Source organism: Pelophylax lessonae (assembly GCF_965119305.1).
Source record: "Pelophylax lessonae genome assembly, chromosome: 4".
NCBI classification, from domain to species: domain Eukaryota; kingdom Metazoa; phylum Chordata; class Amphibia; order Anura; family Ranidae; genus Pelophylax; species Pelophylax lessonae.
The window spans coordinates 606,354,749-606,484,941 of NC_138771.1; the positions used below are offsets into that span (position 1 = coordinate 606,354,749).

General features: G+C 46.0%; 1 protein-coding gene across 2 annotated transcripts; it reads left to right on the forward strand.

Annotated features, from left to right (window-relative positions):
• Window positions 1-7,982: 7,982 nt before the first annotated feature.
• Window positions 7,983-86,312, forward strand: TNPO2 (transportin 2; the record flags this gene model as incomplete). Of its 2 annotated transcripts, XM_082254297.1 has the most annotated exons (24): window positions 22,884-22,997; window positions 29,580-29,655; window positions 36,804-36,953; window positions 40,812-40,918; window positions 42,884-43,017; window positions 43,105-43,186; window positions 49,231-49,353; window positions 49,445-49,563; window positions 50,444-50,504; window positions 52,408-52,576; window positions 52,759-52,911; window positions 54,073-54,298; window positions 55,680-55,851; window positions 66,234-66,320; window positions 66,518-66,625; window positions 67,411-67,569; window positions 68,597-68,684; window positions 73,028-73,126; window positions 78,339-78,434; window positions 78,552-78,627; window positions 78,730-78,829; window positions 79,052-79,126; window positions 82,666-82,812; window positions 85,228-86,312. In XM_082254297.1, exons 1-23 carry the CDS (start codon window positions 22,899-22,901, stop codon window positions 82,771-82,773), a joined length of 2,667 nt encoding a protein of 888 aa, XP_082110423.1. In that variant the 5' UTR covers window positions 22,884-22,898. The 2 variants fall into 2 exon arrangements, with proteins under 2 accessions (XP_082110422.1, XP_082110423.1); XM_082254296.1 differs by lacking the exons at window positions 55,680-55,851; window positions 66,234-66,320; window positions 66,518-66,625; ... (7 more) ...; window positions 82,666-82,812; window positions 85,228-86,312 and adding an exon at window positions 7,983-8,103 and having other exon boundaries at window positions 54,073-54,302.
• Window positions 86,313-130,193: the final 43,881 nt, after the last annotated feature.

Here is a 130,193-nt window from a genome sequence, read left to right on the forward strand (position 1 = left end):
AGTGAACAATTAGGCCCATTGTAGAAAAGGGGTGTACAGCTGAGCTTGCTACAGAGTAACTCCACTTTTGTGTAAAAAGTAGCAAATAAAAAAAATATAGTACAGTGTATATACAATTGCTATGCAAGCCATGACGTAATGTATAATTATTGAGAATTACCTTTCCTTTTCATTCGGCAGAAACTTTCCCTGTTGGTAAACAGATTGCCTCCAGAAATGTCATCCCCTGCTTGTGTGATTGGCTTACTGATTTTCCCAGAAGACTGCACCAATATACAAGTCAAATTTTAGGGACCCCTCGCAGTGGGAAATTCAGTTTAGATGAGATACTGCCCAAGGGTTAAAGAAGGAGCTAACTTTGGAGCTAAAATTATGAATGCAAAAAACCTTCTACCATTAAAACCACTTTAAAAGAGAAGTATGGGATTTTTTAAAGTTTTAGAATCATACTTACCTAGGTGAACCAAGCGATAAAACACTGCTAATCATTTGGTTCTCAGAACACTGTAAGTCACTGCTGTCTGCTTTGCCCCTCCAGCGCTCACTGGAACGCTGGGCTGTAGAGGGGGCGGAAGCGGCCCGGCCCAGGCTCTCAGCAACTTGCTGAGAGGCTGAGCCTGATGCCGGTCCAGGCATGTGGCCGGATCCCGACCATATGATTGCGAACTTTCCCAAGCCTGGACCAGCTCCGTGACATCAGCTGACAGCGGGCTCCAGCCTGCTGTCTACTAAAAACAGGTCACAGGTGTGCAGAACAGACTGCACTCCTGTGATCCATAGGAGGAGTACAGCAAAGGAGCTTTGACTGTACTTCTCCTTTAAATATGTTTACTTTACTGGCAGTTATCTCTATTTTCCCCTCTACAATATACTGTATATAAGGTTGCAGCATAAAACACTTTATATCTGAATCTTATTGCTATATCTGAGAAAAGAAGTGCCTTAGAAAAGACGTACTCCACATACAGTATTTCTAAAGAATCTTAGCTTTTTTCATCGACCTCCTGGGAGCTGTTTCTGCTTTGGCTTTTCAGGTCACGTGAAGCTTTCCTGCTGCTCACAGTTGACAATGGCTTGGCTGGTGGAGAGGGGGGATGTATGATGATCCCTGGCGCTCTGCTGCATAAGCCTTGTTTAATCCCTCCTGTGCACAGGCAGGGTTCTGGGACTTACTGAGCTGTTTGGAGGCAGATTGGTTTCTGTCAAAGATTGCGAGCGCTGTGATAATTTTCATTGATGAAACACAAACAAAAAGGATGCCAATGCAATTTTATTGAAAAACAAAGGAAAAATGTTATTAAAAATTCATACAGCTATTTGTCCAGTGAAACTTCTTTACATTCGTTCTGCACTTTCTGTAACAAGCTGTTGTGGGAATGGGGCAAAACCGAATGTTCTTCGGGTATTTTCTCTTCTGGTCAAATGTTCTTAGGGTAAATTCACACATTGCATTATAAAACACCTGTCACAGCACTGACACACAGTGTTCTTTTTTTCCCACAAACAGAGCTTTCTTTTGGTAGTATTTGATCACCTCTGCGATTGTAATTTTTTGCTCTATAACTAAAAAAAGCGACAATTCTGAAAAAAAAAAACAATATTTTTCACATTCTGCTATATGACAATCCCCCCCCCCCCCAAAAAAAATTTAAAAATCAAGATTTTTTAACATTTTAGGCCAATTTGTTTTCTAGAAAAAATTGCAAAAATGTTGGGTTCGGCGCTACCACTTATAAAACGTGAATGTGCAAAATAGAAAAGTGCATATAGTGCTAAAGGTGCACGAAATAAGATATATAAAGTGCTACGTGCTATTTATGGGCTGTGCCTAGTGTACCATACTGTAAACATACTGTAAACATCATATGTTATGCATATACATATAAAGTGCCGAGTGCTGATATTGCCACTCGGCACTTTATATGTCCCGCCCTAGAAGATTCAGCCTGCCCTGCGTGAGATGGAGTGCTCTGATATACAGTATGATGTCATTGCGCACAACACAATCCCACGAGGAACGTTCCCTGGAGGGGCTACTCATCAGCTTGCAGTACGGGCTGCTCGGAACGTGCCGCAAACTGATGACACACAAAACTGCTGGAAAAAAAGTCAATTTTCCGCCCCTCTCCAAGTGCTGCCTGGGTCCAATGAACCCAGCAGGACCCATGGTGGGGCCAGCCCTACCTATTCACACTGCAGCACAGCCCACAGCTATGCTGCAGCCAGGGCCATCTTACCGAATGGGCACGCTGGGCAGTTGCCCGGAGGCAACTTGCCCGAGGGGCCCAAACTGCCCAGTGACCCAGCCTGAGTCAAGCATTAGTCCCTATTCCTGTGTGCATACCGCTGTCAAACTTAGCAGGTGGCAAGCGCCTGTCGGCCCTGCGCTGCTGTCAGGCCACTTGGGCCGTGGAGGAGCAGCCCACAACTGCAGGAATGCCCATCCACCTTCACAGGAACAGGCTCACACAAGACAGTCAAGTCTAAAGCCCCGTACACACGTACCGATCGTCGGCATACAAATGTTCGTCTTTTCTCCCCGGGATGTCGGTGTCTGTTGAAAAGTGCAAAGACAGCACAAGGACAGCACAAGAATTTTGTCTGCAGACTTCAGCTGACTGCAGAAGTGATGTCATGTAATGGTTAACTTTCCCTGTGTTTTTAATTTTCTGAGCATGCCCAGTCTTGCAAATCTGCGGTCTGTCGGCCGAATTCTGTACTGACAGGCGAACAATCGTCCGTTCTGGTGTCCGCAGACAAAAATTTTCATGTTTGCACGAAAGACTTTTGTCCGCGGATTGTGCGCAGACATCTGTCGGAGGCACCATACTAACACGCGTACAATCGGCAGATCTTTCGTCCGCCGACGTTTGTATGCCGACGATCGGTACGTGTGTACGGGCCTTAATTCCCGTCTGTATGTGTGCGTTCACCGGACCCAGCTGCCGAACTTGGAAGCTGTCATTAGCCTGGCACTGCTGTACCAATAAATATCGCCTTATCGATAATTTGCATTTTTATTCTTGTGGGTGATTGTGTAGGCAGGGCCCCAGTACATTGCATTGCCTGGGGGCCCTTTAATGCTCTTAAGATGGCACTGGCTCACCCTGACGCAGGTGAACCTAGTTAAATCTCCGCAACAGGCCCTCCTGGGTCAGAAAGTGGAGGCGGCCACGAAGGCTCAGAGGAGGCTTATTACCTTTATTTTTACAGCAGCAAAAATTACTATTGCCAGGTCCTGGAGGTCTCCTGTGATCCCGTTCGAGCAGCTGAGGCATAAATTGTCCTGGATCATGGTGAATGAGCGACTGTCGGCTCAGCTGGACGACAGGATGCGTAGCTTCGACAGGGTATGGGAGCCATGGCTCAGCTATCTGACGGGGCCGGCCTGAGAGGGGTCTTTGGGGTGGGGGGCGGGGCGCGGAGCTGGGTCCACTCTTTTTCCCCTTTTTCCTACTTCTTCTTTTCTCTCTTCTTCTTACCTTTTTCCTTTGTTTTTTTGTATTTTTCTACTTATCACTGGGGGCTCCGGTACGAGGGCCTATTATTGCGAATATGTGCTCTTTTACCTGCTCAGGGAGTAACGCTTGTGTAGCATATTTTCTGTGTCTAAGCTTGAAGGTTGAGTGTGTAACCACTGTTTTCTTTTTGTTTGCCTTGGGTACTGTTACAATTTGTTGAAGTGATGGCCTAGCCCCTACGAGGCACTCTTTGTTCTTGTTCTGATGTTAATGCATAAAACTTTCAATAAAAATTATTGAAAAAGAAAAGATGGCACTGGCTGCAGTGAGCTCACAGAACAATGTACAGCAGCGTAGCACATCACATTGCTGTACAGCGTCATGAACGAAGTGTACTTTTGTACACTTCAAATAAAGTTTGTACAAAAAAAAAGGAAGCTGTGTGATGCACTGAGTCGCGTACCACACTGCCCTTTGCCACAGTGAGGAACGGACAGCTGCTGGAGAGGTAAAGCACTCTGGCAGTTGTCCCTTCGGGCTCTTTCACATGGTCCCCTCCGTAGGCGGATCCGTGTTGCTCAGCGGGGATCGATCCGCGATCCCCGCTGAGCCGGTGGATGACAGCTCCGTCTCCGCTTGCAGAGCGGAGAGGGAGGTGTCTCAGCCCCCGCTGCCCTCTATGGGGGATCGGATGAGAGCGGACCGCTTGTCCGCTCTCATCAGATCCGATCCGCTCCGATTACTGAACGGATGGAAAAATAGGGTTTCCATCCGTCCAGATTTCAAGCACAGGATCGGATGCGGATGGCAGCGGGTGTCAGCGGAGGTGCCTCCGCTGACACCCGCTGCCCCATAGAGCTGCATGGAGGATCCGATCAGATCCGCCTAAAAAACTGACAGGCGGATCTGATAGGATCACCCGTGTGAAAGAGCCCTTCCAGTGTAAATTCACCTTAGGTTAGCCAGTGATATGTGTAAAAGGAAACACTGTTGCATGTAAGTTGTTACTTCGTAATATTAATTACTTCCTGCGAATCGATGTAGCTGTACGTCAGCTTGCAGAAGTGATTGTACCGGGTTGATGCCTGCAGCTGCAGGCATCAACCGGGTACCGTTCTATAGAGCCAGCGGTCGGCTTTCAGAAGATAACAGCCGATGCGGCTCGGAAACCGCTTGGCCATTATCCCTGGGAGCGGGAGGGGACGTTCCCCCCCCCACCTCCCGCCACCTCCTGCAGCTTTGCCCAGGTCGCCTGTTCCACCGGGAGACCTGAGCAACCAGCCGGCGCGTCCACAGGCTGGTTGAAGTCCCGATCAGGTCTCAGGTGTATCAACCCAGAAGCGGCGTCATGACGCCACTTCCCATTTACTCGGCGGCTAACAGTGCCAAATTTAAAAATCTGTCAGTATTCAAAAATGCCAGTTTCGGCATTTTGCATACATTGAAGTGCAGTGGAGGGGTCTGGGGTTTTTTAGACCCCCCCCCCCACACCCATTCCCTCCATAAAGAGTACCTGTCACTGCCTATTACTGTCACAAGGGATGTTTACATCGCTTGTGAAAGCAATGAAAGTAATCAGATTTTAATTTTTTTTTTAAAAACAGTGCTAGAAAAAAATGAAATAAAATAAATATTTTAAAAATAATATTAAATAATATTTATTAATAATTAATAAATATATTTAAAAAAATTTACAGCGCCCCCGTTGCCGTGAGCTTGCGCACGAAAGAAAACGCATACATAAGATGTGCCCGCAAATGAAAACGGTGTTCAAAGCACACATGTGAGGTATCGCCGCAATCGCCAGAGAAAGAGCAATAGTTCTAAAAAAAAGACCTCCTCTGTAACTCTAAACTGGTAACCGTTAAATTTTTTTTAAAATGGAGATTTTTAAGTAACGTAGATTGTCGCCATTCCACGTGTGCGCAATTTTAAACTGTAACATGTTAGGTATCTATTTGCGTGACATCATCTTTCACAATATACAAAAAAATTGGGCTAACTTTACTGTTTAGTTTTTTTTTAATTCAGTGAAGTGTATTTTTTCGAAACAAATTGCGTTTGAAAGACTGCTGCGCAAATACCGCGTGACAAAAAATATTGCAATGACGCCCATTTTATTCTCCAGAATCTTTGCTAAGATGCCTGGTCCCTAGCGCTGAGGGGCAGCGTATTTGCGTGATATATACACCTGCGCGCTCCCAGCACAGTTACCATCGCCAAACCAAGAGCTCCTAATTGCTTGTTGCGATTAGGAGTTTTCAGAAACGTGACTGCCGAAGAAATGACGAACATCTGCTTATTATCACCATGGCGAGAAGAACTTCCACCCAACACTCTCTTTGATGAAATTTCTGCCTTAGAAGAAGTTTATGTTCATCTGCAGGGCGATTCATCCCTTGAAAAGTGGACGTACTTTTTCAAGAAAGAGCCAGCTCTGAGTTTACTGAAACTGTTCCAGTATTGTGCATCAATTCCCGTATCAAATGTAAACATTGAACGAATTTTCAGCGTCATTGGAAATTTGTGGACCGACTAACGTAACCGACTGCTTGTACCATCAGTTCGAAGTGAACTTTGTATATTTTTTAATATTTCTCATCGTTGTACTGAAATTAAAGAATTATTCCTTAAAGCGGAGTTCCGGCCACAAAATCGACATAATTGATTTTGGGCCATCCGCTTGCTCTTGGTCACCTGAAAAACGAATGGATAATTACGATTTTTTTTTTTTGTTTACTTACCTTGTTATTGAAGAAAAATATACTCACCTTTTGAGCCGGTTCACACTGAGGCGACACGTCTCCTTACTACTTCGGGGGCGACTTGTGCATTACCATGCACCACGACTTTGGAGGGACTTCACATAATGGAAGTCAATGCAAGTCGCTCCAAGGTCGTCCCGAAGTAGTACAGGACCCTTTTTCTAAGTCGGAGCGACTTGTGTCACTCCTATTAGAATGGGTCCTGTAGCGGTCAATGGACCGCGAGGGAGCGCGACTTGTCAGGCTGACAAGTCGCCTAACAAGTCACGCTAGTGTGAACCGGCTCTTCTTCCACTTCCTCCCTCTGCGGCCGCGGCCCGCGCTGTCACTTCCTCTTTGCATTGATTCCTGGGAGCTGAACGTCATCGCTCCCAGGAATCAATGCTCCTGCACCGACCCCGCTTGTCACTTCCGGTGCAGGCACGTCATTCCCTGCTAAACAGCTTCTGGGCATGCCCAGAAGCTGTGGAGGGATGACGCGCCCACACAGGAAGTGACGAGCGGGGCCGGTGCAGGCGCATTCTGGGAGAAGAGGACACGGAAGAGGACGCGCTGGCTTCAGCTGCCCACACCTGAGATGGCAGCGCTGGAGAAGAAATTTTCAAGGTAAGTATTTCTTCTAAAAGGTAAGTGCGACCGGGACAGTACAGAGGCTATCCATTGTGGAATGTACTAGCCCTGACTGTCCCGGGGGTATTTTTAGCTAAATTTCACCCCCATGGCCCGGAACTCCGCTTTAAACACAAAAGGTTTATCAAAGCTGCGCAGCCAAATATAAAATACACACAACAGCAAAATAAAATGTAATTTAATATTTTACATATTATTATAATGTATTTGATGTTTTGAATTTTAAGTAAAGTTTTGAAGTGATTATTTTAATATGTGTTAAAATGTTTGTAAGAAAATATATAATTTAATTGTAATTTTTTTTTTTTTCTACTACTTTTACCCCCCCCCCTCCTGCTTGTTCGCTATTTTTTGGAAGCAGACCTGGCAACCCTAAAAAATGCAGGAAAAAGCTCAAAGACGCTACGTTCAGGTATGAATGCAGCCTTATGAGTAAAGGCCCGTACACACGATAAGAAATTCGGAAGGGAAATTTCGTCCGACGACCGATCTGCCGATTTTCGGATTGTTAGTATGGTGCTTTCGACAGCTGACTCCGACTTTTCGGCTGACAAAATCCTGATGTGCATGCTATAAAATTTTTGTTGTCCGTAATACAATGTCCGATTTTCGTCTCATTTGTACAGATTTAGACGGAAAAAAATCTTAAGAGCAAGACTAGGCATGCTCAGAGACGAAAGAACACATAGAAAGCAATCCAACACATGACATCACTTCTGAAGTAGAATTCTGTCGTACGGGAAAATTTGTATGAAAATAACCTCTTCACTTTCCACATCAGACTAGCATGCCACAAAAAACGGACGACAGATCGTTCGATAATCTGATCGTGTGTACAGGGCTTAAAGGTCCCCATCTTTGTATTGTGTTATATGTTTGGAATTCCACTGATAAAACCGGAGTTTCCCATTCAGAAGACGCTCTGCCAGGAAACTTCTCAGGAGCACCTCAACCCAGCAAATCAAACTGCCCAGCCATGACTTCCCCCATTGTTTACACATCAATTATTCATAAAGGGTTTGTTCTGCCCCAACCAAGATGGCGCCGCGGGCCTCTAGCCCTGGCGCGTCACGTGGCGCGGCAGGAAGAGGGCGTAGCCAAGTTTAAAATCCCCAGCTCAGACGGGCTCGGCTACGCCCCCCCGCTCGTCATCCTATTGGTCCGAGGGGTGAGGTTGACGTCATCAGCCCGCGCTCGCTCTCTTTTTCTGTATCTCCGCCGCCCGCGAGTCTGCTCCGTCCTGAGAGGTGAGAGACCGGGGGCCGCCGGTACCGGAGGGGAGGGGAAACGGTGGGCGGGCGTAAGCCCTGTGGTGACGGGCGGGACTTGGGCCCCCCGGTAGATGTGAAATGCGTACCTTGGTGCCGCCGACTGCTCTTGCCGGCTTATCGCACATTGAGCCGGGCGATGCTGGCGGAAAGCCCTATGGGGGTCACAAAGAGGCCTGTTTACCTATAGACACCACTACTCCCATCATCCTCGCCTTTATTCTTCTGTACAGGTCAGGAGGAGGAGGAGGACCGGGCGGTGTACAGCAGAGGCTTCTCACCCAGGCAGGGCGCCATATACAGGGATGGGAAGTGTCCGCTCCTTTCATATCCCCTATATACCCCAGTGTACAGGAAAGCATGGGCCTTCATAGGGTGACACAATGATGGAGACTGACTGACTTATTTTATTTATTTATTTTTGTAGACCAAACTAGAAAAAAAAATAATTTCTGTTTTTTAATTATTTAATTTTTTTAAAACTTTATCTGTATTTTTTATACCAATTATAATGACCCACCACCAAAAATAATGTGAAGTGTTACTAAACCCCAGGAGCTTGCAATTCACTATATCTGATCTCCCACAGAATGTGGAAATGAGATTATTTTAGTAAATATAAACCTTTTCTCATCAGCAGTATAGAGCAGTCTTCTAACTTCTATCAGTGTCTGGTTATAGTGATTGTGAAGTCTCATTTGTGTTTTGTTTTTTTTTTCTTTTTTTTTTTTTTTTTTATTTTCCTTTCCTGTTTTTTTTTTATTTTCCTGTTTTTTTTTTTATTTTCCTGTTTTTTTTTTTTATTTTCCTGTTTTTTTTTATTTTCCTGTTTTTTTTTATTTTCCTGTTTTTTTTTATTTTCCTGTTTTTTTTTTATTTTCCTGTTTTTATTTTATTTTCCTGTTTTTTTTTTATTTTCCTGTTTTTTTTTTATTTTCCTGTTTTTATTTTATTTTCCTGTTTTTATTTTATTTTCCTGTTTTTTTTTTTATTTTCCTGTTTTTTTTTTTATTTTCCTGTTTTTTTTTTTATTTTCCTGTTTTTTTTTTTATTTTCCTGTTTTTTTTTTATTTTCCTGTTTTTTTTTTATTTTCCTGTTTTTTTTTTATTTTCCTGTTTTTTTTTTTATTTTCCTGTTTTTTTTTTTATTTTCCTGTTTTTTTTTTTATTTTCCTGTTTTTTTGTGTTTTTTAATATAACCACTTCTGGACCGGAAGGATTTGCCCCCCTTAATGACCAGGCCATATTTTGTGATTCAGCACTGCGTTACTTTAACAGACAATTGCGCGGTCGTGCGACGCTGTACCCAAATAAAATTGATGTCCTTTTTTTCCCCCACAAATCTTTCTTTTGGTGGTATTTGATCACCTCTGCGATTTTTTTTTTTTTTTTTTTTTTTTTTTTTTTTTTTTCACTATAAACAAAAAAAAGAGCGACCATTCTGAAAAAGAAAACGTTTTTCACTTTCTGCTATATAACATTCCCAAAAATTTAAAAAATCTAATTTTTTTTAACATTTTAGGCCAATTTGATTTCTGCTAAATTATTTTTGGTAAAAATAATCGCAATAAGCGTATTTTGATTGGTTGGTGCAAAAGTTATCACGTCAACTAGCTATAGGAAAGATTTATCATTTTTTATTTATTTTTTTTTACTAGTAATGGTGGCGATCTGCGATTTTTTGCGGGACTGCAACACTGCGGCAGACAGATTGGACCCCTGACTGATATTTTTGGGGGGGCCAGTGACATTAGTACAGTAATCATCAGTGCTAAAAATATGCAGTTACTGTAATGACACTGGCAGGGAAGGGGTTAACACTGGGGTTAAATGTGAGCCTAGGGGAGTGATTCTAACTGTGGGGGGGGGGGGGGGGTGGCTTGTGGAATGATCAGAGACATGGGATCCTATATAGAAGGATCACATGAGCTCTGTCATCATTCCAGAGAGAAGAATGGCCAGCTGTTTACAACAGCTGCCCGTCCTTCTCTCTCAGCAATCGGAGAAGCCTGCCCAGTGCATTGGAGTCCCCGCTGCCGAGTGGCAGAGGGAGAGCGCGCCGCACACACGCCCCCTAGCTGCAGGCGCGATTGACATAGGTCTGTGTCAGTTTGCACAGGAGGGCCACACTGCCGCAGTTAAAGTGCGGTGGGCGGTTGGCAACCGGTTAAAAATAACGTGATACGTCCCTCCTCTGTGCGGTTGGTTTGGCACAGAGCAGCCTTGTTCCTCCTCTTCACCTCTCCAGGCCCCTCCCGCCTGTTGAACCCATACCAAGCAGCTTGCTATGGGGGCACCTGAGAAAAGGCACAGCCTTAAATGTCCATTCAGACACAGACCTGCGGCCCGGACCCTTTCTATTCCCATTGGTTGAAGGATTTTGATGAAAAGCAGCAGGAGCCAATGGTGCCGCACTGCTGTCTCAGCCAATGAGGAGGGATGTCCCAGACAGCCGAGACATTCCTACATCACTGGAGTGAGAGAAGGGAAGTATGAGGAGGGGCTGCTGCACACAGAGGGCTTTTTATCTCAATGCATTTAGGCTCCGTTCACCATATAGGTGTTTTGGATTGTGGGCAGAATTGCCACAATTCTGCCAATGATGCCGAACCATTGCAAGTCGCATGATTCCCATGACTTGCAATAGCACCCCAAACATGACACGATTGTTGCCCAACGAATCGCGGTAAAATTGCGCAAATGGAATTGCGGGATGCCTGGCCCCTCAAAGAAGTACAAGAACTTCTTTTGGGTGTCGGGCGTCCAGCGATTCTGTTTGCGCGATTTTCCTGCAATTAGGGTGACAATCGCAGCAAAATCTGGCCACATTTGGGGTGCCATTGCAAGTCACGGGAGTCCCTCCGGCTACTTGCAATTGTTTGGAATCGCAGCATTTGTGCCCACGATCTGAGACGCCTATATGTGAACGGAGCCTAAAGCCCCGTACACACGTACCGATTGTCGGCCGAAAATATTCGGCTTGTTAGTATGATGCTTCCGACAGCCGTGCAAGCATTAAAATTTTTGTTGGCCAACACCAGAACGGCCGATTGTTCCTCAGTCAGTACAGAATTCGGCCGACAATCAGCAGATTTGCAAGACTGGGCATGCTCAGAAAAGAAAAAAGACAAGGAAAGTTAACCATCACTTCTGCAGTCGTCTGTTGTTGGCCGTCAAAATTTGTGTGCAGTCTTTTGCAGTTTTCAACAGACAAGACAGCCCTCGGACAAAAGACGGCCGATCGTTCGGCCGACGATCGGTACGTGTGTACGGGGCTTAAGATAAAAAACCTGACTTTACAACTCCTTTAAAGCTTGTAGGAGGAGTTTTCATTCTACTGACTGTCCTATGAGACTGCCTGACCCTCTGCCTGGACAGTGCTGATTGGCCCTGTGCTGATCACATGCACCCTCCCAAGAAAAGTAAAACTATCTGACCCTCTGTCTGGACCGTGCTGATTGGCCCTGTGTTGATCACATGCACCCTCCCAAGAAAAAAAAAAAAACTATCTAGCAATACACACCAAACTGAGCATGTGCAGCCTGTCCCCTGGCTCTGTATTATCAGGAAATATATTGGGGAGGCTCAAAGAAGACAGGATTAAAACGCCTTTTTACACAATGCAGAGGATTAACCCATTAGACCCTTTTCAGGATTTTCAGCTTTTAAAACGCTAAGCTCCAAAACGCCTTAACAAGGAAAATCCCATTAATTTCAATGGACACTGTTCACATCTGAGCGTTCTCGTCTGAAGCAAAACTCCCAAAGCTCAAAAAAAACGACACAAGCTTCTTTTTGACTGATTGCAATCATTTTTGGCCCCATAGACTTTAATAGAAACGTCTGACTTGAGCAGAAAAACGCTCAAATAGCATCTCCCCTCCCCTAATTTCCTCTCCCTCTAGTGTTGGCTAAACAAAAGCCTGAAGCTGTAAAAACTTGTAATACACTTCTAAAACGTTTTTAAAAAAGCTTCACCGCGACTTCACCGGTCGCCCCCGAAGTCGGAGCGACCTAATGTGAATGGGGGCTTAATGTGCATGGGGATACTACATGTGTCTTTTTGTTTCCTGTATTTTCAGTAAGGCCCATAAATAGGTGTGCGTTTTTTTTTTTTTTTTGTTTTGTAACATAATTGAAACACCCAGTTGCTGACCCAAATACTTAGGCCTCTTACACACATGTGGACAACTAAAGTTCCACTATGACACACTGGGAGCAGGCAGGCATTTTATTGCAGGAGAGACCTGCATTGTCTCTTCTGCAATAAAACTTACCAGCTGAAAGGGATCCCTGGATCGTAAACTGAGCTGTGCCGATCCCGTGTACTCATGATTGGCTCCTGTGCAGGAGTGATGTCATCCTGCTTCGGCTAATGGGAGAAGCAAGTATTTTCCCTTTTTAGTTTTACTTTAGGCCTCGTTCACACAATTTATAGAGATGTCAGTTTTTCTGCATGGACACGCATACAAACAAAAAAAAAATTGTTCTCTATGTGCCCTGTTTCCTCCAATATGTGCAGATTTTTTCTGCAGTGTGCAGTTTTATGCATGTGAAAAAAAAAACTAACTAGACATCAACATTGGTTTAAACAGGGCACATAAGAAACTGACGTCAACATGCATAAAAACTTGGCCAGCTGTGATTAAACAGCTGCTGCTGTACTGGAGTTCCCCATATGCTGTATGGATTTATTGCTTTCAATAAAGGTGTTTGCATTTGGAGTGTGGCCATCCAGAATCTCCTATTTCTATGCATAAAAACTTAGTGAAACGCATATGAAAACTCGTGTCTCTAAGTAAAATCTGCAGTTTTCCCATCAGTTTTCATGCACCTATGGTGTAAATGAGCCCTTAAAGAGCCCCCCCCCCCCCAAAAAAAAAAACCTCAGTCAGCGGCTACAGATATTGTAGCTTCTGACTTTAAATATTAGGACACTTACCTGTCCTGGAATCCAGCGATGTCGGCACTCCAGCTGATGTTTCCATCATTTCTTGGGCGCTGCCGCCATTGCCTGTAAGGGAAACCGTCAGTGAAGCCTTGCTGGTTCACACCTGGGTCCCTACTGTGCATGCGCGAAGCGCACTGAGTTTTGTCAGTGGCCCAGCAGCGTGGGAAGAAGGGCTGTAGCCACGTCTCTCGGAAGTGGAGATGGGTACCTGTCAAAAACAGAGGAAGCAGGTAAGCTGAGCTTCTACTTTTGGTTGGAACTCCGCTTTAAAGTAAAACTAAACCCATCAATTTAACAAAAACTGTTAGGGAACGCTGACTGTCACATTGGCTTGTGCTTTCAACTGTCAAATTATCAAATGGCTGGTGTCATAAAACTCATCACATGTGCAGCACCAGGGCAGTTAAGCTGGATGCACACTATACAACTTTTGTTGTTTGATTTGCTTTAGGTTTACTTTCAACTATGTAGAGCAAGGGCCTGCTTGATTGCATACAAATTGAAAGTGTTTCGATGTGACCTCATATTGTATGGTTTTGGTAAATCTAAAGACAATTGTATAGTGTGTATGGACTAGAGCTGCACGATTAATCGTATGAAAATCGCGATCTCGATTCACCCCCCCTGACGATCTGAACCTGAGATATGCTCGATTCTTTGCATAGCTGAATAGCAGAGAGAACAGCTGTGGAAAAAAAAAAAAAAAAGCCTCCTGCAAACGGCTATCAGCAAAGTCTCCCAGTAACTATAAACAAAAATGATTACATTGTATCTTTTCCTTCCCTCTGCCAGGGAGAAAGGAAGTTTAACCTCTTAAAGACTGGACCTTTTTCTGACAATTGTTGCTTGCAAGTTAAAATCATTTTTTTTTGCTAGAAAAGTACTTAGAACCCCCAAACATTTTATATATTTTTTTTAGCAGAGACCCTACAGAATAAAATGGCGATTGTTGTAATATTTTATGTCACACTGTATTTGCGCAGCAGTCTTTCAAACGCAATTAATAGACTTTAATGAATAAAAAAAAAAAAAACGTAACAGTAGAGTTATCCCAATTTTTTTTTTGTTACACAGAGAATCGTGATCTTTATTCCAAGCTAAAAAATCGTGATTCTCATTTTGGCCAGAATCGTGCAGCTCTAGTATGGACCCATAAGATTTACCTTCAACAATGTAATGCAAGGGCCTGCCTGATTGCATACAAATTTAGTGCTAAGGTTTGACCTCATATTATCTGGTTTTGGTAAATCGAAAGCAAATTGTATAGTGTGTATCCAGCTTAAGAGGCCAAGATGGCAGCTTTCTTGGCTAAAAAAATAAATAAATAAAAAGTAGGGTTTTTTTTATTTCCTCTTTAACCAATTGACCTCCGTAAGATTTACTCCCCTTCATGACCAGGTCATTTTTTGCTATACGGCACTGCAATATTTTAACTGAAAATTGCATGACGCTGTGCCCAAATAAAATGTATGTAATTTTTTCCCCCACAGATAGCTTTCTTTTGATAGTAGTTGATCACTGCGGTTTTGTTTTTTTTTTGCGCTGTAAACAAATTTCAACTTTGAAAAATAATTTTTTTTTAGTTTCTGCTATATAACTTATCCAATAAAAACATATAAAACCCATTTCTTCATCAATTTAGGTCATTATGTATTCTTCTGTATATGTTTGGTAAAAACAAAATCCCAATAAGCGTTTATTGATTATTTTATGCGAATGTTATAGCGTCTACAAACTATGGGATATATTTATGACCTTTTTATTTTATACTGGTAATGGCGATGATCAGCAACTTGTAGCAGGACTGGAATATTGTGGCAGACAATTGAACACTGCCACTTTTCACACTTTGTGGGAGCCAGTGACACTAATACAAAAATATGCACTGTCACTGAACTAATAACACTGGCTGGGAAGGGTTTAAACATCTAGGATGATCAAAGGGTTAACTGTGTGCCCAGTCAGTGTTTACTATATGTGCTGCTTTTACTATGGGAAACCTATTCTAGGCCCTGCTGTGCAGGAACACTGAAACCCCTTAACCCCTGTCAGAACAGCGATCTGCCTTGTTTACATAGGCAGATCTCCATTCTGTGTAGTTTACATGTGATGGGCGGGTTCCGGAAAACATTAAGTGCCTGACTCCTGCAGATTGTCTTCTGCTGTGAATTTTCAGACTAGAAGTGGTCCGTCTGCCGCACGCACGCCCCATGTAGGCAAAAGTCCAGGATCGTGTGTGTGCGTGTATGTGAACTGGTCATAAAAAAAATAAAGGAACACTTTTTTAATCAGAGTATAGCATCATGTCAAGTAAACTCCTGGGATATTGATCTGGTCAATTAAGTAGCAGAGGGGGTTGTTAATCAGTTTTAGCTGCTTTGGTGTTAATGAAATTAACAGGTGCACTAGATGGCCAACAAAGAGATGACCTCCAAAACAGGAATGGCTTTACAGGTGGAGGCAACTCATTTTTTTTTTTCCCTACTCCTCTTCTGTTTTTCACTAGTTTTGCGTTTTGCTAGGGTCAGTGTCACTACTGGTAGTATGAGGCGATACCTGGACCCTATAGAGGTTGCACAGGCAGTCCAACTCCTCCAGGGTGGCACATCTATACGTGCCATTGCCAGAAGGTTTGCTGTGTCTCCCAGCACAGTCGCAAGAGCTTGAAGGAGATTCCAGGAGACATGCAGTTACTCTAGGAGAGCTGGACAGGGCCGTAGAAGGTCTTTAACCCATCAGTAGGACCGGTATCTGCTCCTTTTGTGCAGGGAGGAACAGGATGAGCACTGCCAGAGTCCTACAAAATGACCTCAAGCAGGCCACTGGTGTGAATGTCTGACCAAACAATCAGAAACAGACTTCATGAGTGGCCTGAGGGCCTGACGTCCTCTAGTGGGTCCTGTGCTCACTGCCCGGCACCATAGAGCTCGATTGGCATTTGCCATTGATCACCACAATTGGCAGGTCCACCACTGGCGCCCTGTCCTTTTCACAGATTAGAGCAGGTTCCCCCTGAGCAGATGTGACAAGACGTGAAAGGGTCTGGAGAAGCCATGAAGAATGTTATGCTGCCTTTAATATCGTTCAGCATGACCAGTTTGGTGGTGGGTCAGTGATGGTCTGGGGAGGCATATCCTTAGAGGGACACAGACCTCTACAGGCTAGACAATGGCACCCTGACTGCTATTAGGTACTGGATTTATTGTCAGACCCTACACTGATGCAGTGGTTCCTGGATTCTTCCTGGTGTACAACAATGCCCGGCCCCATTTGGGGAGACTATGCAGCTAGTTCCTGAAGGATGAAGGAATTGATACCATTAAATGGCCCCCACGTTCGCCTGACAAAAATCCAATAGAACACCTCTGGGACATTATGTTTCGGTCCATCCTCCAGTTTGCACCTCAATCTGTTCAGGAGCTCAGTGAAGCCCTGGTCCAGTTCTGGGAGGAAATACCCCAGGACACCATCCGTCGTCTCATTAGGAACATGCACCAACGTTGTCAGTCATGCATACAAGCACATGGGGGCCATACAAAATACTGAATACCTTTTTGGTTTGTTGAAATTAAATTTTAGCAAAATTAACTAGCCTGCCGCATTATTTTTTCACTTTGATTTTTGGGGGTGTCTTTGAATTCAGCCCTCTGTAGGTTAATAATTTTCATTACCATCAAACGGAACGATGTGGCATCCTTTCACTCCTAACACATTACCCAGTCCATATCAGTAAAGATATCCAGCATGAGATTTTTCCCCATTGAGAGCTGATGTTTTCAAAGTGTTCCTTTAATTTTTTTGAGCAGTGTGTATGTGTAAATATGTGATCCTGAACACAGCTTCTGCCCTGTAGCAGTAAAACGTATCTGTTATTTATAGCTGATAGGATTATGGTTCTGTCAGAGCGTATGCTGGCACTCGAGGTTGTGAGAGAGAGAGAGAGGCACATAGAGAAGCTATGCTCTCCCCTCCCCTAAGCTGCCTCTTCAGAGAAGCCTTTGTATTTTGTAAATTATTTCACATAATACAAACCCAAATATATAATTGACCAGATTCCAGAGGGTCAGCATATGGTGCCAAATCCCAATAACTCAAGCAGGCAAGAACAAAGAAAGGAAATGTACCTTCACTATCAAGGGACTTTTAAGGTGCAATACTACAAGTCTAATAAATAAAACAAAACATTTATTGAATCGCATACATACTTTCATAGCAAATACCATAAAAACAAACAGGTGCAGAGCAATATTGTTTACCGCTAATGATTTTCAACATGTTTCACAGTACACAGCTGCTTTATCAGGGCCAGTGTAGGATTGCTCTGGAAATTTGATGAAAATGTATAACAAACGACAGAAATATTTACAGTATCTTACAAAAGTGAGTACACCCCTCACATTTTTGTAAATATTTTATTATATCTTTTCATGTGACAACACTGAAGAAATGACACCTTGCTACAATGTAAAGTAGTGAGTGTCCGCAAACGGACGGGGTGATATACGGACATACGGAACGCCCGTGTGAAAGAGGCCTTAGTTCTGCTTTGAAAGATGCATTTTTAAAAAAAAAATAAAAAAAATCCAGATCTTCTCCCCTCTCCACTATTGCTCACAATTACCATGTGTTGTATCATTGTATATACTACTTTTTTTTTAACCCTATTGAAAATAAGAAGCACTTTTTTTTTTTTTTTTTGTCATTTTTTTCTATGGATTAAATGCAAAACAATATTGCCAAACCAAAGCTTAGTGTGTCTCTTCCCCGCCCATCCCCCCAAAAAAAACAATGGCACTGTATTTATTTTGTATTTTAAGTATTCGAAAAGTTATCAACTAGAAAATAGACAAGCTCATAGTGAAAATATTTCAAGTGTCAAATGCGCGTTGGAGAAATGTCAGAGGTGATTCATATCCTGTAATAGAATAATAGACAGCAAACGGGTTAAAGAATAGGACCCTCACAAGAGCATATGTGAGGATGTTTGAGCTGTGTGGGGGTCTGTGGATTAGGTAAAGCTCAGATTAGTTAATTTGAGTGAACGTTTGGAGTGTGGTATAATTAAAGTGCTTTCTTGGTATTATTAGCATTTGGCAGCCTACGAAACGCACTCATGACAACCCATGTACAGTATGAAGAAAAACCCCCGATTTCCAGTCATATACATTGATTGCTGAAAGCTGTTCTTTGTATAGATTTACAGTCTTTTTTTTTTTTCTAATATGGTCACAGTTGGGGCTCCAGAGGTGATGCAGTTGGGATTCCCTGAGTATAATGAGGGTATTCGTATTCATACTGTCTGATCTGGAGAACATGTGCCCATCAGGAGCAGACAAAGTTTAACCACTTTGTTAGAACACTGTACAACCGCTTAATAATCATTTTATTATAAATCAACTCTGAGAGACTAGGGAAGATCATATATAGAACTAGGGTGATGCCTATGGGAAAGCCTCATTACTGTAGGTTTACAATGCAAAGATTGACAGGACCATGTGAGCCAGCAGGGGGGTGTGTAAGTCCATACAAAATGTTTTTTATGATATAGTTTCTTATTGTGTTTTTCTGCCTCATTGTAATGTCCTCCGTAAGTTGCCGAACCCCTCCTATTCCCCTTCTCTTCTCTATATTTGGAAGAAGCACTGCATGTTGTGGTTTTGTGCACGCTACAAATTCCCGTAGTCCAGCGGTCCCCAACCTCCCCAGCACCAGGGACCGGCCTCATGGAAGACAAAACCCTACATGGTCATGACCTGGGGTTGCAGGCCAATTGTCACCTGCCGCTCAATTCAAATAAGCTTTATTGGCAGGACCAAATACATTTTATCATTGCCAAAGCAGTTGAGTTGGGGGGGGGGGGGGTAATGGGTAATATAAAGGGGAGTGGGTCCATGTAAAGGATATGATATGGCCTTCATAGGAGTGTCTGTGCTGCACAACTCGGATCCCCTGCACACACCGCCCCACGGGCCCCCAACGCCAACCTTTCAAACAATTTACTTTTGAATATTATGCTTTTTTACTGATTTTTGATTTTATTTGGGCTTTAGACTGGGTGGATTTGATTTAAATTATGATTTAATCACTAGTAAAAAGGCTTGATTTTTAAATCAGGGGTGTCCAAACATTTTTCAAAGAGGGCCAAACCTTAATGAAGTGAACATGTGAGGGCTGATCATTTTGCCTGACATTTGAACCATTAACATTAAATACAAATTAACTGTTTTATGCAAAGTTTATTGGAAAGGATTTGAATGACAAATCTAAACAGGTTTTAAATCACTCTGCCTTTCATATCTGAAGGCCAGATGAAGGAAAAAAAACAGGAAGCTGAAATATGTCAGGGACATTGTACAGTACATTACATATTCTTGGTGATATAGTGAGTGCTGTAGTCAGTGACTGTCTTTACTTCAAGACAGTTCTCTTACCTTTGGCTGTTGTCTCAAGTCCTCCAGTCCAGTCTTTCTCTCCAGTTTCCAGGCGGTGAAAGTCCCTAGTTAAAGAAGAATTTATTCCTCCAGAGTCCAGATCCTCCATCCAGTTCTCCTCCTGCACTTTGGCGGAGATGCAGTGCACAGTCGACTAGTCCACTCCTCAGTCTCAGTCCCTCCCCCAGCCAGGGCCCAGAGATCACTCTGCAGCCACGCAGTTGCGTGTCTCTCGCTGCCACCATTTATCTTGTGGGCTGCGCCGGCCACATAGAGCCGAGCAGAACTTGAGCTGCTGAGGGAGGCTAGAGGCGGCGAGTGCCCGCCCCGGAGCTGTCGCATCGGGGCGGGAATGTGACGGGTCTCAGAGAGACATTAAGAAACATCAGCAGTGGCACTCAGAGATCCACTAGGGACGTATTAAACTGAGAAACATGCCGCAACTGACCCATTGGCCGCACTTTGGAAATGACTGATTTAAAGCGGAGTTCCAGCCTAAACGCACTCACCTGTCCCACGGTCCAGCGATGCGCCGTCTTCTCCCTCTCTGCTCTGCAGCGCCGGCATCACTGATGTGGGCACCCGGCTGTGACAGTTTGCAGCTTCACAGCCGGGTACACACTGCGCATGCGCGAGTTGCGCTATGTGTCGTGATTGGCCTGCAATCTTCTGGGACCTCTGAAATGTCCCAGAAGATTGGAGGGAGAGAGAACTTCCGCTCAGGGCGGCGCTCCGAGCGGAAGTGGCAGAGGATACCTGTCAAAACTAGGTACCCGCTCCCCCCCCCCCCCCCCAAAAATGACATGCCAAACGTGGCATGTCAGGGGGTTAGGACTATTTAAAGCGGAAGTTCCACTTTTGGGTGAAGCTCCGCTTTAGATCAACTCCATTTAAATCATATGTTTTTAATGAGCAACTGTCATCTGTCCCGCAGCAGCTCCTTCTCTGACCCGCTGTTGACTCACTGACAGTCCTATTCACTTTAATGGAATGGCTGGTGATGCGGCAGTGACACAACAAGGTGAGGGATGTGGCGGCAGGTGAGTGGATGCCTGCTAAGAAATGCTGCCATGATGGATCTGAAATGACAGGTGCTCTTTAAATGTAAGGACTTCTTACTGGTAAGTAGGATCTTTATTATTTGCAAACAAAATGAAGGTTTCCTAATTTGAGTAAGCTGTCAGATTAGTAAAACAGCGATATGAGAACCGATTCAATCATACAGTTTGTAGTGTACATAGATTTGTAAAACAATGGGATAAAGGAATATTCCTGAACTTTGTTTTATCTCATGGTTACTGTGAAATTGTGTGAATGCATCAATGCAGTGCATGTTATGTCAGCGTGCACAGCTTGGATTCATTGAATGAGTTTACCAAAAAGGTAAATATAGCAGAATATACAGCCTCATCTACATAACTAAGCTCTATTTCATGCTGAGCTGAATAAACTAAAATATTAATGTATCTGAAATGGAAAAATAACTGTGTAATAAATAAATATATATATATATAATCTCCAAAACCATTTTATTAGAATTTTGATTAAAAAAAAAAAATCAGTTGTAACTTTATTTTTTATTTTTTTAAATCATTGATTTTTATCCTCTCTTGCTTGATCAGAGGATACCTGTAAGCAGTTATAGGTTATGGCAAGCTGGGTTAAAGTGTACATAAACCCCTCCCTCTTCTAAAAATGTCTACTATAAGTGTGCTGTATTTTTAAAATTGTGTTTACATGTCATCTCTGCTGCTACAGGGTTTTATAGTCTAGTTATAAATGTGAACTTTTCTGTGTTGGAAATTTTCTAGCATTCTCTCTTTTTTTTGGGAATTTTCACACCAATGAAGGGAAGTAATAATTCACTATTTATCCAGACCTTTCTTGTCTGCCTATGTTTGAAGAAAAAGATCACATCACTGCATAGCAGATGTTCATGATAATGTCACAGATCCCCAGGGCGCAAAGCTTACTGCAGGCCCCCTGCCACCATCCCGACAAGAGCCAGAAACCAGGTTGCAATGTGAGCCCCCGCAAATACAGATCAAGCCTCGCTCGTTCACCTGCTCCCCGCCATGCAGCCTGGCCCCAATCCGGCTGTGGACTGGTTTGTGGCACGAGGGTTGGGGACCTCTGTCATATTCCACCTTGGGAGCAAGCAAGAGAGGGTGGCTATGTTCCTACATTAAGTGGGACCACAGAGAACAAACCTAGCTACCTTCTAACAGGAATAAGGTTAGGAACAATAGAAGGTCATTTTTTGAGTTAAGTATATACTTGAATAGAGTTTTTTATTTTTTTAACCAGAGTTTAGTGTCCCTTTTAAAGTGATTGTAGAGTCATTGTTTTTTCCCTATTGTAATTAAAATTGCAAGCATGTTCTACTTACCAGCTCTCTGCAATGGTTTTGCACAAAGCTGCCCCCAATCCTCTTCTCGAGATTGAGAGAAGGCTTCACTGAAAAGACCACTTTAATGTATACCCATGCTTTGCCCATTTAGAGAAAGCAACAGGTTCACTTTAATGGGGGCCCCACCAGCAGCTTATACTTCCCTCGCCTCTCTATTCATCTGCTGACAGAAGTCTTAAAGGGGTTGTAAAGTCTGAAGGTTTTTTATTTTAGTTCATTCTATGCAATAATAGAAAAAGCCTTCTGTGTGCAGCAGCCCCCCCTATTGCTTACCTGAGGTCCATCTCTGTCCAGTGATGTCCACGAGTGTCTCATCAGGCCGAGATTCTCCCTCCTGATTGGCTGAGACACAGCAGCGGTAGCATTGGCTGTACAGCCCACCTGGTCCCATTTCGCTTACTGCTGTGGATGATTGACTTTCATTGCGCACAAAGCCAGTGCAAGGGTCCAGGGATCTGACAGTCATGGTTCTCTCCCTCTTCCCCCCCCCCCCCCCCCCATTTAGACGCCAGGGTGGATCAGAGTGATTGTGACCATTTTGGCCATTCGGAATTTCTGATTTCATCCTGGATGAAAACTGCAGCTTTGAAATCCTCTGACCCCCTTCAGTCGCTGCGTGGGCAATGATAGCTTATCCACAAAGGTAAGGGCAGCTGGGACTGGGGAGTGGTGAAAAGGTTAGCTTACACTTTAAAGCTTATGCAGGCCTGGCAAAAATCTCCCCACCCCCCTATGTGACAGTGCTTGCGTACTTGAGAAGCCAGTTGGCAGACCCAATGTTATATTGGAGAATGGAGTGTCACATGCTCCTTTTTTATGCCTGGACGTTTTGAGCATTTTTCTTGTAGCTTACCTACAAGGGATATTGTACTTGGGGACTGCTCCGGTGCTGCATAGGCAGAAGAAGTTATCGGCTTGGTTTTTCACTGGTGTTAACATTTCTCAATTTTTTTGTTCTTTTTTTTAGCTAGTGGCTGTAAAGATGGACTGGCGCCCTGATGAAGAAGGATTACAGCAGGTTCTGCAGCTCCTGAAGGATTCTCAGTCACCAGACACAGCAACCCAGAGAGTCGTCCAGGATGTATCCTTCACATTCTGCATGTGTCCACTCTGCAACAAACCCAGTTGAATACAGTGCCTTAAAGTATTCATACCCCTTGACATTTTCCACATCGGAGTAGGGCTTATATTGCACCCCTAACCGAAAATAACAGTAGGTCTTATTTTCAGGGTAGGTCTTATTTTTGGGGAAACACTGTAGCCTTTTAAAATCCTTTTGATTTTAGCACACCGCTTACTTTTAGACCCAGTAAGGTCATCAGTAGGTCTTTTTGCTTCTCTGCAATGTAGACCTGTCATGGCTATTGAGAGGGGCTGGCTGGGTGCTGCACAAAGCTTCCTGAAAACATCAAAGCACCCTGCTTCAATACTTCTCTCTGTCTTTCACTATAATAAAAGCAATGGCCTGGCTGTTGGGAGGAGTTATTCAAATATCAAAATGCTCTTATCAGCAGGTGTTGACTTGGAGTCGGCTAGGATTCCTAGGCAGATTTGTATTTGCATGCAGGCCCGCCCATGGTAATGGTCACATGTGATGCTGAGCCTCCATGATTGAAATAACTGAAATCCAGTAATAGAAAGGGGCAGGCTAATAACAGAAGGACTTTTAAGAAGAGGATTAGAGTATACTGGGCATGCTCCACCCAAGAAAAGATGTGGGTCACTCCATTTTCTGATTGGCTGCAACTTCTTATGCATACATAGCTTACTGCAGTTTTAATGTACACTAAGCTTATCAATTTCAATACAGGGGAGGAGCCTGTACAACTGTGAAAGACCATAGGTAGGAATGGAGTTCAATATTTCCTCCTTTACCACATATTGAAATTGGTAATCTCTTCCCCTTCAGTCTGAGGATACCCAGGTATAGCATACTCGCAATACTGTTTACAGCTATGGGATGCAGATCTTGTATGGACCCTGACAATCTCACTGGCCAGTTTGGTATATAAATATGATCAAGGTAAGCCTTTTATAAAGAATTTGTCTTGTTGAGGAATTCCGAATGGAAACGGCCAGCCCACAATTTCATGAACTGTATTGTAAATCTGGAAGTGATGCAGATATTCAGGACCTGATTTGCAGTGATGGTTTCTGTATTCATACTGTCTGATCCAGGATATTGCTGATGTGTGCCTTTCTGCTTTAAAGGTGCACTAAAAAATTAAAATTGGGCTTTGAAATGCACAAACCAACTGTCCACAGCATTTCATACAGTCATGGCAAAAAATATTGGCACCCCTGTTTTTCTGTCAGATAATGCACAACTTTGCCCAGAAAATTGTTGCAATTTCAAATGTATAGGCATTCTCGTGTTTATTTTTGTTTGTATTGGTATGACACACAAGTGGAGAAACAAAAAGCTAAATCTGACACATTCCATGCAAAACTCCAAGAATGGACAAATTTATAGGCACCTTCTCAAAATTGTAAGAAATAATTGCATTCCAAGTTTGTGATGCTCCTGTAATTTGTAAATAAACTGGCCTTCATCAATTAACAGGTGCTGACATTATAGGAATCACACCAGCAACCAGTTAGAAGTTGTAAACTCGAAGAAAAGGAAAACCTCTTTAAGACAAAGGCATATTGAGCGAGTATGCGATGAATACTCGCTCATTATGACCTTGGAACGAAGCCGTTCCAGCGGCAACCGCTAACGGCTAACATTTTCCCCGGAGTTTCTTGCCGGTTCGCGGTCTACGGTGCTGTGATTGGCCGGAGCACCCTTGGCCGTTCCTTCAGAGCGCATGTGCCAGTGGTGTCGTTGGCTGCATGTAATGTAAATATCTCGTAAACTGTACATATATAGGAGATATTTTCACTACCTATAGATAAGCCTTATTATAGGCTTATCTATACAGTGGGTACGGAAAGTATTCAGACCCCCTTAAATTTTTCACTCTTTGTTATATTGCAGCCATTTGCTAAAATCATTTAAGTTCATTCTTCTTCCTCATGAATGTACACATAGCACTCCATACTGACAGAAAAACACAGAATTGTTGACATTGTTGCAGATTTATTAAAAAAGAAAAACTGAAATATCACATGGTCCTAAGTATTCAGACCCTTTGCTGTGACACTCATATTTAACTCAGGTGCTTTCCATTTCTTCTGATCATCCTTGAGATGGTTCTACACCTTTATTTGAGTCCAGCTGTGTTTGATTATACTGATTGGACTTGATTAGGAAAGCCACACACCTGTCTATATAAGACCTTCCAGATCACAATGCATGTCAGAGCAAATGAGAATCATGAGGTCAAAGGAACTGCCTGAAGAGCTCAGAGACAGAATTGTGGCAAGGCACAGATCTGGCCAAGGTTACAAAAAGATTTCTGCTGCACTTAAGGTTCCTAAGAGCACAGTGGCCTCCATAATCCTCAAATGGAAGACGTTTGGGACGACCAGAACCCTTCCTAGAGCTGGCCGTCCGGCCAAACTGAGCTATCGGGGGAGAAGAGCCTTGGTGAGAGAGGTAAAGAAGAACCCAAAGATCACTGTGGCTGAGCTCCAAAGATGCAGTCAGGAGATGGGAGAAAGTTGTAGAAAGTCAACCATCACTGCAGCCCTCCACCAGTCGGGGCTTTATGGCAGAGTGGCCCGACGGAAGCCTCTCTTCAGTGTAAGACACATGAAAGCCCGCATGGAGTTTGCTAAAAAAAATACCTGAAGGACTCCAAGATGGTGAGAAATAAGATTCTCTGGTCTGATGAGACCTAAATAGAACTTTTTGGCCTTAATTCTAAGCGGTATGTGTGGAGAAAACCAGGCACTGCTCATCACCTGTCCAATACAGTCCCAACAGTGAAGCATGGTGGTGGCAGCATCATGCTGTGGGGGTGTTTTTCAGCTGCAGGGACAGGACGACTGGTTGCAATCGAGGGAAAGATGAATGCGGCCAAGTACAGGGATATCCTGGACAAAAACCTTCTCCAGAGTGCTCTGGACCTCAGACTGGGCCGAAGGTTTACCTTCCAACAAGACAATGACCCTAAGCACACAGCTAAAATAACGAAGGAGTGGCTTCACAACAACTTCGTGACTGTTCTTGAAAGGCCCAGCCAGAGCCCTGACTTAAACCCAATTGAGCATCTCTGGAGAGACCTAAAAATGGCTGTCCACCAAAGTTTACCATCCAACCTGACAGAACTGGAGAGGATCTGCAAGGAGGAATGGCAGAGGATCCCCAAATCCAGGTGTGAAAGACTTGTTGCATCTTTCCCAAAAAGACTCCTGGCTGTATTAGATCAAAAGGGGGCTTCTACTAAATACTGAGCAAAGGGTCTGAATACTTAGGACCATGTGATATTTCAGTTTTTCTTTTTTAATAAATCTGCAACAATGTCAACAATTCTGTGTTTTTCTGTCAGTATGGGGTGCTATGTGTACATTCATGAGGAAGAAGAATGAACTTTAATGATTTTAGCAAATGGCTGCAATATAACAAAGAGTGAAAAATTTAAGGGGGTCTGAATACTTTCCGTACCCACTGTAAGTAAATGTCTGCAGAGGAAGTTTACTACCTCTTTAAAATGGTGAAACATTAACTCAACCTTTGTTTTGTGTGTGTCTGTGTGCCACATGGAGCCTAGAGAAGAGAAAGAGCAACAAAGAATTGTCTGAGGATTTGAGAAGAAAAATTGTGGAAAGGCGCGGACGATCTCAAGGTTCCAAGTCCATTTGCAGAGATCTTAATGTTCCTGTGTCCACCGTGTGCAACATTGTCAAGAAGTTTACAGCCCATGGCAATGTAGCTAATCTCCCTGGACGTGAACAAAAGAGATAAATTGATCAAAGATTGAAACGAAGGATTGTTCGCATGGTGGATAAAGAACCTGGATCAACTTCAAGCTGACCTTCAAGCACAGGGCACAACTGTGTCAGCTCTCACTGTACGTCGCCATCTAAATGAACAGGAACACTATGGTAGGAGACCCAGGATGACCCCACTGCTGACACAAATGTAAAAAAGCCAGATTGGAGTACCCAAAATCCTTTTGGGACAAAGTGCTTTGGCCAGACCAAACAAAATGACAGATTTTTGGTAAAGCCCATCATTCTACTGTTTTCCAAAAAAAGAAATGAGGCCTTTAAAGAAAAGAATACAGTCCCTACATTCAAGACATGGTGGAGGTTCACTGATGTTGTGGGGTTGCTTTGCTGCTTCAGGCACTGGATGTCTTGACCATGTGCATGGCATTATGAAATATGAAGACTACCAAAAAATTCCAGGGTGCAGTGTAGGGCTTAGTGTCAGAAAGTTGGGTCTCCATCAGAGGTCATGGGTCTCACAGCAGGACACTGACCCAAAGCACACATCAAAAAGCACCTAGAAATGGATAAGGACAAAGTGCTGGAGAGTACTGAACAGCCAGCAATGAGTTCAGATCTAAATCCCATAGAGCACCTGTGGAGAGATCTCAAAACAGCAGTTGGGAAAAGGAACCCCATCCAATCTGATAGACCTGGAGCAGTTGGCGAAAGAGGAGTGGTCCAAAATTCCAGTAGAGAGGTGTAAGAAACTCATTGATGGTTACAGGAAGCCATTGATTTCAGTTATTTTTTTTCCAAGGGGTGTTCTACCAAATACTGAGTGTGCCAATCATTTTTGTTCAGTCCATTTTTGGAGTTTTGTGTGGAATGTGTCAGTGTCTGGCTATTTTGCTCCACTTTTTTTATGTCATACCAATACAAACAAAATTATAAATGTTAAGGCATTCTCAAAAATTATTTTAACAATTTTTCTGGGCCAAGTTGTGCATTATCTGACAAATGCAGGGATGGCAATATTTTTGGCCGTGACTGTAGAAGGCAAACGGGTCATGCTGTGCTTTTAGGACTTATCAAGTGATAAGACCTGAGGTGGGGTCAGAGTTCAGACTGACTGAATCTCCCCTTAAAGAGAATTTATCTAGTGAATAAAAGTCCGGATGGCTGCACTCCACAAAAAAATGTGCTGTACAGTCTGTCATTTGTTTGCTGTATGGACTGATATTTTTCATGGATCAATAAAGGTGATTTCATTGGAATGCGGCCATCTGGACTTTTATTCATTACATACTTCCTGTTGCATGCAAGGCCGGCACCCTTGTTGCGTGCAGTGACGGTGAAGCATAGGTGTTAGCCTTGAGCGGTATATTACTTGCTTTTTAAGAGAATTCATCTTTTTCAAGCTTTTTATTTATTTTTTTAACTCGAGCAGTGCTGGAAAGTTTGGAGATGCAATTTCTCAAAGAACATTTCAACCCCTCTTAATCCCAATTTATTCATTGTGGGCAAGATTAATATGCCTTTTTAAAGCTTCTCTAAGAAATCTACCTGCTGCCAGCACAATATAAACAGTATATAGCATCAGCTATGCACAGTATACAGTGCTGTGTTTTGGCAGTAGTATACGGGCTTGTCCTTTTCCCAGAACAAAATAGGTAGGGTGAGCTCTGCTCAGCGGATCACAGGAGGCTTTGTATTTTTATGATCAAGGAAGGCTTCCTCTGACTGGCTGAGGTAGAGATTGTGGCGCACTGCCTCTCCACCTCCAGCCAATCAGAGGAAACCTCATATTCATTTATAAAATGCAAAGCTTCTAGCGAATGCCTGAATAGCAATCAGCCTAACTTAATTTTGTTCCAGGGACTGAAAGTCTGCGTATTTTTGCTGGAACACAGCGCCTCTATACTGTATGTTTCTGTATGTTTCTACAGTGTATACAGTGCTGAGTGGGCATAAATTTTAGTAATGGAAGTGGTTTGTTTTGGCCAACTTGGACTTTACATTTACAGATTAAAAACTGTAAATAGACTTTTAAGTGGTGCTAAACACAAGGTTTTTTTTTTTTTTTTTACCTTAATGTGTTTTCTGCGTTAGGGTATAAAACATTCCAATCCCCACCCCCAAATATATTTCCCAATCCAGCACTGTACCTGGCTGCACCTCCACTTTCCTTCTCTTCCTCATATCACAGGACTCTTGAGAGCAGTGGGAGCCATTGGAGGGTTTACAGGGGTTGTGGCTGAGCGGCGCTGTGTCCATGGGCACACACAGTTCAGGAATATACCGGCGGAGGACTTGGAGGAGGTAGCCACCACTCTGTGCAATATCCTTGCACAGAGCAGGTAAGTATAACCATAAATGTATTTATTTTTTTTTTTAAATAAAAAAAAAAAAAAACATAGGCTTTAATATCACTTTAATGTTGGTGTACAGGTCAGCTACTCTGTTACTGGAAACTTTTATATACTTGTAAATAGCTGGGTTACCAGCCAGGTTGTTGGTACCAATTTCATAATAAGTACCTCAGCCTTCAAGCAGCTCCACAGAAGCTGCCTGCTGAGTCCAAATCCAAACGGGACAGTCCTAGCTTAAATTATCTGCTGAAGGGTTCTTTTAGACTTGGAGATTAATATTCTTTCTGGCTTGTTGCCCCCCCCCCCTCCAATCTCTCTAGCATCCTTGGCACAGTTCAAGCCTAGAAAACATTTCTGTGCCACGAGCTTCAATGATCTTTGCTCTGTTACTGAATAAAGCTCTGTGTTCCTCCATCTGTATCTTTTTCCTGTTTATGTAACTGTAAGCAATATGGTCCTGAACTTGTTCCCAGAAACTGAAGCAGCTGAACCAATTTCCGGATTTTAACAATTACTTGATCTTTGTGCTGACCCGGCTTAAATCTGAAGGTGAGCTTTTCAGATTTTTTTTTTTTTTTTTTTTTAAGATGGTAGTTCTGCATGCTTTTATCAGTACCTATAATTTAATAATCTGTGGATAGTTCGGGAAAAAAACATCTACAAGGAAAGGTGGGGGGAAACCAGCCTTTCTGGAAGAATAGGAAGACTTTTTTTTTTTTTTTTTTTTAGCTGCTGCAAGAAACAGATGGAGGCGGTTAATTCTGCTATGGGGGTGATATTTAGTAACTGGCAAGATGCCCAAACTTTGCACATGTATATATTTCATTTTGACTTTTGCCTGATTTTATTTACTTTATTACTATGTTGTAGATAGGACAACTGGGTAGCTTCATGTCCATTACAATAGGGTTATGCTGCCACCTTCAGGTCAGTGGGAAACGGGCAAAAGACAAATCTTCAAAGCATTAAACCTTCCAGCTAGACAAGGCTTCATTTTTTTTTCCTAGCATGTCATGAACCACAAAGTAAAGGGGTAGGATCGCTTTGTCCTGTGACGTAATCAGAGAAAATTATTTGGCAGGTAAATCAAAAATCCGCCCCCCCCCCCCCCCCACACACTTTCTTTTTTTTTTTTTTTTTTCCCCTGGCAAATCCTTTCTTTGGAGTACATGACAGGATAATACAATGTTCCTTTATATCTCTGATTGGCTTATGCTGCCACCTTTAGCTTAATAGATACTGGCCAAAAAACAGACTTCCTGCTTAGACAAACAAATTCCTTTCCTACCAGCCTCAGTTATGCTTGAGGAACCATACTAGAGGGGAGGGATCCATGTGTCCTGTTGACTCCAAAAAAGGATTTTATAGGTAAACCAAAAATCTTAATTTCTTAATCGTTTATCTTGGAACACAGGATTTTTACATATCAACAGCAATTAGGATGTCCCAAAGCAATGGTTATAAGTACATAGAAAAATAGGGTGCTTCTGTTAGGGAGATCAATGATGGGGGGGGGGGGGGGCGTGTGGTTGGTTGGCTTCCGTGGTCATGCAGAGGGTGCCGTGCTGACACTGTGGCAGCTCTTCTGGAAAGTAGAAGCGACTCCAACTGATAGAGGCGCCTTACCCCATTCTTGTCCTTAGTGCAGCATAGACTACCTTGGCACATGAAGAATTAAAACTTACAGGATGGATGAATAAACAGGAATGTTACAGCATCACTTGAGGTTCATTCCTGACCCTGTGGCTGTCTTCCTCGGCTGTCCTGCAGCAAGGGGAGGGGGTAGAATAGGGGAAGCCCAGCCAGGGAAAGTATTTCCGCCCGAGGCCGCGGTGGAATGCACGCCTCGCCCATAGACCCCACATCGTCCGTGGACTGCACAGGGCGTAGTGACGTTGGGGCGGTAATGCGTTTCGGAGCATGCGCAATAGTGCTCCTTCATCAGACAGATCCAAAGCAATGGATATGTAGGGGTAGGCAAACAGCACAGTGGCATCAAGCCTAAAATATTATAACCGAATAACAGAGAGCCGTGTTCAGGACTGCTCAAACTGGCACCCGTAGAGGCAAAAACATCTACCTGGTAAAACTTGGTAAACGGATGAGCAGAAGAATTGTAGCAGCCTTTCAAACTGGAGCTGCTGAATCGCCCATGAGGCATCAACACTCTTGGTAGAATTGGAACCTTCTCTTTTATGCTATAGGCCTAAAGAGTAAAAAAAAAAAAAATCCAAATCCACTAAGAAATAGTGAATTGGATAGCAGCCTGTTGCCCCTCAGGCAAAACAGACAGGAAATCTGACTGCCGAAATTAAGTCGTAGACCAGATCCAAGGAGCGAACCACCTTCTCCTTATAGTGTTGGTTGCAATCAGGACAAACATGGTAACACAAGGTCCTTCACACATTGTTGTGAAGAAAACACTTTTTAAGGCTAAAAAGAGGGCTAAGATCTCAACTCCCTTATATCTTGGTTAAAAAAAAAATAAAAACAGAAAAGCCAGCCCTGAGATTTTATGAGCTGGGGTAATGGTCACCAAAAAAGACCTTGCATGAAAAATGACATAAATGATCCTGTGTTAACAAAACATGTTATAAAACAGACAATACCAAATATAGGTCCCACTGAGACAACATTAAAGGCAGATCAGTACAGGTGACCCCTTGCACCAAGTGCTTTACTCGTAATTGTGATGGAAAAGGTCCAATAGAAAAGCTAAGGCCAAAATTTGCTCCATGAAAGTGTGCCTGGCCAGATTTCACTCTATACCAAACAGGACAAAGTCAAAATGCACACTATGACGTACTGTTGGGGAAGGAACTTTTGAGCCTCACACCAGGCAAAATAAGCCATCCAAGTGGGATAGTTGCACATTCTTTGAGGGCAACTTTTTACCCTGAGCAGTGTAGGAATAACTATTTTGGAAGCACCCCTGTGCATCAGGATTTGAACCTCCATAGCCATGCTATCAAAGCCAGCAACGGTGGGCAGGATAAAATATCGGTCCCTGCAACAGCTGATCCAGAAAACCCACAGCTTGTCTGGGAACAGGTTGATGTTGTCTGTGTACCAGAGTAATGAAAAACACCATCACACCTGTTTTTATCCTGCTCTACAGGTGAGACAGGAGCCAAAGTAGAAGAAACATGCAGATCAGGGAGAACTAATACCATAGTCACTAGGGTATCTACCACAAACACCTGAGGATCTCTTCAAGGGACATCTGTCCAGCTTAGTGATAAACCTGGATGCCTGCAGATCCACGTACAAAGTATTTAATCTCTGACAAAGCGCTTTGAACACCTCCTAGGTGAAGAACCCAGGTTCAGCTGCTGACAACTAAGTCTGTCAACTTTCTATGCTTGATAAATACACGGGAACATGCTGCTCTGCCAAGGACAAGATTACATTTGCCTCTACTTGAATAGAATGGCTTTCCTAGTAATTGACCTTTGAGATGGTCCGTACACACAACACCCCCCCCCTCCGATTCGGTTCACGCCAGAACTCTCGAACATCACAAAAGTTCAGGTCATAAAAAGGGTATGGGGGCCTGGTACTGCCCTGGGGGACATGTACCAATGCGAAAAAACCTTTGAAAAAAGATAGTGTATTTTTTTTCTTTTTTTATTGGAGCAGTGATTTTAATGATGCTTAAAGTAAAGCAATAAAAATTCCTTTCATCAGTGTCGGGCGGGGTCTCCTTAGTCTGCCTGTAAAGTGATTTATCTGTAACATGTATAGAACCTGCTGCAGCAAAACCGACATTTTAGAAGGAGAAAAAAAGACATTTAAATTGGTTTTCCCTGCAAGCTTTCTTTATTTTGTAAAAAAACGGCTTGGGGAGCCAGTCTGTCTGAGGCCCACTATTTAGTGCACTCGGAACAAGATTAGGGATTTTATGGATAAATTCTTGTCTTTGGCAGACTTTGGATCCAAAAAAAGTTTTGCACCACAGTGAACAAGCCTTATGTGAAGAAGCCAAATTATAATACACTCAGGCCAAGATCAACAATTTTTTATTTTTTTTAAAGTCGTCTGGTGTCTTTCGCAGACTTTGGTAACAGGCATGGGAAAATTGGGCTTTGGATGTTGGTGGTGCCTTCACAATGTAACTCTATAGAGGTACTCTTGATGAAAGCAAGAATTGGCCTTGCTGCAAAGTGCTCCTGTCAAACCAGTGCGGAAAAATTTTAATTGTGCCTATGAAACCTATCCCAAAAAATGAGGTTTCATGAACTAACCCTGTTGGGGAATGAATGATAGTGCTACAAGAGGGAAGGATGTAGTACCTCAGCCACACCCCTAGAGGGAGGGGCCCCCGAGATTTGAGGGAGGGGATTAGAGCAATGCATTGCTATTTAAACTGATGAGTAAGTCATGAAACAGTGGCTCTGAGGAAGAGGCTGAGCCTCGAAACGCGTCAGGCGTCATCTCATAAGATTATGGACTAACTTAAGGACTACTCCTGACATTGGAGCAACTGGGCTTGATATGATCTTTTTTCAGCTATGTTTGTGAGTAGCCATTTTATATGTTGCATGATTAAAGCCTATTAATGAGGATAATGCGCTAGGTCGGTGCACCCTTTCTTTGTTTCTCTTTGCCTCTAACTCCCAGCCACGTACTGCTCCCAAGGTTTCTGTGGACTGAAAACCATCTTTTGAGCTATAACGAAGGGCAAAACCTTTTTATTCTTTTTTTGATAAAGTGGAGAGGGATTAGAGCTCTTTTCAGTTGTTGTTGTCTGTGCCCCCATTAGGGAGATTCACCCTCTATTTGTCCTGTTTACCATTTATCAGTGAAAGTAAAAGAAAAATGCCAAATTTTGGGTTGTCCCCTGAAAAGTAAGGGGAAATCTTCCAATGGGGACACTAGTTCTAGTGACCTGGAGGTCCCCAAGAAATTCCCTAAATTTTCAGGGATTTCTGCAGTCTTCCTTTTTGGCTATGGGACAGGAAGTGAATACAGCACATTATGACCTTGTCCAGTCAGGGCACTGACACTGCCCTGTGCCCCGATTGGGCAAAGCCTTGCACCTGACACACAGGCAATGTTCAGGCCGAGCTTTTGCATGTCCTGAACCATTCGCCCAACTCTAATTGACATACACCATTGCTGTGACATTGTACAACAGGCATCACTAAATGGCGGACTGTGGATCAAATGCGGACCGCGTCACTCTCCTATTTGGACAGATGCGGTCCCTCCATTTAGGAGCCTTTTCTTCTGCTGTCCCTCTGTAATCCTCGCAGAGCCGACAGCGGGAGGCGGGACAGTTCTAGAGGGACAGTGGAGCTGCCTGAGGTGATTGGCTGCTAGGATGAAGAGCAGTCCTAGCAGCTAATCCCTATCTTGCAACTCCCAGACAGTACAGCATGTCTCCCTCCGATCTGTCTGCGTAAGGTAGGACAGTGAGGGGGGTAAAGTTAAACAGGGCTGAGGACCGAATGTGGGGGATGCCGAGGATTGCAGCGATGGGGGGGGGGGGGGGTCTGAGAACAGTGGGGGGGAGGGGGGCTGAGGACTGTAATGTGGGGGAATTAATGTAAATGGGGGCAGAGGACAGTGTGTGTGGGGGGGGGGGTGCTGAGGACTGGAATGGGGGGGAAGCTGAGGACTGTAAAGTGGGGGAATTAATGTAAATAGGAGCAGAGGACAGTAATGTTAATGGGGGTTGATGTCAAGGAAGTGTGAGAACACTACTATGAAAGGCTTGGAGGGAGATGATGTAAAGTGGGAGCTGAGGGCCCTCATCAAGAGGGGATCTTGATGTGAATGGGAGGGGACTGTGATATGCAGTGGGGCTGAGGACGCTGATATATTAAGATCTGTGCATGTGCATTAGATGCACAGGTCATGGGCTGTACTACCCGCAAGAAACAAAGAAAATTTTCTTGACCTTTTTTTTTTTCAAAATTGCGCTGCACCAAACCGCATAGTGCTGCAGCAACTTGCAGTTTGGCATACGTAAAAATGCGCGACGATGACGATATGATATTCAGACCTCTGCTAGGAGACAATTTTACTAATCGGACCTCTGTGAATTGTAATTCAATACCCCTGTTGTACAACGTCACTTGCACTGGGTGCCACCGAAGGCAGCCATACCAAAGTTGGTGACACAGATGAATCATCCAAAGGTCTAAAATGTTTATTGGTAGAGTCCACTCCTAAACTGGCCATGTTCCTTGAACTGACCAGTTCTAGAGAGCACTGCTCCAGCTTATCGGGCTGGCATCTGTCATCAGAACTTTCCGAGCAATTGTAAGGAAGGAGTTTCCTATATTCAGAATCCAAGAAAAGTACCGCCACCCAAAAGCAGACCTGACCCAGATTCAGATGCACAGGCAGATCTAGGGACTGAAGAATTTTGTCCCAGGCTGACAGAAATATTGGGTTGCAACTTCCTAAATGGTTCAGGGCTTACAGAACTACATTCTACTTTGAAAGTGGAGACTATCCAACATCCTCGTGCAGAAATGAATTGAAGAATTTTCCAGAGACCGCAGTGACTTCATGTCATGTGAAAGGAACATCTTCGACTGTGTTATGTCCAGGATTAGCCCCACGTATTCCAGGTGACAAACAAGTCTGATTTTTTTTTTTTTGAGGTTAAATACCCAACTGAACCTCTCAAAGACATGCTCCAACTGACATGTTTGCTTTAAAGGTCCGAGATCTTGAAGAAGCAGGTTGTCCAGGTACTTCACAACAGCAATACTATGCTTCCACAACAACCCCAGAACCAGAGTCAAAACCTCAGTTAACACTCTGGTAGCATTAGACAGGCCAAATGTCAAAGCTTAAAAACTCTTGAGGCTGAAAGATTAGGATGTGCACATAGGTGTATTGTGGAATTCTATAATGCCAGGAATTTGTGACCCTAGAGGTCCAGAATAGCCCAGATGTCTTTGCTTTGGCAACATAAAAAGCTTTGAAAAGAAGCCAAAACTGAACAAGTGTGGTGCAGTTACACCCCAAGACAGCAAGCTTGCAAGTGTTGAAAAGGACTATTTTCTCTGAAATTCCAAGGAGACCTTCAAGTACATAAAGTGGAGAGGAGAAAGCTTTGAGTTTGCATCTTGAAATCACAGACAAATGGTCCACCGATGTCAATGGATGTCCCAAATCTGAATAGCGTGAAAGCTGATAACCTTCCCCCGCCACTCCAGATGCGCAAAAATAGGGGCCCTGATTTACTGCAAAGAGGACACGTCTCAAGGATTGAATGCTTGCCTTTTTTTGTCCACATTCTGTTCCTGTGAAGGTGGCTGCATAGCCTGGTCGGTATGGCTATGGAAAAAACCCTGTGTCTTGTGAGTGATGTTTGATTTTAGATAGTAATTGTTTAGTACTCAAAGCTTAAATTGGAACACCTAAAGACAAAAAAAAAATTAAACGAATGAATAGCCAATTAACGCAAAAAATTTTTCCTGCAGGGTATGCTGTGAACCCCTGTTGTTCTCACTGACCAGGCGCCCCTAACCTTGTTACAAATGCTTAGTGACTTTTTTGTTTGAATGCTGAATACAATAGCTGTGGGAGTATAAAGGCCACTTAAAAAAAAAAAAAACAATTTTTTATAAGGTCCCCTATACCCTGATCTTCTGTTATTTGGTAGTTTGTTCAATGCTTAATTTTCTGTCTTGCATTCTTTTTTAGTTTTATTGTATAAAATGTTCTGTTCTTTGTAGATGAGCCCACAAGATCTTTGAGTGGTTTGATCCTAAAAAACAACGTGAAAGCCCATTACCAGAACTTCCCTCAGCCGGTCTCAGAGTTCATAAAGCAGGAGTGTTTGAACAGCATTGGAGATTCTTCGTCGCTCATCAGAGCCACGATCGGTAAATAACTTTTTAGATTTTCATAACTTGATATGGAGTGAGGGTTTCTGTATTCGTACTAACCTTGCTGCCAGTGCTACAAACCCTGAAAGTGCTATAATACATAGAAGACATAAAGCCAAACTAATTCACAGTGGCAAAGTGTACATTCCCCAACACTGCAAGTCCAAAAAAGAGCTTTGTGTGTATACTGTATATATAAACATAATTTCATAAACCTAATCTGTCGCAGTATTAAAGGTGATCAATCTCTCTCTCCTGCTCTGTGCAGTGATATTGCACAGAGTGACCCTGATCCTCCAGCGCTCCTGTTCCTCTTCGCATGTCACCATAGCAAGCCGTTTGCTGTGACTGCACACAGTGTCTGTGCACTCCCAAGCTGTGTGTCTATTGAGCCGCGCAATAGATGTACACAGGGAGACTTGGCCCGCCCCCCTCTTTCTCACTGCATTTAATTGACAGGAGCAGGATCCAAATGCTTCTATGCTATGTGAAGGGAGGGGGGGAGGGGGATGGGCAGAGCAGAGAAAATCAAAACGTTTTTTTTACCCTAGTGCAAGGAATGCAATAAGGAAAAAATGTTTTTAGTTTTAGCATCACTTTAAAGAGGAAGTAAACCCTCCTCTACAACTTGTACCTATAGGTAAGCCTATGATAAGGCTTACCTATAGGTACTGTAAATATCTCCTAAACATGTACAGTTTAGGAGATATTTACCTTGCATGCAACCAGTGACGTCACTGGCGCATGCGCTCTGAAGGAACGGCCGCTCATGCCGTTCCTTCAGAGTCCCGTGCCGTGACTGTCGGCTCGTGACGTCACCGCGGCTCTGGCCAATCAGATGGCCGGATGCCGCGACCCCGGAAGACGGGCGACTGGCCATGTCGCCCGTCAGAGGTGAGTGAGCGGCACGGCGGGGGCTCGTTCTAAGGTAAGTATTGCATAATGAGCTAATATGCAATGCATACTAGCTCATTATGTCTTTCTCTTGCAGGGTGAAAAAAAAAAAAAAAAAAATTGTGAGTTTACAACCTCTTTAATTTACATTCCCATAAATATTTAAAAAGTCCACCAAATATATAATCAATAGTCTTTCAATCAATATATCTGCTCCCCACACAAAAATCTTCTTCCCAAATGATCCTACTCTCCCGATTCCCCTTCTTCACTATTTACCTTCTTGACAGAGCTTGATGTTCTGGAAATGATGCAGATGTTTAGAACCTGACATGCAATGATGGTTTTTGTATTCATACTGTCTGATCCAGGACATGAATGGTTACTTGAGGGCATCTACAGAGTTAACTCTTGATCAGAATGAAAATGGTATTGAGGTGCATGAAGGGAACCAGGCCTACCTGTCTGTTGCTTCTGAAGAGCATATTTGGGCTCAATTAAATTTGCCTTGTCAGTAATATAATTATGCATGGAAAATACCTGTGACCTATGACTACAGGTGACTCGCTCTGCGATGGCACTGGGCAAGTCACTGGTGTCGTGGTAGGATACATAACCCTACTTTTTCTTTCAGTCTCCGCTTAAGAGCATGGTGAATGAGTGGTGATAAGGGGAATAAATGTTGCTGGGGAAGGGATAATAAAGTGAACCTGTTTCTTTGCTACTGTCTAGGTAGTTTAGAACAGAGTTGGCATAACTGCCAATGAGCTTGCATTTTTAAAGTATAAAGGCAAAATTAAGGGAGAGGGATAAGAACACCGCGGTTTTTGCCGCTTGTGCCCCCGTTTAGGGAGATTCACCCTCTCGATTAGTCCAGTTTACCATTATTACCAAAAGTGCAGTTACCAAAAGAAAATCCCAAATTTTAGGTTGTACCCAGAACAGAAATGGAGGGGATACCTTCCAATATCTTCATCACATGCCTTACGAAGGGGTTCTTTGTGGCTCCGAAATGTTGCATTACACTGCTTTGTGATGTGATCTTTCTTTAATAAAAAAACCAAAAAAAACATTTGAACTAAATTGAAGATCCCTGGTGTGCTGGCGAAATATATACATTATCTTCCAAGGAGGACACCAGTTCTAATTACAGCCAGGGATTTCCTCACTTCCTGTTGTGGCTATAGGACAGGAAGTGAAGGACACAGTTGTCAAAAACCTTACAGGGGCTATAACCCTCCAACTCTAAAATGAAGAAAAGTTTTGCATGTTGGAACGGTCGTGCGTACTGGGCACACTAATGGCTGTGTAGCAGCCGTTTTGTTCACGTCACAAGTCTCCTATGCCGATTTTGCATAAGAAGGCATAGCGCAGCGATCTTTTGCCCCCTCCTTCCTTCAGTTTATACAATACACAAACGGTTAACTAATGCCGAGGACCTTGTTATCAATCCATTGATTGGACACACAGACCTCTCCATTACCCAATCCACAGTTTGTCTGGAAGCCCTAATAAAACTGTCACCCTCGCAAGCTTGAGCAATCTAGCTGTTAGTAGTTTAGCTGAAGGGAATGGCCAATGTACATTTATGATAGACGAGTTAGTAACCAAGACTCTAAAACTTCAGTACATAACTACATATCATAACTCCTGAAATAGGTCCTTGTTCTGGCTGTGCTATTTTACCTCCCTTAGTTAATTTTTAGTGTTTTGAGCAAAAACATCAACCTAGGAGTATCGGGAGCAGAACCAGCCCAATTCTCCCCCTAGGTAAACTGGGCATCCGAGACCTAAGCGATTTTAAAGCCATTTCAAAACTAATTTCATGCTGGACAATAATATGCACGTTATCAGTCTGTAAACAGTAGATATTTGGAAAACTGTATCGGGGATGTGTACCTAAACATGGTTACACCCCCATGGCCACTCCTCAGTTGCTTAATTGGTCAGATGGTCTCTGACAACACCCCTGTGAGATCAGCGAAAGGAGGCTGCTCCTGAAGTCAACAGCTCTCGTTTTTCCATCAAACGAAGGAACACCTAAGTTGACTTGAGAGAGCCACTGTACCGTTTGTTTATTCATTGGACTCTGAAAACCAGGACCTTATAAAGTATTCGTCATTTTCAACTCAAACTTTTTATTTCTCTTTTGCATTGTTTCCTTGTAGCACCCTTTTTCTGTAAATATTTTATTTGCACAACTTTGACCTTTTCATTATTAAACCCTATTTTGAACAGTGTTGAAATTTTTTCTCTGAAGCTTTTAATGTAAACAAAAAGAATCCTCGTCTCTTGAAGAGCGATACTGTATATGATCAATCTCTGAATATACCTGCCTGTGGTGAGTGTGTGTACAGGCGTTTATTTCAAAATCCTTTATTCTATTGCTTATCTTGTGGAAGTTCTGACTCTTTGGTAAGTCGATGGTGGCAGTTAAAGAGTTAATTGTTTAATTAACAAACCCAGTGGCCATTGCTCTCAGGCTGCTGGCACCTAGATTGTGGTCCTGCGAGCTGGAAAATCTTTGTGCTGGGTGCAGCTGAGATTGGCATTGCTACGTGACAGTGTGGTGTGAGATTGACCAGCTTTATGTCACCAGTTGGTGAGGGGGGCAGTGGTCTTGACATCCGTGTTCGTCACACCTGTGGTTCTACTTTTAAAACTTAGGTCAGCAGTCATGGCATTCATAATTTGGAAACCTTATTATAGAATGTGCACACAGATGGTTTTCCTGTAAGCACTAGGTGGTGCTGTGTAATTGGGTCGTCGTAACAGGTACATTTTTTAGCTTGGTCTAGATAACATGTCAGTAATATAGCCATGCTGGACAGCTTGATTGGAATAGTGTGTTATCAGGGCCCTGTCTGTTCTTTCCCTCTTATGTCTCTCCCACTAAACATTATCTGGTTATTTTTTAAATCCAGGTGAATTGTGATTGATATTGTGCTTCTGTTTCTCCAGGTATTCTCATTACCACTATTGCATCCAAAGGGGAGCTGCAGATGTGGCCGGAACTTCTACCTCAGCTCTGCAACCTTCTCAATTCAGAAGATTACAACACATGTGAGGTATGGTGCCGATGCCTCTCCATTCTGCACTGTCAAACCTTTGCAGTTGCATCATTTTTTGGCAATTTTGAAGACTTTTTCTGAGTCACAATATGGTTCACTGTATTTTTTCTGGGAATGTATGCTATAATTTCTGTGTACACTTGATTTTAAGAGATAAGCAGTTGATGAACCCCCCTTACTCAAGAGTATGTCTGCCGTATAAGCTTCTTTTGCCTGATACCAGCACCATCCAAGATCCCTTAGCCCACCCAATCACTTGTCGAGACATCAGGGTAGGGTTGTAAGAAGAAGCATAAGACTGTTTATTCAAACACCGGCACTAAGAGATATACACTCAGGGGACAAACCCCCCTTTGTATGACACAGGGCGGGGTAAACTACATTCAGTAACATAACACACAGGTATCTTCAACTTTCCAACAGTAGACCGTCTTTAGGAAGGACTGCTGGAGAAATCTCCCCTCCCATCTAGCAGTTAATACACACTTGCATCCCGTAATAGGTGGATCCCAAGGCAGACAATAGAACAATGGGATACAGGCACTTGACCATGACAAACCCCACCCAACCTCCAAACTATCTAGTAATGGTCTGAGAAAAACTCCTACAAGCAGCCTGAAAAGGTCAAACCAATTTATCTTCATACGTTTCCTGAGGGATATTGTTCATAAAAATTACTGTCCTAAATGAAAAAGCTCCTTTCTTTTTACACAAACCACACATATAGAACCCAGGATAACCAGGCTAACACGAAATGCTGAGTGCGGTGTGGTTGTGCAGGGAGTCTGGTTAGTGCAGACCCAACTGGGGTACTCGGTCACCCTATGCCCCTAATAGACACAGGGTGACTTACACATAGGAGGGGCTTAGGGAGCTGGACAAGGAGTTTCCCAACCTCTCTAAGGTAATCTGGGTTCCACAAGCGCCCTGCCCAAAGTGACTCCCGTCACAAAGTGGAAGTAACGAGGGCAGTAAAAGTGGCGCTTGCCAAATTAATAGAGCAGATAGACCTGTCTAAGGGTCTATCTGCACCCCCCATGTCAGTTTCTAGTTCTAAGTGAAACAGAAACTGGTGCGGGTTCTGCACTAAATTAAGAGATTGCAGAAGTTTGCAATGTAGAAAACAGCTGCTAATCCCCCACCTGGTCTGACCTTCCATACAGATGTGAACTGTTTGCAGATAGCTCACACCTCTTTGCTGGTGTAGTATTCTCACTGAACTTGCAGATTCTGCGCAGGCTGCCGCCTCCTTCCCCATATCGGGTGAAAAGGTGACAGGCAAAGGGATTGGAGGCTCCAGCTGCACTGTTCTGTGCTCTCTGTCACAGGGAGCAGATCAGTCCTGATTATTAGTGGGCTTTTTGCCATTTACTTAAAGTGTTAGTAAACCCAGAACCTGCATTCACTATATCTGGTCTCCAACAGTACACAGAACATTGAAATGCAATTTTAGTAAATATAAACTGATAAATACCTTTTCTCATCACCAGTATATAGCAGCCTTTTGACTTGTATTAGTTCCTAGTAAAGCTTGTAGTTGGAGTTTTCATTCTTCCCTGATCCTCTGTCTGGACATTACTGATTGGGCCAAACTGAGCATGTCCCTTGGCTTTGTAAATATCAGGTTATTTTTTGGAGAGGAGGATTGGAGAGAGAGGCTCAAACAGCCTTTATACTCATTGCAAAGGATTAAGCCCTTAGGTTCTGCAGTGAGTATAACCAGCATGCTTTACTGCATATACATACTGATTTTGTTTGGTTTTGGTAACACTTGAATAAGGAGCAGGATCTTTTCCATTTGCCCAGCTTCGAAGAGTAGTTCAGAAATAGAGCCCGCAAAACTGTTCAAAGCCCATCAAGGTATTTTTTTTTTTTGCTTGTATTACAGTTGCTTGTATTAGACATTTAATGACAGATCTCCTCCTTTAAAGTGCTTATTTTGTGTTTTTTTGTTTTTTTAAGGGTGCATTTGGCGCTCTGCAGAAGATCTGTGAGGATTCCTCTGAGCTTCTGGACAGCGATGCTCTAAACCGGCCGCTCAACATTATGATTCCCAAGTTCCTCCAGTTCTTCAAGCACTGCAGCCCCAAAATCAGGTTCTTTACTGTCACTTGAGTAATCAAGCAAACCATTTTTCCTAAGCTCTCCCCATGTGTAACATATTGTGTACTCCTTTGTCCTAGGTCTCATGCAATTGCCTGCGTCAACCAGTTTATCACCGACCGAGCACAAGCCCTCATGGACAACATTGACACTTTCATTGAGGTGAGAGATATGCTGGCTTCATTCTCAGGGCATTAAGTCATGCTGTCTAATTCTACCATTGAGATTTATTTTTTTCTTTCTGGTAAGGTGTTGACTACTGTACATCCCAATAAAACAGACCAGTAGTCTGTTGAATCTTTCACATGAACAAATGCAGAAGCATGGCTTGTATGAGTCCAAGGGAAAAGATTAGTGTTTTGGCAGGGCCATTGATTGCTTGCCACTGCCACTTCTCCCAAACCCATTTTTTTTACAAATTCAATATTATGATTCTAAAGCCTTAACACTTTTTACCCTAATGGATTCCCTACGTCCTCATTTGATCCAGTGCTGTGTACATGCTCTGACATGCTTTGCTGAGGCAGTAGGTGTCATTGTCACCCTGGACAGGAGGGGCGACCTTTACTGGAACTGATCCCCTGAGTTTTCCTCCTCCAGCAGCTGAGAAAAAGTCACCTTTCAGCTGCTGCAGGAGGAAATTTCAGAAGATCAGTTGCAGTAAATGACACGGAAGTGTGTCTTCAGCAAGCCATGGTGTGTTGTTTTCATCTTTATATCAGTTCAGCTCTTCATGACGTATTGTAATATTACTGGTGCTGAATGAGAATCATGGTAGGTAGACATCTCTCTGGGAGTCCATCGTTCTCAAGGAGAGACTGGTCTTTCTGAAGCCAGTCTAGGTGTAATACAAAGATTAATAACGGAACCCACTTTTACTTTTTTCTTTGTTTTGTTTTTACCTGGGTATCCTTTTTAGAAGACCCAGTACAACAATCTAATGAAACCTATGCAAAATTGGGTTTTGGCGCTACTCTGTGTGTAGTGTATCATAAACCAAAAAACGTATGCAGAAATTATGTGCAAAAAATTACAATTCATTATAAAAGTGCATGTGCTAAATAAAGATGCCCAAGTGATGTGAACATCCAATTTCACTAGACAATTTATACATAAACCGTGGGCTAACACAAGGTGATCTGGGTTTAAAATGAACAGTCCATAAATCTTATGCAGTATCTCATTACTTAGTCAACTGTCCAGCTCTTCTTGCTGGTCCTTTTGGTGGTATCAATAAAAGGAGCAATATTTCATATTACAGCCAAGGGGTTCAACTGAAAGCAGAGTGCCCGGTGTCTCCACTCGTGCCCCCCTCCTGCTACTTCACTCACCAGACATCTCTTCCCCTTCCAACAGGGGTATCCAGCCTTTACAGGTACACTTGGCTGTATGCTTTTGACAAGCTCTTCCCTCCAATCCCCAGCATTATCAGTATTACATAGAAATGACAAAATAGACCCCATAGTGTAAATCTGTACGAATAGTTTTATTAAGAAATCACAGTAGTGCATTTAAATTGGATCAAAATCAATCTGGTCGTGCCAAAACCAGGAAGTTCGGGACATGATGCGCTCCACGGACCCTAACCGGAAGTGGTGCAATGACGCTAGGCTCCGCCTCGTGTGTTTGTCACACTGATGTCATCGGGAGCGGCGCCATCTTGCTCCACTCACTGGTTTATATCAGGTAAGGTATGCTAGCAACCCCAGGTGACGTGATCCGTGGCCATTCCTATTGAAGCCACTGAGAAAGGCCCACTCCTTATTGTTTACAGTTTTCATCTGTTTGTTTTCAAGGAGTGTGTCTCTGTTCATATTTTGAACTTTCATCTTCAGTGCTTCTATTTCTTTTCTTTTTGTATCCATTTTCTTCAAATCTCTGTATTAAAATTAGTCTGCTCCTCATAGTCTTTATTTTTACTGCAGTTCCTCCTAATTCTCATGAACTGCCCTTTGTGCACGTTCCCCGTCCCATTTCGGTTTTTGGTAGGTATATATCCATTTCTGTTTGTTTGAAGAAGGTCCCTCGTACCTAGTTTCCTCTCATCCTTGTAGATTTGCAGATCCAGATAGTCAATACTTTAATTATTCAAGCTCCTGAAAATGAGATTCCATATCGATTGTGATTGATTTCTTCAAATAATTATTCAGTGAACTTTCTGAGCCCTCCCAAATCAATGTAATATCATCAATGTGACGTTTGTAAAATATAAGGCTGGGTCTTTTTACATTGTAGATCTGTTTTTCCTCCCACTTACTCATAAATATACTTGCTACACTTGGGGCATATCTTGCCCCCATAGCTACTTCCTTGGTTTGAACATAGTAGTCCCCGTTGTGCCAGAAATAATTGCTGTTCATGGCCATTTCTAGGCCTTCTCTAATATAAACTATTTGTTCCTGTTGCATCTTCCCAAACTTATGTAATATCCACTCCGCTCCTTTTAGAGAGTCCTTCTTCTGTACAATGTTGGTATATAACGAGTTTACATCAATGGTGACCAGTAGGTCTCTATCCTTCACATTTGTTATTTAATGCTGATATAAGTTGTGTACTATGTCTCGGGTACGATTTTTTTCCTTCTGGTACTACAGGTTGAAGCTACTGGTCCAGATATTTCCCCAGTCTGGCGAATATGGAATTAATCCCACTTATGATGGGTCTTCCTGGGGGGTTTTCTTGGTTTTTATGTACCTTTTGAACATAATATATACCTGGTGTTTCTGCTGCTTCCAGCATCAAATATTTGGCCTCTTTTTTTACTCAATATGCTAATTTCTTTCCCTTTTATTGATATAACATTTCAATTTATTTTCATATTTATTCTTCGGGTTACTTTTAAATTTTTTTTATAGGTGTCTTCCTTGCTTAATTCTGTATTTCCTTCTCATAATCCTTCTTCTTTAGGATTACAACTTGTCTTCTCTATATCCTTCATAGTATTCCAAACTTTAACCGATTTCAATCTTTAATTTTTTGACATCCTCCTCTACCATTTTCCTAAAAACGTCCAGGCTTTCATTGCTGGAATTTTTTTGGATTAAATACAGATTTGTTTCTTAGGTTTGTCCGTTTGTAGACTGTTTGTGTGGCTGTCCTTGGTTCACATTTCTTCATAGGAAAATTGTATGGTAAAGGAACATTGGAGAGAGGACAAAGAGAAGATTAAGGTTTCACAGAAATGAAACGAAATGGATTTTCCAGTTGAATTCTCTCCAGCCAGAGGGCCTTAAAATCAATATAGATCCTAATTGTTTCATTTCTAACGAATGCCCATAGATTCCTCAATTTTAACCACTTTACCCCCAGCCCTATTTCGGACACTTTTTGTTCACAAGTTAAAACCAGTATTTTTTCCTAGAAAACTACTTAGAACCCCCAAACATTATATATATTTTTTTAGCAAAGACTCTGGAGAATAAAATGTCGGTCATTGCAAAATTTTTTGTCACGCGGTATTTGCGCAGCGGTCTTTAAAACGCCATTTTTTTGGAAAAAATTTGAAAAATCACATTTCACTAATTTATAAAAATACTAAACAATAAAGTTAGCCCATTTTTTTTGTATATTGTGAAAGAACATGTCACGCCGAGTAAATAGATACCAAACATGTTACGGTTTAAAATTGCGCCCCCCCCGTGGGATGGCGACAAACTACGGTCAATAGAGATCTCAATCTGCGACGCTTTAAATTTATTTAACTGTTACCAGTTTTGAGTTAGAGTGTAGCTCTTTTTTTTAAATTATTGCCCACGCTCTGGCGATCGCGGCGATACCTCACATGTGTGGTTTGAACAGCGATTTCATTTGCGGCTCGACTTGCGTATACGTTTTTTTTTTGTGCGCGAGCTAACGGTGACGGGGGCGGCTAAATTTTTTTTTTTTTTTTTTTTCCTATTTATTTTTTCTTTTTTTTTTAACTTTATTACAGGTTTTTAAAAAAAAAAAAAAAATCTGATCACTTTTATTGCTGTCACAAGCAATGTAAACATCCCTTGTGACAGCAATATGTGTGACAGGTACACTTTATGGAGGGATCGAGGGTCTAAAAGACCCTCGACCCCTCCACTACACTTCCCTGTATGCAAAACGCCAAAAACGGCATTTTTGCATACAGCCGTTTTTTAAATCTGCCGCCTTTTGCGGCACGGTAACCCGGATGTGACGTCATGGACGCCGCCTCCGGGTTACGTCATCGGAGACCCGATCGATGCCGTTTCCGGCATTCATCGGGACTCCATCCAGCCAGCGGACGTGCCGGCTGGGTGCTCGGGGCTCCCGGTGGGACGGGAGCCCCGAGCAAAGCCGCGGAAGGCGGCGGGAGGGGGGGGGGACGTCCCCTCCCGCCCCCCCGGGTAACGATCGAGCGGCTCCCGAGCCGCATCGATCGTTACCGACGGAAAGCCGACCGCTGGCTTCAAACAACGGTACCGGGATGATGCCTCTAGCTAGAGGCATCATCCCGGTATAACCACTCAAAGTCAGCCGACGTAGATCTACGTGGCTGGTCGTTAAGTGGTTAAACCCCACAAATCTTCCTTACCCATATACAGATTCTTCATACTCTAATGTTTTACTAGTATGTTAATATACATATACACATTTTTTTTCTTGTCATCAATTTGTCCTGATATCAATCTCCTTACATTATCAATTTTTATTCCCATCATTTTTTTCATTACTTTTTGTCTTGACATCAATTTGTTTTATATATTCCCATAGGCACATGCATGGGATATATAACATAGACCACCACACTATAGACTCTACCAGTGGCAGCCCTTTAATTCATTTTCAATTATCAAAAAAAGGCTTCACATAGATATTCTAGTATATTTTTTTTTCGATTTTAAATATATTTTTTTATCAAGGCCCCTCGCTTTTTATTATATATATATATATATATATATATATATATATATATATATATATATATATAATATCTCTTTTATAATTTAATTTTGATATTTAGGACTTTAATTTTTTGTTTTTTGTAATTCTTGTAATTTTAAATGATTTTCTTGATTTTCCATAAATTTGGAAAAATTATTCGGGTAAAGTGTTTTTGTGTGTGTGTGTGTGTGTACATTTTTAATTATATGGAGTCCTTACGTTGAACGATCAGGTGTAGGCCGGGAGGGAGGCTGCGGTCGGAAGCATTTGGGTTGAATATAGGGTTGCCTGGAGACATTGGTGCACTCCCCGGGCCACTAATTATTCAAAATGGCCACGGATCACATGATCTGGGGTTGCTAGGATACCTTGCCTGATATAAACCGGTGAGTGGAGCAAGATAGCGCCACTGCCGATGAGGTCAGTGTGACGAAACGCGTAGGTATGAACCTAGCATAATTTCGCCGCTTACTGTCTGGGTCCGTGGAGCGCATCGCGCCGTGGACTTCCTGGTTTGACACGAGCAGATTGGTTTTGATCTAATGTAAGTGAACTGCTGTGATTTTCTTAGTAAAACTATTCATACGGATTTACACGAAGGGGTCTATTTTTGTAATTTCTTTGTAATTTCTATGTACTACTGATACTGCAAGGGGATTGGAAGGGGAGCTCGTCAGAGACATACAGCCGCGGGTAGCTGTAAAGGCTGGATACACCTGTTGCAAGGGGAGAGGCGTCTGAGTGAAGTAGCAGGAGTGGACACACCAGGCACACTGCATGCGGTTGCACATCCCCACTGGCTGTAATAATTAATATTGCTCCTTTTTTGATACCAAAAGGACCAGCAAGGAGAGCTGGACAGTTTTGACTAACTGAGATGCTGCATAAGATTTATGGACTGTTCACTTTTAACCCGGATGACCTTGTATTAGCCCACGGTTTAAATTGTCTAGTGAAGTTGGATGTTTACATCACTTGGGCACCTTTTATTTAGCGCATGCACTTTATTGTAATTTTTTGCACATAATTTCTTTGTATGTTGCACTATATTATTTTATATATTTTCTGTTTATGATACACTATACTGGTTGTACATTGCACACAGAGCAGCGCCAAAACCTAATTTTTACATAGGTTTCACAACAGGCACTACCTTGGTAGCAGTCTAAAGAGGGGCAGCAGTTCTATGCACACTAAGCACTTTATTACACATTGGTGTTTATCCATAGCGCGGATTATAAACATTTTAGTTAATCTAATGGTAGGAGGTTTAAGTGGCTATATATAATGTCCTATTCCTCCTTTTGTTGCAGCATCTTTTTGCACTAGCCGTGGACGAGGACCCTGAGGTTCGGAAGAATGTGTGTCGGGCGCTTGTAATGTTGTTGGAGGTGCGGATAGACCGCCTCCTTCCTCACATGCACAGCATCATCCAGGTATGAAAGAGCCTCTTTATATCTCTTCGCTTTGTGTGGGAGCAGTAGCAGATAACAGTGTGAACTTTTCTGTTTATTTTTTTTCCTCTAGTATATGTTGCAACGGACGCAGGACAGTGATGAGAATGTAGCCCTGGAAGCCTGTGAGTTCTGGCTGACACTGGCTGACCAGCCTATCTGCAAGGATGCCCTGTCCAATCACCTTCTGCAGTGAGTTCTTTAAGTTTTGTTATGCCCAGAAATACAGAAAACTGTTGTCCTACAGACCTTGCATAAACCAAAACTATGCTTGCATTTTTATTTGAAAACATGCACTTAACTAGAGCTTGAAGGCAAATTCCACCCTTTGGACCAGGTTTCATGAAACATGGTCACACACTCCCCAAACATATCCCCACCCCTTCCCCCCATTCCACCTTATCATGACAGGAGCATCTTCTTGGGTCTTCCTCTTTCAAAGTTTTTAATTTGGCGCCTGTCCATAGCTTTGCCTGCATCATCAATGTCTCGAAATGACTAAGTCCTATCTGCCAGTGCAACAGAGGGACTCTGCAGGAACATGAGAAAAACAAGGTGGTGACATCACTGCAATTGTAGTCCAACCACACTTCAGTCCCATAAATAGGTCTGTGCAGGCCTAGGGCTTGGGAGTAAACACTGCCTGTGCTTTGCACCAGTGTTGTGCTGATGGTGGGTGCAATGCTCTGCATCCTTTAATGTATATTTACTATTATTTTTTTTTGCATGGATTATAAGAACGATGTTGCTGCATTTACTTTGTTGTGAAAGTTAGCTTAAAAAGTAATTCTGCAAATTTTTGTGACTTGCACACATCTACCCTGAGGAGGCGTCTATTTACTTATTTTATCTTTTGCAGTTTCCTCTGCCATCTGTCTCCCTGTTGGACAGTAACAAAGCACTGTGCTCAGTGAGCAGGCAGAACTGGAATAAAAATATCTAGTTTTGCTTTGTGGCAAAGGCACTTAAATTTCAGAATTTAAATATAAGCAGCAAGATAAAATCTTGAGTTTATTTGGCTGGCTGTAAGTCCAGTGGTATGTAAAATGATTTATTTTTTTTTTTCTTGTAGGCTGATTCCTATCCTGGTCAATGGAATGAAATACAATGAGATTGATATTATTCTTTTAAAGGTGAGGATTTGTGTAACATTCCTTTTTAATGGGAACTCAACAAAAGCCTCAAACTCTGCATTCGGATTGGAGTATTGTTTTGTGGGTATCTGGGACATATAATAAAAATTGAAGCCACTTGCAGTCCCTATTGATTCATTCGTTCATGAGGAAGACTAGAAAAGGCAGTCACATTCTATAGTTTGAAGGATAGCCTACTTCATTTCTTGAAGTTATCTAGACTTTCTTTCTCGTTGCTCATCCTTGCTTGGGGTTGGTAGGGCTTTGAGCATATGAATTTCAACACGATTCCTTAGATATATTCATTTCCTGAAGACATTCAGAGGGCTTTGCTAACCACGAGACAGGAGAGGTGATCTGCAGAGGAACTATTGATGGTCTCAGTAAGATGGGGAATGGAACAAGAAAAACAATTGTATTTTAAACCCATTTAATTTACTTGGATGGAGTAGAAGGAATAAAGATGTCTCTTAATTGCATTCCCATAACCTTATTTATGCCTTTACCCCATCTATTACCCCATCCATTTTTTATACAAGATATTTACCTATAAAGCCTCCCTTGTGTAGAAATCCAAATAGCCTGAGACTGCTGCTGGGTGCTACCATCTTGGATGTGATGTTGGCACTCCGCTGTCACTCTGTAGCTCAGGTGCCCAATTTGTGGGCTGCGTGCATCCCACTGGCTTTTCAGCACCTGTCACATTGCAGAATGACAGCTGGGTGCAGGCAGTGGATAACACTATGTTCCAACACCATAAGAGAGAATGTACTGTGGGTGGAGTTGTCCCTTCCCGAAGTAGAGAGCCCGCAGGAGAGTGTGACATGGGAGAGTGATGGGAAAGTGATCATCAAAGGGGTGAGATTAACACTTTCATTGACATAACCAACAATACAGTGGGAATGGGGGTGGGTAATAGCCATTTCGCTACCATGAACAAAAATATTTGGGGGCGGGGGGTGGGGGAGAACTTTCCCTGCCATGACCAGCAATGCAGAGGGGGGTAGACTATTCACATTTACTGCCTTGACTACCAATATAGGGGGAATGGGGATTGACCTCCAAAATGGGGGTTAACACTTTACTGCCAATGACAGCCATTGTGTGTTAATGGTATGGACTCCATGTTAAGTGGTGGTATTGCGTCTGCTGACACCAATGCTGTGGTGGGGGGGGTTGGTGTTGGGGCCACTGACACCACTGCTGGAGGTTGGTGTTGGGGCCACTGACACCACTGCTGGAGGTTGGTGTTGGGGCCACTGACACCACTGCTGGAGGTTGGTGGTGTTGGGGCCACTGACACCACTGCTGGAGGTTGGTGGTGTTGGGGCCACTGACACCACTGCTGGAGGTTGGTGGTGTTGGGGCCACTGACACCACTGCTGGAGGTTGGTGGTGTTGGGGCCACTGACACCACTGCAAAAAAAAATCAGCAGGACTGACACTTTTTGGCTGCTGAGGTGCAATATTGCGATGCTATTGTGAAGCCCTCTGAAAGCGTTTGGGGCCCTCTATAATTTTGCAGTTCACCACCACTGCTCTTGTAATATCCCTGTTGCTCCTCCCCCAGCTGCTACATAAAAGGGGGGGGGGGGGGTGAAGGGGAAATAAAGGGGAAGGGCCCCAGCATTGGTAGTAAGAAAAGAAACCTGCATGGAGAGGAGGGGACTGTTTCAGGGAATTGTCCTGGTGTGGTCACATTTTTGTAGAGTGTTGTAAAGTACATTACAATTGAATAAAAATAGTTTCATGGAAAAGAAAAGCCTTTCAAGTAAGCATTTCAAATAGATTTTCCTGTGCTTTTACCTGCAATTGTCTAATTTAATGACCATCTCTTTAAGTAGCTATTGCACAACTGAGGCACAACAAATCCACTTATAGTTCATTTCCTTGCTTTGATCAGGGAGATGTTGAGGAAGATGAAACCATTCCAGACAGTGAGCAGGACATCAAGCCTCGCTTCCACAAGTCACGCACAGTGACACTGCAGCACGAGGAAGAGAGGGCTGAAGGAGAGGAAGATGCAGATGATGAAGATGATGACGATGATACGTTATCTGACTGGAATCTGAGTATGTACCATTGTTACAAATCCAAGCACATGTCTTCCTGAAATGATGCAGAATTCTCTTCCTGAGTTAATGCTGAGGGTCCTTTGTATTCATACTGGCTGATCAGACATTCTTGTGTGCTAAATCATCAATGCACATTTGTTTACTTTACAAAGTAATCTCCGCTTACTGCCTTTCTTTAGGGAAATGTTCCGCTGCAGCTCTGGATGTCCTGGCTAATGTATTTCGAGATGAATTGCTTCCTCACCTTCTACCCCTTCTCAAGAACCTCCTCTTCCATCCAGAATGGGTCATAAAGGAGTCAGGCATACTTGTTCTTGGCGCCATTGCTGAAGGTTTGTTTCTTTATAATGTGTGTTCAGAATAGCTTTTTGGTTAGTACTGGGCTTCTGACTTCACTTGCTTTCAGGACACTGCATTTAAGCTGCATGTTCACCTTGTGTTTGTGTAATCTCCCCCACAACCCCCCCCCCCCCCCCCCCCCCCCCCCGTATCCCAAAAGCATGCTAATAGGTTATTAGGCATCTGCCTGGTTCTTTCTATGACAGCATGTGAAATGGCTTTTCACATGTGAGTTGGCTTTTTACTCCATTTGGTCTGACTGACAGATGATAAACTGCCTTGTATTGCCTGTACATAAATATGGCAGATATTTTCTTTGTGCCTTTCAAAACCTTCATAGGAGAAAGACACTTCAAGCCATGCTGTGCTCCACACTTGTGCTCAATAGACAAACTCACCAGAGGTGAAAGCCCTTACTAGAATATTCAGGTCAACCTGCGCTTATAATCTTCCCATCCACGTGTTCTGTGCTTGTCCTTATCCCACTATTTCTTCAAATTATCAAAAATGTATAATAGACTTGAAACATTTCAAATCAAGAGAATGCTGAAACACTCACTTTCTTTAGACTGCTCACCCACACCAGTTTCTAAATGCGTGGATGTCCATCTCCTGCCACTGAGAAAATGTAACTACCTTCATTTGTGTCTGATGAGAGCGCTTGCGGTCCTAGCATTTTGCTCAGCTCACAGTCACTATAACACTGTTTGCAAGGTACATTGGGGTTTCTAGTGTGAAAACCCAGTACTGGTCATATTCTCGTTAACAGCCTGTGTATAGCGAGGTCCAGTCTGTTCTGGGGAATAGGGCTTGTCTTCTTTTTGTGATCAGTGTAATCTGATTTCTCCTTTTCACATCTCAGCTCATCAGCTCATTTTTGTAGAAGGAGCTTGCATCTGTTTAGATTTGTCTCTGCACACATCTTGCAATGCCAACATTGTGTACAGTGTTTTTATAGATTTATGCCCACCTAACTATATTGATTTACTGCTAAATGCATCGATTTTGCATTATCACAAATACACGTTCTTTAACTTCTGTGTTTAAATCTGTATCATCCTAAGTATATAATGCTTTTGTTGATATCCTGTATTTAAGTTCTGGGCGTTTTGAAATGTTAGGTTAACGCATACATTTTTTTTTTTCCTGTACAGGTTGCATGCAGGGAATGGTTCCCTACTTACCAGAGCTCATCCCTCACCTCATCCAGTGCCTCTCAGATAAGAAAGCTTTGGTACGCTCTATAGCTTGCTGGACTCTGAGTCGCTATGCCCACTGGGTAGTCAGCCAGCCTCCCGACCTCTACCTGAAACCCCTCATGACTGAGCTGCTTAAACGCATCCTGGACAGCAACAAACGGGTGCAGGAAGCTGCATGCAGGTAATGCTATCAGTGGGAACTGATTTTAGATCTGTATACAATATCTCTCATCCTTGTTTTATTGAATTGTGAGAAAAGAAGTTAAAGTTGTATTAAACGCAAAGCTCTACCCAAAAGGGGAAGCTCCGCTTGTCTGTCTCACCCCCCTGCACCCCCTCCGCTGCCACATTTGGACACCTTTCAGGGTGGTGGGGGGAGCAGGTTCCTGGTTTTGACAGGTACCCGTTCCCACTTCCTGCTGACTTTGCCACGGAAACCTGAGCCAGAAGTTTGCCCCCCTCCTCCTTCCCTCACCGCCGGGCCGTTCACAAAGCGCAGCTCGCTTCGCATGCACAGTAGGGAACCAGCTATAAAGCTGCAAGTCTTTACTCCTGGTTTCCCTTAGCCAAAATGACAGAGGCAGCATTCGAGAGCCGATTGAAAAATCGCCTCGGGTGATGACACCGCTGGTTTCATGGACAGGTAAGTGTCCTAATAAGTCAGCAGCTACAATATATGTAGCTGCTGACTTTTAATTTTTTTTCTAAAGGAGCCCTGCGTTAAAACCAAGACCAACACCTTTATGATATTACAGCTTACGTGTTCTGTATTAGTTTTTGTTTTTTAGACCTTTTTTTTTTTTTTTGCCTTCATAAACACCTGTTGATCTGGCTAGCAAGTCTGTTATTTTTTAACTTCTTTAACAGACTATGCTGTCCAACAAGAATGTCATTTACCACTGACAGATGTGTGTGCAATGGTCAACTTTTATTCATTTTTGTAAAAGATTTAACCTAAAAGAGAAAATGTTGCTGTAGCGGTTTAAAAGTGTTTGGCCGTGGAGTCATGGCCACAGCACAGGGTTCTTGAAGAGAAAACTATTTAATCACCGCACTTTCTTCAGAGGTCTATGAGGGCTTGTTTTTAAAGTGGTATGCTTTTTTTCTTTTTAAACCTGCAAGGTAAAGTTATGTGCTAGTATGCATCTCATACTAGCACTTTATGTGAAACTTACCTTAAAACAAAGCCCTCCAGTGAACGCACTGTCACCGCTGACAGGGCTTCCATCTTCACCCAATCTTCCTTCTGGGTTCGTGTCCTCACCGCGATATCGCGCAATTGCGGGAGCTGCTGTTCATGGCACGGAGGGCCGTTCCTTCAGAGTGCATGTCCAGTGACGTCACTGGCCAATTCACAAGTAAATATCTCGTATACAGTGCACATTGCACCTATAGGTAAGCCTTCTTTATAGCATTATATATGTCAACCACGTGAGTTTATTCCCACTTTAAGCATATTTACTGCTTGTTAAAAGTGTACATATTTGAATGTCCATATCCTGGCCACAGTTGTATTTTAGTGGATGACTCGATAAGTCACTGCTCCTTTCCTCTCTCCACAGCGCATTTGCCACTCTGGAGGAAGAGGCGTGCACAGAGCTTGTACCATATTTGAGCTTTATCTTGGACACACTGGTTTTCGCTTTTGGAAAGTATCAACATAAGAACCTCCTGATCCTATATGATGCCATTGGGACACTAGCAGATTCTGTTGGACACCATTTAAATCAGCCGGTGAGTTTTTTGTTTTGTTTTTTTTTTGTATAGGGGCAGTTGCTGGGATGTGCTGGTAAATGACATTTGAAGCCATACCCTAGCAGAATGGGTCTCTGGAGGTGATGCAGATAAGACAATTGAAGTTTTCTGATGATGTCTCAGTATTCATACTGTCTGATCCAGAGATGGGAGCGCTAGCCTTTAAAGAGAATGTTTAACCTTAGATTAGCTTGATGTAAATGTTTTCAGTTTGCTAAAGGCCAACTTAACCTCTTCCTAAAAAAGCTTTGGTTTGGACTTAAATACTTAAAACCAAGACTTTCATATGCATCCTCCTTTTTTTTTTTTTTTCCACACTAGTGAAGCTATACTTGCTCATAACATGCAGTTCCTTACTCGTGCTTTCAGTGCTGCATAATGGTTTAGGCCACAATCTATCTCAAGGGCATACAACCGGTTCACTTTAATAATGGCCATACCTGTTGGCTTATATTTTCTTTGTGCCTTCTGGTTGCTCAGTTTGGCTGCAGGAAGTGAAGCAGCCTTGTGTAAACTTGATGTGGAGCTTACACATGGCCGAGGACTCAGTCCATGCCTCACAAGCATTAACAGCCAATAGCAAAGTTCCAGTATCAAAAAGGATAATTAGTGGCCTTAGATTTTTAATTGGCACCAAGAATACAAACAACTGAATAAAATTCACAATATTAATACAATTTCTTAAGAGACCATAGTCTGTAATATATTAAAAGGCAACAAAAGAAAATGTACATAGATTCAAAACCACTGCATATATCGTACAGCACGTCTTCAATGCTTAACTACTTTGAGACCAAGCTTAAAGCGGAGTTCCAGCCATTTACTCACCTGTCCAACGGTCCAGCGATGCGGCCGCCGGAAGCCTCGATCCTCTCCCTCGGCGCCGGCATCACTGCTGTGGGCACCCGGCTGTTACAGTTTGCGGCTTCACAGCCGGGTACCCACTGCGCATGCGCGAGTCGCGCTGCGCGCCGTGATTGGCCGGCAATCTTCTGGGACCTCTGACGTGTCCCAGAAGATTGCAGGGAGGGAGGGGGAGAGGAGAACTTCCGCTCAGGGCGCCGCGGCGCTCCGAGCGGAAGTGGGAGCGGGTACCTGTCAAAACTAGGTACCCGCTCCCCCCCCCCCCCCCCCCCCAAAAAATGACATGCCAAATGTGGCATGTCGGGGGGTCAGGACTCCCTAAAGCGGAAGTTCCACTTTTGGGTGGAACTCCGCTTTAAAGTTTCAACCAATATAACCCCCAAACATTATACCTTTTTGTTTTGTTTTTTTTTTTTTTTTTTTTGCAGAGCCCCTTGGAAATGGCAGTTGTTGCAGTTTTTTATGTTACACTGTATTTGCACAGTGGTTTTGCATACACAATTTACTTTTGGGCAATAAAACACTTTGAAAATGTGAAAGATGTTGCGCCGAGTTAATAGATACCTAACGTGTCACACTTTAAAATTGTGCATGCTCGTGGAATGGCCACAAACTATGGTATTTAAAAAGGGGATGCTTTAAACCCCTAACAGGTTACCTCTTTAAGGAGGTCTATTACTAGAATTATTGCTCTCACTCTGTTTGTGACAATACCTCATGTGGTGCGAATACATTTTACATGTTCATGCATGACTTGCGTATGCGTTTGCTTCTGGATGCGAGCATGAAGGGATGGGGTTTTCTTTTTAAACTTTTTCTTTTCTTGTTTTTTTTTTTTTTCTTAATTAACAAGGTCTTTATTGCAAAAAAAAAAAAAATGCAAGAAAATTACATGCAAAAATAGAACAAAGAATACAACCGTTCATATGGAGAATGCAATGAGAATACAGCTGGGTGAGCACAATAAACAGAGAATAAGCAGGTATAACAATCAGACATTGTGATAGAAGAGCTGCCAGACACAGCAAGGGCAGAAAACAAACCCGGGTGGCAGTCTACAAAGACCATGACCAGCAACAGCCCAAACACCGCACACAGTATGAGGGAGAAACCACACACCAACATTGTGTGGTCTATATACACGTCTCCGGAGCCCGAACCCATCTGTCCCAGACCTTATTGTATTTGGATGAGCAGCCCCTGTGGGTATATATCAATTTTTTATAGGGCAGGGTCGTATTGACCTCTCGGAGCCAGTCCCGGAGTGAAGGAGGAGTGTCTCTCATCCAACGACTGGCAATGCATTTTCTGGCGAGAAACAACGTTTCATGTAAAAACAGAGTGGTGTATTTATCTATACTGACATCAGGGGGTATCCCTAATAAGCAAAATTTCGGGGCCAGCGTTAGAGGGGAACCCATGGTGTCGTGAAGAAATCTAACCACCTGTCCCCAGAAGCCCTGGATCTCCGGGCATTGCCAGATGAGGTGGTAAAAGGTGCCCTGTTCCTGCCGACACACAGGGCACTGCCCGGACACCTCACTACGGTACTTAGCCGTCATTATTGGCGTCAAGTAGGCCCGGTGTAGGATGAACAATTGGGTTAGGCGATCCGAAAGTTTTGGAGAGACCAGTTGACAACTGTCGAGGGCGTCTTCCCACTCCTCATCGTCCATGGTCCCAACATCTCCCTCCCATTTAGTTTTAACAGCGTAGGCCAAGACTGTAGAAGCTGGTAACAGAAGGGCATTATACATATGAGAAATGAGTTGTTTAGACTCCGATCCCATCACTACCTCCAACACCGAGATCGGGGACAGGTCGGGCATAGGTCGGGGGAATTGAGCAGAGAAAGCGTGCCTAATCTGCAGATATCTGAAGAACATATAGTTGGGAAGGTCATACTGGCTTTTCAGGGCGTCAAAGGGCGTAAGGGTGCCATTAGTGATTATATGAGCAAGATAGCTGATACCATACTGGACCCAAACATGTGCATCCGGGATAGAGGCAAGCTCGGGGAGGCTAGTATTATGCCAGAGAGGCGTGTGTGCATGAAGCCGGGGAACGTCTAATTTAGCGGACACCACGTCCCAGACACGCCTGTACTGGAACAGCATGGAAGTGCGGTCCCCTCGGGACGCGGCGCCCCGCATGCCCATCAGAACCAGTGACAGGGGATCCGCAGATGCATGGGCCCAGGTAGGAGTGAGGAGAGCCAAAAACCTCTCCCTATCGGAGTTGTGAAGGTGGAAAAAGTGGGACAATTGCGAGGCCAAGTAGTACAAATTGAAATCAGGAAGGGCGAGGCCACCCAAGTCAGTGGGATTCTTAAGTTTCCTCCAGGCCAATTTGTGTCTACTAGAGCCCCATATAAAAGGCTTGAGGATAGAATCGATCTGCAGGAAAAACTTAAGGGGGAGGTATATCGGAGACTGCCATAAGATGTACAATAGTTTGGGGAGTAGCACCATTTTGACGAGGTTGACTCGGCCACGCACCCCCAGAGGAAGGCGCGCCCACGTCTGGGTCTTGGATTTCAACAATGCAAAGAGGGGTTGTAAGTTATCGCGTATGTAATCGCCCGAGGAGTTGGTCACGAGGATCCCCAGATATTTAATACGGGGCACAACCTGAAGTGGAAAGAGCGGGTCAATGGGTAAAGGGGATATATCGTCGATAGGCAAGATTTGAGATTTGTCCCAGTTAATTTTTAACCCAGAGTAACGACCAAATTGTTCAATAAGGGTAAGAGCGACGGAGAGGGAGGTGCCCGGGTCGGCCAGGTATAGCAGTGTATCATCGGCATACATACCGATTTTTTCCTCCAGGGCGCCCACTCTAAGTCCATGTATGTCAGGGTGTGACCGTATCGCAATCGCCAGCGGCTCGGCCACCAACGCGTATAGAAGGGGAGAGAGGGGGCAACCCTGCCGGGTACCCCTGGTGAGGGGGAATCCAGCCGACGTGCACCCATTGGCCGAAACCTTAGCCATCGGGGCCTGATATAGAACATGAACCCAACGGATGAAGTTTGGGCCAAAGCCATATCCCTCCAAGCACCGCCACAGGAAGCCCCATTCAACCGAATCGAAGGCCTTTGCCGTGTCCAAGGACACCACGACTCTAGAGCCAGCATTATCATGAGTGGCCTGAAGGTTCATGAACAGGCGCCTCAGGTTGAAGGAGGTGTTCCTGCCCGGCATAAAACCCGACTGGTCAGCATGGACTAAAGACAAAATGACTTTGTTAAGTCTGATCGAAAGGACCTTGGCCAGTATCTTGACATCTACCTGAAGTAGAGAGATCGGGCGGTAGGAGGCAGGCTGGTGAGGGTCCTTACCCGGCTTGGGGATAAGCACAATTAACGCTTCCCGTAGGGAAGGAGGCAGTGTGGAAGTCTCAAAGGCATGTTCAAACATAGTCAGTAAGTGTGGCACCAGTACATCGGAGTAAGTGGAGTAAAACTCTATAGGCAGGCCATCCATACCCGGTGCCTTAGACCTAGGAAACTTGGCCATAGCCTCTAGGATCTCATCCTGTGTCAGCGGGGCCTCCAAGAGAGTCAGCTGGTCAGCCGTCAGTTGGGGGAGAACGTCCGGGGACAGGAACGGTAGGATTGGTGAGTCATCAACCGGGGCAGTGGAGGTGTACAGGTCTCGGAAGAAGTCCCGGAAGCAGCTTGCCACCCTCCCAGGGTCAGAAATGGGGGGACCATGGGGGGAGTGTAGGGTGATTACCACTGGAGGTCTGTCATTACTATGAACCAGATATGCTAAAAGCTTGCCCGCGCGTTCGCCATGCTCATATAGCTTTTGTTTCTGGAAAAAAAGGGACCTGCGAGCCTTCTCAAAATCCAGTTGTTCCACTACTCTAGTCAAAAGTTTTAATTGATCCGCTCCAGCCGGAGTCGGGTCCGCTGCGAACGCCGCCTCCGCGACTGTCAGGGCCCCGGTGGCTTCAGCGTAAGCCCGGGCAGAGTCCGATTTAATGGCATTGATAGTGGTCGTCAGGGTCGACCGAGCATGAAGCTTGAAGGTCTCCCAGACCACCAAGGGTGAGGCCGAACCACCATTTTCAGCAAAAAATTGTTGCCACACGGCGGCCAGGTCCGTCCCCTCAGGGATGAGGGAGAGCCAAAACGGGTTCAGCCGCCACGCCGGCCGAACTCGTTCACACTGAATCTTAAGCGTGACCCAATAGGGGCTATGGTCGGAGAGACTACGGGGCGAAAAGCCTGCGTCCAAAAGTCTGGGGAGCAAAAAGGGGGAAATAAAAATGAAATCTATACGGGACATAGAGTTATGAGCTGCGGAGAAGCATGAGTATGCCCTGAGGGAGGGATACCGAACCCTCCAGGTATCCAGCAAATTAAATTCTGCCATAAGGCGGGCAAATCTGGTGGTCGTGGGCTGTGGCTGAGCAGACCCGGAGGTGTGCAACCTGTCTAGACCGGGGTTCATGGTGTTGTTAAAATCCCCAAGCCAGATTGCTGGTGTACGGGGGTGCAACATCATGAAGTCCAGACCCTCTAGTAATATAGTGGCCGCAAAAGGTGGGGGTACATAGAAGGCCTGCAGCAAATAGGGTTCACCATGTAGCAGTACATCCAAAAACACATATCTTCCCAGTGGGTCTACTGAGGACCCCCGGAGCTCAAAATGCACTGATTTGGCGACCAAAATCGCCACCCCACGGGAGTGGGAAGTGAACAGGGATTGGAACGTCCAGCCTATCCACGGGCGCTTCAGCGCCCTGTGGAGAGCACCATCAAGATGGGTCTCGAGCAGAACTATAATATCGGCCCTGAGGCGTTTTAGGATGTCAAACACCGCCGACCGTTTAAGTTTATCTCTCATGCCCCGGACGTTCCAGGTGAGGAATTTAAGGTGCGCCATAGGATGGGGCTAATGGGACAGCTTGCAGGAGCTCCGGGGATTCCGTTCGACTCAATCCACCACCCGACAGTACCATATCTGGAAACCACAAAGCGGCAGTAAGAGAGGTCAAAATTACACCCAGCTTTAAAGAAACATACAATGCAGGTAATATAATGCGTTGCATAGTGCTCGAGAAAAAATACAACATAACATACATCAACAATAAAGACAACTCACCCACCCTCCCTGCCCTGCACCTACCCCAACTGGTGCGGGCTTTCAAGTACCCAACCCAATCAATCACCTGGCGCGACCCAAAAAAGGGGCCCACCAACAGGAAAATAAAGAAAAGAAAAAAAAGAAAAGAAAAAACAAAAGAAAAAAAAAGGAGGAGCAACAAGATATTCCAGTAGAAGCAAGGGGCACAGTGGTGCACCGGTGTAGTGGAAATACCACCCCTGCCACCCGGTGCCGTGACAGAGGGGAGGTTGGGGAAAGCGCCTAACATAGGCGAACATGGAGAGCGAAACTTCGCTGGGTAGCAAGACATGCATATAGGACAAACAGTGAGAGACTCCAGATGCTCCACCGGCTTGTACGGATGGGAGTGTCCATGCCGGGTGTAGATGAACTAGGAGAGCAACAAAAAATAGTACTTGCGTCCGGCTAGGTGAATCAAAGGGATAAAGGAGGGTCATGGGCCCCCCAGTCCGTGAACCAAAGCAGTTCCAAATAGTTCCAAACACCCTCCGACACGACCGCAGCTCCAGGCCAGGAGCCAGAGGGCCCGGGGGGGTAAGCGAAGACAGCAATACAGAGCGAGTGAAAGGGGAACAAGGAAGGAGTCCAACAGATCCGGGGAGATTCCGCCACAAGAGAAGGGGGGAAGAGGCATGAGGCACAATCAACCTCGAGCCTCAAGATGCTCCAGCCAGGATATAGCAGCTTCTGGATCGTCAAAGAAGTGCACTCTATCGTCTCCCTCCACACGGAGGCGGGCAGGAAACAGCATGGCGTACTTGATGTTCTTTATGCGGAGCCTACGTTTTGCTTCAATAAATGTTTTCCGTTTTTTCTGAACCTCCGCCGAAAAGTCAGGGAATATCGCCAGTCTTCCATTCCCAAAGGGGATATTGCCCTTCTCCCTGCTGAGACGGAGCACAGCATCCCTGTCCCGGAAATTCAGGAGTTTAGCTATGAAGGTGCGGGGGGGTGCTCCTTGCGGCGGTGGTCTACCAGACAGGCGGTGGGCCCTCTCCACCACAAAAGTAGCAGAGAAGGCTTCACGGCCATATGTGTCAATCAGGAGTTTTTCTAAAAAGTCTGACGGGTGAGCTCCTTCTGCCCCCTCAGGCAATCCTATAAGCCTGATATTACACCTCCGCAGCCTATTTTCTATATCATCATGCTTGAGCAGGAGCTGGGTGACCTGTAGCTGGAGGCGATCAGAAGCATTTTGCAGGGGGGGCAGGGAATCCTCCACGGTGCTTATCCTCTGCTCTGCCTCAGACACCCTCTCCCGCACTGCCTGGAGATCTTGGCGGACCAGGGAGATATCAATCTTCACCTCCTCAATCCGTGAGGTCAAGGAAGCCTGGCACAATGAAATAGCCTCTAGTACCTTTGCAGTGTCGGCTCCCGCCGCGCTCGCCTCCGCTCCCGCCTGGGCGCCATCTTGGGACTGAGAATCCTTCTCTGTGCGGCGGTATTTGTCCAGCTTGGCGGCCGCGTCCGCCGTTTTTTTGGGCGGCGACATGCTGCGGACGGTCCAGAGGGCGATCGGTGATGTCGGGGAGGCAGAGAGGATCTCGGGGTGCAGGATATTGTGAGGTAAGGAGTATACGCCGGCGGAGCTGCTCTCACTCACGTCCTACTCCATGCCGCTCCAGGCCACGCCCCCTTTCTTTTCTTGTTTTAACCACTTAAGCCCCGGAAGATTTTACCCCCATTCCGACCAGGTTTTTTTTTGCGATTCGGCACTGCGTTGCTTTAACGGACAATTGCGCGGTCGTGCGACGCTGTACCTAAACAAATTTGACCTTTTTTCCCCACAAACAGAGCTTTCTTTTGGTATTTGATCACCTGTGCGATTTTGTTTTTTTTTTTTGATCATGCTCTATAAACAAAAAAAGAGCGTCAATTTTGCAAAAAACAATATTTTTCACATTTTTTATATGAAATTCCCCAAAAAAAAATGTAAAAATCAAAATTTTTTAACATTTTCGGCCAATTTGTTTTATGCTACCTATGTTTGGTAAGAAAAAATCGCAAAAAGTGTATTTTGATTGGTTTGCGCAAAAGTTATAGCGTGATTACTAGCAAAGGGAAAGTTTTTTTTTTTTTTTTAACGCGTAATGGCAGCGATCTGCGTTTTTTTTTTTTTGCGGTACTGCGACATTGCGGCGGACAGATCGGACCCTTGACTGACATTGACACTTTTGGGGTTACCAGTGACATTTCTACAGTAATCCGTGATATATATATAATATGCACTGTTACTGTAAAATTACACTGGCAGTGAAGGGGTTAACTTTTTTTGAGAGGGAGGGGCTGTGTGTGTCCCTAGGGGCGTGATTCTAACTGATTGGCTGTGGCTTGAGCTGTAGGAACAGTGATCAACGGTCCTACATAGTAGAACCGTATGATCACTGTTTCTACACAGGGGAGAATGACAAGCGGCTTGTTTACATCAGCCGCCTGCCTTTCTCCACCGACGATCGCCGAGTGACCGGCGGACATCGCGTCCGCTAGTCACGCGCGGGGGGGGGGCGTCCGTCCGTGACCGTGCGGGAGAAGGAGCGCGCCTCCGGGGGAGCGCGCTCGCTCCCTAGACCCTCACAGGCTAGCGACTTAGCACTACGTCGCTCTGCCTGTGAGGGGCTGACCACCGCAGTAAATAGTCGTGCGGCGGTCGGCAAGCGGTTAAAGCAGTAAAAAATGTAATGTAAGTAATGTAAACATCCCCTGTAATAGAAATAAGGATGATGGGTCCTCTTTATGGAGAGATCGGTACCTTTTTCAAAGCAAAAAAAAAAAAATTCCAGCCTGGACTAGAAGTGACATCATGACATCACTCTGGTGATCCGAGGCCACAGTGGCGATCGAAGAGGATCTGCTCTTTGATTGCCTGTGGGAGCAGCCTGACGAACTGGTACAAACGGTAAGCCTGAGAGACACCGACCAGAGGGGGAGACGTGTCCCCTCCCACTGCTTCTGAGAGCCTTCCAGAAACTCGTGAGCGACTCTTAGCGCTTTTTTGAGAAAGCTGGCTGTAAAAAACGATACAGGGGTTAGGGCTTACAGGGGTTAGGGCTAATATCTTCATATACTATATATGCGTATTGCGCTCTTGAAGTGGTTGACGTTTACAAAAATACTCCATTTCAACTCAAAGGTTTTTAGGCTTCTTCATTGGGTTGGTATAGTGGTATGATCTGTAACATAAACGCATGAATAAACCAAACCAAAGTACCAGTGCTATATTGGAGGAAGTCACATAATTCCATTCCCAAATTTACAAGGTTTTTTCTACAATCCTGGTGATCAAAGGGAAGAGCTCCAGAGGTCATTTGAAAAATGAGCAAGATTTTTGTGTTTAGCCAAGCTACTTGATTGGGTTGTATAAAAGTGTTATGGGCAAGAGAGGGAGCCAGAGGCACCACACCCCTCGGTCGTATATAAGGAGGAAAATATTCTTGGGATTTTTAAGGTGCGAATATTGACAATACATAATTTGTAAAAGATTAAACCATTTTATTCCGCGATTCCTTAAAAACAAGAACTTTTAACTACCGCCCGTAATGTAGACAAATAACGGAGGGCGGTATGCTCTTGTTCTGGGATGATATCTGTGTCACTGGGAGACCCTGATCTCGGCAAAGAGCCGATGATGCCATGATGTCCTATCACAGCTGATAATTTGTAAAGAAGGAAATGCCAGTTATCCACTTTTCCTCTCTCACACTGACAGTGTGAGGAGGGGAGAGCCGATCGGCGGCATCTCCTCACAGGGGAGACCTGCACTGATCATCACTGACATGATTATCAGTGCAGCCCCAGCAGTGATGCCAGTCTGTGCTCATCAATAGTGCAAGTCAGTGCTGCATATTAGTAAAAAGTAAAAAATAACTTCAAAAATTATTTTTTTTTCTTTTTTAAAAACCCAACGTAGATTAATTACCACCAAAAGAAAACCCCATTTGTGTGGAAAAAAAAAATGATAAAAATGTAGTTTAGCTGCAGCATTGCATGACCGCGCAATTGTCATTCAAAGTGTTAGTGCTGAAAGCTGAAAATTTTGGCCTGGGCAGGAAGGGGGTGAAAGTGCCCAGTATTGGAAGCGGTTAAAAACATTTTATTTTCTATATTTTTTGTTAAATAGGTCTCCTGTGTCTTTGTTGTAGTATAAGCCCTTTCTATAGTTTAACACACAGTAAAAAAAAAAAAAAAAAAAAAAAAGGGTCCACCGCTATTGGCTAGGCTATACTTCCGGATATGTCTGCTTTGTGTAAGTAGCAGTTACACACGGGACCCACTGGTTCACTTTCCTTTTTGTCCTAATTATTTTTCATTTCTATTCTGGACCAAAACCAATATTCATGTTTAAAACTTCTATAACAGGAGTACATCCAAAAGTTGATGCCCCCTCTAATCCAGAAATGGAATGAGTTGAAAGATGAAGATAAGGACCTCTTCCCACTATTAGAGGTAAATGTTTGATTTCTTTTATGGTAAGGGGTAATCATGGACTCTTACTGGGGTTTGATGTGGAACCAGAAGTCTGAATTCCTCATGTTGGGATTTTGTATTCATACTGTCTGACCTCAGAGTTTCTATGTGCCTAATTCTTCTCAGAAATAGCTGTGGTTCTAATTTGTGAATTTTTATTTTTTTTTTAATATTAGTGCTTGTCCTCCATTGCTACGGCACTGCAGAGTGGGTTCCTACCATACTGTGAGCCTGTGTATCAGAGGTGTGTGACTCTGGTGCAGAAGACACTGGCCCAAGCCATGGTGAGTATTTCACATGCTGCTTTTCTTCAAAATTTTTCCACCCTGTCCCCATTTATTTGCTGCCATGCAGTACTAATGGCGTGAGCAGTTATACGCGTGGGGTAAAGTATTGATGTGCTTCTGTTTTTCATGATGAAGAGTCATTTTATATGCTTTCTTCCTACACAGAAGCTATACATGGAGGGGGGAAGGGGAACTATACTTCCCCCCCCCCCCCCCCCCTACTTGATTGAGAAAAAAAAAATGTTTTACTACTATATCAATCAAGGTTAGATGACCGGGCCAGTTGGCCTGTTTTCTGTTGGCCCCGGTTGTCTTGCGCGTGCCGGACTGTCACCCTGGGACGGGCTCCTATGTGTGCGTGTGTGTATGTATATGTAATATATATGTAGGTGTATGTTAATGGGCGTGTCCTGGGGTGATGGTATTCCGGTGGGGTTTGTGCGGGATAGCCGGGGCCAGTGGCGGGTTGGTTGAATGGCTCTGTCCTTTACCTTGAAGAGTGGCACTGGACCACAAAGTTCCAGCAGTGAGGAAGAGGTGGATATAGTAGTAAAATATATTATTTTTTTTTTTATTTATTTTTTTTAGCAGGGGTTTAGGCAAGAAATTTGAATGGAGTTGGGCTGTAAATATTAAAGTATGAAGACAGTATAAAACTCTTGCTAGGATGTTGACTATATGTTGTGTTTTTTTTTTTTTTTTTAATTTAAAAAAAAAAAAAAAAAAAATTCCACCCTGTGCCCCACTTATCTGATGAGTGTTGTCCTCTTTGTCCCTGACAGATGTACAGTCAGCACCCGGATCAGTATGAAGCGCCCGATAAGGATTTCATGATAGTAGCCTTGGACCTCCTGAGTGGACTGGCAGAGGGGCTTGGTGGCAATGTTGAGCAGCTGGTGGCAAGAAGCAACATCATGACTCTTCTGTTCCAGTGCATGCAGGTAAGAATGGTCTTTGTCGCTTTTAACCCTTTCACTGCCAGGTCCGTACGGACCTACAGCACTACTTGCAGCTGGCTAGGTCCGTACGCCGTATGGACCTCATTTCTCCCTCTGCTATAAGCTCATGGTCCCTTCAATGATCATGAACTTATAACAGAATTGTTCAGCAGACTCTGCTGAACAATTCTATAACTGATCAGTGGACTACAATCCGCTAATCAGAGTTCTTAACCTAAAATGTGACCACCTGAAATTACTCTGGCGCCCCCCCTACGCCCAACCTCCTTTCCTATCCCCTTCACCCCCCTTCCTGCCCCCCAGCACTGATTCCACACCCAATCTGATCAAACAAACTGGTAACCCCGGGTATACCCTTATACCCTTCCTTCATGCCTTTAAGCCTTAGTTTGTTGCTGGTGACCTAGGAAGATGGAATTACTTTTTTTGCTCAGCTGATTTATGATTTTGCAAAAAAAAAGCTACTTTTCCTCTTAAATTAGGATTCATCTCCCTATAGCTACAGAAAGTCTGCATTCTTGGGAGTTATACTGCGCAGTTGTCCTTAGTCTAAAATTGTTTTTCCTGTAACTGGACCCCACTGGATCGGTGAAGTGCTTGGCAGACTAGAGAAATGAAATGCCAGTCTCGGGTCTTGTCTCAGGTTCCTTCCATCCATCTCAGTGAGAGGGCCAAATCTGCAGCCTGTAGTGATGTCCATAGGCTGCTGAGTTACTAAACTGAGGTATGGAGGGGGAGTTCTACCATCAGGTGGCCGCCTACAGTTTGTTTGGCAGTGTCCAGTCATCCTGTATGTGGCAGTAGAACCCTAAGGTTCGATTTCCGGTGTTCCTCAGTGGACTCCAAGAAAAATATAAGGATTCTACTACAGGGAGATGAAGAACCTTTTTTTTTCTCTCTGCGGCACATGGTCATCTGAATGAGTCTTAGTCATGGAGAGGGCAAGAACGACCCTCCACAGGTTTCACTTTACACTGAGTTCAGACCTTTCTTTCTTTTCCCTTCTCAGGACATAATGCCAGAAGTTCGACAGAGTTCCTTTGCCCTCCTGGGTGATCTGACAAAGGCGTGTTTCCTCCATGTAAAACCTTGCATATGTAAGTATCGAAATGAATACCTTTTTTTATATTTTCTTATGGTTAGGACTAAAAAACCGGAATAAAAATGTTGCCTTGTGCATAATTCTATACAACCAGCAGATAAAGTTGATTTTTACATATTCCCCTGCTTTAGCTTTTACTTGTATTTTAAAGCCTATATACAAACTCCATTGATCAGCTAACCCATAGTGCTTTCAGCAGTGTGTGTGTGTGTGTAAAATTGAACTAAATCAATTATAACCTTCATTTTTAATATAGGCCGTATGTTTGTTGCTTGGTTTGTTAAACATTGAGAGAAATATGGGGCTGCCGTTCATTTTAAATATGCTAATTCTCTGGCTATTGATCCATTTTTCTCTTTCGTTCATTGACGGACACAGCTCTGGTCATTCTCGACTATTGGGTTATACTGCCCCCTACAGGATTAGGACACTAGGCACAAAAAAAAAAACTTCTGGCTACACCCATGGGCAGTCCCAGGGGGTATACTCCCTCTTCCTGTTATAGTCACTCAGTTTTTCTGCCTAGTCAGGAGTAAGGACTTAGTTCCTTGCTGGGATCTTTAGTCCTGGCAAAATCTTTTAGATAGTAGATCTCACAGGAAAAATTCAGGAGGAAAAAATTTCTATCAGCTGCCAGACTGGACGACGGGCTGGATAATCTAGATCCAGCACCCCAGTCTGGCCAGCGAGCACTCACAGGCCTCAGCTCTGCGCTAGGTCAGCTGCGACATAGCACCATTGGATGAGGGCTGGCCTTGCGAGTTAAACGTCTCGCGGAGGTCGCATACGACCTGGCCTCAGCCTGAGTCACAGCGTTCCTCCTGGCTGACAGCCCCCCCCATTCCGATGGAGTGGAGGATCTGTCTGGAGCAGTGCCCTCCTGGTATGGTGAGCAGCTGCCCTCCCTCGAGGGTTTTGGGGTGGACGTGGGCCCCTCCTTGGGACGGTCGGACCCCCGGGTTCCCCTCCTTCCTGCAGGCACCCCCCCCCCCCTTTTTTTGAGTCCCTCAGCCTACCCCCCCCACATACACGGGCTGTTTATGTGGTCTGGGGGGGGGGTTGTACCTGGTGTAGGCTCCTGCCAGGGCCCCCTATCCTGCCTGGATCTGTCCTTGAGGCCTAGTATCCCAATTCTGTGTCCCTGTATGCTGCGTGGGGGGCACCATTTTTCTTTTAGCCTGTGTATTCCTATACACGGCGGCCATGTTTGTGTAGTCTGGCGCCCATTTTGTTGTGGTTTGCCATTGGAAACAACGGCGGCCATGACAGTGAAGCCCTGTGGGTGACAATTTCGGCGGTGGGAGCCCCTCCTTATCCCCTGGTGTTGACTCCTGGATCATTTAGCTTCCTGATCGCCACACGTGTAATGCAGATTCTCCTGATGGTTACAGGTGCCTCTGTCAGCTGGTGGTTAGTGTGGTGGGGTCCTTTCACTCTCAGCTGAGGATCACTCTGTGCCTTGTGCTTGGCGACTGGGCGTTGCTGCCAGCACGGTGGAGGTTGTCCCTTAGCAGTGTGTTATTTTTTTCCTCCATGTCTGCGACTGCGCATGAAAAGGTGCTGGTGGATGCACTGATTGTATCTGTGCGTGGGACCTTGAAGATGGAGGAGGCAGTTGAAGCTGCGATGGAGGCGCAGGTCTTCTTTGGCACTCACAAGCCATCCAGAGTGGCAAAGGTGTTTCCTTTCCCTGCCTATTTTGACAGAATTGTCACTAGAGAGTAGGGACAACCAAAGTGTTCCCATGGGATTCCTAAGCGCTTTACTAGGCGTTACCCCCTACGACGAGTCCCTTCCTAAGGAGTGGACTGTCCTACCAGTGGTAAACCCCCCCCCCCAGTTTACAGATTGAACAAGGAAACCCTGATCTGGTTGAAGGACCCGGCTGACCGTAAGGCAGAGGCTGTGTCCCGCACTATGTACCCCTTAGCTGGTATTTACCATTGCCCTGGTGTCGCAAACTCTGACCAAGTGGGCTAAGCTCCTATGCCGTGACCTGGAGGGAAAACCGCTTCCACCCTGCCTTTGCTCAGCTGGCGGACCAGGGGCTGCAGTTTGATACCTCTTTGGATGCGGCTCCTTTGATGGCTCGCCTCTGTTTTGGTGGTGGTCCTTCAGCGGGTCTTTTGGCTCAAATGCTGGCCTGTGGACCAGACTTCTAAAAAGGCCTTAACCGATCTCCTGTTTGGTGCTTCCCTGGATGACATCAATAAAGTTCTATGTAGGGGGGAAGCGTACCTTTTCTTCCGCAGGCTACTAAGGGCAAGGATCCTCGTCGTAGATGTGGATCTTCCTCCTTGGCTCATTAGAAGTTTTTTCTTCCCTCAAGGTTGACTGACAAGGGCTCGAAGCCTTTCAGGGCCTCTGGCAAACTGCTTTGTGTGGGTACAGAAGTTCAGAATAAAGTCCATTCGAGCAGTGGTGGCATCCCTGCGTCAGGGATTTCCTTGCCTCTATAGAGATCAAGGATGCCAATCTTTACATTCCAATTTGTGCCAGTCACCAGCGTTTTCTCAGCTCTGGGAGAAGAGCATTATCAGTTTGTGGCGCTACCCTTTGGTCTCGCCTCCGCTACTCCGGTCTTCACAAAAGTGTTGGCCCTGGTGCTAGCCTTGCTACACCAATGGGGGATCGCGGTACTGGACTACTTGGACAATCTTTCTGCGAGCGGAGTCTCCCTCTGCTCTGGTGGACATCACAATACCAACTCTGCGGGATTTCGGCTGGATTCTGTCCTGGCTCCATCCACTAAGCTGGACTATTTGAGCTTGAATCTGGACTCGGCCGTAGCCAGAGTGCTCCTTCCTCTGGACAAGTTCCAGAAATTGCAGTCTGCAATTCGCCTCCTGATGATATCTACATTTGAGGCGGTTCCGTTTGCACAGTTCCATACGAGTTCCCTGTAAAGGGAGATTCTGACCAAGTGGGACAAGACTCCGCAGTCTCTGGACAATCAGATCCAGCTGAGTCGGATAACAAAGGAGTTCCTGACATTGTGGCTTCGCTTTCCGGTGTTTTGGCTGGGAAAATCCTTCCTTCCTCTCCTCGTGTTGGACAGTGGTTACCACGGATGCCAGCCTGTCTGGCTGGGGAGGTGTCCTCGGCGAGCATTCTGCTCAGAGGATCTGGACGCTGGAAGAGGGTGTTAAAACAGAAATTGGCCTTGAGTAATATTGAGGGCCAGGTATCGGCCTTGGTAGTTTTTTTCCAATGAACTTTGGCCACACTGGTGCATACTTTTCTTCAGGGTGTCTGACGTTTGGTTTCTCCAGTGCGGGCTCTGTTGCCGCCTTGGAATCTTAATTTTGTGCTTTCAGCTCTACAGAAGCCTCCCTTTGAAAATAGTCAGGGAGATTCCCCTGCTTACGCTGTCCCAGAAGGTGGCCGTTTTGGTGGCTCACCTCTGCGCGCAGGGTGTCGGAACTGGCGGCGTTATCCTGTCCTTGTTATATGATGATTCACAAAGATAAAGTGGTGCTTCGCCCCTGTCCGTCATTCCTTCCTTAAGGTAGTCTCTGATTTTCATTTGAATGAAGACATTGTGTTGCCTTCCCTGTGTCCCAGGCCCATTTCCTTGCATGCCTTGGATGTGGTCCGGGCAATAAGGGTGTACCTGTCAGCTACGGAGTCATTCAGGCATTCAGACTCTTTGTGCTTACGGATGGACCTCGCAAAGGGTTGTTTGCTTCCTCTGCGACCATTTCCAGATGGATCAGACAGTGGTTCAGGCCTTTTCCATCATGGGTCAGGTTCCTCCTTTCCCTTTCAAGGCGCACTCTACTAGGATGCTTACTGCCTCCTGGGCCTTCCATCATCAGGTGTCCGTGACACAGATTTGCAAGGCGGCCACCTGGTCGTCGGTTCACACTTTTCAAAGTTTTTTTTAAAAGTGGATCTGTTGGCATCTGCGGATGCTTCCTTTGGCCGCAAGGTTTTGCAGACTGCTGTTTTTAAAGCTGAGTTCCATCCTCCAATAACTTTCCGCATCCGCTTGCTCTAAATTACATGAAAAAGAATTGGATAATTTTTTTTTTTTTTTTTTTGATTCTTTTACCTTGTTTTTAAAGAGAATATACTTGCCTTCCTTCCTCTTCCTTCCCTCTGCGGACACGGCCACCGCCGTCACTTTCTGCTTGCATTGACTCCTGGAAGATGAGCGTCGTCGATCCCAGGAGTCATTGCGCCTGCACCGGTGTCCCTCGTCACTTCCTGTTTAGGAAAGGCTGCTCTAAAATATGACTAAGGGTTGCATTGTGAATTACGTTCAGTATTTTGGCAAATTAGTTCAGAGACTTTACCTGTGTATAACTAACGGTTCTTACTGATCTTGTTTAACAGCGGAGTTCATGCCTATACTAGGTACCAACCTAAATCCAGAGTTTATCTCTGTCTGTAACAACGCTACCTGGGCCATTGGGGAGATCTGCATGCAGATGGGTAAGAATCATCGTTTTCTTTCCTGTTTTTATAATGTACTGGATTTGAAAGGATTAGTATGCCTTTGTTTTGAAATAAAGCCCTCGTTTTACACTGGTGCAACTTATCATGCGATCTGACAGTTCCAAATTGCATGACAAATTGCACCCTTTTGTCGGCAGTGGAACTGTTTTTAAATCGGTGTGACTCCGACTTAGCAGTGCCACAGCAATTTTGAAAAAAAAAAAAAAAAATATGTTCCTGGACTATATTTTTGCGATTTCAGGTGCAACTTGCATAGACATCTGTGCATGAAGTTGCACAGATGTCAGGTAAGTTGCACCTGAAATTGCACTGACCTGTGACTATGAAATCGGCATTAACTGCATGTTGAACTGCAGCATAGAAAAACCCCACGGCTAAGCAGTGTAAATCACTAACCTGAATGGACAGAGATGCAAAACCTTAGACAACGTGCAGCTTTAACAATGGATCTGTTTACCAACAAAACCACGAGGAGCAGCTACAAAAAGTCGTTATTTCAAGCCCTCTAGCTGCACTCCGCCAGGATATTTGTGTTTTGCACATTCCAATATCTGCTTTAGCTTCATACACACAGATGATATATTCTTCTTTTATGACTTGCTAGGTCCTTTTTAAATTTGCAAATCTCTATTTCCCGGCAGGTCAGACATATTTTTTTAATGCAATTAGTGTAAGTACCTACATTTAACCCTTTTGCAATCCCCTGTAAATCAGAGCTCCGACTGAGAGAAGGAAGGCAGAGTTCAAAGCCATTCAGGTGTGCTATGTGGAAATGTGCGGACTAGAAGCATGGTGAAGAGGAAAAGAAAAATTACCTCATTAGTGTTTTTTTTCCTCTGTTTAGCAGGGTGGACAGAGGACACCAGTTTAATCTTAACTGTAACAGGGAAGGTGATGTCGTTCTGGGGAATCTTCTATTGGAAATGTGGGCAGGGCCTGTCACTGTTGAAAATGTGGGAGTAATACCTTTCACTTAGGCCCATTAGTGCAACTTTCCCTGCGACTTGGGATTACAAAGTCGCGTTACAAGTTGTACCCCATGATTTCCAATTAGTACCATTCATATCTGTTGCGATTTCAAGTCGTGCCTGCACTACTTTGATCCGATCTGTATCAAGAATTTTTTTTTTTTCTTTACCAAAAATATGTAGCAGAAAACAAATTGGCCCTAAAATGTTACCTTTTTGATTTTTACTTTTTTTTTTTTTTTGAGCAGCATTTCATATAAAAGAATGTGAAAAATATTTATTTTTTTTCCAAAATTTACGCTTTTTTTGTTTATAGCGCAAAAAATAAAAATTGCACAGGTGATCAAATACCACCAAAAGAAAGCTCTGTTTGTGGGGAAAAAAGACGTCAATTTAGTTTGGGTACAGCATCGCACAACCGCGCAATTGTCCGTTAAAGTCACGCAGTGCCGAATCACAAAATAGGGCCTGTTATTGAGCAGCCAAATCCTCCGGTCTGAAAGTGGTTAAATGGTTAAAGGGCCCTTATTTTTTTATTTATTTTTTTTTTTTATTTGCTTTTTAGTGTAGATGTGAGATCTGAGGTCATTTTGACACTTCTTTCATGTGTGCTGCTTATTTCTGTTACAAGGTATGTTGACATTCCTTGTAATAGGAATAAAAGTGAAACAAAAAAATGTATTTTTTTTATTTTTATTTTTTTTAAAGGGATAGTGTAAAAATAAAAGGTAAAATAGGAAAAAAAATTTTTTAAAAAGCCCTGTCACTCCGAGCTCGCGCGCAGAAGTGAACGCATTCGCGAGTCGCGCCCACATGTAAACAGTGTTCAAACCACACGTGAGGTATCTCTGCATTTGTTCAAATTAGAGCAATAATTCTAGCCCTAGACTTCCTCTGTTACTCTAAACTGGTAACCTGTAGAAATTTTTAAAGTGTCGCCTATTAAGATTTTTAAGCACCAAGGTTTGCTGCCATTCAACGAGCTTGCGCAATTTTGAAGCATGACATGTTGGGTATCTATTTACTCAGCGTAACATTCTTTCACATTATAGAAAAAAATTGGGCTAACTTTACTATTTTGTTATTTTTTAATTAAAAGTGTATTTTTTTCCAAAAAAATTGCGTTTGTAAGACTGCTGCTTAAATATGGCGTGACCTAAAGTATTGCAGCAATCTCCATTTTAGGCTCCATGTACACGGGACGTTGTAAATGGCCGTTTAGGAGCAGTTGGGCGTTTTTTTTTTTTCAGAAGCCCCTGAACCCACCTACATGTTATCTTATCTGTCCATGTACACAGGGTCGTTTACAGTCATTTGCAGGCAGTTGAGTTCAGGGACGTTTTTTGGAAAGCAATTATTTGCGTTCGAACGTGTGTTTCCCGGCGTTTCAAACGCAAAAAACCCGACCGAACGCGATGACCTGTGTTTTTCACAGGTAAGGGCAGGTTCACCCTGAGCACATGTGACAGATGTGAAAGGGTCTGGAGAAGCTGTGGAGAACTTTATGCTGCCTGTAGCATCATTCAGGATGACCAGTTTGGTGGTGGGTCAGTGATGGTCTGGGGAGGCATATCAATGAAGGGACGCACAGACCTCTACAGGCTAGACAATGGCACTCTGACTGCCATTAGGTATTGGGATAAAATCCCTGGACCCATTGTTAGACCCTACACTGGTGCTGTGGGTCCTGGTTTCCTACTGGTGTACGACAATGCTTGGCCTCATGTGGCGAGAGTATGCAGCCAATTCCTGAAGGATGAAGGAATTCATACCAATAAATGGCGCCAACGCTCTCCTGACGTTAATCCAATTACACTCCTGGCACATTCTGTTTGGGTCCACCTGACGCCCCCAGGTTGCACCTCAGTCTGTTAAGGAGCTCAGTGATGCCCTGGTCCAGATCTGTGCGAAAATACCCCAGGACACCATCCGTCATCTCATTAGGAGCATGCCCCGATGTCAGGCATGCATACAAGTACATGGGGGCCATACAAACTACTGAGAACCATTTTGAGTTGCTGCAATAAAACTTCAGCAAAATGGACTAGCCTGCAGCATCAATAGCCCTCTGTAGGTTGACAATTTTTCATTTTCATCAAACTGTGGCATCCTTTCCTTCCGGGACACATTACCCAGTCCATACCAGTATAGATATCCAGCATGAGATTTTTCCCCATTGAGATCTGATGTTTTCAAAGGGCTTCACTTTTTACACATTTTATGTTACAGCCTTATTCCAAAATAGATTAAATTCATTATTTGCCTCAAAATTCTATAAACAATACCCCATAATGACAACGTGAAAGAAGTTTTTTTGAAATCTATGCAAAATTATTAAAAATAAAAAATCACATGTACATAAGTATTCACGGCCCTTGCCATGACACTCAAAATTGCGCTCAGGTGCATCTGGTTTCCACTGATCATCCTTGAGATGTTTCTACAACTTAATTGGAGTCCACCTGTGGTAAATTCAGTTGATTAGACATGATTTGGAAAGGCACACACCTCTCTATATAAGGCCCCACCGTTAACAGTGTATGTCAGAGCAAAAACCAAGCCATGAAGTCCAAGGAATTGTCTGTAGACCTCAAACAGGATTGTATCGCGTCACAGATCTGGGGTAGGGTACAGAAAAAATTCTGCAGCGTTAAAGGTCCCAATGGGCACAATGGCCTCCATCATTCGTAAATGGAAGAAATTTAGAACCACCAGGACTCTTCCTACAGTGGGCCGTTCAGCCAAACTGAACGATCAGGGGAGAATGGTCTTAGGGAGGTGACCAAGATCCCTATGGTCACTCTGACAGAGCTCCAGCGATTCTCTGTGGAAAGAGAAGAACCTTCCAGAAGAACAACCATCTGTGCAACACTCTATCAATCAGGCCTGTATGGTAGAGTGACTGGAAGGAAGCCACTCCTTAGTAAAAGGCACATGACAACCCACCTGGAGTTTGCCAAAAGGCACCTGAAGGACTCTGACAATGAGAAACAAAATGATTTGGTCTGATAAAACAAAGCTTGAACTCTTTGGCCTGAATGGCAAGCGTCATGTCTGGAGGAAACCAGACACGGCTCATCACCTGGCCAATAGCATCCCTACAGTGAAGCATGGTGGTGGCAGCTTAATGCTGTGGGGATATTTTTCAGCAGCAGGAACTTGGAGACTAGTCAGGATTGAGGGAAATATGAATGCAGAAATGTACAGAGACATCCTTGATGATAACCTGCTCCTGAGCGCTCTGAACCTCAGACTGGGGCAAAGGTTCATCTTCCAACAGGACAACCACGCTAAGCACACAGCCAAGATAACAAAGGAGTGGCTATGAGAAAACTCTGAATGTCCTTGATTTGCCCAGCTAGAGCCCAGACTTGAACCCATTGAACATCTCTGGAGAGATCTGAAAATAGCTGTGCACCGACGCTCCCCATCCAACTTGATGGAGCTTTAGAGGTCCTGCAAAGAAGAAAAGAAACTGCCCAAAAATAGGTGTGCCAAGCTTGTAGCATCATACTCAAAAAGACTTAAGGCTGTAATTGGTGCCAAAGGTGCTTCAACAAAGTATTGAGCAAAGACTGTGGATACTTATGTACATGGGAGTTTTTTTTTTTTTTGCAAGATTCCAAACTAACTTCTTTCACGTTTTCCTTATGGTATATTGTTTGTATAATTTTGAGGGGAGAAAATGAATTTATTACATTTTGGAATAAGGCTGTAACATAAAATGTGGAAAAAGTTGAAGCGCTGTGAATGCTTTCCGGATGTACTGTATTTAGGTATAAGCTATTGGGATAGAATTATTATTGCAGTGCAGGTCAGTGACCAGACCTGAGCGTGTAGCTCTCCTTCACCTTGTTGTCTTTGCCCCATATCGGCACTATATCCACTGGAGTATTTGCATTTTAGTAAGGACTGGCCAAGGAGAGAATTACTTTGATGCATTTGGCCAGCTTAAACATGTAATGTATGTGAATAAAAAATACCGCTTTTTGTGCATTTGGTAGAAAGGGTGTATGTATAGCCGTCCGTGTGCAAAAAGGGTTCATTCAGAAATGTAGGTGTTAACAAGTGGTCACACCTCTAAGCACGTGATGGTGTTTTATTTATATATATATATATATATATTATATAGTGTATGTATGCATAAGCTATTGTGATTTTAAATACAAGGGTATCTTATTTCTAGTGCGTCAGTCACATGTTCATTTTCATCTAAACAGGAGCAGAGATGCAACCGTATGTCCCTATGGTTTTGAACAACCTTGTAGAAATTATTAACCGACCCAACACCCCCAAAACGCTTCTTGAAAACACAGGTTAGTCAGTTTTAGCATTGCATTTTCTAGTATTGGCTATTTTTTTGGTGCCACCTTTCACTTTTTATTTTTTTATTTTTTCCCCCCTCCATTCTGGGTAATCTGTAAATATTGTAGCAATTACCATTGGACGTCTTGGCTGTGTGTGTCCCCAAGAAGTAGCTCCCATGTTGCAGCAGTTTATCAGGCCTTGGTGAGTCAGCAAAATACCTGTTGTGGTGCACTAAAATTGCATTTTTTTTTTTTTTTTTTTTGTTTGTAATCGTTTTTGCATCAAATGATCTTTATTTTACAGGTGTACCTCCCTTCGGAACATACGTGACAATGAGGAGAAAGATTCTGCTTTCAGAGGGATCTGTATAATGATTGGTGTGAATCCTGGTGGGGTTGTACAGGCAAGTTTTTTTTTTTCAAAATTTTTAGATTTTTGTTTGCTGCTAAAGGAGATATATCTATGCATATATAATATATTGAATGTGTGATTATATATATTTTTAAAACTTTTTTTATAGATTTTTTTTTTTTTTTTTATTTGAGATCTGTTTTTTAACCTATTTACTGTTTAGGAGTGATTACTTTGAGTATTCATTTTCTATACTACACTTTTTTGTTTGCAGGACTTCATCTTTTTCTGCGATGCAGTAGCCTCCTGGGTCAGTCCGAAAGATGATTTGAGAGACATGTTCTATAAGGTGAGTTTGGTGAGGTGAAGCTTTATTGCTGCTTTTATACATCATTGCTTAGGGTTGACTGGCCAAAGTGCTTTAACAGTTAAGTCCTGTGGGTCCCTAGGGCCAGTTCACAGCATAGAAAGCAGTCCGGATGCGTTCCAGATGCACTGTACTGCATGCGCGTTTTTGATGCAGTCCAGTGCATTTTTCTCCCCTCCTTTTTTTTTTTTTTTTTTTTTCTTAGCCTTAAATAGGGGCGTGTGTGTTTGATGCGTTTTACAGCATTCCAGTAAGTCCAGTGCAGGTAAAATGCAGCATGTTCTACTTTTGTTACTGGAATGCACTGGAACTGCAAGCACTGGTGTGAATTGTGCCATTGAAAACCATATAACCTACTTTCTATGCATTTTTGATGCAGGAAAAAAAACTCACTGGACTGCATGTGGTGTGAGCTGGCCCTTAATGTCAGTAGTTGCTTTTTCTGTTTTGGAAGATTGAGCTAATGAATAAGTAGCTAGTTTTGAATTGTGTATGGGCAAACTTATTTATTACATTATTGTTTTGTCTCTTTAAAGTGATGTTAAAGGCGTTTTTTTTTTCTGGGAAATAAAAATGTTCTACTTGCCTGCTCTGTGCAACAATATTGCACAGAGATGTTCTCTGCAGGCTCTTTCTGGGTGCTTACTCAGCAAGCTGGGTGCTAAGGAGGCACCCGTGCGTGTGCACTCCCAAGCCAGGCTGTTGGCGTAGTGCTTCAATAGACGCACACAGTGCCGTTAAGCCAAGGCCCCTCCTCCCTCACAGGAGGAGTTTGACAGCGGTGGGAGCCTATGTCTCCTGTGAGAGTAGGAAGTGTGGCGAGCGGTTTTCTGTGGATTCTTAACCCCTTTTTGTTGTGGAGGAATTGGGGGGAAGCTTTCTGTAGGTCCAAAAGCTTTCTTGCCCTAGGGTGGTGCATTCATTTTTTTTTTTTTTTTTGCTGGCTGTATAGCTCATCTATGGGCTGAAACCCAGTTTATGGGTGTTCCCATGGGGTAGTTGGAGCACAGCACTGAACCACTGCCCTCTCTCTGTTAAGAGCAATGTGCAGTGTTCCAGTCTGATGTCCCCTTACACAGCACTAACAGTTTGTATAACTTCTTCCTCGGGGCCGCTATACAAACCATTTAAATACTGTGTAACGTTAGAATTACCTACCCTGTGAGAAAAACCTACCCTCGTCACTTCCGGCCAGGAACAGCTGAGCAGCGCAGCAGTACGCATGCTCACAGCCCCGGATACCTAAAGGAACAACTGAGGAGCGGACTAGTGCCCATGCGCACTAGTATGAAAATATCACGGTGTACCACCATGAAAAAAACCTACCCACGCGGCGGTTAAATAAAACAGCTGTGCGGCAATACGAGTCATCTCCGCTCCTGTCCCGGTCACTTCCCTGCTCTTGGCAAGTAAATATAAAAGCGGCTCTCGGCTCCGTGATTTATGTTTTCATACACCCGCCGCCGCTTTAATATTTACTTGCCGAGAGCAGGGAAGTGACAGGGACAAGAGCTGAGATGAGTCGTATTGCAGCACAGTTGTTTTAATGTACCCGCTGCATTACATACGGTGCCGTGCGCCGGAAGTGACGAGGGGTAGGTTTTTCTCACGGGTAGGTAATTCTCACGGAACACCGGCACCTTTTCAAGAGCCAACTGTTTGTAAATCTTTGGCAGAAGTTCCAGGAGGCCCGTCCTGGCAATTGAATGTTTTACTAGCTGCCCAGCTGATTTTGTTTTGTTCCTTTCTCCTCTTTTGTCTGGGAAATCTACTCCCCCCCCCCCCAGACACAAAGCAACCTTTTTTACTTCAGCTTCTGCCAGCTCCAAGATGTGCTGAGCTGCTGACATTTACAGGGTTATTCTCCCACCTTTTAGCCCCCCCTCCCAGGTAACATCCACATAGAGCTATTTCTTTTCTCCACAGCTGCTCAGCTCCTGGATAATCTCTGCAAGCACATCAAGCCCTGCTCGTAACACAAGAAGGAAGCCCAAGTTGCAGTTACTGCTGGGTATCCTCTTTTTGCATCCTCTGCTCTTTCTCCTCGCTAGCAATGGGCTCCTCTATCAGTCAAGAAGTGTTTACTTCGGCTTTTTTTCTGGGCTTCCGTATATAGGCACAAAAAGTGTCCCTGTAGAGATGACTGGGAGAAGTGAGGGAAGGCATTCATTCATCTGCATAGCTGTTGTGATCCGTGCTGTTCTCCAGCATGCCCCTGCTGCTGGAGAGGAGCACTGTCTGTTGGCTATCCACCTTCTTGCTTCAGCATGGTGGAAAAGCTATGGGGAGAGGGGCGGCCAGCTATCTGACCACACTACTCCAGGCAATCTCAGAACCTATCAAAACAGGACCAAGTGTGACATGTACTTGGCCATTTGAGGGAATATAATACATTTTTCATGTGTGTGTATTTTTTTTTCTAATACTTAAAGAACTACAGCTTTTCCTCTCCAAAACAGGTGCATGTGAATGAATAACAACCCTGCTGTGTCAGTTTGTGTGCAACTTACCTCTTTTAGCTGTATACAGCAGGTTTTGGTGTCTGATGTCACTGCTGCTCCTGGCTGAATTTCAAAGTTCTGACTTCCTGTTCCTTCCTTTTCCATTCCTCCATACTAGTTGTCACATGATCCTTTGAGCCTCTGTAGCCTAAGGGCGGGCTATGGGAGTCACTTGTACCAGTTCTGGGAGTTGGCGTCAGTGGGTCCTAGGGTTACTGTGGGTGTTTCTGGGCCTTCATGTTGGTGGTTATAGGTGTAAGAGCCGGTCCACACTAGCGCGACTTGTCAGCCTGACAAGTCGCGGTCCATTGACCGCTACAGGACCCGTTCTAATAGGAGCGACACAAGTCGCTCCGACTTAGAAAAATGGTCCTGTACTACTTTGGGGAGACCTCGGATCGACTTGCATAGACTTCCATTGTGTGAAGTCCCTGCAAGTCGCTCCGAAGTCGTGGTGCATGGGAATGCACACGTCGCCCCCGAAGTAGTACAGAGTCGTGTCGCCCCAGTGTGAACCGACTCTAAATATAAATGTGTCATTCCTGTCTTGTAGCATCCAGGAGAATAATGGCTTACTGCACGACTAGGAGGAAGGGCTATGGGAGGTTATTGTGAAGGCGTTTCCCTCATATGTAAATTAATCCCTTCACAGAGAGTAGGGCTCTGAGGGGTGGGACTCACCCTGCTCACACTGGTTGGCATATTTACCTGGGCAGGATTGAATTCTAATTGTGATCCATTCAATCCCTCCCAGCATCAGCACACCTTGCTTTATAAACAGGCTGTGTATAAAGGGATTTCCTTCTTGAATAATGCTGTGATCTGTGAGGTGGGACTTGAGAGATTTGGACTCTTCCTGTAGGTGTGACTGGGCGGCATTGAATGCTTTTTAAGATGTATTCAATCCCACCCACCATCAGAGCTCTGAAGGAAGCTACATCATTTCCAGTGTCTGAAAGACTACAAAGGCCTGCACCTCAATATTGTCTTTTTATTTTTCTTTTCTTTTTTTCTGTTTAGATTTTGCACGGTTTTAAGGAGCAGGTGGGAGAGGAAAATTGGAACCAGTTTTCTGAGCAGTTTCCACCTCTGCTGAAGGAACGTCTAGCTGCATTCTATGGCGTGTAATGTGAACTGGGGCAGATCTACACACACCCAGCGTGGGAGGTGAGGTGGCTAGAGATTTAGACATGGGGGGGGGGAGGGGGTTAAGCTACCCGATATACTAAAACCATTCCTTGAAGGAGGGTGTTCTTTATTCTGTGAGTAAGGGTGGCTTTTATGTAAAGTAGAAATCCGATTAGTGAACTTGACCTGGCCTAAAATGTTCCGAAGTGTGCACTTGCATTAGTGTTTTCTTCCCTGAGCTTCTGTGCAGTCTCTTGGATCCTAGGTACAGGCTAAATGTAAACATGTGGCCTCGACTTATGCTGAAAGAAATTTCACTGTAGAGTAAGCTGGGTGTTGGCACTCTGCCTTCTCCCTCTTTTGTGCATATACTGCTTTCATTAAAGATTAGAAGGCTGGCAAGTCGCAGCAGGAAAGGAGAGCTGAGATGCACAGTTACTGCAGGAGGGCTGGGATGCACAGTCACTTAGGAAGGGGAGCTGAGATGCCAGGTCACTGCTAGGAGAGGGAACATGGGGCATTTAGCAGCTATACTAGTGGAGGTTAACTGCTAACATGAAACTGAAAGTACTTGCTGCTGTAATCTGAGGATGTGCTGCTCCCCAATGGCTGTAGCTAGCACAGAGTTCAGCGCATTGCAAAGATTTACAGCTTGTTAGAATGAGAGGTGCAAGGAAATTTTGGCAGCTGAAAATTGTGTTTTTGGTATTTTGCCGATTTAGAGAAAAAGGTGCTGATAATGACACAAACGCACATGATTTTTGCTGTGCTTTATGGTGTGTTTCATGGGTCATGTGACTCAAAAACATGACACAAGTGGGTTATTGATTTTTAGATTTTTAACAGCACCACAGATGCGCAAGGGACAAGTATGAAGACATACACAGAATGCATTTTTTTTTAACTTTTCTTGCGCTAAATGTGCTGATAATGGCCAACAATAAATTCATATTCATTTAAATTCATGATAATTAAAGTCGAATATAATACAATTCTATAAAAAAAAAAAAAAAATGTATATGCATTTTTAAAAATGTAATTTTCGATTTCGGCTAAGCGCATACTGAATTTTTGGTTTCGGCACCACAATTTCCATTCGGTGCACCTCTAGTTTGAATATGTATATACACTGCTCAAAAAAAATGAAAGGAACACTTTGAAAACACATCAAATCTCAATGGGGAAAAATATCATACTGGATATCTATACTGATATGGACTGGGTAATGTGTTAGGAATGGAAGGATGCCACATCATTTGATGTAAATGAAAATTATCAACCTACAGAGAACTGAACTCCAACATCCCTGCAATGATTCAGCAGGCAAGTCCATTTTGCTGAAATTTCATTGCAGCAACTCAAAATGGTAGTCAGTAGTTTGTATGGCCCCCACATGCTTGTATGCATGTCTGACCACGTCAGGGCATGGTGTCCTGGGGTATTTCCTCCCAGATCTGGACCAGGGCATCACTGAGCTCCTGAACAGGCTGAAGTGCAACCTGGCGGCGTCAGACCGAAACATAATATCCCAGAGGTGTTCAATTATATTTAGGTCAGGCGAGCGTGGGGGCTATTCAATGGTATAAATTCCTTCATTCTCCAGACACTGTCTGCATACTCTCGCTACATAAAGCCGGGCATTGTCGTGCACCGGCAGGAACCCAGGACCCAATGCACCAGCATAGGGTTTGACAATGGGTTCAAGGATTTCATCCCGATTCCTAATGGCAGTCAGGGTGCCATTGTCTAGCCTGAAGAGGTCTGTGTGTCCCTCCATGGATATGCCTCTTCAGACCATCACTGATCCACCACCAAACCGGTCATGCTGAACGATGTTATAGGCAGCATAGCTTCTCCAGACCCTTTTCACGTCTGTCACATGCTCAGGGTGAACCTGCTCTCATCTGTGAGATGAACTGCTTGCCTCCTGGAATCTCCTCCATGCTCTTGAGACTGTGCTGAGAGACGGCAAACCTTCTGGCAATGGCACTTATTGATGTGCCATCTTGGAGGAGTTGGACTGCCTGTGCAACCTCTATAGGGTCCATGTATCGCCTCATGCTACCAGTAGTGACACTTACCCTAGCCATATGCAAAACTAGTGAAAACAGTCAAAGGATGAGTAGTGGAAAAAAATTTCAGTGGCCTCCACCTGCAAAATCATTCCTGTTTTGAGGGTTGCCTCATTGCCCATCTAGTGCACCTGTTAATTTCATTAACACCAAAGCAGCTGAAACTGATTGATTAACAACCCCCTCTACTACATAACTGACCAGATCAATATCCCAGGAGTTTAATTGACTTGATGCTATACTCTGATTGAAAAGTGTTCCTTGAATTTTTTTGAGCAGTATAATTATGTCTAGTCTGCCCACTTTAACATTGTTGCAGGTCTGCTTATAACTGTTGTATATTCATTTTGTTTTATATTAGTTTTGTTTTGTTTTTTTTCAGGTTCCTGTTTGGTCCATGAGGTGATTGGGGAGAAAGGTGTCCTACGCCCCACACATCAGTCTTTAGCAGGGTTTCAGGGATCAGTATCCAGGGCCAATAACATCCTTCCACTCCAGACTCCATCCACCTGACTCCCAAGGAACCTCAGCGGAGCACAGGAGGACGTGAACATCAACAACATCCTCCCGCCCCCCCCAGGGATCTTTTTAGTTTATATGTGGAGCATGATGGGAGGGGAGTTGAGTCTTAGGATTTACAATGTTACCCTTGTAGGGTGGGGGTAGGGGATGTACTGGGGGGCGGAGCTGGTCCCACGTCAGGATCTGTTATTGGGAGGGTAAGAGGGAGAGGAGGGTTGGAGGGTTAGACTAATAGAGTGGGAGGGAGGAGGGGGCATCTACAGGTAGAGACATTTGATTGTTCCCCTGCAATTCAGCGCAGGTTAGAGTCAAACATTAAAAATAAATAAAAATTCACACAAGAATAGGGTTGCAGCCACAGAACAGAAGGTCGGCCATCTTTTATAGGCCCAGAGTCAGAGAGAAGGGAAGAAATGTGAAGCTACGTGCTAGACACTTGGCGGATCTGCTTGGGAGAAAGAGGAAGTGTCTCGTTATTTTGCCGGTTTGCACAAATGTTAATTAGCTGACTACATTTCATCCTTGTTTTCAGTACACAAGTAGATTGGGTCAGTAATTCAAGATTAATGTGAGAATTTAATTGTGCTGCTGCTGTGCTTAGCCGTTGCTATTGCTTGCACTTTTACTAACAGCCGCCAGGTAAGTGGGGTCTGAAAAACAGAGCTAGTGAAGGACCCTGTAGTGGTCACATTAGAAAATTGCAATCATATTGCACTATAAGATTTTGAGAAAATCAATAAAGAATTTTCGGTAGCTAATAGTTCTGCAAGGTTAATGCTCAATGTACAATGGCCCTCAAGGCCACAGAGCTTGACACCACAGCACATCCATTTTGCTTTTAAGGCAGTAGGACAGTAATACTTTGGTTCACCTCTTGAGGGAGCAATGGTTGCTGTGTTAGACACTGTGTTGCACTGGGAAGTAACTGTGTGCAGTTTTGGGTTCTTAAAGTACATTAAAGGAAAACCTTTGCGGATATAAATACACAGGCTGTAAATGCTGATCTCTTCTTCTGAAAGTGCTGGTTTTCTGACTGTCATGCTGACAGCTTTAATATGTTAAGACATTGAGCAAGTGTGCTTATCTGCAGTTTGTAGTTTACTGGCTTGTTCCTGGCCAGTAACTCTTTAAAAGTATAGAAGTCAGACGATTGGCACACCTGCAAGACTATGCTTTTTTTTTTTTTTTTTTTTTAAGGAGGGGATTACCAAAGGCAAAAGCCACTTTTGTTCTGACGATTTTATGCGTTCGCTCAGTCTCTATACTGTTTAAAGTATCTTCTCAAGAAATGCAAACGGTGAGCCCATAAATGTTTCACCATTCATTAAAGCAGGAGAGATGATTGCTGTTTAATTGGAATAGGTCAGCTGTGTGAGTCTGATCCTCAAGGCTCCCTAGGGCTAGGTGAACCCCAGCACTCTAACCTTGATGTGCAGACAGCTGTAGGAAAAGCATCACTTTCAGCATTTAGACAGTATCTTGAGCTACTGTGTGCAGCCTTTAATTCAGTTTTGTGACTGGTAAATAGTGTTTTTTTTAACTACTGGCTGTAGATTTTAACAGGCATTTAGCACGGGACAGTAGTTGGGAATGAGCTCTGTAGATGTTTAGTAAATGCCTGCTGAACATGGGTAGCTCTCTTGCAGCTCCCTTCTGGTTGATCTGAATACAGATCTTAATTGGAAAGCTTGCTGTAGTTTTTAACAAACCTTTAAAAAGCTCTGGGCTGAACATTTGCAGATGATTACTAAATATCTGCATTAAAGGGAAAATTTAACTATGGTTAAAAATAAATGTAGAACTGAACCACAAATCAGTTTTGTGCTTATTGCTGAATAAGATGAATTACAAAAAAAAAAAAAAAAAAAAAAAAAAAAAATCCTATCATTTTTAAACTGCAGCCCTCTGATTGTTCTAGAACTGTCAAGAATTCAAATGTAGATTTTCTGTGACAGTGGCAATGCTAATTGCATTGTGTGCCACTGGTTATATGCTGCTAATCTTCAGAAATGGTATGCAATTGCCCCCCTGCTCTTACCATCTGCCTTCCCTCATTACCATGCTGGGACTGATCCTGTGATTACAGTGGGCAGCCTGTCCCGTTCAGGAAGTGCCTGGAATCGTCCCTTTCAGTAGAACAGCAGCGGGTATAACTGCAATGCTAGTATACTAGAATTTTTGCAATGTATGTAATGAGCATGAAGAGGATTTTTTTTTGTCCCCCCCCCCTAAAATAAGTGGGGTAATAATGTGTGATGCGCATTTAGACTGGTGTTTCCAAGCCAAGAGTAAAGCCAAATTGAACTTTGTGTTTAAATTGGCTAGATACATTCCTGGTGCATCCAAACAAATGTTTTCAGTGTCTTAGTTTCTTTATAAAGCTGCCACAGCCTTAGTAGAAAAGCCTGTCCCCTACCAGCAGTTGTAAAATGGGACTCTTCCTTGCTTAGTAGTCTCATTTCAGAGGAACAACATGCCCGCTTCTGAGTCAGACCTTTACCTCTGCAGTTTTCAAAGCTTAGGTTTCCCAATGATTGCAAAGATCTGACTCGGAAGGCGTGTCAAACCTCTGCAAAGATCACTGCTTCCATACAGATAGCAAGGGTTACACTGGCTTTTCTGTGACAGATTTTTAAAGAAAAAAAACTAAGACTTTATATTTAGATGCATCTGGACTGTTTAGCTAATCAAAACAGAAATTTAGTTGTGTTTTAAAAAAAAAATGCCTGTAGTTCCTTTTTAGCCAAATGGGGTATGTTGTTTTTTTTTCATCTAGATCCTGCACAGTTGCTTTTGAAGTGAATCAGATATACCCTAATACATTTCTAAGGTAACAGTTCTGAAGTTCTGTACCTTTTTGCTTACCTCTGTTCAGCCTCCAAATAGATCCTCGTGGAGCAGCTTGCATTCTCTGTTTTTTATGGGGCCTTGACCTCTGCCCAATTTAAAACTAAGGCCTCCTGCCTCCAGTGCTCAACTTCAACTCTAACTCAACTTTTAAATTCCAGTGGGCAGTAGAGATCCTGGCATTTAACGGTTAAATGACAAGGGAGGGAATAAAGTGATTCTAAAGGCAGAAGGTTTTTTATCCTAATGCATTATATGCATCAAGATAAAAACCCTTCTGTGTGCAGCAGCCCCCCAAATACTTACCTGAACCAATCTGGATGCAGCGATGTGCACGAGTGCCTCGGCCGTCCAGGACTCTCCCTCCTGATTGGCTGAGAAACAGCGGTGCCATTGGCTTCTGCTGATGTCAGTCAGCCAATCAAGAGGGAAATGGGGGGGGGGGGTGGCACACGAACCTTGGCTCCGTGTCTAAATTGACACAGCTGTGGTTCGGCTCAGGTGCCCCTATAGTAAGCTGCTTGCTGTGAGGGCACTCGACAGGGGGGAGGACCAAGAGAGACCTGGCGAGGGACCCAAGAAGAGGAGGATCTGGGTTGCTCTGTGCAAAACCACTGCACATAGCAGGTTAGTATAACAGCTTTGTTTTTAAAGAAAAAAAGACGAGACTTTAGTATCGCTTTATTTTTCACGGGGGTTGTATAAGCTGTCATGTACAATGTTAGCCTACCAGTCAAATGGGGCTTCACAGGGTCACAGGCTTAATGGAAAACACTGAAAGGAGCTACACTAGGGAACTGTAAATTTATTTTGAAATAATTCTGAACAATATGGAGTCCTTTACACTATATACCTCTCAGGTTTTAATTTGGGGCTGACCCAGGTACATGCAGGCATTAGGACACTGAACTGAAGCACTGTCACTTTAGAAATGTTTGGTCCTGTTCAGGGTCAGTTTTGATTTAAAAGAAACACAGCAACCATTTAATCACTCATGAGATCTGCAAAGAAACCATAAAATAATGTGTAGTTCTGATTTGTTGATAATATCCATTGGACTTGGTATGAGTTACTGAACTTGGCATGTTTTATTTTGCCATGTTAAGGTCTAGATCTATGCTAAAACATTCCACTTTTCGTTTCCCTAGCAGCTAAATAAATATTTTAGGACTGGTAAAAAATTCCAGAGCACAGGTAACGAAGGCATGATGTTGGATGACTTAGGATAGTATGAGGAAGGCAGCAGCATGTAACAGCTCTAGGTTTAGTATGTGTTAAGGACGGCATGGCCTTGAGCTATAGTGGACTGGTTTTAAGGGGGGAAATAATAACGGTTTGCAAATGAGATGGTTTACAGACAGTGTAGTGTGAGCTCCTGGGCCAAGATGACGCTAGCGCCCACTCATTACCATCCTCACTTCCTGTTTTGTACAGTAGGGCACACCACTAGGCTCCAGTTGAATTCTGGGACTGTATATTGGTATTTGTGATGTAATGTTTCCTATGGTAAAACTGCAGTGTATTTAGTGTAAAGCCGTCTGCTTGCACCTTTGCTCAGATGAGAATTATATTCTCATTTTATGTATATTTTTTTTTCAATTTTTTTTTTTTGTTAACTAAAATGCAGTTTTTTTGTGACTCTGTTTTTGTGTCATGTTTTTATTTGGGAATATAATTAATTGGTCTGTAGTGACAGAGGTAAAATGTCACAGTGCACCCATACACCACAATTTAATCTGAGCCTGAAGTTGGATGCAAATGGCCTCAGTGATCTATTCACTTTAAGTGGTTGTAAAGGCTCAAGGTTTTTTCTCTTATGTCCTCCGACAGTCGCCGCCTCTTCATATTCGTCACATATGGGGTATTAGACTTTGCTCCGAAGGAGTAGCTAGGCAACAGAATATGTTAACAATAAAGCTTTAACATATCCCACCCTCAAGGGGTGGTCCCCTCAGTCAATACCCTCCTACTTCCTGCAACCATATCTCAGTTTTAATGTCTAGCTTGTCAGGAGTGGCTGGCTCTCTCTGTGCTGGGACTTTTTGTCCCAGACTCTTTCTTCTTTTTAATATTTTATTTGAGTTTTTTCTCTACCTTTACTTAGCTGTTGTTTTTGTCAGGTTACACTCGGAACGCAGCACGGTGATTCTTGTGGCACCGGACTGGCCTCGCCGGTCCTGGTACGCAGACCTCGTGAATCTGGCGGTCGACGCCCCCTGGCGTCTGCCTCTTCGGGACGATCTACTGTCTCAAGGACCGATTTACCATCCTGCTTTACAGTCGCTGGCTTTGACGGCCTGGCTGTTGAGACCGAGGTCCTGAAGGAGAAGGGTCTATCTCCAGAGGTTGTTCATACCTTGATCAACGCGAGGAAGTCTTCCTCGGGAAAGGTTTATTACCGTACTTGGAAGGCCTATTTTGCCTGGTGTGAGTCCAGGGGGTTTTCACCCCGCACGTACTCGGTTTCCCGTGTGCTGTCTTTCCTTCAGACGGGTGTCGATCAGCGTTTGGCGCTGGCTACGATAAAGGGTCAGGTGTCTGCGCTGGCCGTTCTGTTTCAACGTCCCGTGGCTTCCAACTCCTTGGTTGGCACTTTTATTCAGGGTGTGCGGCATCTGGTTCCTCCTAGGAGGGATCCTTTGCCCCCTTGGGACTTGAATCTAGTCCTATCTGTGTTACAACGTGCTCCATTTGAACAGATCAGGGAGATCTCGTTGTCTATGTTGTCCAAAAAGGTCGCCTTTTTGGTGGCGATCACTTCGGCTCGCAGAGTGTCGGAACTGGCGGCTTTGTCCTGCAAGTCTCCGTACCTGGTTGTTCATTTGGATAAGGTGGTCTTGCAACCTAATCCTTCTTTTCTGCCGAAACGAGTTTCGGAATTCCATCTTAACGAGGATATTGTTTTGCCTTCGTTGTGCACGAAGCCTAAACATCCAAAGGAGGTGAGATTGCATTCTCTGGATGTTGTTCGGGCGATTAGGGTTTACCTTAAATCGACTGAGTCTTTTCGAAAGACGGACTCCTTGTTTGTTCTTCCAGAGGGTCCTCGGAAGGGCATGGCGGCTTCCGCCTCTACCATTGCCAAATGGATCAGGCAGACCATTGAACAGGCCTATGCCTTGCAGGGGAAGGTTCCCCCTGTGCCTGTGAAGGTGCACTCTACTAGATCTCTGAGTACGTCTTGGGCCTGTCGTCATGGGGCTTCTGTAGCCCAGGTGTGTAAGGCGGCGACTTGGTCGACCGTACACACTTTCACAAAATTCTACAAAGTAGATGTTCAGGCATCGGCGGATGCTTCCTTTGGCCGCAAGGTTCTTAGTGCGGCTGTTCCCTAGGGTCCCTTGTTGGGGACTCCTGGCTGTTGGGATAAGTTTTGTATCCCCTGGTTTTTTGTCTTTTCCTGGGTTGTTGCTCCTGTTGAGCACTTATTTTTGCTGTTGCCCAGCTGGTTTCCTTCCTTTGGTAAGGTTCCTTTCTTTGATGTGGAGACTGCGTTGCCTTTCGGCGCGGATGCGTTTCCCACCCCTCATGTTTGCACTGCTTTGGGACGTCCCCATATGTGACGAATATGAAGAGGCGGCGACTGTCGGAGGACGTAAGAGAAAACGGAATTTTTGTAAAATCTTACCTGTAAAATTCCTTTCTCTGAGTCCTCCGACAGTCGCCGCCCCCGCCCCTCTTTTGGGGTTTGAATGTATACTCTACTGCTATTCCACTAAAACTGAGATATGGTTGCAGGAAGTAGGAGGGTATTGACTGAGGGGACCACCCCTTGAGGGTGGGATATGTTAAAGCTTTATTGTTAACATATTCTGTTGCCTAGCTACTCCTTCGGAGCAAAGTCTAATACCCCATATGTGACGAATATGAAGAGGCGGCGACTGTCGGAGGACTCAGAGAAAGGAATTTTACAGGTAAGATTTTACAAAAATTCCGTTTTCTCTTACGTCCTCCGACAGTCGCCGCCATCTTCATATTCGTCACAATGGGGACGTCCCAAAGCAGTGCAAACATGAGGGGTGGGAAACGCAGCCGCGCCTAAGGCAACGCAGTCTCCACATCAAAGAAAGGAACCTTACCAAAGGAAGGAAACCAGCTGGGCAACATGAGAAAAAACTTGCTCAACAGGAGCAATAACCCAGGGAAAAAACAAATAACCTAGGGACAAAAATATATCCCAAACAGCCAAGGAGCCCAAAACAAGGGGCTCTAAGGAACCGCCGCACTAAGAACCTTGCGGCCAAAGGAAGCATCTGCCGATGCCTGAACATCCACTCTGTAGAATTTTGTGAAGGTGTGCACGGTCGACCAAGTCGCCGCCTTACACACCTGGGCCACAGAAGCCCCATGACGACAGGCCCAAGACGTACTCAGAGATCTGGTAGAGTGCGCCTTCACAGGCACAGGGGGAACTTTCCCCTTCAAAGCATAGGCCTGTTCAATGGTTTGTCTGATCCATTTGGCGATGGTAGAAGCCGACGCCGCCATGCCCTTCCGAGGGCCCTCTGAAAGGACAAACAAAGAATCCGACTTGCGGAAAGATTCAGTCGATTTCAGGTAAACCCTAATCGCCCGAACAACATCCAAGGAATGCAACTCCACCTCCTTCGAATGTTTAGGCTTCGCGCAGAGCGAAGGCAAGACAACGTCCTCATTGAGGTGAAAATCCGAAACCCTCTTCGGAAGAAAAGAAGGGTTAGGTCGCAAGACCACCTTATCCAGGTGAATGAGCAGATACGGAGACTTGCAGGACAAAGCTGCCAGCTCCGACACTCTGCGAGCCGAAGTGATCGCCACCAAAAAAGGCGACCTTCTTGGACAACATAGACAACGAGATCTTCCTGATCTGTTCAAAAGGAGCATGTTGTAACACGGACAGAACAAGATTCAAGTCCCAAGGAGGATGCGGTTCCCTCCTAGGAGGGACCAAATGTCGCACCCCTTGAACAAAAGTACTAACCAAGGAGTTAGACGCCACAGGACGTTGAAAAAGAACGGCCAGCGCAGACACCTGACCCTTGACCATAGCCAGCGCCAAACGCTGGTCGACACCCGTTTGAAGGAAGGATAACACCCTAGACACCGAGTATGTGCGAGGTGAAAACCCCCCTGGACTCACACCAGGCAAGATAGGCCTTCCAAGTACGGTAATAGACCTTCCCCGAGGAAGATTTCCTCGCGTTGATCAAAGTGTGAATGACCTCAGGGGAGAGACCCCTATCCTTCAGGACCTCGGTTTCAACAGCCAGGCCGTCAAAGCCAGCGACTGTAAAGCAGGATGGAATATCGGCCCTTGAGACAGGAGATCTTCTCGAAGAGGCAGACGCCACGGAACGTCGACCGCCAGATTCACGAGGTCTGCGTACCAGGACCGGCGAGGCCAGTCCGGCGCCACAAGAATCACTGTGTGTGGTTCCGAGTTCAACCTGCGAAGGAACCAATTGAATCGGTGGAAACGCATACATCAGTCGGTACTGATGCCACGGAGCTACCAACGCGTCTGCCCGAGGATCGCGCGTCCTTGCCACGAACCTTTTCACCTTGTTGTTCAGACGAGACGCGAACAGGTCTACCTCCGGAAGACCCCACTTTGCGCACAACATCTGGAAGACATCCGGGTGGAGGGACCATTCCCCCTGGTCCAGGGTCTGGCGGCTCAGATAATCCGCCTGCCAGTTCTCCACCCCCGGAATGTGGACCGCCGATATCGCCGGGACGTGTGTCTCGGCCCAAGACAGAATATCGGCCACTTCCCGAGCCGCTCGGGCACTCCTGGTGCCCCCTTGGTGATTGATGTAAGCCACCGCCGTGGTATTGTCCGTCTGCACCCGAACCGGACAGCCTTGCAGCCTGTCCGTCCAACGTCGAAGGCAGAGCATTATTGCACTCAACTCCAGAATGTTGATCGGAAGGGAGGATTCTTCCTCCGACCAAGTTCCCTGGGCGGACAGAACTCCCAGAACACCACCCCCGCCCGACAGGCTGGCATCCGTGGTGATCACCGTCCACGAAAGAGGACGAAAAGACTTGCCCCCCTACACCGCCGGGGACTGGAGCCACCGCAGAAGATCCCTTCTGGTGCGATGGCTCAACGAAATCTGGAGATCCAGAGATTGCAGTCGCCCGTCCCACCTGGACAGGATCCCCGCTTGGAGACCCCGCGTGTGAAACTGGGCGAAGGGAATAGCCTCGAAAGCCGAGACCATCAAACCCAGACACCGCATGCACGTCCGGAGGGACGAGCACGGAGCGTCCCTGAGGGACCCGACTTCCACCTGAAGAGTCCTGAGTTTGTCGTCCGGTAGGAAGACCTTCGCCTGGACCGAGTCCAGGATCATTCCCAGGTAGGGAAGACGAACCGACGGACACAGCGTCGACTTTGGATAATTTATCGTCCAACCAAACTCCTGTAGAGTCCGCATCGTGACGGACAGGTCCTTCTCCAGACCCTGGCTGGTCGCAGACTGAACCAGAATATCGTCCAGATACCCCAGGACAGAGATGCCCTGGGCTCTCAACAAAGCCAGAACCGGTGCAAGCACCTTGGTGAATACCCGTGGAGCCGAAGCGAGACCAAAAGGTAACGCCACGAATTGGTAGTGATCCTCCGCAATGGCGAATCGAAGGTACCTCTGGTGACCCTCGAAAATCGGGATGTGAAGGTACGCATCCTTAAGTCGATGGAAGCCATGAATTCCCCCGGAACCAGGGCAGCCACCACCGACCACAGCCTTTAAGTCCAGAATTTGGACGTACCTTGCCCTCCTTCCTGGGCACGGTGAACAGATTGGAATAGAACCCCCGAAATCTGTCCCGATGAGGCAACGGAACAACCACCCCCTGAGCCCTCAGGTCCCGCACCGCTAGGTGCAGATCCCGCAAACGCTCCGGAGACAGTTGAAGATTTGAGGGAAAAAATCTGCTCTCCGGCCGAGAGAGAAACTCTATCTTGTATCCAGATCGAACGATTTCCTGAACCCACCTGTCCCGAACACGGGCCAGCCAGGGCTGAAGAAAACCAAGCAAGCGTCCCCCCACCCCAGAACTGGGTGAGGGCGCGCCTTCTGGCCGCATTGTTATGGGCAGCGGGTCCGGACTTCTGCTTACCTGACCATGGCTTCTTTTGGGAGCCTTGACCTTTGAACGGCTTGCCCTTATAGTGCGACCGAAAGGCACGAAAGAACCCCTGAGAGGGCCGAAAGGAAGAATGCTTCTTACCAGGAGCCGCCTTAGCCTTGTGGGATTGGGGCAAGAGCGTGCTCTTACCACCCGTGATCCCCTTTATCAGTGTATCCAAGGATTCTCCAAAAAGGCGAGATCCATCATAGGGCAGATTGGCTAAGGTCTTGCGCGAAGATTGGTCCACAGACCAACACTTCAACCAAACCAGGTGGCGAGACAATACCGCCACGCTGTGTACACGTGCAGCCAACGGTACTATATCCAAGTCCGCATCACACAAATACATGACACCCTGATGGATTTGATCCACCATATTCAATGTCGCCGGTGAGGCAGAATCAGCCACCAGGACGCGTCTAAGCACCTGCGTCCAACTCGCGACAGCCTGGGCTGCCATAAGAGAAGCAAATATAGCCTTTAGCATAGAACCCGTAATAGAATAAGTATGACGGGCAAGAGACTCCAGCCTCCTGTCCGTGGCATCCTGGAGCACCGGGGCATCCTCTGCAGGAATCGCAGTGGACTTATTCAAAACCGCTATCGCGTGATCCACCGGAGGCGGTACACACCAACGCTCATCAGTAGCGGGCGTGAAAGGATAACGCAGCTTGAACCTACTTGGCACAGCAAAAGGCTTGCGTATATTGCGCCATTGTTCCTTAACAGCGCGCTGAAAATCATCCATGCAGGGAAAAACCTGTGATGTCTTGCGTCTTTTCTGCGTCCCATAAGCTGCCAGGGCAGCAGGAGGACATGGTTCATCCTGCAAACGCAGTGTTTGTTTGATAGAAGCAACCAATTCATCCATGAGTGCAAGCTCTTCAGACGAGCCAGGGGGAGAATTATCCACCTCTTCAACCTCGGACCCCACAAGATCCAGGGAGGAACGGGACCCCGATAAGGAGACCCCAGCCATAGCAGCCCCATCACCCTCTGAATCAGAGGAAATTGAAACTCTGGGCCATTTTGTGGATTGAGCAGCCACAAGCATCTGCACCTGAGCAGCAAGGTTAGCCACAATCTCAGCCAAATCCCCCCCCTGGGGGGGAAACAGCAGTCCCCTGGCCTCCCACCAAAGTGGTAGGAAATTTGCTCTCCTGAGAATCCATTGCCCCCAAAAAATATGCTGGAGAATAAAGGGTTAACTGCCCCTTTAACAAGCGTGGCGAGCGCAGCCCACCGCACATACACACTAGCACAAGTAGACCCCACAGGGATAAGAGCTCAACTCAGGCAAGGATATAGGGATAGAGAGGATAAAAACCTGGAGAGACCGCTGCTGCTGCTGCCTCGATCGGTGTGCCCAGGGAAAAGGAAGGGATGTAACTCAGGGCGCTCTATTAAAGCCTATGGAAGGCTACAAGAAAATGGCCGCCTGCAGTGTTAACATGCGGCCGGGGCAAGCGCTGCCAAAATGGCGCCGAAAACGCTGCTCCTCCACCACAGTGAGGACTGCTGAAAAACACTACAGTACAGTAAAACATGGCGGACCGCCGCAGCGGTCGCTGTAATGTGCCCCAACACGATACAATCATGCCCCACAGCACACAGCCTGCCACACAGTCTGACAGAATAGTGCAGCTAGACAGACAGGGAGCTTAACAGTGTGAACAGAGGTAGGGTTACACAGTCCCAGACTGACACCCCCCAAACAGGCAGGTCCCCACACAGATGCACTTACCTCCTAGATGGCGTGGGGAACCCGCACAGGCGAACAAGCCACTGCACATGTGACAGGGAGAGTCGCATCCAGGACGCAGAAAAAACTGGGGTTGAGAAACCGCACAGCGTCCAGTGAGGTAGCAACCTCACCATAGCATCCCTGCAGCGAACAGGGATGGGTCGTTCATTGTGCCAGGAGCATTACCTGACTGAACACTCGAAGGCAGGCTGGGAAGCCACTGACCCACAACCTGCGACCAGGGGGATCAGCCTGAGACCCAGCCCGCACGAATCCTCTTCATCAGAAGAACTAACTAATGCTGACAAAAATAACAGTTAAGTAAGGAGAGAGAAAAAAACTCAAACAAAAATCAAAAAAAAGAAGAGGAAGGCTGAGACAAAATGCCCCAGCATAGAGACATCCAGCTACTCCTGACAAGCTAGACATTGAAAATGAGGTATGGATACAGGAAGTAGGAGGGTATTGACTGAGGGGACCACCCCCTGGGGGTGGGATATGTTAAAAGCTTTAATATTAACATATTCTGTTGCCTAGCTACTCCTACGCAGCAAAGTCTAATACCCCATTGTGACGAATATGAAGATGGCGGCGACTGTCGGAGGGCGTAAGAGAAAACACCTCTCTGCAGCAGCCCCCCTAATACTTAACTGAGCCCCATCATGATCCAGTGATGAGCATGAGAACCTTGGGTCTCTGGGGACTTTCCCTCCTCATTGGTTGAGACATTCTGTCAATCATAGCCAGTAAGCCAATGAGGAGAGGGGGGCAGGGCCTAGCTTTCGATCTGTGAATTGACGCACAGAGCAGGAGCTGCTTGCTCTTGGGGCACTTGGCAGGAGGGAGGAGCCAGGAGCACCGTCGGGGAACTTGAGAAGAGGATCGGGGCTGCTCTGTGCAAAAGCACTGCACAGAGCAGCAGGCAAGAATAACAGTCTATTTTTTAAAAAAAAGAAAAATCTTTTAAAGACAAAAGGATTCCTTTTTCAGAGTTCCCCTTATGGACAATTAACAGTTCAAAATTTTCTCTGAGTTCAGTTTCATTTAACAGACCCTAGGTTGCAAGACCATGGCTGACATTGCTCATCTGCTCAAAATGCTTGTTCGCCAGCTATCTTTTGCCTCAATACTTTAATTCCCTGAACAAACTTACAGTAATAACTCCACATTTGCCTACTCACTCCAGGTCAGTTACTCTGAAACCAGTAAAGCCTTGGGACTAGCATTGTAGTTGAACTAGTAATTTTGCAAGGCTTGTTAGTACATAATTTAACCACTGAAGCCCCAAAAGGGTTTACCCCCTTCATGACCAGGGCATTTTTTGCTATTCAGCACTGTACTACTTTAACTAGCAGTTGCACAATCATGCTGTACGCAATTAAAAATTACATTATCTTTTTCACACAAATTTCTTTTGATGGAATTTCATCACCACTAGGTCTTTAAAAAAAAATAAAATTCTATAAATCAAATGCCTTTTATACATTTAGGCTAAAATTTTATATTGCTACATGTCTAGCAAAAAAAGTAGTAAGAGGCAGGTTGAGTTTTTTGAAGTAATGGTCACATTTTTTTGGAAAATGAAAAATTTGTGGTTTCTGTATCGTTCATTGACACACAGCTCCATATTCTTCTTGACCATTGGGTTATGCTGCCCCCTACAGGAGTAGGACACTAGGCAGGAAAAAAAATCTTTACCATGCCAATGGGCAGTCCCTACAGGTATACACCCACTCACTCCGCTATAGGACTAGGTTTTTCTGCCTAGTTTAGGTGTAGGACCTAGTTCCTGGCTGGGACTTGGGTCTTGGCTTGTCTTTTTTTATTTTAAAGGGAACCTTAAAAAAATAAAATTTTTCTTTTTAGCTAGTTATGTTCCTTAAAGAACTGCAATCAACAGCGGGACTGGGTTTCGGACTGAAGATCCTAGATCCTTAAGGTCTCCCAGCCCGGCCAGCAAGCGTGTGCAGGTTTTAGTCCAGCGCTAGGTCTCTCCACGACAGAGCCCCAGTGGTCAGGGGCTGGCCTGCAAGTGAAACACCTTGCTGGGACGCACATGACCTGGTTCGGCCTGAGTCGCAGCGTACCACTTGCCCGTCAGCACCCCTACCCCGAGTGGAGAGGTAGTCTCTCCGGAGTGGCGCCCACCCGATGTCATTGGTATGGTGAGTAGTGTCCCCCCATAGCTTTGCTGGTCTTGGGGTAGACGTGGGCCCCTCCATGAGAACGTCGGACCCATGGGTACCCCTCATTCCCCTTGACCTCTCAGTATGTACCAGGCTCCCCCAAGGCCTCCCTCCCCACCCCCTGATGCCACTAATCGTTTGGACCTCTTAGGGGGTCCTGGAGACTGCATGGTGCGCTGAGGGGGGCGCCATTTTACTGTAGAATCGTTCCGCCTCATTTTGCAGAAGTTCCCATTGAAGTGCATGGGAGGCCATGTTTTTGTGGTTTCCCCATAGGAATGCATTGGGCGGGCATTTTCTTGGAGTCCGCGAAAGCTGGACACTAGGCAGCAGCTAGGCCTTTAAAAATACCACTAGTAAAAAGTCCCTTATGCCCTCCCCTGCCTCTCCAGTATCCTCAGATTCTGAGGTAGATATAGCCGCCACAGACGCATGTCACTCTGAGGGTTCTGCGTCATCGCACTCGCATGGCGAGGACGACATATCGTCTGCAGCCGTGCGGGAAAGCGCTCTGGTGGATGCACTTAGTGTCAGTGCGGGAAATTCTAAAAATGGCAGATGATTGTACAGCGTCGGGGACGCAGGTGTCATTTGGCACACACAAATCCCACAAGTCGGGCAAGGTTTTCCCTTGTCCGGAACTTTTTGACAAAATTTGTCTCTGACCAATGGGGGCGCCTCAAACAGATGTTAATGATGCTGAAGCGTTTTAAGAGGCGCTATCCATTTGCGGACACGGTATCCACAAAATGTACCGTTCCACCGAAGGTGGACCATCCGGTCTCTAGACTGAAGCAATCTTCTGTGGTCCGGGTGGAGGAGTCCCCGTTCTTTACAGACCCTGTGGATAGACGGATTGAGTCTCTGTCCCGCCACTAACATGTAAAAGCAGGCTCAATACTTAAACCGATCTTCGTGATCACTCTGGTTTCCCAGACCATAACGGAATAGGCAAAGTTACTAAAAAGTGACCTAGAAACAGAACAGTTCCCTCTGGGCCTGGCAGAGCTAATGACCAAATAGTCCAAGTGCTATTGTTTATATGTGATGCGGCCCCTCTTGTAGCCAGAGTATCCACGGTAGGGGTAGCAATTAGACGCATGGTGTGGCTAAAAAGCTGGTCTGCAGATGAGGCTTTAAAAAGGCCATCATATCTCCCCTTTTTGGGGGACTGTTTGGTTCCTCATTGGATGAACTGATCAAGGGTCTTGCAGGTGGGTAAAGTACTCTTCTTCCTCAATCCTCCAAGGGCAAGTCACCGCATAGTAGTTGGGGGCCTTATTTTACAGCCCATAGGTGGTCCTTTTGTGCCTCCGGCACGCAGGAAAAAGCATCTAAGCCATTTAGGTCTTCTAGAGGCTCCAAGAAGACATGGTCGGGTAAGCCGAGAACAGGCCAATCCAGACCTGCAGACAAATCCCCGTCTACATAAGGGACGCCCTCACCCATATCTGGGGTCGGGGGATGTCTTTTGCTGCTTTCTGGAACTATGGATTTCCTTGATTCAAGACAAATGGATCCACAAACTGATCTGATTGGGTTATAGGATCGAATTCCGGTCTCGACCATCGGATAGGTTCTTCCTGTGCAACCTACGGCTATCTCCAGATCGGTTAAGGGATCTACGAGAGACGGTACAAGAGCTGCTATCGTACAGGGTGATTGTGCCGGTTCCTTCTCGGGAACGTTTTCAGGTGTTCTATATAAACCTGTTCACTGTGCCCAGGAAAGAAGGCAAAGTTGTCCAATCTGGGACCTCAAGGCTATGAACGGCTTTGTGTGGTTACAGAAGTTTTGAATGGAGTCCATTTTCTCGGTAGTGGCGTCTCTACACCAAGGAGACTTTTCGTCCTCCATAGATATTAAGGACGCTTATCTACATATTCCTATTTACGCTGGACACCAGTGTTTTCTTCCCTTTGCTGTAGGAGAGGAGCATTATAAATTTGTGACATTACCCTTTGGTCTTGCCTCCGCCCCTCAGGGTCTTCGACCAAAGTGTTGGCTCCGGTATTGGCATTACAGAGACAACAGGGGATTGCGGTACTTGGGTACCTGGACGATCTCTTAAGAGCAGACTCATTCAGCCCTGTTGGGTGACTTGACAATCGCTGTACGTACTCTGCAAGAGTTCGATTGGAAAAGCAATTTTAAAAAAATCTGCCCTAGTACCATACTTAAAACTTGATTATCAGGGCCTGACTCTGGTTCGGTGACGGTTTTTCTTCCCCTGGACAAATTGCAAAAGTTGCAGGGGGCGATTCGTCTGCTGTTTATCCAGCAATCTGTCTTCTCTGCGGACTTGCATGCGGGCCTTGGGTCTGATCGTGTCAACCTTCGAGGCGGTTTGCTCAGTTCCACACGGGACCCTTACAAAGGGAGATTCTTGTCAAATGGAACAAAGATCCACAATCTTTGGACACTATGATTCGGTTGAGTCACAACACAGACTACATTTCTATGGTGGCTTCACTTGATAGCACTACGCCAGGGCAAGTCCTTCCTCCCACTGTATTGGAATGTCAAACCACAGGTGCCAGTCTGTCCGGCTGGGGAAGCTGTGTGTCCAGGGGTCCTGGACAGTAGAAGAGTCCAGACTTCGATCAATATTCTGGAACTCAGAGCGATAAAGCTTTGCCTGAATCACTGGACAAATCGTTTAGAAGGTTGTCCAGTTGGGATTCAATCGAACAATGCCACGGCCATGGCTTACCTCACCTCAATCAAGGGGGGCACCAAGAGTGTCTTGGTGACCCGGGAGGTGGCCGAGATCCTGAAATGGGTGTAAAAGTTTTTTGTTCCAACTCTTTCTGCAGTGCACATCCCAGGTGTGGAAAACTGGCAGGCAGATTGCCTGAGTCGTCAGGTGTTGGATCAGGGGGAATGGTCTCTGCACCCGGAGGGGTTTCACCTCCTGTGTGTCTGGTGGGGGATTCCCGACGTCGACCTGTTCGCTTCTCGACTCTACCAAGAAGGTTCAGAGGTTTGTAGCCAGGTCGTGGGATCCTCTGGCCGACGCCACAGACGCCCTGGTGGCTTCTTGGGTTCAATATTGGCTGATCTATGCATTCCCTCCGCTAAAGCTGCTGCCGCAGCTTTTGCGCAGAATAGTGGTGGAAGGCATTCTGGTCAGTCTGGTGGCCCCAGACTGGTCTCGCCGGTCTTGGTACGCAGATCTGGTAAGGTTGGTCGCCAATGCTCCTTGGAGACCTCCTCTCAGGGAAAATCTGCTGTCTCAAGGGCTGATCTTCAAACCTGCTTTAATAGCTGGCTTTAATGGCTTGTCTGTTAAAAGCCAGGTGTTGAAAGTCTCGGTGCTTCTGACACTGTTGAAGGCCAGAAAGTCTTCTAGGAAGATCTATCATCGTACGTGGAAATTGTACATCTCATGGTGCGAATCGCTGAAGGTGCATCCTTGTCTTTTTTCGGTGGCTAGGATTTTGACCTTTCTTCAAAAAGGAGTCGAACAGCGGTTTGCTTTTGGCACTATCCAAGACCAAGTGTCGGCTTTGGCTGTGTTTTTCCAATGTCCTTTGGCTATGCATGCCTTGATTCGTACTTTTATACAAGGCGTTCACCATATGGCTCCTCCGAAGCGATCCCTGTTACCTCTGTGGGAATCTTAATTTGGTATGTCTGTTCTTCAAAAACCCCCTTTTGAGAACATTAGGGAGATTCCTCTGCTTACACTGTCTCAGAAGGTTGCCTTTTTGGTGGCTATTACTTCTGCCCGCAGAGTATCTGAATTGGCGGCGCTGTCCTGTCGTTCACCTTATCTGGTGGTCCACAGAGATAAAGTGGTACTTCGACCTAACCAGTCGTTTCTTCTTAAGGTGGTTTCTGATTTCCGTTTGAAGACATTGTGCTGCCTTCGCTCTGTCCTAGGCCCAAGCATCCTAAGGAATTTGCTTTGTATTCTTTTGATGTGGTTCGGGCAATTAGAGCTCACCATGCGGCTACTGAATCTTTCAGGAAATCACTTTTTTTTTTTTTGTCCTCCCCCGAAGGACCTCGAAAGGGATTGGCTGTGTCTGCTGCGATCATATCCAGGTGGATCAGACAGGCGGTGGTACAGGCCTAGTCATTGAAGGGTCAGGTTTCTACTTTCCCTGTGGAGGCGCATTCTACTAGGGCGCTGAGTGTCTCTTGGGCTTTTCGCCATCAGGTGTCAGTGATGCAAGTTTGCAAGGCGGCAAGTTGGTTGTCCGTGCAACCCGTTCACAAAATTCCTACAACGTAGATGTGTTGGCATCTTCGGATGCTTCTTTTGGCCGCAAGGTTTTGCAGGCTGCTGTTTAAAAAGAGAAAATTTTATTCTTTTGAGGTTGTATGTTTTCTCGGAGAGCTCCAGTTGTTCCTGGTTGGGCTCTGTTACCTGGTTGGCTACGTTTTAGCCTTTGGGGAATTGCGTTCCTTTGTGTTGTTTCCACCCCTCATGCAAATACTGCTTTGTGACGTCCCAATCATGAAGAAGAATTTGGAGCTGCGTCTGTCAGTGAATGATGGAGAACTTGATTTTTGACTTACCGTAAAATCCTTTTTCTCTTACGTCCTCCGACAGTCGCCGCCCACTCACAAGTCTTCACCAATGGGTATTGACCTTTGCTCCGCAGGAGTAGCTAGGCAACAAGAATTGTTAATACAAAAGCTTTTAGCATACACACCCCTAGGGGCTGTCCCCTCAGTCAATACCTCCCTGCACCAGCATTCCCAACTCAGTTTGACTTTGCCTAGCTTAGGAGTAGCTGGCTGTCCTGTGCTGGGGCTCTGTCTCAGCCTTCTACCCTTTCTTTGATTTTATTTCAAGTATTTTTCTCTTTTCCTTGCTAGCTGTTATTTTGGCAGTCTTAGTTTAGGGATCTTCTGATGAAGAATCTTCATGCGGAGCTGGGTCTCGGACTGGCCGCCCTGGATCCCAGGGCTGAGAGCCAGATGGATCCCCGGCCTGCCATCGAGCATTCAGCTTAGGTTTTACCCTGGCAAATTGAACGACCCATCCCTGTTCGCTGCAGGGATGCTGCCTGTGGGGTGGCTACCTCACTGGACGCAGTGACTGCGGTCCACAAAGCGTCCTGGCTGCGGCACTCCCTGTCTGCCCTGATAGCGGTTTGTCGCTGGAGACGGCTCCCCACGCCATCTGGTACGGTAAGCACCTTCTGTGTGGGGACCTTCTGTATGGGTGTCAGTCTGTGGCTGTGTCTTGCCCTCCATGTCTGTGTAACTGCGGGCTCCCTGTCAGATCCCTGTGTGACTGCACTGCCTGTGGGCTGCGGGGGGGGGGGGGGGGGGGCATCCTGCTCTGCTGTTTAACATGCTCTGGGTGCAGTTTGTGTGCAGACATGTGTGTATGCGGCGGTCGCTGCGGCGATCCGCCACTTTTATTTGCCTGTATACTGTGACCGGCCCTGTCCTTATGCAGCGCCGTGTTTTGGCGCCATTCGCCGCCATTTTGGCGGGCGATACTCATGCACATGGCGGCGCCATTTTCTTGTAGCCTTTTCCCTCGGCCGAGCGGCCATTTTGCTGGAGCCTTCCATAGGCTATATCAATCAGTCAGCATTGCATCACTTCCTCTTTCTCTGGGAACAGCGATCGGTGGCAGCAGTCTGGTGCGCTCTCTCCAGGTTTTTACCTTTTTGTCCTGTCATTCCTTGCTCAGTATTGTCTATCCCTGCAGGGTCAGTGCATACAGCAGTGTGCGGTGGGCTGCGCTCGCCGTGGTATTAAAGGGCCAGTACCTTTATACTTTTCTGTACTGGGGCATGGATTCTCAGGATAGCAAGTTTCCCCCCGCCCTGGTGGGGGACCAGGGGGCTGCCGCACCCCCCGAGGGGGCCGATCTGACCACTGTAGTGGCTTCCTTAGTGTCTCAGGTGCAGATGCTGCTGGCTGAACGATCCGCAAAAAGGGCCAGGTTATCCATTTCCTCTGATTCAGAGGGCGATGTGGCTGCTGTGGCTGGCGTACCCTTCTCGGGGTCCCGCTCATCTTTGGACCTTGTGGGGTCTGAGGGGGAGCCTGAGGTGGAGAGGGTTGATGTTTCTCCCCCTGGCTCGCCTGAAGAGCTTGCACTCATGAATGAGCTGATTGTTTCTATAAAGGACACCTTGCACCTGGAGGATGAGCCTACTCCTCCTGCTAGGATGTCTGCCTTTGGTACACAGAGGGCTCGCAAATCAGCGCAGGTTTTTCCCTGCCCTGCTGAATTTCACCATACTGTTAATGAACAGTGGCGCAATTTGAAGAAGCCTTTTACTGTGCCAAATAAGTTTAAATTGCTTTATCCGTTTGCACCTGCCACCGACGAGCGTTGGTGTGTGGCGCCTCCGGTGGATCATGCGGTAGCCGTTTTGAACAAAGCTACTGCGGTGCCTTCCCTACGGACAGGAGAATAGTCTCTCTTGCCCGTCATGCCTATATGGTGGCTGGTTCTATGCTGAAGCCTATTTTTGCTTCCATTATTGCGGCACAGGCTGTTGCTGATTGGACCAAGATGCTCAGGCGCACCTTGGCAGCTGATTCCGCCCCGCCTACCACGTTGGCTATGGTGGACCAGATCCATCAGGGTGTCATGTACTTGTGCGATGCGGACTTGAATTTAGCTCCCTTGGCTGCACGCCTGTCCAGCGTGGCGGTACTAAACCGTCTTCTGATTTGGCTGAAGAATTGGTCGGTCGACCAATCTTCTCGCAAAACGCTGGCGGATTTTCCCTACGCGGGGTCTCGCCTTTTTGGCGAGGCTTTGGATACCCTGATAAAAGGGGTTACGGGGGGCAAGAGTACTCTCCTGCCCCAGTCTTTCAGGCATAAGTCTTTCCGGGGAAAGAGGAATTCCTCGTCTAGGCCCTCTCAGGGGTCCTTTCGTGCCTTTCGGTCACAGTCCAAGGGCAAGCCCTTCAAAGGCCAAGGCTCCCAGAAGAAGCCGTGGGAGCGGGGAAGCAGAAGTCTGGCCAGTCCGGTTCAACTTCCCATACCACTTCCGCCTGAAGGGGCGCCCTCACCCATTTCTGGGGTGGGGGGGGACGTCTGCGCGGTTTCCTACAACCTTGGCTGGTCCGCGTTCGGGACAGATGGGTTCAGGAAATCGTTCGATCTGGTTACAAGATCGAATTTCTCTCTCGGCCGGCGGGCAGATTTTTTCCCTCAAATCTTCAGCTGTCTCCGGAGCGCTTGCAGGATTTGCACCTAGCTGTGCGGGACCTGCGGGCCCAGGGGGTGGTGGTCCCGGTGCCTCATCGGGACAGTTTTAGGGGATTTTACTCCAATCTGTTCACTGTGCCCAGAAAGGAGGGCAAGGTGCGTCCGATTCTGGACTTGAAAGCTCTGAACCGCTTTGTGCGGGTTCGCAAGTTCCGCATGGAATCCCTGCGCTCAGTGGTGGCTGTCCTGAGTCCGGGGGAATTCATGGCCTCCATCGATCTGAAGGAATGCGTACCTACACATCCCCATTTTCGAGGGTCACCAGAGGTACCTTCGATTCGCCATTGCGGAGGATCACTATCAATTCGTGGCGTTACCTTTCGGTCTTGCTTCGGCTCTGCGGGTTTTTACCAAGGTGCTGGCGCCGGTTCTGGCCCTGTTGCGAGCACAGGGCATTGCTGTCTTGGGGTATCTGGACGATATCCTGATATGGTCAAACGCCAGTCAGAGCCTGTTGACCGACCTGTCCACCACGATGCAGACACTGCAGGAGTTCGGTTGGACCATCAACATTCCAAAGTCGACTCTGTGTCCTTCGGTTCGTCTTCCCTATCTGGGGATGATTCTGGACTCTGTCCAAGCGAAGGTCTTCCTGCCGGAGGACAAGCTTCGGACTCTTCAGGACGAGGTCAGGTCCCTCAGGGACAACCGACACTCGTCTCTCCGGACATGCATGAGATGTCTTGGTTTAATGGTCTCGTCGTTCGAGGCGATCCCTTTTGCCCAGTTTCACACACGGGGTCTCCAAGCGGAGATTCTGGCCGAGTGGGACGGGCGGCCGCAATCCCTGGATCTGCGGATCTCGTTAAGCCACGGCACCAGAAGGGATCTTCTGTGGTGGCTCCAGTCCCCGGCGGTGTCGGGGGGCAAGTCTTTTCGTCCGTTATCATGGACGGTACTCACCACGGATGCCAGCCTGTCGGGCGGGGGTGGTGTTCTGGGCGTTCTGTCTGCCCAGGGAACTTGGTCGGAGGAGGAGTCCTCCCTTCCGATCAACATTCTGGAATTGAGAGCGATAAAGCTTTGCCTTCTGAGATGGACGGACCGGCTTCGGGGCCGTCAAGTTCGGGTTCAGACGGACAATGCCACCGCGGTGGCCTACATCAACCACCAAGGGGGCACCAGGAGTGCCCGAGCGGCTCGGGAAGTAGCCGACATTCTGTCTTGGGCCGAGACGCACGTCCCGGCGATAACGGCAGTTCACATTCCGGGGGTGGAGAACTGGCAGGCGGATTATCTGAGTCGCCAGACCCTGGACCAGGGAGAATGGTCCCTTCACCCGGATGTCTTTCAGATGTTGTGCGCGAAGTGGGGGTCCCCGGATGTGGACCTGTTCGCGTCTCGTCTAAACAACAAGGTGGAAAGGTTCGTGGCACGGACGCGCGATCCTCGGGCAGACGCCTCAGACGCGTTAGTGGCACCCTGGAGTCAGTATCGTCTGATGTATGCCTTTCCACCGATTCAACTGCTGTCCAGGCTTCTTCGCAGGTTAGCCTCGGAACCGCACACTGTGATTCTGGTGGCGCCAGACTGGCCTCGCCGGTCTTGGTACGCAGACCTCGTAAATCTGGCGGTCGACGCTCCGTGGCGTCTGCCACTTCGAGAAGATCTCCTGTCTCAAGGACCGATATTCCATCCTGCTTTACAGTCGCTGGCTTTAACGGCCTGGCTGTTGAAAGCCAGGTCCTGAAGGATAGGGGTCTCTCCCCTGAGGTCATTCCCACTTTGATCAAGGCTAGAAAAGCCTCTTCGGGGAAGATTTACTACCGTACTTGGAAAGCGTATTTTGCCTGGTGTGAGTCCAGGGGGTATTCCCCTCTCTCATACTCGGTGTCAAGTGTGTTGGCTTTCCTTCAAACGGGCGTGGACCAGCGTTTGGCGTTGGCCACGATTAAGGGTCAGATTTCTGCGCTGGCCGTTCTCTTTCAATGCCCTGTGGCGTCTAATTCATTGGTTAACACCTTTTGTTCAGGGGGTGCGACATTTGGCCCCTCCTAGGAGGGACCCTTTACCTCCATGGGACTTGAACTTGGTTCTGTCCGTGTTGCAACAGGCTCCCTTTGAAAAGATCAGGGAGATCTCGTCTCTGTTGTCCAAAAAGGTTGCCTTTTTGATGGCGATCACTTCGGCTCGCAGGGTGTCGGTGCTGGCGGCTTTGTCCTGCAATTCTCCCTTCCTGGTGGTCCACAAGGATAAGGTGGTCCTGCGGCCTAACCCATCTTTTCTTCCGAAAAGGATCTCGGAATTTCACTTGAATGAAGACATTGTCTTGCCTTCGCTCTGCGCGAAGCCTAAGCATCCGAAGGAGGTTGCCTTACATTCCTTGGATGTTGTCCGGGCGATCAGGGTTTACCTGTCGTCCACTGAATCTTTTCGCAAGTCTGATTCCCTCTTTGTCCTTCCTGAGGGACCTCGGAAGGGCATGGCGGCGTCGGCTGCGACCATCTCCAAATGAATCAGACAGATCATTGAGCAAGCCTATGCCTTGAAGGGGAAGGTTCCTCCCTTCCCTGTGAAGGCACATTCTACCAGGTCTTTGAGTACGTCTTGGGCTTATAGTCATCAGGCTTCTGTGGCCCAGGTGTGTAAGGCGGCGACTTGGTCGTCCGTTCACACCTTCTCAAAGTTCTATAAGGTGGATGTTCAGGCATCGGCTGATGCCTCCTTTGGCCGTAAAGTTCTCAGTGCGGCAGTTTCCTAGGGACCCTTGTTTTTTGTGGGCCCTTGATTGTTGGGGTGTTTTACCCCTGGGTTACTTGTTTTCCTGGGTTGTGGCTCCTGTTGAGCACGTTTTCCTGTTGCCCAGTTGGTTCTCTTACTGGGGTAAGGTTCCTTTTTCTGATGTGGGTACTGCGTTGCCTTTTCTACGGTTGCGTTTCCCACCCCTCATGTCTACACTGCTTTGGGACATCCCATTGGTGAAGACTTGTGAGTGGGCGGCGACTGTCGGCGGACGTAAGAGAAAACAATTTTTGTAAAATTTTACCGTAAAATTCCTTTCTCTGAGTCCTCCGACAGTCGCCTCCCCCCGCCCCTCTTTTGGGGTTTTTGTGTACTCTTACTGCTATGCTACCAAACTGAGTTGGGAATGCTGGTGCAGGGAGGTATTGACTGAGGGGACAGCCCCTAGGGGTGTGTTTATGCTAAAAGCTTTTGTATTAACAATTCTTGTTGCCTAGCTACTCCTGCGGAGCAAAGGTCAATACCCATTGGTGAAGACTTGTGAGTGGGCGGCGACTGTCAGAGGACTCAGAGAAAGGAATTTTACGGTAAGATTTTACAAAAATTCAGTTTTTCTGATGTTAATTGACAGATCAGCACCCGCCTCTCTAATTATGAGTCAGATGGGGTTTTTTTTTCTTCTAAACACTGCTTGCAACAAAACTGAAGGCTATAGCAGTGTGTGCAGGTGTATGCCTGCAGGGACTGCCCCATAGGTGTGTTTTTTTTTTTTTTTTTCTCTCCTGCCTAGTGTCCTACTCCTGTAGGGGGTAGCATAACCCTGTGGCCAAGAAGAATACGAAGCTGCATCTGTCAATGAACTTTAGAGAAAAGGATTTTACAGTAAGTCAAAAATCCATTTTTTGTTCTATCGTAAAATCCTTTTCTCTGATGATCATTGACAGAGACAGCTCCGAATCTTCTTGACCAAGGGGTTTATGCCGCTCTCAAAAGGAGTAGGACACTAGCCGGAAAAAATTTGACCACGCCTATAGTCACAGTCCCAAGGGCTATACTCCCACTTCCTGCTATAGGACTTCAGTTTTGTAACAAGCAGTGTCAGAAGAACATAAAACCCAACTCAATAGAGGGGTGGGTGCTGTGTCCGTCAATGAAGAGCAGAGAAAAGGATTTTACGGTAAGACAACAATCCCGTTTGCTCTTTCGTTCGTTGATGGACACAGCTCCATATCTACCTGACCGATGATACGTCCCCAAGCAGTGTCAATATGAGGGGTGGAAATAACTTGGCAAGAAAAAAAAAAAAACACTTTCTCAAGGCTAAACATAGCTAACCAAGCAAAACCAAGAACAACTGGAGCTCATCTGACAAAAATAACAAATACACCTCCACAGAGGACTAAACCTCTCCCAACAGCAGCCTGCAAAAATTTGTGACCAAAAGAAGCATACTCCGATGCCAACACATACACCTTTATAAATCTCATTTTGTGAAGGTGTGCACGACGACCCTGTGGCTGCCTTGTATACCTGTATCACTGACGCTTGATGATGGAAGGCCCAGGAGCCACTAAGCGCCCTCGTAGAATGCGCCTCACCACAGTCTGCCTAATCCATCTGGAAATGATTGCAGCAGCTGCGGCCATCCCCTTAATGGGGGGGCCATCCGTAAGGACAAATAAAGAATCTGATTTCCGGAATGACTCAGTCGCCGCCAGGTATACCCTGATTGCCCGAGCCACACCCCGGAATGTAAGGCAATCTCTATATGATGCTTAGGACACACAAAGAATCACAATGTCTTCATTTAAATGGAAACCAGAGACTACTGTAGGAAGGAACAACGGACAGGTATGAAGCACCACCTTGTCCCTGTGAACCACCAGGTGAGGTGAACGACAGGACAATGCAGCCAGCTCAGACACCCTGCGTGCAGAAGTAATGGCCACCAAAAAAAAAGCTACCTTCTGTGTCAAAGTGAGCAGAGGAATCTCACAAATAATTTCAAAGAGTGGTAGCTGAAGAACTGCCAGCACCAAATTGAGGTTCCATGGAGGCAACAGAGACCTCACAGGGGCAGCCAGGTGGTGAATCCCCTGAACAAAGGTTTGAACCAAGGAATTTATGGCCCATAGACGTTAAGAAAATCGCCAGGGCAGATAGCTGGCCTTTGATGGTACCCAAGGCCAAACGCTGATCTACACCTCTTTGGAGAAACTCCCAAGACCCAAGATGCAAGGGAGGGGGGGGGGGACCTCCTGAGACTCACACCAAGTAATGTACGTCTTCCAGACTCGATGATAACTCTTCCTAGGAGTAGATTTCTCTTACGTCCTCCGACAGTCGCCGCCTCTTCATATTCGTCACTAATGGGGTTATTGACCTTTGCTCCGTAGGAGTAGCTAGGCAACAGAATATATTAATATCAAAGCTTTTAGCATATCCCACCCCCAGGGGGTGGTCCCCTCAGTCAATACCTCCCTACTTCCTGCATACCAACTCAGTTTCATATGCCTAACTCAGGAGTACGTAGGCTGTTTTCTGTGCTGGGGCTCTTAGTCTCAGCCACTTTTCTCTTTTTTGATTTTATTTGAGGTTTTTTCTCTTTCTTTTACTTAGCTGTTTATTTTCAGCGTTAGTTAGTTCTTCTGATGAAGATGATCGTGCGGCGCTGGGTCTGTCTGGCCACCCTGGATCCCAGGGCTCAGGGCCAGGGGCTTCCCAGCCTGCCATCGAGCGTTCAGCTTAGGTTTTGCCCTGGCACATTGAACGACCCATCCCTGTTCGCTGCAGGGATGCTATCGGTGAGGTGGCTACCTCACTGGACACCATTGCGGTTTCGCATCGCAACTCCACTGCGTCATGCTTGCCACACTCCCTGTCCTCAGTACTGCGGTTTGGTCGCTGGAGCAGGCTCCCCACGCCATCCGGACTGGTAAGTGTAACTCTATGTGGGGACCTGTCTATTTGGGTGTCAGTCTGGGACTGTGTGACCCTGCATGTCTGTGTGGCTGCTGTGTTCCCTGTCAGCTCCTGTGTGCACTTGCTGCCTGTGTGTGGGCTGTGAGGGGGGGGGGCTCTCCCGCTCTGCTGGGTGTCATATGCAGCAGTCAGGTTTTCAGCATGTTATGCGGTGATCCGCCTTTTTTCTGGGGCAAAAAATGATGGTGGCAGGTCCTGAGGGGACTGCACAGCGCTTTTGGCGCCAAACGCCGCCATTTTGAGAGGCGATCGATCCCACATGTCAGCGCCATGTTCTCTTTGCCCAGGGTTTTGTCCTCAGCCAAGCGGCCATTTTTGTGTAGCCTTCAGGTGTATGGCTTCATTGGGGCGGTCAGTCTTGCATCACTTCCTTTTCCTCTGGGACAGCGATCGGTGCAGTGTGAGCTCTCCAGGTTTTATATCTCCTTTTTTCCTGTATTCCTTGCCCAGTTTCTTATCCCTGTGAGGGTCAGTGTGTTCAGTGGGTGCGGTGGGCAGCGCTCGCTGCGATCTTAAAGGGGCAGTACCCTTTATTAATCATTTGCTGGGGCATGGATTCTCAGGATTGCAAGTTTCCTCCCACCCTGGTGGGGGGCCAAGGGGCTGCTGCTTCCCCCGAGGGGGGCTGATCTGGCCACTATTGTGGCTAACTTAGCTGCTCAGGTGCAGATGCTGGTGGCTGATCGATCCACAAAACGGCCCAGGGTGTCTATTTCCTCTGATTCAGAGGGCGATGGGGCTGCTATGGCTGGAGTACCCTTCTCAGGGTCTCACTCATCCCTGGACCTTGTGGGGTCTGACGGGGAGGCTGAGGTGGAAGGGGTTGATAATTCTCCCCCTGGCTCGTCTGAAGAGCTTGCACTCATGGATGAGTTGGTTGCTTCTATCAAGCAAACGCTGCATTTGCAGGATGAACCATGTCCTCCTGCTTTGATGTCCTCTTATGGGACGCAAAGAAAACGCAAAACATCGCAGGTTTTTCCTTGCTCTACGGAATTTCAGCGCGCGGTTGATGAGCAATGGCGCAATTTAAAAAAGCCTTTTGCTGTGCCGAGTAGGTTCAAGCTGCGTTATCCCTTTACACCGGCTACTGATGAGCGTTGGTGTGTACCGCCTCAGGTAGATCACGCGGTGGCGATTTTGGCAGGAATTTTCCCTGCTGAGGATACCCCGGTGTTCCGGGACCCGACGGACAGGAGGTTGGAATCTCTGGCCCGTTATGCCTATACGGTTTCTGGTTCTATGCTCTAGCCTATTTTTGCTTCCATTATGGCAGCCCAGGCTATTGCGGATTGGACGCAGGTGCTCAAGCGCTCTCTGGTGGCTGACTCTGCCCCGCCGACAACTTTGGCTATGGTGGATCAGATTCATCTGGGTGTCATGTATTTGTGTGATGCGGACTTGGATTTAAGGCCCGTACACACGTACCGATCGTCGATACAAACGTCGGCGGACGAAAGATCTGCCGATTGTACGCTTTTAGTATGGTGCCTCCGACAGCTGTCTGCGCACATTCTGCGGACAAGAGTCTTTCTTGCAAACATAAAAATTTTTGTATGCCGACACCAGAACGGACGATTGTTCGCCTGTCAGTACAGAAATCAGCCGACAGACCGCAGATTTGCAAGACTGGGCATGCTCAGAAAAGAAAAAACACAGGGAAAGTTAACCATTACATGACATCACTTCTGCAGTCAGCTGAAGTCGGCGGACAAAATTCTTGTGCTGTCTTTGCACTTTTCAACAGACATCGACATCCCGGGGAGAAAAGACGAACATTTGTATGACGACGATCGGTACGTGTGTACGGGCCTTTAGTCCCTTTTGGCGGCGCGCCTTTCTAGTGTGGCGGTCTTGAACCGTCGCCTGATATGGTTGAAATGTTGGTCAGTTGACCAATCTTCTCGCAAGACTCTGGCAAATTTGCCCTACGCGGGATCTCGCCTTTTTGGCGAATCTTTGGCTACTCTGATAAAGGGTATTTCTGGGGGTAAGGGCACTCTCTTGCCCCAATCTCACAAGAATAAGTTTGTTCGCGGTAAGAAGAATGCTTCTTTTAGGCCCTCTCAGGGGTCCTTTCGTGCCTTTCGGTTGCACTATAAGGGCAAGCCCTTCAAAGGCCAAGGCTCCCAGAAGAAGCCGTGGGCGGGTAAGCAGAAGTCCGGCCAGTCTGGATCCGCTGCCCATAACAATGCGGCCTGAAGGGGCGCCCTCACCCGTTTCTGGGGTGGGGGGACGTTTGCTCGGTTTTCTTCAACCCTGGCTGGACCGCATTCGGGACAGGTGGGTTCAGGAAATCGTTCGATCTGGATACAAGATCGAATTTCTCTCTCGGCCGGCGGGCAGATTTTTTCCCTCAAACCTTCAGCTGACTCCGGAGCGCTTGCAGGATCTGCACCTGGCGGTGCGAGACCTGCGGGCCCAGGGAGTGGTGGTTCCGGTGCCTCATCGGGACAGATTTCGGGGGTTCTATTCCAATCTGTTCACTGTGCCCAGAAAGGAGGGCAAAGTACGTCCGATTCTGGACTTGAAAGCTCTGAACCGCTTTGTGCGGGTTCGCAAGTTTCGCATGGAATCCCTGTGCTCGGTGGTGGCTGCCCTGGTTCCGGGGGAATTCATGGCCTCCATCGACTTGAAGGATGCGTACCTACACATCCCCATTTTCGAGGGTCACCAGAGGTACCTTCGTTTTGCCATTGCGGAGGATCATTATCAATTCGTGGCGTTACCCTTCGGTCTCGCTTTGGCTCCGCGGGTTTTCACCAAGGTGCTTGCGCCGGTTCTGGCTTTACTGAGGGCCCAGGGCATTTCGGTCCTGGGGTATCTGGACGATATCCTGATCCGGTCCGCGACCAGTCAGGGTCTGGTGAACGACCTGTCCATCACGATGCAGACTCTGCAGGAATTCGGCTGGATGATAAATTTTCCAAAATCGACGTGTCCGTCGGTTCGTCTTCCCTACCTGGGGATGATTCTGGACTCTGTTCAGGCGAAGGTCTTCCTGTCGGATGACAAGCTTCGGACACTTCAGTGCGAAGTCAGGTCCCTCAGGGACAATCAGTGCTCGTCCCTCCGGACGTGTATGAGGTGTCTTGGATTGATGGTTTCGGCCTTCGAGGCGATTCCCTTCGCCCAGTTTCACACACGGGAGCTTCAGGCGGAGGTCCTGGCCAAGTGGGACGGGCGTCCGCAATCTCTGGATCTGCGGCTGTCATTAAGCCATCTCACCCGCAGGGGTCTTTTGTGGTGGCTCCAGTCCCCGTCGGTGTCGGGGGGCAAGTCCTTTCGTCCTTTGTCGTGGACGGTGATCACCACGGATGCCAGCCTGTTGGGCTGGGGTGGTGTTCTGGGCGTTCTGTCCGCCCAGGGAACTTGGTCGGGGGAGGAATTCTCCCTTCCGATCAACGTTCTGGAATTGCGAGCGATAAATCTCTGTCTTCTGCGTTGGACGGACAGGCTTCAGGGCCGTCCTGTTCGGGTGCAGACGGACAATGCCACAGCGGTGGCCTACATCAACCACCAAGGGGGCACCAGAAGTGCCCGGGCGGCTCGGGAAGTAGCCGACATTCTGTCTTGGGCCGAGACGCACGTCCCGGCGATCTCTGCAGTTCACATTCCAGGGGTGGAAAACTGGCAGGCGGATTATCTGAGCCGCCAGACCCTGGACCAGGGGGAATGGTCCCTTCACCCAGATGTCTTCCAGATGTTGTGCGCGAAGTGGGGGTCCCCAGATGTGGACCTGTTCGTGTCTCGTCTAAATCACAAGGTGGAAAGGACGCGCGATCCTCGGGCAGACGCCTCGGACGCGTTAGTGACGCCCTGGCATCAGTATCGCCTGATGTATGCCTTTCCACCGATTCAGCTGCTGTCCAGGTTCCTTCGCAGGTTGGCCTCAGAACCGAAAACGGTGATTCTGGTGGCACCGGACTGGCCTTGCCGGTCTTGGTACGCAGACCTCGTGAATCTGGCGGTCGACGCTCCGTGGCGTCTGCCTCTTCGAGCAGACCTTCTGTCTCAAGGACCGATATTCCATCCTGCTTTACAGTCGCTGGCTTTAACGGCCTGGCTGTTGAAAGCCAGGTCCTGAAGGATAGGGGTTTCTCCCCTGAGGTAATTCCCACTTTGATCAAGGCCAGGAAGGCCTCTTCAGGGAAGATTTACTACCGTACTTGGAAGGCGTATTTTGCCTAGTGTGAGTCCAGGGGGTATTCCCCTCGCTCATACTCGGTATCGAGAGTGTTGGCTTTCCTTCAAAAGGGCGTGGACCAGCGTTTGGCGTTGGCCACGATTAAGGGTCAGATTTCTGCGCTGGGCGTTCTTTTTCTACGTCCTGTGGCGTCTAACTCTTTGGTTAGCACCTTTGTTCAAGGGGTGCGACATTTGGTCCCTCCTAGGAGGGAGCCTTTGCCTCCATGGGATTTGAACCTTGTTCTGTCCGGGTTGCAACATGCTCCTTTTGAAAATATCAGGGAGATCTCGTTGTCTTTGTTGTCCAAGAAGGTTGCCTTCTTAGTAGCGATTACTTCGGCTCGCAGGGTGTCGGAGCTGGCGGCCTTGTCCTGCAAGTCTCCGTGTTTGGTGATTCACTTGGATAAGGTGGTCTTGCGACCTAACCCATCTTTTCTTCCGAAGAGAATTTCTGAATTTTACCTCAATGAGGACATTGTCTTGCCTTCGCTTTGCGCGAAGCCTAAGCATCCGAAGGAGGTGGCTTTACATTCCTTGGATGTTGTGAGGGCGTTCAGGGTTTACCTGTCATCGACAAAATCCTTTCGCAAGTCGGATTCTCTCTTTGTCCTTCCTGAGGGACCTCGGAAGGGCATGGCGGCGTCGGCTTCTACCATCGCCAAATGGATCAGACAGGCCTATGCTTTGAGGGGGAAGGTTCCTCCCGTGCCTGTGAAGGCGCACTCTACCAGATCTCTGAGTACGTCTTGGGCCTGTCATCATCGGGCTTCTGTGGCCCAGGTGTGTAAGGCGGCGACTTGATCGTCCGTTCACACCTTCTCCAAATTTTACAAGGTGGATGTTCAGGCATCGGCAGATGCTTCCTTTGGCCGTAAAGTTCTTAGTGCGGCAGTGCCTTAGGGTCCCTTGTTTTGGGTCCTTGGCTGTTGGGGTTTTTTTACCCCTAGGTTACTTGTTCTTTCCTGGGTTGTTGCTCCTGTTGAGCATGTTTTCCTGTTGCCCAGTTGGTTCTCTTACTTTGGTAAGGTTCCTTTCTCTGATGTGGGTATTGCGTTGCTTTAGGCGCGGCTGCTGTCTTTCCCACCCCTCATGTCTACACTGCTTTGGGACGTCCCCATTAGTGACGAATATGAAGAGGCGGCGACTGTCGGAGGACGTAAGAGAAAACGGAATTTTTGTAAAATCTTACCTGTAAAATTCCTTTCTCTGAGTCCTCCGACAGTCGCCGCCCCTGCCCCTCTTTTGGGGTTTGTTTATATACTCTACTGCTATTCTACTGAAACTGAGTTGGTATGCAGGAAGTAGGGAGGTATTGACTGAGGGGACCATCCCCTGGGGGTGGGATATGCTAAAAGCTTTGATATTAATATATTCTGTTGCCTAGCTACTCCTACGGAGCAAAGGTCAATAACCCCATTAGTGACGAATATGAAGAGGCGGCGACTGTCGGAGGACTCAGAGAAAGGAATTTTACAGGTAAGATTTTACAAAAATTACGTTTTTCTAGCTTTTAACAACGTAGGAATCACCGAGTCAGACATTCCTCTATCCTAAAACACCTGGCTTTCAATAGCCAGGCCGTCAAAGCCAGCGCCTGTAAAGCGAGATCGAAGATCGGTCCTTGAGTTAACAAAATTGTTTTTTTTTTTGAGAAGTAGTTTCGAAGGGACATTGGTGACCAGCTGTACCAAGACCTGCGTGGCTAGTCCGGTGCCACTAGAATAACCGGAATCCCTTCTGCCTTGATCCTTTTCAGAAGTCTTGGCAGAAGAGTCAGTGGAGGAAATTGCATTACGTTAAGCAATATTGGCTCCAAGGAACTACAAGAGTATCTGTGGTGTTGGCCAGAGGAGCCTGAGACCTTGCTACAAACCTCTTCACCTTCCTGTTGAGACGAGAGGCTAACAGGTCCACATTGGGAGTCCCCCCACCCGAGGCACAGTTGATGAAACACCTCCTGGTGGAGAGACCATTCTCCCTGATCCAACTACTGCTGACTGAGCTAATCCGCCTGCCAATTTGCCACCCCTGGAATATGCACAGCAGCGATGGCTGGAACAAAGCATTCTGTCCATCTTTGAACGCCGGCTACTTCCCAGGCTGCTGAGGCACTTTTGATGCCCTGTTCATGAATGACATATGCCAAGGCCATGGCATTGTGCAATTGATTCCTCACTGGGTGCCAATGCAGACGATCCATCCCATGAATTAGCCGCAGCCTGATCGCCCGAATTGCCAAGATATTGATTGGCAGACTGGACCCTGAATCCAAACCCCTGATCTGTACCCAAGACACCTCCCCATCCGGAGAGTCCAGTACGGGGGGGGGGGGGGGCAAGAATTTTCCCTGTCGAAGCGCCAGGGAGTGGAGCTGCCAGAGCCGGGATCCTTTCGTATTCCAGCTCAACAGAATCGGATTGGCTAGAGCCTGTGGATTCTTGTTCCATTTGACAAGGATCTCCTTCTTTGGAGACCTGGTATGGAACTGAGCAAATGGAAGTCCTGAGGGATGATCGCCAGTTAGACAACAGGAGCTGCGTCGCATCCTGCAACTTCTGGAGTTTCACCTCCTGAAGAAACACCCGGGCTAAGCTTGTGGCCAGGGTCAGGCCCAGAAAGTCCCGTTTTGTGGACGGAACCAGAACAGAATTTTGGAAATTCAGTTTCCTTCTGAACTCCTGCAAAGTTTGCACCGAAATGTCCAGATTTTCTTTCAGGGCATTCAGAGACTCTGCTTGCAGAAGGAGATCGTCCAGGTACCCCAGCACCATAATCCCTTTCTGCCTCAGTAAAGCAAACACCGGGCCAACACTTTTGTAAACACCCGAGGAGCCAAGGCGAGACCAAAGGGTAATGCCATGAATTGATAGTGCTTCTCGTCCACAGCAAAGCGAAGGAAACGCTGATTTCTGACATATGTTGGGATATGAAGGTAAGTGTCCTTGATAATGATAGACCCCAGGAAATCTCCTTAATGAAGGGATGCAACCACTGTGCGAATGGATTCAATGTGAAATTTTTAAACCGGCGCAAAGCGGTTCAAAGCCTTGGGATCCAGAATGGGACAGACTTTTCCTTCCTGGGAACAGTAAACGGGTTTGAATAAAACCCCTGAAAGCGTTCCAAGTCCGGAACCGGTACAATGATCCCCTGTGAGAGCAGATCCTGTACTGTCCCAAGAACTTGACATACCTGGCCAGGGCCTCTTGGAACCTGCTGCGAGGTTAAAGGGTGCATTTTGATCCCTGGTCCTTAGATCCCGAAGGACAAAAGGCCTGTGCTTGCGACGAGTTTTTTTTTTTTTTTTTTTTAACTCCTGGTAGACTGTGGAAGCAGATTACTCTTACCTCCTGTAAGACCCTTAGGCTCCTTTCACACACTATGTCCATAAAACGGACTCCGCTTTTCTCAGCGGGGGATCGAGCCGCTGATCCCACGCTGAGCAGAAGGATGACAGCTGTGTCTCCGCGCTGTGTGCGGAGACACAGCTGTCAGTTCCCCATGCATCTCTATGGGGGAAATCGGATGGGAACGGACCGTCGGTCCGTTCTCATCCGATCCGCTGGACGGATGGAAAATAGGGTTTCTATCTGTCCAGATTTGATGGATTAGATCGGGTCGGATGTCAGCGGCTATGTCTCCGCTGCCATCCGATGCCCCATAGGAATGCATGGGGGGACCGTTCAGATCCGCCAAAAAAACGGACAGGCGGATCGGAACGGTCTGCCTGTGTGAAAGGGGCCTTAATGATCTCCAGGGAAGCACCGAACAAGTGCTCTCCTAGGGAAATCAGTCAATGCCTTTGTGTAAGCCTGGTCTGCAGCCCAGTATTTCAGCTATATCATGTGGGGGAGAGTCGCTGCCATCATGGATACCTTGCAGGCTAAGGGGGGGGGGGGGGGGGCTGCATCCAGAGAGACATCACACATTTACTGCAACCCCTGGACCAACTGGTTGCCCAGCTCCGCCAGGTCAGGAGCAGGTTATCCACCTTCCAAATCCTGGTCCTGGAGCTTAGCCCATTCCGTTAATGCCTTTGAAACCAAGGTTCTGGCAAGCGCTGGCCACAGAATGGAACTGGCAATTGTGAAAAGGTATCATACCAGATTTTCAGATATGGGGGTAGTCTGCAGGGGGACCCTGAAATTGAGGGGGGGTGTAAAGTGGAAAAGAAGGTCCCCGGGAGCTCTGACTAACCCAGGAAGGGGCCCACATCCACCCAAAGGACCACCAGAGGGGTGGGGGGGAGACACACTACTTACCACACCATGGGACCAGACGGGCACCTTTCCAGACAGACCACCCACCATCTTAGCATGGGGGATGCTGTGGGCCAGAGGTACACTGCAACTCAGGTCATGATTAAGACCGTGACCAGAGCTATGCATCCTCGCAATCCGTTTAACTCGCCGGCCAGCCCACGTCCAGTGGGGCTATGTTGCGGCCACCCCAGCTAAGGTCGGGTCGCGCTGGCTGCCAGACTGGAAAGATCTTAAGGATCTGGGATATCCAGTACATCGCCCAGTCCGGCAGTTGATTTAAGTTCTCATAGGAACAGAAGTGATTGTAGTTCTCACAGGAACAGAAAATAATAAAAAGAAAAAAAATTAGTTTAAAAAGGAAAGAATGCTCTGACCAGAGATCCCAGCAAGGAACTAGGTCCTTACTAGGCAGAAAAAAAAAAAAAACTGAAGTCCTATAGCAGGCAGTGGGAGTATACCCCCTGGGACTGCCCTATACGCGTGGTCAAATTTTTTTTTCTGCCTAGTGTCCTACTCCTATGGAGAGCAGCATAAACCCATCGGTCAAGAAGATATGGAGCTGTGTCCATCAATGAACGAAAGAGAAATAATATTTTAAGAAACAAAATAATAAAAATAAAAAACTACTGCCATCAATGTCTACACACTCTCCCCCCCCCCTCTCTCTCCCCCCCCTCTCTCTCCCCCCCTCTCTCTCCCCCTCTCTCTCTCCCTCTCTCTCTCCCTCCCCCTCTCTCTCTCCCCCCCCCCTCTCTCTCTCCCCCCCCCCCTCTCTCTCTCTCTCTCTCTCCCCCCCCCCACCAGTGCTTGGCTGTGTCTATGGGAATGTTTGATCATTCTTCCAGAAGCGCATTTGTGAGGTCAGGCACTGATGTTGGAGAGAAGGCCTGGTTTGCAGTCTCTGCTCTAATTTATCCTTAAAGTGTTCTATCGGGTTGAGGTCAGGACTCTGTGCAGGCCAGTCAAGTTCTTCCACCCCAAACTCGCTCATCCATGTCTTTATGGACCTTGCTTTGTGCACTGTCCAAATCATTTGGTGGAGGGGGGGCGCGAGATTATGGTTTGGATTTGTTCTTCAGGGGTTGGGCTTGGCCCCTTAGTCCAGTAGAGGGAAATCCTAAAGTAGAACTATGGGCAAAACTTTTTTTTTTGTCATTTTGAATAGAGTAAGGAATGGTTATAACCCGTCAAATTTTTTTTTTTTTGCCATCTGTGTCCAATTGCTGAGATTTACCTTCTCTTCCTGTCCCATAGCCAAACAGGAAGTGAGAGAAAATCCCTGCAAATAAAGGGACTTCCTCGGGACCCCCAGGTCACCAAAACTAGTGTCCCATTGGAAGAAGTTTCCTCTATTTTCTGAGGAAAACCCTAAATTTGGGATTTTCTTTTAGTTTCAATGATAATGGAAAACAGGATAAATAGAGAGGGTGAATCTCCCTAATGGGGGGCACAAACAGCAATAAAAACTGACATGTGTTCTAATCCCTCCTCTCTGTCCAAAACTAAAAAAAAAAAAAAAACTTTGCCTTTAGTTCTGCTTTAAGGAGTCAGCATCCCAAGACATTTTGGACAATTTCAGGCTCCTAACTTTGTGTGAACAGTTTGGGGATGGCCCCTTCCTTGTTCCAACATGACTGCACATCAGTGCACAAAGCAAGGTCCCATAAAGACATGGATGAGCGAGTTTGGGGTGGAGGAACTTGACTGGTCTGCACAGAGTCCTGACCTCAACCCGATAGAACACCTTTGGGGTAATTTAGAGTGGAGACTGAGAGCCAGACCTTCTTGTCCAACATCAGCGCCTGACCTCATAAATGCACTCTGGAAGAATGGTCCTATAGAAACACTCCTAAACCATGTGGACAGTCTTCCTGTAAAAATGTAAGCTCTTAAATCTACAAAGGGTGGGTTAGCTCAATATTGAACCCTGCGGACTAAGACTGGGAAACCATTACATTTTATGTGCGTATTAAAGGCAGGCCTCCCTTGCTAGTACCGGGTTGGACCCTCTTTTGCCTTCAGAACTGCTTTAATTCTTCCTGGCATAGATTCAACAAGGTTTTGGAAGCATTCCTCAGAGATTTGGGTCCATAGTGACATGATGGCATCCCGCAGTTGCTGCAGATTTGTCAGCTGCACATCCCTGATGCGAATCTCCAGTTCCACCACATCCCAAAGGTGCTCTATTGGATGAGATCTGGTGAGAGTGGAGGCCATTAGAGTACAGTGACCTTATTGTCATGTTGAAGAAACCAGTGGTGAGATGATTTGAGCTTTGTGACATGGTGCATTATCCTGCTGGAAGGAGCCATCAGAAGATGGGGACACTGTAGTCATAAAGGGATGGATGTGGTCAGCAACAATACTCAGGTAGGCCGTGCGTTTAATCGATACTCAATTGGTACTAAGGGGCCCAAAGTGTGCCAAGAAAATATCCTCCACACCATTACACCAGCAGCCTGAACCATTGATACAAGGCTGGATGGATCCATGCTTTCATGTTTACTCCAAATTCTGACCCTATCATCTGAAGGTCACAGCTGAAAGCGAGACTCATCAGACCAAAGTTTTTTTTTTTCCCCAATCTTCTATTGTCCAATTGTGGTGAGTCTGTGAATTGTAGTCTCAGTGTCCATTCACATTGATCCGACTTGTCAGCCTGACAAGTCGCGGTCCTCACGTTCCCCTGTGTAGCACAGGACCCGTTCTAATAGGAGTGATACAAGTCGCTCCGGACTTAGAAAAAGGGTCATGTACTACTTCGGGGCGACTTGCATAGACATTCATGTTATGAAATCCGTGCAAGTCGTGCCGAAGTAGCGCTGTACGCGACTTCCCAGTCGCCCCCTAAGTTGGAGCGACCTAATATGAACGGGGGCTTAGTTTCCTGTTCTTAGCTGACAGGGAGTGGCACTTGGTGTGGTGTTCTGCTGGTGTAACCCATCTGCTTCAAGGTCCGATGTGTTGTGCATTCAGAGATGGCATTCTGCATACCTTGGTTGTCACGAGGGGTTATTTGAGTTACTGTTACCTTTCTACCAGGTCTGCCCATTCTCCGCTGACATCACCAAGGCATTTTCCTCCACACAACTGCCGATCCCTGGATATTTTCTCTTTTTTGGATCATTCTCTGTAAACCCGAGAGATGGTTGTGTGTGAAAATCGCAGTAGATCAGCAGGAGGTAACCACCCTCTCCTGCTCGCTCCCGAGATGGACTATGGACCTTAGGATGTGTAATGGTCACAGAGCAGGGCACATGACCACAGTCATTTGTCTTTGGGACTCGTGGCGCTCCGTTGCCAGTACTGGGGGAGATTCAGGCCCCCTCCCCCGCCTTCATGGACAGGTGAGCACATACCTGCATAGGGTTCAAGGTTACATTAAGGGTGCTGGACTGCCTTTTTATTTTTTGTGATATAACATGCATATATGTAAGAAAACCAATTATGAATGTAATGGGGGACTGAGTGTAGGTAGAAAATCTCCTTTTATTCCCAGTTCTGTGTTCATGAAGACATGGATTCACATTGCTGGTCTGTGTTTACTGACATCACCTTAGCAACCACGCTTTATAAGGCTGCCAGGTGATGGGGGGAACTAAATCTCCCAGCATGCAGCTGGCCCGCCTCATTGACATACAGCCAGAGGCTTCCAAGAAAGCGCACGTGACCGAGCGCCACGCCCACCGGCTGTCTTCATTGCAACACACCGGTGTTCCGAAGACTCGGCCGCGGCTGGCGTTATCGTGACGTCATCAGCCGCCGCCAGAAATAGGGCGGTGTCGTAGGAGACAGGTGTGTATACCTTGGGTTGTATGGTGTTTATTGTCTCTTCATGTGAAATACATGCTGTGGAGGAGGAAAGGAAGGACTGCTTATATTATACAGAGTGAAGAACCTAATATATATAAATACATTGGGATTAGCTGTCTATGAATTGGGGAGAATCTGTATTTACATGTTTGGTTCCCACTGACAGGCTGGGAAATGTACAGCCGTTATCAGCTAGTGCATTTCTTTGGGGGGGGGGGGGGGGTCATTTCATATGTACATAGATCATTTCTAACAGTACTTGTATACAACTGCCATTTTGCAGCAGTTGGAAGATGTAGAGAAGGAAGTCATTTGGATTTTGGATCCTGCTAGGAAAACTGTCAGCTGTGCTGGCCTAATCTCCTGCCTCCAGGGCATTCCCCGCTCTGCCGCCACCCCTGGGCGCTTATATGTGCTGGCGTGCCGCAGCGGGACTGGGAATTCTCCGCCCACAGATGATTGGCCCAGTACAGGTGACCGCTTCCTGGCAGGGTCCCTCTGATGGGTTCAAACTAGGATCTGAACACGCCTAGGCTCACTCCTTTCAAGCCTCTTTCTCTACATCTTCCCACTGCTGTAAAGTGGCAGTTTATATAAATACCACAGGATAAGAAACAAGGGTGCCGCTTTCACCAAGACTGGGTTAGGCAGAGAGCACTAGGAAAACCTGACATGTTTATAACCCTTTCTATTGTTCTAAACCAATGTGCTTTTGTTGCATCTCTGTCCTCACTTCTTGTCTTCGTGACACTCTGGGGAGATTTACTAAAACGGGTGCACACAGAGCCTGATGCAGCTGTGCATAGTAACCAATCCGCTTTCAGGTTTTATTGTGAAGGCTTAACCCCTTGGCGCCAGCCGTATGCAAATATGCGGCCTTATGATCCTTAGCACCCCGGGGACACGTATTTGTGAGATTTGCTGCCACTACTCCTGTGCTGCTGCGCGCTCCCGGCACAATTACCTTCGCCTAACTGAAACTACCGATCGCTCCTTGCGATCAGGAGTTTTTGGACCATGTGACAGCAAGTCGTGGCGGTCACGTGACCTTAAGCCCCCCTCCCAGTGTCATACACATCTTAAAGGACTGGGAGGCACAGGTGCTAAGTGCCGGTTCACACTAACGCGGCACAACTTTGGGGGCGACCTGTGAAGTCGCGTGCACCGCGACTTGCACGGACTTCATAAAATGAATGTCTATGCAAGTCGCTCCGAGGTCGCCCCGAAGTAGTACAGGACCCTTTTTCTAAGTCGGAGCGACTTGAGTCGCTCCTATTAGAACGGTTCCGTAGCACACAATGGACTGCGACTTGTCAGGCTGACAAGTCGCGGTAGTGTGAATGGGGTCTAAGAGGTTAAAGCGAGGCTAAAATCTTTTTTTACGTTGTTTAAAAATAACAAACCTGTTATACTTACCCGCTCTGTGTAATGGTTTTGCACAGAGCAGGCCAATGCTCCTGGCCCCTCCTTCCTGCAGAGTATCCCCAGAGCAAGCGGCTTGCTATGGGGGCCACTGAGCGGAGCCACTGCTCTGTGTGTCCATTCAGACACAGAACCGTGGATTGGCCCCGCCCCCTTATCTCTCCTCATTGCCTCACTGACTTTGATTTACAGCAGCAGGAGCCAAATGTGCCCCCTGCGGTGTCTCAGTCAATCAGGAGGGAGAGTCCCTGGACTTCGTGGCTCTCATGCAACATCGCTGGATCAAGAGGGGGCTCAGATAAGTATTGGGGGGGGGAGTTGAGTGGGGCTGCTGCACACTGAAGGTTTTTTCATCTTAAAGCATTAAAGCGGAGTTCCACCCAAATGTGGAACTTCCGCTCATTTGCTTCCTCCCCCCCTCCAGTGCCACATTTGGCACCTTTCAGGGGGGAGGGGGGATCAGGTGCCTGTTTTTGACAGGTACCCTTCCCCACTTCTGGGAATGGCGCCGCGGCAAAGTGAGGTCCCCTCCTTCTACCCTCAGCCGCCAAACGAATCCAAATGCACAGCACGCTTCGCGCATGCACAGTAGGGAACCGCCTGTGAAGCCGCAAGGCTTCACTTCGGGGTTCCCTGACCGGCAATGGCGGCGGCAGCACCCGACAGCAGACGGAAACATCGGCTGCTGTGGCAACATCGCTGGACTCCAGGACAGGTAAGTGTCCTAATATTAAAAGTCAGCAGCTACAGTATGTGTAGCTGCTGACTTTTAATTTTTGGAAGGGGGCAGAACTCCGCTTTAAGATAAAAAAAATAAATAAATAATAATTCTGCTTTTAGAACCACTTTAACTGCACAAGCTTAAAGCGGAGTTCCACCCGAAAATTAAAGTTTGTTCCATCTTCTCGCTCCGGGTCACCTGAAAAACAAATGGATAATCGCAATTTTTTCTTTTTTTACTTACCTTGTTTAGAAGATAATATACTTACCTTATTTCCTCCCCTCGGCGGCCACGGCGAGTCGTCACTTCCTGGCTTGCAATGATTCCTGGGAGCTGAACGTCATCGCTCCCAGGAATCATTGCGCCTGCACCGGCCCCGACGTCATTTCCGGTGCAGGCGCCGTCATACCTTGCTAAACAGCTTCTGGGCATGCCCACAAGCTGTGCAGGGATGCCGCTGCAGCCCCAGAAGTGATGGCGGAGCCGACGCAGTGCATCGTGGGACCGAAGAGGACGCAGAAGAGGATCGCGCTGGCTTCAAGCTGCCCACACCTGAGATGGCAGCGCTGGACAAAACATTTTCAAGGTAAATATTTCTTCTTGCGGGTAAGTGCAACCTGGGACAGTTCAGAGGCTAGCCATTGTGGAATGCACTAGCCCTGACTGTCCCGGGGATATTTTTATGTATTTTTTTGTTTTTTAGGTGGAACTCCGCTTTAAGTTAGAAGCTGATTGGAGCACACAATCTGGTGCAGCTGTGTATAGTAACCAATTTTAGTAAATCTCCCCCAGTGTCACCAGAATAAGAAGTTGAGGACAAATGTATGCAAAGGAGATACAGATCACAATAAAGCCTGACAGAGGTTCTGACCCCTCCTACCCTGTACAAAAATTGCCCATTAAAGGAGAAGGTAACATTTGGGAACATGTAACATGTTCTCACTCCTGCAGCCTATCACCGCCCCCCCCCCCCCCCCCCATTGTGAACGGGGGGGAGGATCTTCTCCCCGCACCCGCTGTCAAAATTTGAAAAGAATGTGGCTGTGCAGGGCTCCACCCACATGGCTGCATCATTCATTCACAGAGATCTATGAATGAATGAGCTTTAAGTACCAACAGCCTTTGCTTTGCAGCTGTCGGCTTGTAGTTCTCAATGAGCTACCAGGGCACCGTTGAGCGCTCTAGGTAGTTCATTGTGTTTTCCTGTCATTGTGTAACTGCCTGCTGGTATGAGCAGACAGATATACTGACAGTCTGCAGGAGCCTGAGATTGCGGGTGCAATGCTTTACAGGCTCCAAAAAAAAAATGATAATATTAATAAATGCACATTTTTTACCTGCCAAAAAAATGTGCATTTATTTTGTTTAGAAAGGTAAACTTATTTTCTGTTTCAAAGAATACAAACAGGATTTTTAGGGCGCTCTTAACCACTTTACCACTAGAGGATTTTGCTGTCTTATGTCTGGGCCACTTTTTGCGATTCGGCGCTGTGCGACTTTAACTGACAATTGCGCGGTCGTGCGTTTATTTTGAAAAAATAACAATATTTTTAACTTTTTTTATATGAAATTCCCCCAAAAAAATGTAAAAATCAAATTTTTTTTAAATTTTTGGCCAATTTGTTTTCTGCTACCCATGTTTGGTAAAAAAAAATCACAATAAGCATATTTTGATTGGTTTGCACAAAAGTTATTGTGTTTACTAACAAAGGGAAAATTTCTGTCATTTTTGGTGTTTTTTTTTAACGCGTAATGGCGGCGATCTGCGATTTTTTGCAGGACTGCGACATTGCGGCGGACAGATCGGACCCTTGACTGACATTTTTGACACTTTTGGGGGTACCAGTGACATTACTGCAGTAATCAGTGCTATATATATATATGCACGCACTGTTACTAAAAAATGACACTGGCAGGGAAGGGGTTAATTTTATTGGAGAGGGAGGGGTTAATGTATGCCTGGTGCTTACTAACGTGTGTGGGGGGAGGTGACTGAGTGACACAGGGACAGATCGAGGGTTCAACTATGCTGAACCCTGCAATCTGACCCTGCCTGCCACTTAGGAGATCCGCCCGCTTGTGTTTACACAGGCGGGCGGATCTCCACACTCGATTCCCCGACGATCGGGGAAGAGCGGAGGCGATCGCCGCTGCTCCTCCCCTGGCCCGACTCCCGCTGTGACTGAATACAGCGGGAGCGAGCCTCCGGCGCCGAGAAAGGAGAGTGTCTGGCGACGTAGGTCTACGTCGCCAGACGATAACGAACCACTTTGCCGCAGTAGGCTCAACGTGAGCAGACGGCAAGTGGTTAAACAAAAAAATAGACATTGTAGCTAAAACAGCTTTTTTTTATTTTTTTCTCAAATATCCAAAATTAAAAAAAACAAGCATTAAAAAAACCCATCATGACAAATTCATACGGTCATTGTACAAAGGTTTCCGCTCAACATGTTTCACCACGACTCTGGCATCTTCAGGAGACTTAAAGAGCCTTGTACATGATAACACTCAATAAGAATAGCCCCCAATGACCAAGGGGAGAGGAGATTGCCAATCCATGTTTGAAATAATTTGTATCGTTCAAACAGGTAAATCAGGTCCCATGTGTCTACGATGCATTTAGGTTATTTTTAACCTTTAATTTCCAGATGCTGTTTGACTATGCGGCCCAGGCCTTTCATCCCAGCACCAAGTTGAAATCACACCCAGACTGAAGGACTGGACTGCCAGTCAGTATATAGCACACTAAGCTGGAGCTGATATGCTAAGCTCCTGGGCTCGGAAACTGATACACAGCATTTCCTTACTGTGTTTATATTGAAAGTAATGTGACTGTACGGCACCTCCTTTTACGAAGGAGGCTCCCTGCAGCAATTAATCATTGCTATGATGATCCATTGCTGGCTGATTTCTGGATCAGGAGAATCTGTCACTTTGGCCAATTCGGGCAAAATGACTGGTTTAATGAAAGCACAACTGATACCTACCCTACACTTCCCAAGTATCTGCTTATATTCTGGAGAGTCCATCAGGGAGCATGACAGCAGTGGTTGGCTTTGCAGTGGCAGAACAATTAATTCTGGTGATATTTTGCCATTGGCATTCAGGAATAACAAACAAAGCCAGCATTTTGATTCAGCTTGCTAGCAAATAAATTGCCATATCAGAGTTGAGCAGAGGGGCCCTTTACAGTGCCTTGAAAAGTATTCATACTCCTTGAAATCTTCCACATTTTGTCATTTTTGCAACCAAAAATGTAAATGTATTTTATTGGGATTTTATGTGTTAGACCAACATAAAGTGGCACATAATTGTGAAGTGGAAGGAAAATGATAAATGGTTTTCAAGATTTTTTTTTCAAATAAATATATGAAAAGTGTGGCATGCATTTGTATTCAGCCCCCTTGAGTCAATACTTTGTAGAACCGCCTTTCCCTGCAATTACAGCTGCAAGTCTTTTTGGGGATGTCTCTACCAGCTTTGCACATCTAGCGAGTGACATTTCTGCCCATTCTTCTTTGCAAAATGGCTCAAGATCTGTCAGATTGGATGGAGAGCATCTGTAAACAGCAATTTTTGATTCTCAATTGGATTTAGGTCTGGACTTTGACTGGGCCACTCTAACCATTCCATTGTAGCTCTGGCTGTATGTTTAGGGTC